The sequence below is a fragment of the Pseudophryne corroboree genome, chromosome 8 (genome assembly GCF_028390025.1).
Source record: "Pseudophryne corroboree isolate aPseCor3 chromosome 8, aPseCor3.hap2, whole genome shotgun sequence".
In the NCBI taxonomy this organism is placed as follows: domain Eukaryota; kingdom Metazoa; phylum Chordata; class Amphibia; order Anura; family Myobatrachidae; genus Pseudophryne; species Pseudophryne corroboree.
Genome location: NC_086451.1, coordinates 459,276,062 through 459,420,240, shown reverse-complemented (window position 1 = coordinate 459,420,240; position 144,179 = coordinate 459,276,062). Strand labels below are relative to the sequence as shown.

The 144,179-nt window shown below is 48.5% G+C and overlaps 1 long non-coding RNA gene across 1 annotated transcript; it reads right to left on the bottom strand.

Annotated features, from left to right (window-relative positions):
• Positions 1-53,827: 53,827 nt before the first annotated feature.
• LOC134947971 (uncharacterized) lies at positions 53,828-117,454 on the bottom strand. The gene is made up of 3 exons (XR_010182885.1): positions 117,178-117,454; positions 56,189-56,454; positions 53,828-54,408 (listed from the first exon to the last, which is right to left on the bottom strand). It is a non-coding gene; the product is annotated as an uncharacterized LOC134947971 (long non-coding RNA).
• Positions 117,455-144,179: the final 26,725 nt, after the last annotated feature.

Below are 144,179 nucleotides of genomic sequence, written 5' to 3'. Positions count from 1 at the left end.
GACAGTGGAGCCACCACCAGTGTCCTGTGTAGGGACCAGTACCATGGACCCTTAAGAAAGTCCGCTCCTTCAATGGGAATCAATGGGATACCCACAAAAGCTTATTCCACTGTACCTATCCCTATTGACACACCACGTGGACAATATATAGGGACTCACTCGTTCACTGTCATACCTGACTGCCCAGTTAACCTGTTGGGAAGAGACCTCCTTACTGAACTACAGATAACCATTACCCCTACTGGTAAGGGTATGGACATAATCTCACCACATTTCCCCGTGATTACTGAAACCTCTGAACTAGACACCATAGACCCCCACGTATGGGCAGAAGGGCCCCTCGACACAGGCCTGATATCTTGTACCCCCTACAAGGCCACACTGAAACCTGATGTACACCCCGTTTACCAGAAACAATATCCATTGTCTAAAGAAAAAATGGATGGCCTTAAGCCCATGGTAGAGCAATTCCTGCAGCAAGGCATACTCAGACCTGTAGTTTCTCCTTACTGTACTCCTGTCAACCCTGTTGCTAAATCAGATGGCTCAACTAGATTTGTACAGGACTTAAGGGCAATTAACCAGCTAATTGTCCCCATTGCTCCCATAGTCCCAGACACTAACTCCCTCCTCTCAGCCATCCCTGCGAACGCTGTGCATTTTACCGTCATTGACTTGAAAAATGCCTTTTTTAGCATACCTGTTGACCCACAGACACAATTACTGTTTGCATTTTCTTTTGGGGGCCAGCAATTAACTTGGTGTAGGTTACCCCAGGGGTTCATAGACGCTCCTGTTGTTTACACCATTGTCCTCCAAGCCACTTTAAAATCATGGCACCCCCCCCCAAGGTTCTGTCCTGCTACAGTATGCAGATGATCTGCTTCTCTGTAGTCAAACGGAGGAGGCCTGCCGAGAGGATGGTTTATCACTGCTACAATGGCTCTGTCAATGTGGACACAAAGTGTCAAAAACTAAAATGCAATGGTGTAAAAAGCAAGTTGATTATCTGGGTTTTGTCCTCACAGAGGGGGAGAGGAAGGTCAGTCCACAACGCATTCAGTCTGTACTGGGTCTGGTCCGCCCAGCCACTCAGAAGGAAATGCTGTCCTTTCTGAGTATGATAAACTACTGCAGACAGTGGATATCTGATTGTTCCTATTATGACAATATTCTGAGGCAAACCACACTAGCTGACAAACCCAGAGACATACAATGGTCACAAGAAATGTTGGATGCATATGAGAATTTGAAATGTTTGTTAATTAAAAGTCCGGCACTTGGCCTCCCCAACTATGTATTACCTTTTCATCTCTTTGCAAGGGACAACTGTAAAACCATGGCGGGGGTACTAACTCAAGAACATGGAGGTAAGCTGCGCCCCGTGGCATTTTTTTCTAAAATAATGCCCGTGTCAGTCCAGGGAATGCCTGCTTGTCTTCGAGCCCTGGCAGCCTGCGCAATGGTGGCTGAGATGGCCATGACTCTCACCCTAGGTCACCTTACTGTACTACATACCACACATAATGTAGTTACCCTACTTAAAGGCCTCCACACGCAACATATGTCTGCCCAACGCCTCAGTGGCTATGAAGTACAATTGCTGGGAAATCCCTCCCTTACTATTAAGTATGCCAATGCAACTTCAGGCCCTGCCCCTATACTAAATGCTCTTCTTGGTCTCAGAGGCCCCCTAGACGACTTGCCCGATGACCATGACTGCTGCATGACTATTGAGACTGAGACATCTCCCAGATTGGACATGTCCCCCATACCGGTACCTGATTCTGACCACATCTTTGTTGACGGCTCTTGTACTAGACCAAATGACTCCACATACCAAGCAGGTTATGCCGTTGTGCGCCTGCCCAATGACATTCTTGAAGCAAAGCCCATACCTTACCAATCTGCCCAGGCTGCTGAGCTCATAGCCCTAACCAGGGCATGTACTCTGTACCGGGATAAACCTGTCACCATCTACACAGACTCAAAATACGCCTACGGCGTTGTGCATGACCATGGAGTTATCTGGTCCCGCCGGGGTTTCATCGGAGCTGACGGTAAGAACATTTCACATGCCCAACTTATCACAGACTTACTTCATGCAATACTCCTGCCTAGTGACATTGCCATCTTACATTGTAGAGCCCACACTGGTGGGGCTGATGAAATTTCCAGGGGTAATGCTCTCGCAGATAGCTCCGCCCGCCAGGCAGCTCAGCTCCCCACCATACACCAAGCCATGGCTGTCATGACCCCACCCATGTTAGATGATCAGTATCTACTTACTGAACTCCAAGTTTCTGCCTCCCCCAAAGATTTAGCTGATTGGTTGTTTCCAATAATGCAGAAGAATCCTAAAACAGGATTAATCTGCAAAGAGGGGAAACCATGTATACCTCAAGCAAGCGCTCCTTTGTTCATATCTCACTATCATGGGATTGGTCACAACAGCAAACATACAACACATACATTACTAGACAAAGATTTTTACATCACAGACGCGAGATTACTAGTTGATCAGTATGTTAGCAGATGCATTACATGCTTAAGAAACAACCCTAACAATCCTATGAAGGCAGCTCACCAACACCTGGCCTGGGCAAAGAAACCCATGATAGCGCAAGAGGGGGATCTAGATCAGATTAGGGAAGAGTATGTAAGGTCTCTCATAACCAAACTGACTGAAGTTGAGCATAATGTTGTTCGGAAAAATCCCTCTAATCCACAGGAACCAACTCACCCCTTCCAGGTGGGAGACAGAGTGGTTGTTAAGGTTCTCCCCAGAAACAAAGAACCAGGAGACTTTGCGTACGGTCCCGAAACAGAGGTTGTTGCAGTTACCAGAACAGCGATCCTTACCAAAGAAGGCCCTACCTGGATACATGCGTCCCGAGTAAAGAACATACCTAGACCAGACCGGGAAGGAAGACCAGAAGGGGTACTAACGGGAGTAGACAACTCTGACCCCCAACAACAAAGAGAGGTACTAACGGGGGCGGACAGCCCTGACCTCCAGCAGGAAGAGGTACTAACGGGGGCAGACAGCCCCGACCTCCAACTCATCCAAAATGATGACTTCATACATGGAGAAGACGATGGTGAACCACGGATCATGCTGGGCTTGTGTTGCCCTGACTTTTATCACAGTCCTGACACTCCCCTGTAAAACTGAGGTTGACATCTCACAGAAGGGAGGGGTGATCACTTTATGGTATAACTCCTCCAACACACATGTAGCCACATATATTGTAGAATATTTTAAGTTCCATAAGCTTGCTAAGGCAGAGGCCTCCATACACCCTAGCCATAAAAAAACTAGAGGATTTATCTGTAGAATTGAGAAAGAATTCCGGCATTGATAACCCCTGGAGCCAATACTTCGGGTGGTTTGAGAACAGGAAACAAGCACTTGTACAATTGGGAATCTTTATCTTGATTATTCTCATTCTTATATGTGTTATTGTGTTCTGCATCCTACCATGTTGCAGACGGCTCACAACTAAGACCATCGAGAATAATCTCATGTATGAGTCTATAGCCCCACCACATGACAACTCACCTGCAGGCTATAAACAATATCTGGCCAAATACCGTTCAGGGAAACCTCCTCGGAAGAATCATATCATATGAATTTATGATTCTAAGAGGGGGTTGAAGGGTTAAAGGGTCCATGTTCTTTACTCACTGTTATTGCTACAGAGACAAAGACGTCTCAAGGTTCCCATATAAAATTTATAACCATATGAAGCTACTCCCACGCCACACACTGAAACTATGTACTAACTGTGCCTTAGTTTCGACACGTACCCCTGTCCGTGTACGGAAGTCCTTATAAGGACATAGAGCTCGTGATGCCCTCGTGCATTTCATGTTTCCGCTGTATGATATCCTGCATGTAGTGTCGTAAGTTAACTTCCTTAACCAATTGTGTTCTTGCACGTATTGTATACACCCATGTGTCTTATCTACATAGTAAGCCGTAATTCCTATAATAAACAGAGTGATTCTTAACCAACAGCTGCGTGTTTATTCTTTGTGTTAAGAGTTGCTCTCACGGGTACCTAAGAGGTCATCACATCGAGGTGGTTCAGAGATATTATCCTTACATAACCTCATACCAGACTGGCATTCTCCTACAAGAACATAACATGACAGCACTAGGTGCCAGGTCACAGCCCACCTGTATTTACCTGGGTAAGATTATAGTACAGAATATATAGGCTAATGGATGAACACACACATGGGGTAATAGTGACACAAGCCAGAGAGACATGGGAACAGAAGGAATAAAAAGTACATTAAACGCTATACAGATTGAAACACCACAAATACAGTATTAGCCCCCCCTATATCTTTACAACATGGAACTAACCTTTAATAATTTAATAGACTTATTTTTTATTCAAATTTCTCCTATATAATAGCCCTGTGACTCTGTGCCCGGCCCTCTAACGCTGGGCGGAGTCACAGAGCCCACCACATGTGCAGCGTCCTTCCTCCTGCTGCCTGTCCATCATCCCCTCCGCCATCAGCACACCCCCACTCTCCGGCCGTGGCGCCTGGCTGACGCACAACAACAACAACTGCTACCGCCGCCACCATACACGAGGGACGGTTGGCGCAGGAGAAGGCTTTCATAGCCCTCCCTGCACCGCGTATACAGACCCGCCGCCTCCTCCGCACATGTGACGCTGCCTCCCACCATCGCCAGAGCCGATGTCCTCACTGCACACCACAGGGCCTGCCCTGCCGCCCGAAAGCCCTGACACGGGGACACGGACAGCATGCGTCCTACTGAGAGTGCAACGCTGAGAGTGACAGGTGCGACCTGGGGGACAGGAGAGAGATCTGCCACCCCGGTTACCTAGGTATTTGGGGTCACGCTGTCACCACTTCCTCCACTGCCCACATCCACCAGGCCCCCCATACTTTACCTTTAACCCCTTCCTGGCACCCCGCCTCTCCGCGTCCCCTCCCTGCCGCCCTGCGTCTCCTCCCTGCCACCCCGCGTCCCCTCCCTGCCGCTCCGCGTCCTCTCCCTGCCGCCCCACGTCTCCGCATCCCCTCCCTGCCGCCCCGCCTCACCGCGTCCCCTCCAGCTCGCCGCCCACCTCTCCGCGTCCCCTCCCTGCCGCCCCGCCTCTCCGCGCCTCCTCCCTGCCGCCCCGCGTCCCCTCCCTGTCGCCCGCCTCTCTGCGTCCCCTCCCTGCCGCCCCGCCTCTCCGCGTCCCCTCCCTGCCACCCCGACTCCTCGCGTCCCCTCCCTGCCGCCCCGCCTCTCCGCGTCCCCTCCCTGCCACCCCACCTCCCCTCCCTGCCGCCCCGTGTCTCCGCGCCCCCTCCCTGCCTCCCCGCATCCCCTCCCTGCCTCCCCGCGTCCCCTTCCTGCTGCCCGCCTCTCCGTGTCCCCTCCCTGCCACTCCACGCCCCCTCCCTGCCGCCCCGCCTCTCCGCATCCCCTCCCTGCCACCCCGCCTCTCCGCATCCCCTCCCTACTGCCCTGCGTCTCTGTATACCCAGCCTGCGTCGGTGTGTCCCCTTACTACCGGCCTGCGTTGGTGTGTCCCCTTCCTACCGCCCTGCCTCTCTGTATCCCGTCCCTACCGCCCCGCCTCGCTGTATCCCCTTCCTACCACCCCACATCTCTCTATCCCCTCCCTGCTGCCCCGCCTCTCCGCGCACCCTCCCTGCCGCTCTGCCTCTCCGTATCCCCTCCCTGCCTGCTTTCCCGCATCTCCGTATCCCCTCCCTACTGCCCTGCGTCTCTGTATACCCAGCCTGCGTCGGTGCGTCCCCTTACTACCGGCCTGCCTCTCTGTATCCCGTCCCTACCGCCCCGCCTCGCTGTATCCCCTTCCTGCTACCCAGCCTCTCTGTATCCCTCCCTGCCACCCCGCGTCTCTGTATCCCCTCCCTACCGCCCAGCGTCTCTGTATCCCCTTCTTACCGCCCCGCGTCTCAGTATCCCCTCCCTACCGCCCAGCGTCTCTGTATCCCCTCCCTACCGCCCCGCGTCTCTGTATCCCCTCCCTATCACCCCGCCTCTCTGTATCCCCTCCCTGCATCACTGTATCCCCTCCCTACCGCCCTGCTTCACTGTATCCCCTCCCTACCACCCCGCTTCTCTGTATCCCCTCCCTATCGCGCCGCCTCTCTGTATCCCCTCCCTACCGCCCTGCGTCTCTGCATCCCCTTCCTAACGCCCCGCCTCTCTGTATCCCCTCCCTACCGCCCTGCGTCTCACTGTATCCCCTCCCTACCGCCCTTTGTCTCTCTATCCCCTCCCTACCGCCCGCTTTTCCGCATCCCCTCCCTGTCGCCCCGCCTCTCCGCGCCCCCTCCCTGCCTCTCCGTATCCCCTCCCTGCCTGCTTTCCCGCATCTCCGTATCCCCTCCCTACTGCCCTGCGTCTCTGTATCCCCAGCCTGCGTCTCTGTATCCCCTCCCTACCGCCCTGCTTTGCTGTATCCCCTCCCTACCGCCCCGCGTCTCTGTATCCCCTCCCTACCGCCCAGCGTCTCTGTATCCCCGCTCTGCATCTCTGTTTCCCCTTCTTATCACCCCGCGTCTCTCTATCCCCTCCCTACCGCCCTGCGTCTCTGTATCCCCTCCCTACCACCACGCTTCTCTGTATCCCCTCCCTACCACCCAGCGTCTCTGTATCCCCTCCCTACCGCCCAGCGTCTCTGTATCCACTCCCTACCGCCCAGCGTCTCTGTATCCCCTCCCTACCGCCCAGCGTCTCTGTATCCCCTCCCTACCGCCCCGCGTCTCTCTATCCCCTCCCCACCGCCCTGCGTCTCTCTATCCCCTCCCAGCCGCCCCGCGTCTCTGTATCCCCTCCCTACCGCCCCGCGTCTCTCTATCCCCTCCCTACCGCCCAGCGTCTCTGTATCCCCTCCCTACCGCCCCGCGTCTCTCTATCCCCTCCCTACCGCCCTGCGTCTCTGTATCCCGCCCTGCATCTCTGTTTTACCCTTCTTACCGCCCTGCCTCTCTGTATCCCCTCCCTGCATCTCTGTATCCCCAACCTACCTCCCTGCGTCTCTGCATCCGCTCCCTAACGCCCCGCCTCTCTGTTTCCCCTCCCTACCAGCCTGCGTCTCTGTATCCCCTCCCTACCGCCCCGCCTCTCTGTATCCCCGCCCTGCATCTCTGTATCCCCTCCCTACCGCCCCGCGTCTCTGTATCCCCTCCCTACCGCCCTGCATCTCTGTATCCCCGCCCTGCATCTCTATTTCCCCTTCTTACCACCCCGCGTCTCTCTATCCCCTCCCTACCGCTCTGCATCTCTGTATCCCCACCTTGCATCTTTATTTCCCCTTCTTACCACCCCGCGTCTCTCTATCCCCTCCCTACCACCCCGCTTCTCTGTATCCCCTCCCTACCGCCCCGCGTCTCTCTATCCCCTCCCTACCGCCCTGCATCTCTGTATCCCCTCCCTACCGCCCTGCGTCTCTGTATCCCCTCCCTACCGCCCGGCGTCTCTGTATCCCCTCCCTACCGCCCGGCGTCTCTGTATCCCCTCCCTACCGCCCTGCGTCTCTGTATCCCCTCCCTACCGCCCAGCGTCTCTGTATCCCCTCCCTACCGCCCCGCCTCTCTGTATCCCCGCCCTGCATCTCTGTTTCCCCTTCTTACTGCCCTGCGTCTCTGTATCCCCTCCCTACCGCTCTGCGTCTCTCTATCCCCTCCCTACCACCCCGCGTCTCTCTATCCCCTCCCTACCGCCCCGCCTCTCTGTATCCCCGCCCTGCATCTCTGTATCCCCTCCCTACCGCCCCGCGTCTCTGTATCCCCTCCCTACCACCCTGCGTCTCTGTATCCCCTCCCTACCGCCCCGCGTCTCTGTATCCCCTCCCTACCGCCCTGCGTCTCTGTATCCCCTCCCTACCGCCCAGCGTCTCTGTATCCCCTCCCTACCGCCCTGCGTCTCTGTATCCCCTCCCTACCGCCCTGCGTCTCTGTATCCCCTCCCTACCGCCCCGCGTCTCTGTATCCCCTCCCTACCGCCCTGCGTCTCTGTATCCCCGCCCTGCATCTCTGTTTCCCCTTCTTACCGCCCTGCGTCTCTGTATCCCCTCCCTACCACCCCGCTTCTCTGTATCCCCTCCCTATCACCCCGCCTCTCTGTATCCCCTCCCTGCATCTCTGTATCCCCTCCCTACCGCCCTGCTTCACTGTATTCCCTCCCTACCATCCCGCTTCTCTGTATCCCCTCCCTATCGCGACGCCTCTCTGTATCCCCTCCCTACCGCCCTGCGTCTCTGCATCCCCTTCCTAACGCCCCGCCTCTCTGTATCCCCTCCCTACCGCCCTGCGTCTCACTGTATCCCCTCCCTACCGCCCTTTGTCTCTCTATCCCCTCCCTACCGCCCGCTTTTCCGCGTCCCCTCCCTGCCGCCCCGCCTCTCCGCGCCCCCTCCCTGCCTCTCCGTATCCCCTCCCTGCCTGCTTTCCCGCATCTCCGTATCCCCTCCCTACTGCCCTGCGTCTCTGTATCCCCAGCCTGCGTCTCTGTATCCCCTCCCTACCGCCCCGCGTCTCTGTATCCCCTCCCTACCGCCCTGCGTCTCTGTATCCCCTCCCTACCGCCCCGCGTCTCTGTATCCCCTCCCTACCGCCCTGTGTCTCTGTATCCCCGCCCTGCATCTCTGTTTCCCCTTCTTACCGCCCTGCGTCTCTGTATCCCCTCCCTACCGCCCCATGTCTCTGTATCCCCTCCCTACCACCCCGCGCCTCTGTATCCCCTCCCTACCGCCCAGCGTCTCTGTATCCCCTCCCTACCGCCCTGCATCTCTGTATCTCCTCCCTACCACCCTGCGTCTCTGTATCCCCTCCCTACCGCCCCGCGTCTCTGTATCCCCTCCCTACCGCCCTGCTTCTCTGTATCCCCGCCCTGCATCTCTGTTTCCCCTTCTTACCGCCCTGCGTCTCTGTATCCCCTCCCTACCGCTCTGCGTTTCTCTATCCTCTCCCTACCGCCCCGCATCTCTCTATCCCCTCCCTACCGCCCCGCCTCTCTGTATCCCCGCCCTGCATCTCTGTATCCCCTCCCTACCACCCCGCGCCTCTGTATCCCCTCCCTACCGCCTTTGCGTCTCTGTATCCCCGCCCTGCGTCTCTGTATCCCCTCCCTACCGCCTTGCGTCTCTGTATCCCCGCCCTGCGTCTCTGTATCCCCTCCCTACCGCCCTGCCTCGCTGTATCCCCTCCCTACCGCCCCGCTTCTCTGTATCCCCTCCCTATCGCCCCACCTCTCTGTATCCCCTCCCTGCATCTCTGTATCCCCTCCCTACCGCCCTGCGTCTCTGTATCCCCTCCCTACCGCCCCGCGTCTCTGTATCCCCTCCCTACCGCCCTGTGTCTCTGTATCCCCGCCCTGCATCTCTGTTTCCCCTTCTTACCGCCCTGCGTCTCTGTATCCCCTCCCTACCGCCCCATGTCTCTGTATCCCCTCCCTACCACCCCGCGCCTCTGTATCCCCTCCCTACCGCCCAGCGTCTCTGTATCCCCTCCCTACCGCCCTGCATCTCTGTATCTCCTCCCTACCACCCTGCGTCTCTGTATCCCCTCCCTACCGCCCCGCGTCTCTGTATCCCCTCCCTACCGCCCTGCTTCTCTGTATCCCCGCCCTGCATCTCTGTTTCCCCTTCTTACCGCCCTGCGTCTCTGTATCCCCTCCCTACCGCTCTGCGTTTCTCTATCCTCTCCCTACCGCCCCGCATCTCTCTATCCCCTCCCTACCGCCCCGCCTCTCTGTATCCCCGCCCTGCATCTCTGTATCCCCTCCCTACCACCCCGCGCCTCTGTATCCCCTCCCTACCGCCTTTGCGTCTCTGTATCCCCGCCCTGCGTCTCTGTATCCCCTCCCTACCGCCTTGCGTCTCTGTATCCCCGCCCTGCGTCTCTGTATCCCCTCCCTACCGCCCTGCCTCGCTGTATCCCCTCCCTACCGCCCCGCTTCTCTGTATCCCCTCCCTATCGCCCCACCTCTCTGTATCCCCTCCCTGCATCTCTGTATCCCCTCCCTACCGCCCTGTGTCTCTGTATCCCCTCCCTACCGCCCCGCCTCTCTGTATCCCCGCCCTGCATCTCTGTTTCCCCTTCTTACCGCCCTGCGTCTCTGTATCCCCTCCCTACCGCTCTGCGTCTCTGTATCCCCTCCCTACCGCCCCGCGTCTCTCTATCCCCTCCCTACCGCCCCGCCTCTCTGTATCCCCGCCCTGCATCTCTGTATCCCCTCCCTACCACCCCGCGTCTCTGTATCCCCTACCTACCGCCCTGCGTCTCTGTATCCCCTCCCTACCGCCTTGCGTCTCTGTATCCCCGCCCTGCGTCTCTGTATCCCCTCCCTACCGCCCTGCCTCGCTGTATCCCCTCCCTACCGCCCCGCTTCTCTGTATCCCCTCCCTATCGCCCCACCTCTCTGTATCCCCTCCCTACCGCCCTGCGTCTCTGTATCCCCTCCCTAACGCCCTGCCTCTCTGTATCCCCGCCCTGCATCTCTGTATCCCCTCCCTACCACCCTGCGTCTCTGTATCCCCTCCCTACCACCCTGCGTCTCTGTATCCCCTCCCTACCACCCTGCGTCTCTGTATCCCCTCCCTACCGCCCTGCCTCTCTCTATCCCCTCCACTACTTCCCCTCCTTTCTCCATCAGCTTCCTCACTGGGGACTCCCTTCCCTACCGCCCTGCGTGTCTGTGTCCCCTTCCTACCACCCTGCATCTCTGTGTCCCCTTCCTACCGCCCTGCGTCTCTGTGTCACCTTCCTACCGCCCTGCGTCTCTGTTTCCCCTTCCTACCGCCCTGCGTCTCTGTATCCCCTCCCTCCCGCCTCCCCCCTCCCCCCGCATCTACCCTACCTCCACCCGCAGCATCTACAGACTGCCTGCCTCATCCGCGGTCCCCCCCGCACCCGCTACATTCTGCACATTGTGCCCTGCTGGCGCTGGTCACACCGTCGCAAGGGGCTACGCCCCCTTCACCATCGGACGCCCTTTCCTCCTCCAATATTTAACCACTACCAAAACTAGCAACGCAGGTAATACTCCATATAATACAAATATTGAACCCAAAAAAGGCGTGCAGGGGTTAAGGGGCGTAGCCCCTTCCGACGGTGTGAAGAGCGCCCGTAGGGCGCGATGAAGCACCTAGTTGTTTAATATATACTGTAGGTTGAGCTCAATATTGCTGAAGGCTAAAGTACCGTCTGTATCTTGACTAGACCATATTAACAGGGGTCTTTTTATAGGTTCTTATGAATTAATAATTTTACATTTATCGCGGTTGAGAGCTTTGCATATTTTGTTCCTCTGATGTTAATTTTTAACCTGTGTGTCCTTAGGGGTCTCTGGGGTCTAAGGGGGTAATTCAGACATGATCGCTTGGCTGCGTTTTCACACAGTGGGCGATCAGGCACAAACTGCACATGCATATGCACCGCAATGCGCAGGCACGTCGAATGGGTACAAAGTGGATCGCCGCTCAGCGATGGGTTTGTGCAAAGAATCCATTCGCACGGGCGTTCACAAGGAGATTGACAGGAAGAGGGCGTTTGTGGGTGTCAACTGACTGTTTTCTGGGAGTGTTTGGAAAAACGCAGGCGTGTTCAAGCGTTTGCAGGGCGGATGTCTGACGTCAAATCTGGTCCCGGACAGGCTGAAGTGATCGCAGCGGCTGAGTAAGTCCTGGGCTGCGCAGAGACTGCACAAGATCTCTTTGTACAGCTCTGCTACACATGCGTTCATACACTTGCACAGCTAAAATACACTCCCTCTGTAGGCGGCGACTATCTGATCGCAGCAGTGCAAAAATCGCTACCTAGCGATCAGGTCTGAATTACCCCCAGTGTACTAAGCCTTAGAGAGAGAAAGTGGCCGACGATAAAGTACCAACCAATCAGCTCCTGACATTTTTCAAACACAGCCTGTAGCATAGCAGTTAGGAGCTGATTGGTTGGTACTTGACCTCTGCAGACTTTATCTCTCTCCAAGGTTTAGTGCATGGGGGTAATTAAGACTTGATCGTAGATGTGCTAAATTTAGCACATCTACGATCACTTTCACAGACATGCGGGGAGACGCCCAGCACAGGGCGAGCCCGCCCCGCATGTCTGTCTTTGCTCCCCCCACATAGGTACAACAAAAGCATCGCACGGCGGTGATGCTTATGTACCTGAGGAGTAGCTCCCTACTTGCGCAGCTCCTGCGCGCTGGCATGGAGCTATCTGTTGCTCTCCGGGTCAGCATCGTCTGACCCCCGCGCAGTCCGGGCATGCATGCGTTGCCTGGACCGCTCCCCCAAAATGGTGGCCCAACTCTGCTTGCTCGCCCCCTCCTGCCCAGCGAACACCTATGTCTGTCAACCAGGCAGAGGCCATCACTGGGCTGAGATGTCGATTGCATCTCTGGCATGCGCCGGTGCACTGCGGCACCTGCGCCTGCGCAGTTCAGACCTGATCCACAGCTGTGCGAAAACGCAAAGCAGCAATCAGGTCTGAATTAGCTCCATAGACCCCAAAGTGGAGAAAGATAAAGTACCGACCAACCAGCTCCTGTCATGTGATAGGCTGTGTTTGCAAAAATGACAGGAACTGGTTGGTTCTTACTTTATCTCTCTTCACTTTTTCTCTCTACAAGGCTTAGTACATAGATTCCTTAAACATGTATCTATGGCCCTCATTCCGAGTTGTTCGCTCGCAAGCTGCTTTTAGCAGCTTTGCACACGCTAAGCCGCCGCCTACTGGGAGTGAATCTTAGCTTATCAAAATTGCGAACGAAAGATTAGCAGAATTGCGAATAGACACTTCTTAGCAGCTTCTGAGTAGCTCCACACTTACTCGGCAACTGCGATCAGTTCAGTCAGTTTCGTTCCTGGTTTGACGTCACAAACACACCCAGCGTTTGCCCAGACACTCCCCCGTTTCTCCAGCCACTCCCGCGTTTTTCCCAGAAACGGCAGCGTTTTTTCACACACTCCCATAAAACGGCCAGTTTCCGCCCAGAAACACCCACTTCCTGTCAATCACATTACGATCACCAGAACGAAGAAAAAAACCTCGTAATGCCGTGAGTAAAATACCTAACTGCATAGCAAATTTACTTGGCGCAGTCGCACTGCGGACATTGCGCATGCGCATTAGCGACTAATCGCTCCGTTGCGACAAAAAAATACAGAGCGAACAAGTCGGAATGAGGGCCAATATGTGCTGTATGACATTCATCATCACAATAGCATACAATGCCCTGCAGAAAAGTACTTAGATAAGACTACATAAAACAATACTCAGTAATCTTTAAAGGGAAGGTCTCAGGCTATAAGGGGTCATCCTCTCTTCAATCTGTTATACAGTATCTTTGTCATTATTTCAGAGTATTCCAGATTTACTAAGAAAGGATGGCCTTCATAATTTTGCTAATTATATACTATAGACAAATAATTAAATATTTAAATGAATTAAAAGTTAAGCAATAATTTGTTATGTATAACTACTATATAATTATATAGCTCAAATTTACTTCTGTTGTTGAATGAATTAGTTCCAGCAGTTGGACAAACAGAAAGTCAGGTAATAGAGGGTCGGAACGTTTAATTAGAAAACTTGTGAAAAACAAAATATTGCCCCAACTCATACAGGGGTCTATGTAGTAAACCTTGGAGAGAGATAAAGTACCAGCCAATCAACTCATGACTGTCATTTTTTCAAACACAGCCTGTAACGTGGCAGTTAGGAGCTGATTGGCTGGTACTTTATCTCTCTCCAAGGCTTAGTACCCAGACCCCTATAAGAGTGTGATGTGTTATTAAAGAGCACCCCCCCCCCCCACACCTACAAATGTGTCTTCATACACTGTTGCTCAAGCCGCACTAAGGTGGTCACTCCGAGTCGTTCGCTCGCTAGCTGTTTGTAGCGGCCGTGCAAACGCTATGCCACCGCCCACTGGGAGTGTCTTTTAGCTTAGCAGAAGTGCGAACGGTTGTATCGCAGAGCGGCTACAAAAAAATTGTTGTGTAGTTTCAGAGTAGCTCAAAACCTACTCAGTGCTTGCGATGACTTCAGACTATTCAGTTCCTGTTTTGACGTCACAAACACGCCCTGCGTTCGCCCAGCCACGCCTGCGTTTTCCCTGGCACGCCTGCGTTTTTTCAAACACTCCCTGAAAACAGTCAGTTGACACCCAGAAACGCCCTCTTCCTGTCAATCACTCTGCGGCCAGCAGTACGACTGAAAAGCTTTGCTAGACCTTGTGTGAAACGACATCATTCGTTGTAATAGTACGTCGCGTGTGCGCATTGCGCCGCATACGCATGCGCAGAAGTGCCGTATTTTTGCCTCATCGCTGCGCAGCGAACGAATGCAGCTGGTGATCAACTCGGAATGACCACCTAAATACTGTAGCTCCAATCTGCACACCAGGTCCGGGGCAACTTTTTGCTCAAAATGTGCGCCCTGTACACATAAATAAAACTGCTGGAAGTGACTAAACTGTTTTGTTAGTGTACACAGACCCACTGATGCTGAGAGGGGGGAGCGCAGGGGCGGATTGGTGTGCCGGGACGCCGGACCGGATTCCGGTTGGCCGGTCCGGCGTCCCCTCATTGGCTGGCTGTCACCCCCTGTGAAGGCCGCCGCTGCCAGCCGCAGCCGCGATAACCGCAAACGGGCAGCGTTAAGTGAAGCTGCGCAGAAGCCCAGTGAAGCATTTCCAAAATGGTCGCCGCCTGAGCTTCTGCGCATGCGCAGCTGCTCCGACGGCAACCATTTTTTAAATACTTCATAAAGCTTCTGCGCATGCTTCACTTAATGCTGCCGTGATCGCGGCTGCGGGCAGCAGCGGCCTTCATGAGGGTGACGGTAGCGGCTGGCGGCGGCCTGCAAAGCGGGTGATGTATGTAATGTGCTTGTGTTATACGGGACATTATCATAGGCATGCGCAGGACATTTTATTAGGGGGTGCACGATTAGAAGGGCGTGTTTAGCACCTATCAGGCGTGTCTACCACCGCATATTGGCACTCAATGCAAACTAAATAATATAGAGAATTGATGCACAGATATATAAAATCTGTTTAATATATGTTAAATTTGTATATTGTATTACCATAGATTATATCCTAATCTCTCAAAATATATATTGATATTGAATTTGAACTTCTCCTCCAAGAGGAACGCTGTATTTTATGGCGTTGGCGTGGCACGTGATGAGGAGAGAGAGCGGGGGTGGGAGCATGAGCGGGCATGCGTGGGGCATGACATCATCACAACACATCACACAGGTTAGAGAAACTGGGAGTAGGATTACGTCAGTGATGCTGCACCATACAAATGAATGATTAACTGTCATGGGTGTCCGGGCTGCCAGACTGAGCGGAGGGGGTGGCAGGCGCAACGGGCAGGAGGACAGGATGAGCACACACGGCGATCGCCGATCGCTGCAGCAGCAGGTGTGTGTGAGGGGGTGACAGACATTAGGGGGTGCCTGTGCGCACCAGGCACCCCCCCTGCGCACGCCTATGGACATTATAACATTATAACGGGAACTCGGATAGTGTTTCTATACTACAGCGGACAGTGAAGTCCTCTATGATTTTAATGTTATAGTTTTTTTAATATATGATCCACCTCTTTTGCATTTATTTTGTATTTTATATACACGTATTTTTTTATTTTTCTTGATACTTTTTTTTGCTTTTATATATGAGATTGGTCATTTAAGATTAAAACTCATTATAAATATTACAGATTTGTGTATCAGGTTTATTCATGTCTTGTTGCTTCATTTTATCCAAATAGCACAGGAAGGAAAAAGTTGTTTTTTGTTCTACACTTGAATGTTTCAGGTGAATTTTGGCTATATCCACAAGCCAATTACTCCTTTGCTGCTATATAAAATTATCTGACTAATTGGTGTTTGAGGTATTAGAGTTATTGTTAATATATATATCTACTATATATATATATATATATATATATATAGTAGATGCATGGACCGGCACTCCCACCACTTGAAATATGGGCCCCGGTGCCCTCTGGAGCAGATGTGTTAGATAAAAGGCGATAAATCAATCAGCGGCACTCGGGGTATTGTTATTTGTTACAGCAGGAAAGTGTATTAAAAATTCACGGCATAGAAACCAACGTTTCGGGACAAACACGTCCCTTTGTCAAGGTTTGTCACCTTGACAAAGGGACGTGTTTGTCCCGAAACGTTGGTTTCTATGCCGTGAATTTTTAATACACTTTCCTGCTGTAACAATACCCCGAGTGCCGCTGATTGATTTATCGCCTTTTATCTATCTATCTATCTATCTATCTATCTATCTATCTATCTATCTATCTATATATATATATATACAAACCGAAGAAAAAGACTGCGGCACTCAGGGACTACTTAAGAATCACTGTATTAAGTGCAATACATCGTTCATCGACGTTTCGGGGATTTTAACCCCTTTCTCAAGATGTGGTAGATCTTGAGAAAGGGGTTAAAATCCCCGAAACGTCGATGAACGATGTATTTCACTTAATACAGTGATTCTTCAGTAGTCCCTGAGTGCCGCAGTCTTTTCCTTCGGTTTGTGTTCATTTGATCCTGAGGGCACCGGGGCACCTTATATCTCCATATACAAGAGAGTGCCGGGCTGTCGATATCACTATATATATATATATATATATATATGGAAAACAAAAGGTGAGAATAGGCGCCTCCTAGTGTAATATTATATATATAGTGTGACCATCACCCTTGATATCACCCTGTAGAGTGGAACTGTACCGTGTGTGGTGGAATTCCAACCACCTTCAGAATAGCGTGAAGTCACAATTTGAACGGCGTCATCAGTGATCTCAGTGATCTCCTGTTAATCTTCCTTTATCTTGTTACTCATTTGGTCAGGAAAAAGAGTAAAAAGGACCAATAGTGTAATACCTTTTACACAAACAATACACATTTATTTGGAACTAGTCCGACAGTAAAAACATTGCCCGTACCATATAATAAATTAAAAACAGCTTATCTGTGCTTTAAGTCGTCCATACGAGTTGAACACTCAACGCGTTTCGTCCTACGCCAATAGCCTGGACTTCCTCAGGAGTGTGTATATATATATATATCTCCTATATAATAGCCCAGATCTGTGACTTTGTGACTCATTTGCTAACACTGGGCGGAGTCACAACACTGGGCGGAGTTAGTCAAATGAGTCACAGATCTGGCCAAATCTATAGGAGACTAGGAGCAGAAGCAGATAGTATGGGCATGGCACAGGCAGGGGTACATACCTCCCAGCTTTCTTCAGGAGCTTTCTTCAGGCAGAAGGGGGGACACACACTTGGCGAAAAGGGGGCGTGGCTTCACGGGAGGGTCCCCATTTTCATCAGTGAGGGGGCATGCCCAGCACTCTGTGAACTGCTGGCATGCCCCCAGGGGCTGATTATGAGTCCAGGGGGCCCAGGGCACTTCAGACAGGGGAGCCCTATCTCATTGCTGAGCCTGCTGTGGGGTTGGGGGCGTGGCCTAATCGCGGCCAGCGAGACCACACCCCCTTATGCAAATTCCTGTTGATGTTTTTTTAATGGAATTTTGGCCCCACAGCTAGGGCTAAATACAGAGGAGGTGGTCGCTCCCCCCTACACACCTGCACAGGCAGAAGAAAGCAGGGAGACTGCTGCCTCCCTGCAACACCACAGACCTGCCAATACGCAGCAGCGTGTGCTGACTGTGGGACAATGCTGCCGCTGTTACTGGCAGGACGGGGGAGCTTCTGAGCTGGGACAGAGCTACTCGAGCCGGGGGGCCCCCTAAAACTGTGGGTCCAACGGTACGTACCCCCCTGCCCCCCCCCCTTAATTCGGCTCTGCTGCTGGAACCCCCACTTAATCCGTACCCCCTGATGCCCCCTCTCCCTCTGTCTCCACTATTCACCGTTGCTCTGCTAAGCAGAACAGCGAGTACAGGAGCTTTCCAACTGCCCCCCCCCCCCCCCCCACCGCAGGACACTGCGACCCGCGGGTGGGACAGCGGGACAGACCCCAAAAAATGGGACTGTCCCGCGAAAATCGGGACAGTTGGGGGTGTGTGAGGGGGTATGCCGTACAGACAGACGGGCACCGGCTCACTGTGTGCTTGACCCCCCACATCAGCACACTCAGCAGGGTCTCTCTGGCGCTGAGGAGCGTCACTTTCTGGCACACTCCACGCTTCTTAGCTGCAGTTTTGTGGGGCACCTGCCGCTGTGCAGGTTCCGTACTGCCTCTGTTATCTCCAGCCCCGGCAACCCCACCTCTAGCTGCAGCGCTGCCACCCGCAGTGAGGTGCGCCCAGCTCCTTCACACAATTTAGCCGGCGGGTAGCGCTGCAGAAGTCCGAGCTGCTTGCAGGCTCCGACCCCCTCCTCCCTCCAGCCGCAGCGTCTCCTGGGAGCTAACCAGTCACTCCCAGTCTCCCCTTACCACAGTGCCCGGAAGCCGTGAGGTTCGCGCCGCGTGCATGCTATGACCCCCTCCTCCCTCCAGCCGCAGCGTCTCCTGGGGGCTAACCAGTCACTCCCAGTCTCCCCTTACCACATTGCCCGGCAGCTGCGCGAGGTCTGCGGTGTGTGACTGAGGAGGGGGGGAGGGATGCGGACGGGCAGAGGAAGCAGGACTCCAGCCTGAGAGAGTCAGCCATGCCAAGTCTCCACCAGCAGCAGATCCCAACAGGTTGGAGTGGAACAGCAGCAGCCAGCAGCAGTGACTCCGGTAAGACACATCTGTCTGTCACCACTGTTCTGTCCCTAATACCAATCTCTCCCGTGCCCTGTGTTCTGTCATGTACCCGTCACCCCTGGCCTTGCCCTGTCACTGTTATCCTGGCCCTGTCACCCTTATCCTGGCCCTTTCACCCTTATCCTGGCCCTGTCACCCTTATGCTGGCCCTGTTATCCCTATCCTGGACCTGTCACCCCTGTGCTTGCCCTGTCAACCCTATACTGGCCCTGTCACCCCTGTCCTGGTCCTGCCGCCCCTACCCTGGCCCTGTCACCCCTATCCTGTCCCTGTCATTTTTGTCCTGGCCCCGTCGCCCCTGTCCTGGCCCCGTCACCCCTGTCCTGGCCCCGTCACCCCTGTTCTGGCCCCGTCACCCCTGTCCTGGCCCCGTCACCCCTGTTCTGACTCTGTCACCCCTGTCCTGGCCCTGTTACTGCATACCCTCCAACTACCTTTTCGGCAGGTACAGCATCCGCAGCGCCTCCAGACCCCTCCCCAATGCACCACACCTCCGCACCTTCCCCTCCACCACATGCGGCACTCCACCCCTCCCCCACACGCTGAGCCTCCAGACCCCCTACACCACCTGCGGCTCCCACTCCTCCGCCCCTTCACCACCCACAGCACCTCCAGACCCCCTCCACCATCCACCCCCCATATATGTCTCCCCCCACACCTGCCCCCCTCCACCCGCAGCATCTGCAGACACCCTCCTCCATCCGCGGTCCCTCCCTCACCCACCCCTCCCCCACCCATGGCACCCCCGCATTTGCCCCTCCACCACCTGCAGCACCTCCGGACCTCCTTCCCCATTCGCTGCACCACCCGTACCTGCCTCTCCCCTACCCACGGCAACTGCGGACCCCTACCCCACCCCCGGCACCCCCGCCCCTTCCCATCCCACAGCACCTCCGGTACCCTTCACCCATCCGCAACATCCCCACACCTGCCCCTCTCCCACCCGTAGCACCCCTGCCCCTCCCCCACCTGCAGTGCCTCCGGACCCCTCCCCCATCTGCGGCCCCCACTCCTCTGCCCCTCCCCCACCCACAGCACCTCCCGACCCTTCCCCATCTGGGCCGCCCCGCTTCAGCCCCCCCTCCACCCGCAGCATCTACAGACACCCTCCCCCATCCGCAGTCCCCCCGGCACCCGCTACATTCTGTACATCGTGCCCTGCAGGTGCTGTTCACGCCGTCGCAAGGGGCTGCGCCTCCTTCACCATCGCACGCCCTTTCATTGTGCAATATTTAACCACTAACAAAGGAATGCAGGTAATACTCCATATAATACAAATATTGACCCCCAGAAAGGCATGCAAGGGTTAAGGGGGCGTAGCCCCTTGCGACGGTGTGAAGAGCGCCCGTAAGGCGCGATGAAGCACCTAGTATATATATATAATAATAATAATATGTTTTATATATATATGTATATTTTATAATTTAGCGCCAGGCACTGGTGGTTGTTATATTTAGTCAGTAAATAAGGTCTACTTTACTACATTTAATAATTATATAGTGTGCCTGTCTGCTGCATCATATATATTTTATATACTAGTATAACGTGCTCTACCTGGAGCAATGTGTATAACGTGCTCTACCTGGTGCAATATGTATAATGTGCTTTACCTGGAGCAATGTGAATAATGTGCTCTACCTGGTGCAATGTGTATAACGTGCTCTACCTGGTGCAATGTGAATAATGTGCTCTACCTGGTGCAATGTGTATAACGTGCTTTACCTGGTGCAATATGTATAATGTGCTTTACCTGGTGCAATGTGTTTAAGGTGCTCTACTTGGTGCAATGTGTGTAACATGCGCGCCACCGTGCCCGTAGCGTGGCGAGCGCAGCGAGCCCGCAAGGGGCTCATTTGCGCTCGCCAAGCTGTCGGTAAGCCGGCGGTCGGGCTCCCGGCGCCGAGATGCTGGTCGCCGGGAGCCCGACCGCCGGCCAGCCGTAGTGAACCCGCTCTGCCTCGTGCAATGTGTGTAACGTGCTCTACCTGGTGCAATGTGTATAACGTGCTCTGCCTGGCGCAATGTGTGTAACGTGCTCTGCCTGGCGCAGTGTGTGTAACGTGCTCTGCCTGGCGCAATGTGTGTAACGTGCTCTGCCTGCCGCAATGAGTGTAACGTGCTCTGCCTGGCGCAGTGTGTGTAACGTGCTCTGCCTGGTGCAATGTGTGTAATGTGCTCTGCCTGGTGCAGAGTGTGTAACGTGCTCTGCCTGGTGCAATGTGTGTAACGTGCTCTGCCTGGCGCAATGTGTGTAACGTGCTCTGCCTGGCGCAATGTGTGTAATGTGCTCTGCCTGGCGCAATGTGTGTAACGTGCTCTGCCTGGCGCAATGTGTGTAACGTGCTCTGCCTGGCGCAATGTGTGTAACGTGCTCTGCCTGGCGCAATGTGTGTAACGTGCTCTGCCTGGTGCAATGTGTGTAACGTGCTCTGCCTGGCGCAGTGTGTGTAACGTGCTCTGCCTGGTGCAATGTGTGTAACGTGCTCTGCCTGGCGCAATGTGTGGTGTAATGTGAATTGGCACTATTATGTGGCCACGCCCCTTCCCCATGAAGCCACGCCCCTAAAATTTTGCAGCGCGCCTGCGCCGCGCACTTCCAATCCCTCCGTATAGTCAGGCCTTCAGAGCAGTACTCCACTTGACAGACTCCACCCCCTCAACAGACCCCACCCCTATTAGGGCTGCTTCCATAAATTTCCCGGGCTGGTTTTTGATCCCCATCCGCCCCTGGGGGAGCGGGTACTAATTACCCGGACCTGGGCTTGCTGGAGGGGCCCGGCGGGGCGAGGGTCCACCGCCCCCCTCCTCCTGAGTATACTTACCTTGATCCAGGAAGCTGTCCCTCCTCCTCCACTACACCATGTTCCCAGTGACAACTTTGGGAAGATGGCACCACACAGTGAAAGCAAAGACGAGTCTTTGCTCTCTAGTGCGCATGGGCCTTCTTCCCAAAGTTTTCACTAGTAAGATGGCGCCAGCCTGGTAGGAGGGACATCTTCCTGGATCAAGTTAAGATTCCTCCCTAAACAGCGCCCCCCAGTGGATTCATTTTTTTTTCTGTCTATTTTTCTATGGGACAATACACGCCCTTGTTTAGGCAGCAGCTCCCATGCAGTATTACTCTCTACGGCCCTGCGCAGACCCTCTGATTTGAAACATTTGTACATCTGTGTGTGAGACTGAGTCTGAACCTTTGGAAAAAGGGCCCCAATGTGAATAGTCGCTGCTTTTGTCATGCCAAGTACAAGTATGCTTAATCTAAGACTTTGTCCGTGTGTGACACCAATTCCTGTGCAGTTACTGCCGCAGCTCAGCGTCCCTAGTAAACCGGGTCTCCGGTACACTGTAAGCGACTTTTTGCTGATTCTGTAATGTGAATAAATGACAACATTTTAAGAAATATACGCTACGCTACTATTCTCTGAGTGCCTCAGTCACACTGGACTACTCGCACCATCTGGCGTATAGACGCTAAGTGTATGTGGACACATCTGTATAAATTAAATAATTCATTAGGAACTGGTAACCTCATTGAGGCGTGAGGCACAAAGTGGGGTCAGGATGATATAAGACAACAGTAAACAGAGAGACCTATGAATGTTTGCATGCAACAAATAACATGTTATTGGACACTACCGAACGCTGCTAGTTCAGGATAATAACATTTGGTGCCCAATCCATCATACAGTCTTATGTATCACATGTGTTATAAATGACACAATTCTCTGTGATTCGCTATGAAGCTCGTTCATCAGTGTCTGCAATATCTATCGCTGATAAATGAACCCAATAGACTAACATAGGTTCCAGCTCATTCATCTTACAGGAATCTTTGATAAATAGACCCTATACTGTGCTACTAATTCTATCTATATAACTTATTCATCTGATTTCACTTTAATTGCGATCATTTTTCTCACGGCATTCTCACTACAAACCACTTAATCCTTTTTCTTCTTCCTTCAGATATACAAATAGTGAAATATCCTACAGTCAGTAGCGGATCTTGCCACGGGCAAGCAGGATTTTTGCCCAGGGCGCCGCCTTCCGGAGGGAGCCGGCGCCATCCGGAGGGCGCCGCACCATGGCAAGATCTGCTGCTGCTGTGCCCCCCGCTGCCCGCTGTGAAGGGAAACTAGACACTACTCGTCTAGTTTCCCTTCATCGGCTGCCCGTTGTGAAGGGAAACTAGATGCTACGCGTCTAGTTTCCCTTCGTGGAGAGGACCTTTACTGTAATGATGTGCGGTGCGCGTTGACGTCATCGCGCACCGCACAGCAAAGGTACTCTCCACGAAGGGAACTAGACGCTTAGCGCCTAGTTTTCCTTCGTGGAGAGGACCTTTGCTGTGCGGTGCGCGATGACGTAATCGCGCACCGCACATCCTACTACAGTACAGGCGGCGTAACTGACCACGCCCCCTGTATGAAGCCACACCCCCTAATGCCGCCCGGGGCGCAAGAAGCCCCGGAACCGGCCCTGTATATACAGTATGTGGTATCTATTACCTGCCTTCATCATCCACAGCAGTCATTATATTTTACTAAGGACAGAATATAATTTCTGGAGAAATAAAGGCAACCCGTGGATTTCAGGACCAAGATAAACTACCAATAAACCTAAAACACAGATCAGCATATACTGTATACAGTATATATATAATAGCCACTAATGACAATCACAGACACCTTCTAATACGGAGCAATGCAATTGTTGCACATAAATTGAATTTTGCGGTGAGACAGGCAATTTAGTAGAGAATACAAAGTAACAGTGATACAATCTTTCCCTTGTTCTTTATCCTTACTTAGAAACTCTGCTCTGTGGGCCGGAATAATGTCTGTATGGAATTGCACATCTGCAGTTCCGTCTGATTAAAATTTTAATACAACAGGAAGGCGTCTGTAGGAGATAGACGCCTCCTATCAGCATTACTGAGGACTTAAATGCGGTGTCTAAGGACACAGCTGCGGATCACCATCGTGACCATCGCAACCTGCAATGGTTTTAGGCACCGACCAGCCTATGTTAGCTGAAGCTCACTCAGGCTGGCCGTAGGATTCAGACACCTAGGTCCAGGATGTCTGCAATCGACGACACAGACCCTAGACCCATCAAAACGGGGGCAATATATCCCCATTTTGAATAACGGTGCCGGGTGTCGCTGCCCATTCAAACATACAGTAGCGTCTCCCGCCACACAATGCGGGAGCCATGAGCAGAGCCGTGAGTGGAGCAGGGCAGCGGTCTGCAGCCAAGGAGAAGTACAGCTGGTACCGCTCCCAGGCCACCCTGCACCAGCTGTGCACCCCTCCTTACGGTCCTGCGGTGGCCAGCTCCACCAACCTCCCACCCCAAAAACCGCACAGACTGTCAATCCGACTGCGGCTTGGGAACTCTGGGTGCGAGGAATCGGATGCAGGACCCATTCTGCACATGCGGGTTTACTTTTATCTCTGAATCAGGCCCTATATGTGACTATGTAATAATTATAGCCCAACCACGGTAATAATGAAATTAAAATATAATGTTTCCCAAACATATGATGTTTGCAAACAAGGCATTAAAGTACAAATTGTTTCGTTGCCATTCTCTTTGAATTCCTGTTACTAGATCGTGCTAGCATAGTTTACGGCCCCTCTTGGACAGGCTAAAGTTTTGGTACAAAAATAATAAAAAAATTGCTTAATTATCAAAACATTGGGTTAAGCAAAGTTCAGCCTGTGTCCTCTTATGAGAGACATCATTGAAAAACCACACACGTTTTTCCAGCTCTCTTTTGCAATATTCTACTAGTGTTGACAATGATACAAGAAGTGAGGAAGAAACCTAATTATGTTTGATATCTACCCAATTAACGCATAAAGGTTTTAGTGATCATCGTGAGGGACAACCATCCCTTAGATCAGAAATAGAAGGAATGTTGATAAAGCAATGAAAAGAAATTGCCAGGTGTCAGTACTTGGAATCCACCTAAACAGGGCCGTAACTAGGGGGGGCTAAGGGGGCATGCGCCCCGGGTGCAGGATTTGAGGGGGTGCCAAGGAGTTACAGAGAAACAGATTTTTTTTTCTTTTTTTACTGGCAGTGCTGTGCTGCTCCAGTGAGACAGCTCCCAGGGCAATGTATGTGACCCACCTGTCTGCCCACAGGTGGCTCATAAAGCTTTGCGGGTGAGCTCCAGTACCTGGGATCTCTCCTATGTCGGCTTCTGTCTTAAACTCTCTTCTTTGCCATGCAGTGCTGCAACTAGCGTGCGGTGCATCGTACAAGCTATAGAAGCGCACTGTGCTCCCAGTTAGCAATATCAACCTCCGCTTTGCCTCCCAGATGGGAGAATTTGGTGTAGCTTATAGGGTGGTGTAGTGCAGTGATGTAGTGTACTATATAGGGTATATAGTGTAGTAATGTATTGCAATATAAAGGGACATGTAGTGCACTGATGTAGTGTAGTGATGTAGTGTAGCATATAGGGTATGTAGTGCAGTGCATAGGGGCATGTAGTGTAGTGATGTATTTGAGCATGTAGGGGATGTATTATAGCAATGTAGTGAAGTGGATAGGAGAATGTAGTGTAGTGATGTAGTGTAGCATATAGGGTATGTAGTGCAGTGATGTAGTGTACTATATAGGGTATATAGTGTAGTAATGTATTGCAATATAAAGGGACATGTAGTGCACTGATGTAGTGTAGTGATGTAGTGTAGCATATAGGGTATGTAGTGCAGTGCATAGGGGCGTGTAGTGTAGTGATGTATTTGAGCAAGTAGGGGATGTATTATAGCAATGTAGTGAAGTGGGTAGGAGAATGTAGTGCAGTGATGAAGTGTTATGATATAGTGCATTGTATGGGAAACACAGTGGATCATGTAGTTAAACACGCTGGTGGGGCATGTGACGCATACTGTAGGGCATTTGAGGTACATAGGGGAATATTGGGGGTCATTCCGAGTTGTTCGCTCTGTAAATTTCTTCGCATCGCAGCGATTTTCCGCTTAGTGCGCATGCGCAATGTCCGCACTGCGATTGCGCCAAGTAAATTTGCTATGCAGTTAGGAATTTTACTCACGTTTTTTTCCTCGTTCTGGTGATCGTAATGTGATTGACAGGAAGTGGATGTTTCTGGGCGGAAACAGGCCGTTTTATGGGCGTGTGGGAAAAAACGCTACCGTTTCTGGGAAAAACGCGGGAGTGGCTGGAGAAACGGAGGAGTGTCTGGGCGAACGCTGGGTGTGTTTGTGACGTCAAACCAGGAACGACAAGCACTGAACTGATCGCAGATGCCGAGTAAGTCTCGAGTTACTCAGAAACTGCACAGAGATGTCTTATCGCAATATTGCGAATCTTTCGTTCGCAATTTTGATAAGCTAAGATTCACTCCCAGTAGGCGGCGGCTTAGCGTGTGCAAAGCTGCTAAAAGCAGCTTGCGAGCGAACAACTCGGAATGACCCCCATTGTCCAATAGAATCCCCTTTTTTCAAAACTTTTGATAATCTGATTATTTTAGTGTGATAGGGTTGGTTTGTTTTGTCTGTTTTTTTTGTTTTGTTTTGTGGGGGGGGTTTTGAGGGGGGGGGGAGGAGGGGGCGTCAAATTACTGCCTTGCCCCGGGTGATGAAAATCCTAGTTTCGGCCCTGACCTGAAGCACAGCTACGATCATCCACACTGACATGCGAGGGGACGCCCAGCACAGGGCTAGCCCGCCCCGCATGTCAGTCCCTGCCCCGTCACTCAAGTACAAAAGCATCGCACAGCAGCGATGCTTTTGCACTTCAGGAGTAGCTCCCAGACAGCGCAGCTTTTGTATGCTGGCCGGGAGCTACTCGTCGCTGCCCTTCTCGCAGGGGCTGCGTGTGATGTCGTGCAGCCGCTGAGGCCCAACCCCCCCACATGGTCCATCCACGCCTACATTGGCCGGACCACGCCCACAAAAACGCCGCCGTGCGGCCCCCTCCCACCCAGCCACCGCTTCTGCCTGTCAATCAAGCAGAGGCGATCGCTAGGCAACGACAGCCATCAGCTGTCAGCCATGCGCCGGCGCACTGCGTCTCTGGCACATGCGCAGTTCTGACCTGATCGCTGCTCTGCGATGAACTGCAACGAGCGATCAGGTCAGAATGGCCCCCATTGCCTAAATGTTGTAGCCTATCACAGACTGAGCAAAGAGTAAGTGGACTCTGGATCTACCAGCTAGGGAGAATGATACTGTACCTGGGACTGTCTAGGTGCTCATGGTGGCCCAGGTATTGCCCCTAGTTGGCATGTCCACTCTTCATTCAGCAACGGTGTGCATATTCTGTGGAAGGCCCCAAAATTACAGGGAACTTACTGGGTCAACTTTCAGCAAGTAGTCAGCCCCTCAGAAGGGGTAATATTATGCCCCCTGCAATCTGAACCATCTTGATGCACTAATCCATCTGCTAGCCCATGCAAGCCTCCCAGAGAACAATGTTTGTGTAGATTGGTACCATGTGTTCACCTTGCGCTCCGTTGGGTAGGGTCAAAAGAGTTTAACAAAGTCTTCTAATTCCAAGACATCCGTGCAAAGTAAAGCACAAGGGGCCTAATTCAGACCTGAAACATTTTTCTCTAATGGGCAAAACCGTGGTCATTCCGAGTTGATCGCTCGCTAGCAGTTTTTAGCAGCCATGCAAACGCTATGCCGCCGCCCACTGGGAGTGTATTTTAGCTTAGCAGAAGTGCGAACGAAAGGATCGCAGAGCGCCTGCAAAAATATTTTTGTGTCGTTTCAGAGTAGCTCATAACCTACTCAGCGCTTCCGATCTCTTCAGACTGTTCAGTTCCGGCTTTGAGGTCACAAACACGCACAGCGTTCGGCCAGCCACGCCTGCGTTTCCCCAGCCATGCCTGCGTTTTTCTCTGGCACGCCTGCGTTTTTCCGCACACTCCCTGAAAACAGTCAGTTACCACCCAGAAACCCCCACTCCATGTCAATCACTCTGCGGCAAGCAGTGCGACTGAAATGCATCGCTAGACCCTGTGCAAAACTACATTGTTCGTTGTAATAGTACGGCGCGCGTGCGCATTGCGCCGCATACGCAGAACTGACGATTTTTAGCCTGATCGCTGCGCAGCGAACAAATTCAGCTAGTGATCAACTCGGAATGACCACCATGGTTTTGCCCATTAGAGAACGATTTAGCTTTTGCGATCAGGTCTGAATTAGGCTCAAAACCTCTTCCAGGGATAGGGTGAGCAAATCTGACATTTGCCTCCAATAAGAGGACAGGTTGCCCTCTGCCACCCTGTATAATTACCCCACCATTCATGTGACAGGCTTGAAGGTGATGCTCCGGAGGATCCACCAAATATAAAGGAATTGCCGGTATTTATTTCACAAGAGGTGAAGAACAGAAATTCCCGGAAACCTAGTGATCGATCATTTCTAGCGTCTACACCAAATGATGCAATGACAAAGGTGTTCCTCCGACATGATGTATTGCTGTCACTATAGACGAGACGTGTTCTTCCTGAAGGCTGCAAGGCATCTTCTTACTTTCATAATTATCCCTGCATCACGCTGCTTCCACTCTTAGCGAAAAGCTCGTTACTGCGTATATATATTTAATCGCCCGGACAGGTCTAAGAATAGAAGACATGCTACATAAAATAGCCACTCAACTTCCCTACTTTTGTAATTATTTTTATGCTTGTTTTATCAGTTTAAAAGAGTAAAAACAGAATAAAACACAGAGAGATGTTTTCCGACTTCAAAGAAGGAGAGAATAAATATTAATAACGAGGACGGTTGCTAGAAAGTGAAGAGAAATTGCACGGACAATCTGAGAAGTAAGGGGTAAATTTACTAAGATGGGAGTTCTATTTAAGATAGGATCTTGCCCATACAACCAATCAGATTCCAGGTATTATCTTCTAGAAGGTGCTAGGTAAATTAGAAATATAATCTAATTGGTTGCTATGGCCAACATCCTATCTTAAATAGAACTCCCATTTTAGTAAATTTACCCCATAGTAACACTTTGCAATTGTCAGCTATCATTTATGCAAAAATAATAAATGAATTGACGTTAATTGATGAAAAATAAATTTAGTGTAGTAATATTTCATCGGCAGGGGTTAAAGTGAGCCGGAATGGGGTGGAACTGTGTTCCGTCAGTTCCACTTGGAGACGGAACGCAATTCCGTCTCCTCTGGCTCACCTGACCCGATGTGTGCCCGGTGCCGCAGGGAAATGCCGGGTGCCCGCTGAGATTGTGTTACCAGTGAGTGCTCGAGTCCCTCTACACAGCGGAAGCCGGAGGCAGGAGCTCAGTACTGAGCTCCGACTTCCGTCTCTGTCTGTGTGCGCTATGGGAGAGATGTCATGACGTCTCTCCCAAAGTGCCGAGGAGCGGACGCCGGATGGACTGCAGCGGTTGGACGTGGGAGCGGGGCTTGGTGAGTACGGTGTTTTTGTTTTTTCTTCTTCATGTGTTTGAGTGTATTAGCGGCGCTTCTACTTGGGGCTAACTACAAGGGGGCAAACTACAAGGGGGCATTAATACTGGGGGGCTAAACTACTGGGGGCTAAACTACTGGGGGTTAACTACAAGGGGGCTAACTACAGAGGAGCTAACTACTGGGGGCAAACTACAAGGGGGAGAACTAAAGGAGGCATTACTACTGGAGGAATTACTACTGGGGGCTAAACTACATGGGGGCTAAACTACATGAGGGCTAAACTACAGGGGCATACCTACTGGGGGCATAACTACAGGGGCTAAACTACTGGTGGCATAACTGCAGGGGCTAAACTACTGGGGGCATTACCAGTGAGGGGCTAAACTAAAGGGGGGGTAAACTACTGGGATCATAACCGCAGGGGCATTACCACTGGGGGCTAAACTACTAGGGGAATAACTACAGGGGGCTAAACAATTGGGGGCATTATCATTAAGGGCATTACTAATGGGGGCACTACTAATGAGGGCATTGTAAAGGGGGCAATTCATATGGGGCACCACTCCTGGGGACATAAGGGGCACTACTACTGGGGGGCATTGCATAAGGGGCACCACTACTATGGGGTCTATATAAGGGGCACTACCACTGTGGGCACTACCAGTTCAGTGGACATTACATAAGGGGCACTACAACTGTGGGCATTGTATAAGGGGCGCTACTGCTGTGGGCATTATGTGTATTACGAGGTGCTACTACTGTGGGCATTATGTGTATTTGGGGTGCTAAAACTGTGGGCTTTGTGTATAAGGAACTCTAATGTGTGTCATAACATGAATAAGGGACACTACTATGTGGTGTAATGTGAATAAGATTGTGCTACTGTGTGGCATAATTTTAATTGGGGCTACTATTGTGTGACCACGCCTCTTTCTTTTTGAGACCACGCCCCTTTTGTGGGGCAATACCTTTATTACATTGGCGCCGGGGGGAGGGGAGTTCCACTACCTCTCTATGACCTGTTCATCGGTACTGTAAAAAAAAATAGCCCATGACCAGGTTGGAGGTTGCATTTGAAAACATTTATTACATACAGTAGCACTAGGAATATTTTATTTCATTCCTCTGTACCCTGACTGACCTAGAAGAGTGACGGCAGTGTAGCGTACTCTTGGCCAGAAATGTACGCTAAATAATGCTGCCGCAGCTGCGACTGTGTATGTAGCAACTGTGCAAAAATGTGCAAATGCCGCAGCTGCCTGAATAATCGCCCAACTGCGCAAAAAACGGGTTTTTATTATTTCTGAACAATCTACAATGTTTTATCACCTCTGAGACAAAACAGCGCTGACTTCATGTGGTGCTAGTGTAATCAAACACAGCAAGGTACAGTGTGAACAACTACAGTACGAAGGATTTCCTCCCAGGTAACGTGTAGGGAAGTCAGGGTGGAAAGTTCATTGACCCAGGAAGGCAGTTTACACTTGTATGACATCTCCATGTCACAATCCCATCTGAGAATCTACTGACCATGTCTCGCACATGGGGGTGATTCAGAGTTGTTTGCTCGCTAGCTGCTTTTAGCAGCATTGCACGCGCTAAGCCGCCGCCCTCTGGGAGTGTATCTTAGCATAGCAGAATTGCGAACGAAAGATTAGCAGAATTGCGAATAGAAATTTCTTAGCAGTTTCTGAGTAGCTCCAGACTTACTCCTACACTGCGATCAGTTTAGTCAGTTTCGTTCCTGGTTTGACGTCACACACACGCCCTGCGTTCGGCCAGCCACTCCCCCGTTTGTCCAGACACTCCCGCGTTTTTCCCTGACACGCCTGCGTTTTTCCGCACACTCCCAGAAAACGGTCAGTTTCCGCCCAGAAACACCCACTTTCTATCAATCACACTACGATCACCAGAACGATGAAAAAACTTTGTTACGCCGTGAGCAAAATACAAACTTTTGTGCTAATTTACTTGGTACAGGCACGCTGCGTACATTGCGCATGCGCAGTTTTCGACTAATCGCTCCGTAGCGGAAAAAAAATAACGAGCGAACAACTCGAAATGACCCCCATAAATCTGTGCAAGTTAATTACAGTAAAGGGGGGTACTCACCGAGCGATATTCTAAGCAATCTGACTAGATTGCTTAGAATTTCAGCATTATCGCTCCGTGTGTACCCCCTACAGCGATAGTGATGCGCAGCCCCGCGCATGCATGCAGGCCAATCTAGCGGGTCGCTCACTTCACCCGCTGGGTGAAGTGAGCGCCCTCCCCATCCCCCCGTCTCCCCCCGCACGCTCAGCACAGATCGCGCTGTGCTGAGCGGCAGGAGAGGTGTGCTGAGCGTTTCGCTCAGCACACATCTCTCCTGCATCGGCCCGTCTATATAACAGTAAAGACAGGATTGTTGCTTGGATGCTGCTACAAGGGTGGCAGTCTGTCATATGTAAATGCCCATATAAGGAACACACTTTTTGCATGAAATATGTCATCTGGAAGGGATCAACAGCAAATCAATTGTATCTGTTCTGGGAATAAATGTATGAATTTGAATGTAGCTAAAAATCTATAAAATTAGAAAAATGTGTCAAGCTGAATTTCTGCAAAATAGGGGCCTATAGCAGACTAGATGGGCGAGGTGGTTCTTATCTGCCGTCAAATTCTATGTTTCTATGTTTCACCATGTGGCAGGGAGGAATTGTGTTCTAGGTATTTACAGTAATGCTTGGTGGCATTCTACACATTTATTAATGAGACACAGATTGAGCACCTATAGATGGGGAGTTATAGAATTTTCTGTGCCATCCCATACATCATAAAGCAGGGTCAGAAATCAGCCGCCCAGTCACAGGAGAATTAGGGATGAGATTAATGGAAGTGTAATGGGGGGATTTAATAGGTAGTGCAAATGTTTTTTCTGTGTCAGATGCTGGGAATCCATTGAGTTTAAGAAAGTGCACCAACTGAAATCATGCTGTCCCCCAGCTATCAGAAGATACAACTCCACCGGTTATATAGTTTCCTTATTATTTGTAATTGATTTATATATGTTTTCCATTTTTACTGTAACTTTTTTATAATTCTCATTGTTATAAGTAAGCATCGTACTCTTTTTGTAAACAGAGCATTTCTTAGGAGCAGATGTGCTAAGCCTTGGAGGGTGCTAAAGTAGAGAGAGATAAAGTACCAGCCAATCAGCTCCTAGCTGCCATGTTACAGGCTGTTTTGGAAAATGACAGTTAGGAGCTGATTGGTTGGTAGTTTCTCTCTGTCAACTTTATTTCTCCCCAAGGCTTAGTACATAGACCTAGAGACGTCACTGATAGCAGTGACATCTGGTGCGGTAGGGTATGTTGTGTGCACGGCTGGCAAAAAGGGGCATGGCTTACTGGTAAGGGGCGTGGACTCATTGGCAGGCCTTGATGCGGCTTTGGGGCTTAACCACACATTTGCGCAAATATGTGTAACGAAGATCTCTGAATTCTATTATCATGTGGGATTTATATCTGGTTACTGTTATCCATTCAGTGTGCTGGGGAAACAATTGCTTTTTTTCTTGCTCAGAAATACCCCTTCCTTTCGAGCACCTGAATGATATCACTAAGCTAATTGAGCATTTACCAATCTATATGTAACCTTGATTCTTTGTAAGGATATTCATATGCCTGTCCCAAGCATGTTTAAATTGCCCTACAGTCTTAGCCTCTACCACCTCTGATGGGAGGCTATTCCACTTATCCAATACCCTTTCTGTGAAGTAATTTTTCCTTAAATTTCCCCTGAACCTCCCCCCCTCCAGTCTCAATGTATGCCCTCGAGTTCTAATACTTCTTTTCCTTTGAAGAATGTTTCCCTCCTGAACTTTAAGACCCTTTATATATTTGAAAGTTTCTATCATGTCTCCCCTTTCCCTTCTCTCCTCCAAACTATACATGTTAAGATCTTGTAGCCTTTCCGGGTAAGTTTTGTGATGTAGGCCATGCACCATTTTAGTTGCCCTTCTTTGTACACTCTCTAATGTATTTATTAGAGATGAGCGGGTTCAGTTCCTCGGAATCCGAACCCGCCCGAACTTCAGGTTTTTTTACACGGGGCCGAGCGACTCGGATCTTCCCGCCTTGCTCGGTTAACCCGAGCGCGCCCGAACGTCATCATCCCGCTGTCGGATTCTCGCGAGGCTCGGATTCTATCGCGAGACTCGGATTCTATATTTCTATTTTCACACGTGCATTGAGATTGATAGGGAGAGGACGTGGCTGGCGTCCTATCCGTTTATAGAGAAGAGAGTGAGACTAGAGTAGAGAGAGACACAGTATTTACTTTAGTAATTTTGGGGAGCATTAGGAGGAGTACTACTACTTGCTGAAGTGATAGTGTGACTGTATATCTGACTTGTGGGGGAGACAGTGGGGAGCAGTTAGAGTCTGAGAGCAGGAGTACATATTTTAACGTACAGTGCACACTTTTGCTGCCAGAGTGCCACACTGCCATTGTGACCACACTGACCACCAGTATATATTGTGATTGTCTGCTTAGGAGTACTACTTGCAAGTTGCTGATAGTGTGACCAGTGACCTGACCACCAGTTTAATTAATCACCACCAGTTTAATATATATATATATATATATATATATATATATATAACTAGGTGCTTCATCGCGCCCTACGGGCGCTCTTCACACCGTCGCAAGGGGCTACGCCCCCTTAACCCTTGCATGCCTTTCTGGGGTTTAATATTTGTATTATATAGAGTATTACCTGCATTCCTTTGTTAGTGGTTAAATATTGCACAATGAAAGGGCGTGCGATGGTGAAGGAGGCGCAGCCCCTTGCGACGGCGTGAACAGCACCTGCAGGGCACGATGTACGGAATGTAGCGGGTGCGGGGGGGACTGCGGATGGTGTCTGTAGATGCTGCGGGTGGAGGGGAGGCAGAAGTGGGGGTGGGGCCCGGATGGGGAAGGTTCGGGAGGTGCTGCGCGTGGGGGAGGGGCAGAGGAGTGGGGGATGCAGATGGGGGAGGGGTCCGGAGGCACTGCAGGTGGGGGAGGGGCAGGGGTGCCACGGGTGGGAGAGGGGCAGGTGTGGGGATGTTGTGAATGGGTGAAGGGTTCCGGAGGTGCTGTGGGATGGGAAGGGACGGGAGTGCCGGGGGTGGGGTAGGGGACCGCAGGCACCATGGGTAGGGTAGGGGCAGGTACGGGTGTTGCGGCGGATGGGAAAGGAGGTCCGGAGGTGCTGCAGGTGGTTGAGTGGCAGGTGCGGGGGTGCCATTGGTGGGGGAGGGGTGGGTGAGGGGGGGACCGCTGATGGAGGAGGGTGTCTGCAGATGCTGCGGGTGGAGGGGGGCAGGTGTGGGGGGAGACATATAAGGGGGGTGAATGGTGGAAGGGGCCTGGAGGTGCTGTGGGTGGTGAAGGGGTGGAGGAGTGGGAGCCACAGGTGGTGTAGGGGGTCTGGAGGCACAGCATGTGGGGGAGGGGTGGAGTGCCGCATGTGGTGGAGAGGAAGGTGCGGAGGTGTGGTGCATTGGGGAGAGGTCTGGAGGCGCTGTGGGTACTGTACATGCCATAAAAGGTAGTTGGAGGGTATGCAGTAACAGGGCCAGGACAGGGGTGACAGGGTCAGTACAGGGTTGACGGGGCCAGGACAGGGGTGACAGGGTCAGAACAGGGGTGACGGGGCCAGGACAGGGGTGACGGGGCCAGGACAGGGGTGACGGGGCCAGGACAGGGGTGACAGGGCCAGGACAGAAATGATAGGGACAGGATAGGGGTGACAGGGCCAGGGTAGGGGCGGCAGGACCAGGACAGGGGTGACGGGGCCAGTATAGGGTTCACAGGGCAAGCACAGGGGTGACAGGGCCAGGATAGGGGTAACAGGGCCAGCATAAGGGTGACAGGGCCAGGATAAGGGTGAAAGGGCCAGGATAAGGGTGGCAGGGCAAGGCCAGGGGTGACAGGGACATGACAGAACACAGGGCACGGGAGAGATTGGTATTAGGGACAAAACAGTGGTGACAGACAGATGTGTCTTACCGGAGTCACGGCTGCTGGCTGCTGCTGTTCCACTCCAACCTGTTGGGATCTGCTGCTGCTGGAGACTTGGCATGGCTGACTCTCTCAGGCTGGAGTCCTGCTTCCTCTGCCCGTCCGCATCCCTCCCCCCCTCCTCAGTCACACACCGCAGACCTCGTGCAGCTGCCGGGCACTGTGGTAAGGTGAGACTGGAAATGACTGGTTAGCCCCCAGGAGATGCTGCGGCTGGAGGGAGGAGGGGGTCATAGCATGCACGTGGCGCGGACCTCACGGCTTCCGGGCACTGTGGTAAGGGGAGGCTGGGAGTGACTGGTTAGCTCCCAGGAGACGCTGCGGCTGGAGGGAGGAGTGGGTCAGAGCCTGCAAGCAGCTCGGATTTCTGCAGCGCTACCCGCCAGCTAAAGTGTGTGAATGAGCTGGGCGCACTCCACTGCGGGTGGCAGCGCTGCAGCTAGCGGTGGGGTTGCCGGGGCTGGAGATAACAGAGGCAGTATGGAACCTGCACAGCGGCAGGTGCCCCACTAAACTGCAGCTAAGAAGCGTGGAGTGTGCCAGAAAGTGACGCTCCTCCGCACCAGAGAGACCCTGCTGAGTATGCCGATGTGGGGGGTCAAGCACACAGTGAGCCGGTGCCCGTCTGTCTGTATGACATACCCCTCACACACCCCCATACCTCCCAAATGTCCAGATTTTCGCGGGACAGTCCCATTTTTTGGGGTCTGTCCCGCTGTCCCACCCGCGGGTCGCAGTGTCCGGCGGTGGGGGGGCAGTTGGAAAGCTCCTGTACTCGCTGTTCTGCTTAGCAGAGCAGCGGTGAATAGTGGAGACAGAGGGAGAGGGGGCATCAGGGGGTACGGATTAATGGGGGGGTTCCAGCAGCAGAGCCAGATTAAGGTGGGGGGGGGGGCAGGGGATACGTACCGTTGGCCCCACAGTTTTTTTTCCATCAATAGTTTTTATTGTGCAGGAAAAGAAATATCACATTTATGGGGTACAAAACAAAAAGAAAGGGGAATATAACACCATACAATGCACTGGGGGGTATGAGAGGAGCTTATTAGGTAGGGGGGGGGAGAGGAGGGGAGGGGGGGGGGAGGGGGGGGGAGCATCCAGACTTAGGAAGAAGGATAGTACAACAACATTAAGAATGTGGGGGACAACATGTACATAATCAACATAATCATGCTCACAGTAGAACATAGAGGACATTGGTACCCTTTAGCATATAGAAAATAGGGAAATGTCCCGGAAATTTCGCGTGAGCGGATATGGGATTAGGTAGGGGATAAGTTGGCGTGTTGTTTATGATTTTCTTGGTATGGGTAGGGATGGCCTCATCTCGAGTATGGAGCGGGGGATCATAGTTGCCTCTAGAAGGGGTTAGGTTGTTCCGTTAGGCTACAGGGGGAGGAGGTATCAGTAGTTGGCTTATGAAGGTATTGAGAGCCTTCTTTCGAGGATATGAAGAGGTGCCATGGGGACCAACTGGTTTTGTGGGGGGATGGACTAGTGGATGGAGGGTTAAATTCTGTTTCCATGAGGAAGTGATGGTTTATCTTTTGGATCGCCTTAAGCAGGGAGGGGGGTGAGGTCTGTTTCCACAACTGAGCAAGGTTGGCCCGAGCGGCTATTAAGATGTGTCCTAAGTCGTATCTGGCAGGAGGTGGAACTGAGGGAGGGAATATTTGGAACAATGCAATAATCGGGTCAGGTGTAATATTGATGGATAGGACCTTATTTATCAGGTCGAATATTTCTGACCAGTAGCTGGCGATCACAGGGCATTTCCAGAAAATATGGTAGATATGGCCTGCCGAGCCGCACTGTCTCCAACATTTATTACTCTGAGAAGGCCAGAATTTATGGAGACGGTCAGGGGTCAGGTACATTCTGTTTATTAGTTTTATTTGCATTTCCGTGTGGTTTAAACATTTGGACATGGAATACGAGGATAGGAAAATAAGTCGCCAGTCGTTTGGAGTCAGGGTTCTACCTAGGTCTTGTTCCCATTTCAGGTGCGCATTGGTTTTGGAGGGTGAGGGAGGGGTTATGAGAAGTTTGTACCAGTATGTGATGTCCCCTTTAGTTTTAGTTAGGGCGAGGCGAGAGAAAAGTGTGGATGAAGTCGTGTGTAGGGTTAAGAAGGTAGGGGGAATTGATCTCCACCAATGAGCGATTTGCATATAGTGGAAATATTCTGTGGCTGGTAACTTAAAACGTGACCGAAGATCTGAGAAGGAAGACAAAGCTAGTCCATCTAGAAGGTCAGCTAGTAGGAGGATGCCTGCCTGTTTCCATTTAGATAGATTAAGGTGAGGAATCATCAGTGCTAATGTGGTAATGGTGATCTGCGGTATATTGGAGATATGGGAGGGGAAGGAGGCGGACAATTTGTCCCAAGAGCGAAGTGTAGCTTGAGTGGATGGGAGGAGATTTGTCGAGATAGGACGTAGCGGTTTAGGGATACGGAAAAGATCTGCTAAGGGGATTGATTTTGCTCGTGTTTGTTCTAGCTCCACCCAATTCAATTGTGGGTGGACCTCAAAGTAGTGTTTAGTGGAGGCCAGAAGAGTGGCTTCATGATACAGGGAAATGTTGGGTAGGTTGAAGCCGCCAAATTCTCTTGGTAAAACCATTCTAGAAAGAGCCATTCTGGGGGGTTTTGAGGCCCAGATGTACCGAGCCATGATATTGGAACAGGCTTGGAGTGTCTTTTTTGGGAAAGGGTATGGGATTGTGCGGAAGAGGTACATTAACTTGGGAAGCAGGGACATTTTAAATGCTGCCATACGTCCTAGCCAGGAGACCTCATAAGTTGCCCAGGATTTTGTAAGGATGTCCAGCGACACCACTAATGGAGAGAGGTTGGCAGAGAAGACATCAGAAGAGGAGACAGGGATGTTGATACCTAGATATTTTAATGTGGATTTCCTCCAGTTGTAAGGGTAGGAGGATTGAAGTGTTGGTAGGGACTGGGATAGATTGAAGGGGAGGGCGTCCGTTTTGGTCGTGTTAAGTTTATAATAAGATGCTTGGCTATAGGCGTCTAAGGTAGAGTGAATGAGGGGTAGAGTTGTAGAGGGGTTGGAGATGAAGAGGAGAACGTCGTCTGCGAATAGACTCAATTTGTGGGAGGATGATCCTATCTGTAGAGCCGGGATATGAGGATTATCACGTATTGAAATTGCGAGGGGTTCGATAGAAAGGACAAATATTAGGGGGGATAGGGGGCAACCCTGTCTTGTGCCATTGGTGATACCGAAAGGTTCGGATAGGAAGCCACCATTGAACACCCGGGCCGAAGGAGAACTGTAGAGCGCCAAAATAGAGGTTAGGATACGGTCTCTAAAACCGAATCTTCGTAGAGCTTCCTGCATGTAATTCCAGTTCAGTCTATCAAAGGCCTTCTCTGCATCCAAGGACAGCAAGAGAAGGCCCTGGTCTCCAATCAAGGAGTCTATTAAGTTAAATACTCTCCGCGTGTTGTCAGATGCTTGCCTTCCTGGTACGAAGCCAGTTTGGTCCGAGTGTATCAATAGTGGGAGAAAGTTGTTGATTCGTGTCGCTATCATTTTGGCGTATAATTTAATGTCGCAATTTAGTAATGCAATGGGTCGGTAGTTATGGACATAGGCGGGGTCCTTTCCGGGCTTTGGTATAGTGACGATACGGGCTTCTAGGAGTTCAGCGGGCAGTGAGCCGTGGTCTGAAAATGTATTAAAGAGGGCCGTCATGAGGGAGGAGAGGACGTCATGGAAGGTAGAATAAAAGTCAGAGACAAAACCGTCTGGGCCGGGGGCTTTGTTTCTAGGAGAGGATTTAATAGCTGCGGAGGTTTCCTCCACTGACCATGGGGCATTAAGAGTAGCTAACTGTTCATGAGTGAGTGTAGGGAAAGATAAATTATCTAGGAAAGAGGAGATAGAGAGGGGGGTAGGTTGAGGAGTAGAAGGATCGGTCTCCAGATTATAAAGTTTAGCATAATACTGAGCGAATTGGTTAGTTATGTCTTTGGGGTTTAATATTTTTTGTTTGGAGGGGGAATGTATGCACTTAATCCTGTTCCTGGCATGCTGTGCTCGTAATTTTCGGGCCAGCATTTTCCCTGCTTTATTGCCAAGGAGGTAGAATTTGTGGCGTAGTTTATTCAGGGCCACTTGGGTGCGGGCGAGTAGTAGTTTTTGGAGTTGACCACGAATGGAAGAAATTTCATTTTTAAGAGTTCTAGAAGGTTGGGCTAAATTCCGAGATTCGAGGGCTAGTAATTCCGATTCTAGTTTTGCTTGCTTTAGTTGGGCCTGTTTTTTGAGAGTAGCACCGGCTTGAATGGCAGCACCTCGGGTAACCGCCTTGAGGGCACACCAGTGGTTAATGGGAGAGGTGTCTTGAGGGGAGTTAGTGGCAAGATAAGAATCAATAGAATCAGAGATGATTTTTCTTGATGTAGGGTTATTCAGTAGGTACGGGTATAACCTCCACTGGTGGGGAGGGTTGTGGAAATCATGCAGTTTCCATTTCCAGAGAACTGGGGCGTGATCCGACCAGGTGATTGGCAAAATATCTACGTTCCCAGTCCTCTGGAGGGACCATTTGTCACAGAGGATCAGGTCTATTCTGGAGTATGTATTGTGGACCAGGGAGTGGAATGTGTAGCCCCTTCCCGAAGGGTTGGAGACTCTCCAGATATCATAGAGGTCGAATTCTGTGAGCATATTACGGAATGCTAAGGAAGGGCCTGAGAGAGCGGAAGGAGTAGGTTGGGAGAGATGGCGGGATTTGTCCAGTTTAGGGTCTAGGACTAGATTAAAGTCCCCAAGAATCACTAGGGAGCCCTTTGTTGTATTGCGTATGGTGAGGAATAGTTTACGAAGGAATGTGATTTGGTTAGAATTAGGCGCATAGAGGGATACTAGTGTGACGGGTTTATTGTCCAGAAGGCCGGTAAGGATGAGATATCTACCGCTTTTGTCTGAAAGTTGGGAATGCAGGGTAAAGGAGACATTCTTATTAAATAGGATAGCAACACCGTTTCTTTTAAACGGACCATTAGCATAGTATCCCAAGGGGAAGTTATTATTCTTAAAGAGGGGGAAATTGATAGAGGAGAAGTGGGTTTCTTGTAATGCCACCACGTCCGCTCTCTGTCGGTGAAAGAATGATAGGGCCAGCCTACGTTTGTTAGGCGAGTTCAGTCCTTTGACGTTGAGAGATATGAGGTTCAACATTGGGAACGAAAACAGGGAGTGATAGGTTTGGGTCTATAGGGAATCTGTTTGGAGGGCATATATCTGGTACTAAGATATAGCAATGGTGTGGGGTATGTGTAAAGTTTGGAGCTCAGGGAGCAGAGGGGTATGGGAGAACGACATGGGGAGGGATAACAACTGGGAAATAGGAGGTAAAGGACAACAACAAGAAAAGAAAAAGGTCCGGTATATTGGACCTGCATGACTACTGCAGGGAGTGGGAAAAGAGGTTCGGGGGTTAGCAGTAGTACAGGAAGTGGTGGAGGCGGGCCGGATAGGCTTGCACCGCCACTCTAAAACAACTGTGAAACAGGGGTAATTACACACGTACAAACATAATGATCCTCACTGATCGGCGGACGGAGGCGCTAGGGGTCCTAACAGGTAATCAGCATGTAAGAAGAAGTAAACAAAACCTAGACCCATAGCGTAACCATCAGCGAAACATTTGGTGAAAGAGTTAACCTGTAACTAGCAGGTTAGAGAAGGAAATATGTAGACAGGCAAATAGTGGCATTGGATGTCAGATATCATTAGATAGATAAATTGCCTTCCCCTCCCTTGGGTGGAGGGAGGGAGGTCTACATTCACCCCGAGCCGGTGAAGCCGGCTAGGGGAGTATGAGGAGACCTGTCGTATCAGTCCAGAGGGTTAAGCGGTCGCCCAGTCTTGGCGGACGGCAGGGGCACGGGACGATGTGGACGGCTTCTGGATAGAAATGTCCCAGTCCAGTAGTAATTTCACCCCCGCATCCAGGGAGGAGATGATATAGGTCGAATCGTCGTGCGTTATTATCAGTTTGACTGGGAAACCCCAGCGGTAGTGGATGTCGTGGGACCTTAGGGCAAGGGTGATAGGGGTGAAGGCCCGCCTCTTTGCTATGGTGACTGCTGAAAAGTCTTGGAAAATTTGGAGGCCTCCCAAGATGTCGGAGTTCCTGGATTCTCTGGCTGCCCTCATGATACGTTCCTTAATTGGGAAGAAGTGTATCCGGAGTAGAGTGTCCTTAGGGAGGTCGGATGAGACGGTGCGTGGTCTAGGAAGTCTGTGAATACGGTCGATCAAAAGTTCTGAAGGTGCCGCATTTGGGAGGAGTTTCTTGAATAGAGCTGTAGCGTAGGACTCCAGTTCAGAGTTGGATACTGAGTCTGGGATGCCTCTAATCTTGACGTTATTTCGTCGTGATCTGTCCTCCATATCTGCCATTTTGGACTTGAGTTGATCCAGATCTTGTTGTTGGCGATCGTGGCATGTGAGCAGGTCGTTGTGGGAGGCGACCAACTCCTCCATCTTGCGTTCTATATGATCTGTGCGATCTCCCAGTGCCACCAATTCGGTCTTGACCTCACGAACCGCTGAGGTCAGGTCCTTAGAGAGTTCCGACTTAAAGGCGGATAGGATCTGACAGAGGGATCTTACAGTCAGAGGGGCGTCTGATTCACAATCTACCCCTGACCCTGAGAGAGCGGAGGACAGGACACTAGAACCCATGTGGTCTGACACTGAGGGAGGAGAAGAGGCGTTTTGGAGGGGAGAGATTTGGAGGGGTTTCTGAGAGGGGAAGGATATCTTGGGGGGGATTATATCCTTGGCTTTTTTAGGGGCCATTTTTCAGCCCGGGGGCAAGTAAGGTAGGTACGGGAGGGATGAGATCTAGACTGGGACCGATCGACAGGTACTAATGAAACAGGAGAACTCAGTCACAATAAAGTCACATACGTGTTATTCAAGCAAACATGAGTGGCGGTGAGCGGCTTCAAGTGCTCCTACATTCCGGAAGGGTTGAAGATGACGTGCATTCAGGACCTATATCCGTCAGTGTAGATATAGAGTAGAGACGGAGTAAGGTGATTTGCTCCTTAAGCGATGGTACAGGATGTACCGCTGCAACGTGGGAATTCGTGGACGGTGAGTTGGAGGCAATATATCCCTACAGGGTTAGGTTGTGTGATCCAGGAGGTGAGACGGGGGTGTAGGTAACGCCCGGGTTTGCTTCGTGGGGACAGCCAGTTGGCAGACTCCTGGCTCAGATGAGGCGGTTCTGGTGGGCTGAAGATATGACCTGTCTGGTAGAGAGCTGGCGTTCACTTAGGCCATATGGACCGCAGGTGCTGGCAGAAGCGGGTAGGGGTGGGGAGCGGCAGCTGTGCGGCTGGCCGGAAGTCGCTCCAGTAGCCTATGCCGAGATGACACAGGGGCCAGGGGGCTCTGACCCAAAGGGAAAGGATCAGAGCACCAATGGGGCGGGGGGGGCCGGAGGTCGAGGGCCACGTAGACGGCCGGGCAGGGGGCCGTGATGTTTGTCGCCCGCTGCGTGGGTCCCGGATATCAGGGCACCCAGATGGCTGTGCAGATAGGTAGAGAGGTAAGCTGGGGAGGAGTGCAGTGTGGATTGCCTTAGGCCGCGGCCCGCAAGGGCTCTCACCTGTGATCAAGATGGCCGCCGGCGCCGGGAGAGTCTGGAGGGATCCGGCCGGGTGATCTATCTTCCCGGGTGCAGCAGCGGCTTTTCCTCGTTAGTGTGATGGTCAGCGGGGGAGCCGCAGGCAGGGAGGGTCCCAGGCAAGCGCCGGAGGAAGGTGAGGTCTCTCCGGGTCTTATGCGCGACTCGTCCCGCTTCCGGAGCTCGGAGGCCGGCCGGCCCGAAACTCGAGGCCCCGGCTTGTAATGAAGTAGAAGGCCGTGTGCAGCGGCTGGCGGCAGCGGTCTCGGGACGCCAGTAATTTATGCAGGGCACTATCCTCTGGAGTGTGGAGGACCCGTTGGGCGGATTAGGACCTGATATCTCAAGTAATTTGAGTGTTTAGGTTGATTTTGCAGGAGCTCTTGCTGAGCCACGTCTGCTCCCTGTAACGTCCAGGCCACGCCCCCCGGCCCCACAGTTTTAGGGGGCACCCGGCTGGAGTAGCTCTGTCCCAGCTCAGAAGCTCCCCCCCCGTCCTGCCAGCAACAGCGGCAGCATTGTGCTACAGTCAGCACACGCTGCTGCATATAGGCAGGTCTGTGGTGTTGCAGGGAGGCAGCAGTCTCCCTGCTTTCTTCTGCCTGTGCGGGTGTGTAGGGGGGAGCGACCACCTCCTATGGATTTAGCCCTAGCTGAGGGGCCAAAATCCCATTTAAAAAATAAAAATAAAAATCGGAATTTGCATAAGGGGGCGTGGCCGCGCGGGTCGCGATTAGGCCACGCCCCCAACTCCCAGCAGGCACAGCAATGAGATAGGGCTCCCCTGTATCAAGTGCCCTGGGCCCCCCGGACTCATAATCAGCCCCTGGGAGCATGCCAGCAGCTCACAGAGCGCTGGGCATGCTCCCTCACTGACGAAAACGGGGACCCTCCCGTGAAGCCATGCCCCCTTTTCGCCGAGTGTGTTTCCCTCCTTCTGCCTGGAGAAAGCTCCTGCAGAAAGCTGGGAGGTTTGCACCCCTGCCTGTGACATGTCCAATGCCCATGCTATCTGCTTCTGCTCCTAGTCTCCTGTAGATTTGGCCAGATCTCTGTGACTCATTTGACTAACTCCGCCCAGTGTTATGACTCCGCCCAGCGTTAGCAAATGAATCACAAGGTCACAGAATAGGGCTATTATATAGGAGATTGTATATAATATATATATATATAATTGTATACCACCTACCCGTTTTTTTTTTTTCTTTCTTCTTGATACATACTACTATAGTAGCTTACTGTAGCAGTCTGCGGTGCTGCTGAGCTGACAGTGTCCAGCAGGTCCGTCATCAGTCATTACATAATAAATATATATACCTGTCCGGCTGCAGTACTAGTGATATTATATATATATATATATATATTAATTTCATCTCATTATCATCCAGTCTATATTAGCAGCAGACACAGTACGGTAGTCCACGGCTGTAGCTACCTCTGTGTCGGCAGTCGCTCGTCCATCCATAATTGTATACCACCTACCCGTGGTTTTTTTTTTTTTCTTTCTTCTTGATACATACTACTATAGTAGCTTACTGTAGCAGTCTGCGGTGCTGCTGAGCTGACAGTGTCCAGCAGGTCCGTCATCAGTCATTACATAATAAATATATATACCTGTCCGGCTGCAGTACTAGTGATATTATATATATATATATTAATTTCATCTCATTATCATCCAGTCTATATTAGCAGCAGACACAGTATGGTAGTCCACGGCTGTAGCTACCTCTGTGTCGGCAGTCGCTCGTCCATCCATAATTGTATACCACCTACCCGTGTTTTTTTTTTTTCTTTCTTCTTGATACATACTACTATAGTAGCTTACTGTAGCAGTCTGCGGTGCTGCTGAGCTGACAGTGTCCAGCAGGTCCGTCATCAGTCATTACATAATAAATATATATACCTGTCCGGCTGCAGTACTAGTGATATTATATATATATATATTAATTTCATCTCATTATCATCCAGTCTATATTAGCAGCAGACACAGTACGGTAGTCCACGGCTGTAGCTACCTCTGTGTCGGCAGTCGCTCGTCCATCCATAATTGTATACCACCTACCCGTGGTTTTTTTTTTCTTTCTTCTTGATACATACTACTATAGTAGCTTACTGTAGCAGTCTGCAGTGCTGCTGAGCTGACAGTGTCCAGCAGGTCCGTCATCAGTCATTACATAATAAATATATATACCTGTCCGGCTGCAGTACTAGTGATATTATATATATATATATATATATATTAATTTCATCTCATTATCATCCAGTCTATATTAGCAGCAGACACAGTACGGTAGTCCACGGCTGTAGCTACCTCTGTGTCGGCAGTCGCTCGTCCATCCATAATTGTATACCACCTACCCGTGGTTTTTTTTTTCTTTCTTCTTGATACATACTACTATAGTAGCTTACTGTAGCAGTCTGCGGTGCTGCTGAGCTGACAGTGTCCAGCAGGTCCGTCATCAGTCAGTACATAATAAATATATATACCTGTCCGGCTGCAGTACTAGTGATATTATATATATATATATATATATTAATTTCATCTCATTATCATCCAGTCTATATTAGCAGCAGAAACAGTACGGTAGTCCACGGCTGTAGCTACCTCTGTGTCGGCAGTCGCTCGTCCATCCATAAGTATACTAGTATCCATCCATCTCCATTGTTTACCTGAGGTGCCTTTTAGTTGGAGAACAAAAATGTTGAGGTTCCAAAATTAGGGAAAGATCAAGATCCACTTCCACCTCGTGCTGAAGCTGCTGCCACTAGTCATGGCCGAGACGATGAAATGCCAGCAACGTCGTCTGCCAAGGCCGATGCCCAATGTCATAGTACAGAGCATGTAAAATCCAAAACACCAAATATCAGTAAAAAAAGGACTCCAAAATCTAAAATAAAATTGTCGGAGGAGAAGCGTAAACTTGCCAATATGCCATTTACCACACGGAGTGGCAAGGAACGGCTGAGGCCCTGGCCTATGTTCATGGCTAGTGGTTCAGCTTCACATGAGGATGGAAGCACTCAGCCTCTCGCTAGAAAAATGAAAAGACTCCAGCTGGCAAAAGCACCGCAAAGAACTGTGCGTTCTTCGAAATCCCAAATCCACAAGGAGAGTCCAATTGTGTCGGTTGCGATGCCTGACCTTCCCAACACTGGACGTGAAGAGCATGCGCCTTCCACCATTTGCACGCCCCCTGCAAGTGCTGGAAGGAGCACCCGCAGTCCAGTTCCTGATAGTCAGATTGAAGATGTCAGTGTTGAAGTACACCAGGATGAGGAGGATATGGGTGTTGCTGGCGCTGGGGAGGAAATTGACAAGGAGGATTCTGATGGTGAGGTGGTTTGTTTAAGTCAGGCACCCGGGGAGACACCTGTTGTCCGTGGGAGGAATATGGCCGTTGACATGCCTGGTGAAAATACCAAAAAAATCAGCTCTTCGGTGTGGAAGTATTTCAACAGAAATGCGGACAACATTTGTCAAGCCGTGTGTTGCCTTTGTCAAGCTGTAATAAGTAGGGGTAAGGACGTTAACCACCTCGGAACATCCTCCCTTATACGTCACCTGCAGCGCATTCATAATAAGTCAGTGACAAGTTCAAAAACTTTGGGCGACAGCGGAAGCAGTCCACTGACCAGTAAATCCCTTCCTCTTGTAACCAAGCTCACGCAAACCACCCCACCAACTCCCTCAGTGTCAATTTCCTCCTTCCCCAGGAATGCCAATAGTCCTGCAGGCCATGTCACTGGCAATTCTGACGATTCCTCTCCTGCCTGGGATTCCTCCGATGCATCCTTGAGTGTAACGCCTACTGCTGCTGGCGCTGCTGTTGTTGCTGCTGGGAGTCGATGGTCATCCCAGAGGGGAAATCGTAAGACCACTTTTACTACTTCCACCAAGCAATTGACTGTCCAACAGTCCTTTGCGAGGAAGATGAAATATCACAGCAGTCATCCTGCTGCAAAGCGGATAACTGAGGCCTTGACAACTATGTTGGTGTTAGACGTGCGTCCGGTATCCGCCGTTAGTTCACAGGGAACTAGACAATTTCTTGAGGTAGTGTGCCCCCGTTACCAAATACCATCTAGGTTCCACTTCTCTAGGCAGGCGATACCGAGAATGTACACGGACGTCAGAAAAAGACTCACCAGTGTCCTAAAAAATGCAGTTGTACCCAATGTCCACTTAACCACGGACATGTGGACAAGTGGAGCAGGGCAGGGTCAGGACTATATGACTGTGACAGCCCACTGGGTAGATGTATGGACTCCCGCCGCAAGAACAGCAGCGGCGGCACCAGTAGCAGCATCTCGCAAACGCCAACTCTTTCCTAGGCAGGCTACGCTTTGTATCACCGGTTTCCAGAATACGCACACAGCTGAAAACCTCTTACGGCAACTGAGGAAGATCATCGCGGAATGGCTTACCCCAATTGGACTCTCCTGTGGATTTGTGGCATCGGACAACGCCAGCAATATTGTGTGTGCATTAAATATGGGCAAATTCCAGCACGTCCCATGTTTTGCACATACCTTGAATTTGGTGGTGCAGAATTTTTTAAAAAATGACAGGGGCGTGCAAGAGATGCTGTCGGTGGCCAGAAGAATTGCGGGACACTTTCGGCGTACAGGCACCACGTACAGAAGACTGGAGCAACACCAAAAACGCCTGAACCTGCCCTGCCATCATCTGAAGCAAGAAGTGGTAACAAGGTGGAATTCAACCCTATATATGCTTCAGAGGTTGGAGGAGCAGCAAAAGGCCATTCAAGCCTATACAATTCAGCACGATATAGGAGGTGGAATGCACCTGTCTCAAGCGCAGTGGAGAATGATTTCAACGTTGTGCAAGGTTCTGCTGCCCTTTGAACTTGCCACACGTGAAGTCAGTTCAGACACTGCCAGCCTGAGTCAGGTCATTCCCCTCATCAGGCTTTTGCAGAAGAAGCTGGAGACATTGAAGGAGGAGCTAACACGGAGCGATTCCGCTAGGCATGTGGGACTTGTGGATGGAGCCCTTAATTCGCTTAACAAGGATTCACGGGTGGTCAATCTGTTGAAATCAGAGCACTACATTTTGGCCACCGTGCTCGATCCTAGATTTAAAACCTACCTTGGATCTCTCTTTCCGGCAGACACAAGTCTGCTGGGGTTCAAAGACCTGCTGGTGAGAAAATTGTCAAGTCAAGCGGAACGCGACCTGTCAACATCTCCTCCTTCACATTCTCCCGCAACTGGGGGTGCGAGGAAAAGGCTCAGAATTCCGAGCCCACCCGCTGGCGGTGATGCAGGGCAGTCTGGAGCGACTGCTGATGCTGACATCTGGTCCGGACTGAAGGACCTGACAACGATTACGGACATGTCGTCTACTGTCACTGCATATGATTCTCTCCCCATTGAAAGAATGGTGGAGGATTATATGAGTGACTGCATCCAAGTAGGCACGTCACACAGTCCGTACTTATACTGGCAGGAAAAAGAGGCAATTTGGAGGCCCTTGCACAAACTGGCTTTATTCTACCTAAGTTGCCCTCCCACAAGTGTGTACTCCGAAAGAGTGTTTAGTGCCGCCGCTCACCTTGTCAGCAATCGGCGTACGAGGTTACTTCCAGAAAATGTGGAGAAGATGATGTTCATTAAAATGAATTATAATCAATTCCTCCGTGGAGACATTGACCAGCAGCAATTGCCTCCACAAAGTACGCAGGGAGCTGAGATGGTGGATTCCAGTGGGGACGAATTGATAATCTGTGAGGAGGGGGATGTACACGGTGATATATCGGAGGATGATGATGAGGTGGACATCTTGCCTCTGTAGAGCCAGTTTGTGCAAGGAGAGATTAATTGCTTCTTTTTTGGTGGGGGTCCAAACCAACCCGTCATTTCAGTCACAGTCGTGTGGCAGACCCTGTCACTGAAATGATGGGTTGGTTAAAGTGTGCATGTCCTGTTTATACAACATAAGGGTGGGTGGGAGGGCCCAAGGACAATTCCATCTTGCACCTCTTTTTTCTTTTTTTCTTCTTTGCGTCATGTGCTGTTTGGGGAGTGTTTTTTGGAAGGGCCATCCTGCGTGACACTGCAGTGCCACTCCTAGATGGGCCAGGTGTTTGTGTCGGCCACTAGGGTCGCTTATCTTACTCACACAGCTACCTCATTGCGCCTCTTTTTTTCTTTGCGTCATGTGCTGTTTGGGGAGTGTTTTTTGGAAGGGCCATCCTGCGTGACACTGCAGTGCCACTCCTAGATGGGCCAGGTGTTTGTGTCGGCCACTTGGGTCGCTTATCTTACTCACACAGCTACCTCATTGCGCCTCTTTTTTTCTTTGCATCATGTGCTGTTTGGGGAGTGTTTTTTGGAAGGGCCATCCTGCGTGACACTGCAGTGCCACTCCTAGATGGGCCAGGTGTTTGTGTCGGCCACTAGGGTCGCTTATCTTACTCACACAGCTACCTCATTGCGCCTCTTTTTTTCTTTGCGTCATGTGCTGTTTGGGGAGTGTTTTTTGGAAGGGCCATCCTGCGTGACACTGCAGTGCCACTCCTAGATGGGCCAGGTGTTTGTGTCGGCCACTAGGGTCGCTTATCTTACTCACACAGCTACCTCATTGCGCCTCTTTTTTTCTTTGCGTCATGTGCTGTTTGGGGAGTGTTTTTTGGAAGGGCCATCCTGCGTGACACTGCAGTGCCACTCCTAGATGGGCCAGGTGTTTGTGTCGGCCACTAGGGTCGCTCATCTTACTCACACAGCTACCTCATTGCGCCTCTTTTTTTCTTTGCGTCATGTGCTGTTTGGGGAGTGTTTTTTGGAAGGGCCATCCTGCGTGACACTGCAGTGCCACTCCTAGATGGGCCAGGTGTTTGTGTCGGCCACTAGGGTCGCTTAGCTTAGTCATCCAGCGACCTCGGTGCAAATTTTAGGACTAAAAATAATATTGTGAGGTGTGAGGTATTCAGAATAGACTGAAAATGAGTGGAAATTATGGTTTTTGAGGTTAATAATACTTTGGGGTCAAAATGACCCCCAAATTCTATGATTTAAGCTGTTTTTTAGTGTTTTTTTAAAAAAACACCCGAATCCAAAACACACCCGAATCCGACAAAAAAAATTCGGTGAGGTTTTGCCAAAACGCGGTCGAACCCAAAACACGGCCGCGGAACCGAACCCAAAACCAAAACACAAAACCCGAAAAATTTCAAGTGCACATCTCTAGTATTTATATCCTTCTGGAGATAGGGTCTCCAGAACTGGACACAGTATTCCAGATGGGGCCGTACCAATGACCTATACAGTGGCATTATCACTTCTTTTTTCCTGCTACTGATTCCTCTCCCTATGCAACCAAGCATCTGACTTGCCTTTCTCATTGCTTTGTTGCATTGCTTTCCTGCCTTCAAGTCACTTGAAATAGTGACTCCTAAATCTCTTTCCTCCTCAGTAGTTTCCATTATAGTACCCTTGATACTATACTTAGCCTTTGGGTTTTTGAGACCCAAGTGCATGATTTTGCATTTTTTAGCATTAAACTGTAGTTGCCACGTTCTTGACCATTTCTCAAGCCTACCTAGGTCATTAATCATTTGTTTGACCCCTCCCGGTGTGTCTACCCTGTTGCATATCTTTGTATCATCTGCAAAAAGGCATATCTTCCCTTCAATACCATCTGCAATGTCACCAACAAAGATATTAAAGAGAACTGGACCAAGTACAGATCCCTGGGGTACTCCACTGGTAACATTTCCCTCCATAGATTGCACTCCATTAACTACGACTGTCTGTTTCCTATCCTGCAACCAGGTTCTTATCCATTTAACTGATTTATAATCCACCCCCACACTTACAAGTTTATTTAGCAGTCTGCGATGTGGGACAGTGTCAAATGCCTTACTAAAGTCTAGATATGCTACATCTACAGCTCCCCCTTGATCTATTATTTTCATCACAGAGTCAAAAAAGTCAATAAGATTTGTTTGGCATGATCTCCCAATAAGTAAATCCATGCTGTTTTGGATCCTGTAAGTTGTTTGATTTAAGATATTCCACTACTCTTTCTTTTAATAGTTTTTCCATTACTTTCCCTACTACTGATGTAAGGCTTACTGGTCTGTAGTTACTTGCTTCTTCCTTGCTTCCACTTTTGTGCAGTGGAACTACATTTGCTCTTTTCCAGTCCTCTAGAATAGCACCTGTATTTAGTGACTGGTTAAATAAATCTGTTAAAGGTGTAACCAGCATATCTTTTAGCTCTTTGAGTATCCTTGGGTGTATCCCATCTGGTCCCATTGATTTATCCACTTTTAGTTTTGAAAGTTCTGTTAGGACCTTCTCCTCTGTAAATGTATTTTCATCTACCTTATTTTTATGAATGTCCTTGCAATTTAACTGTGGCCCCATCCCTTCTTCTGTAGTAAATACTGAGCAAAAATAATTATTTAGGTGATCTGCTATTGCCTTGTCTCCCTCCACCAAATGCCCACTCTCTGTCTTAAGTCTTATTATTCCTCCATTTGATTTTCTCCTTTCACTTATATACTTAAAAAAAGTTTTGCCCCCTTTATCTACTGACTGGGCCATTTTCTCCTCAGCTTCTGCCTTTGCACGTCTGATCACTTTCTTAGCATCCTTCCGTCTGTCCAGATACACCTCTTTGTCGTTATTATTTTGAGTCTGTTTGTATTTCCTAAAAGCCATCTTTTTTGCTTTCACGCTAGTTGATACTACTTTTGTGAACCACACTGGCTTCCTTTTCCTGGTGCTTTTCCTAACCATTTTGATACAAAGGTCTGTTGCACTTAGTAATGCACTTTTCATTTTTTTCCACCTCTCCTGCACTCCTTCCAAGTTCCTCCAGTCTGCCAATGAATCACTTAAATATCTCCCCATTTTTGCAAAGTCTGCATTTCTAAAATCCAACACCTTTGTTTTTGTGCGAGAGGAGTTGGATCCTGTCTTTATACTAAACCATACTGCTTGATGATCACTGGATCCCAGGTGCTCACCCACATATATATCAGATATCCTATCACCATTTGTAAGAATTAGATCTAATATTGAGTCTTTGCGAGTGGGCTCCCTCACATTGGTGAGAGATGCTCCCTGTAAGGAATGTAGAAATTTGCAACTTGTAGCTGAACTTGCAAAAGACCCCTCCCAATTTACATCAGGTAAATTAAAGTCTCCTATGATTATGACTTCTCCCTTAAAAGCCATTTTAGAGATGTCCAACAAAAGGTTCCTGTCCAAATCCTGCCCCTGGCCTGGTGGTCTATAGATCACCCCAATGCGAATAATGTCCTTCTTCCCAGTTTCTATGGTGACCCAAAGGGCCTCAGTTTTGGCTTCAATATTTTGTATTAAAGTAGCATTTATGCTTTTTTCACATACATTGCTACCCCTCCTCCTATTCTTCCTATTCTATCTTTCCTAAATAAATTGTATCCTGGTATAGCTAAGTCCCAGTCATGATTCTCATTGCACCAAGACTCTGTAATTGCCACAAAATCCAGGTTATCCCTTGTCATTATCGCAATTAGCTCTGGAATTTTGTCTCCTAAGCTCCTAGCATTTGCAGACATAGCTTTAAGATTTTTTTCTGTGCATTTGTTAGTAGTAGCCATGTCCAGAGCGTACAAAATAAATGACAAGTTTAAAGTTGAAATTACCTGTTTGGGGATGTTGCTCAGTATTTGTTTTCTTTTACTAATCAGTAATCATACTCTGTCCTTTACACCATGACTATACCTTACTAAATATAAAGACATAGTACACCTGACCACAATGGGTAAATGTTCAAAGGAGGTAATCACCAGTCAGTATGCAATAATAAACTGTTTCACTGAGCTACTTCCCCACACATGCAATGACATTTACAAGAAATCATTACATAAAGAAACATACATAAGTTTGCATAAGAGAGAACTGTAGTGAGCAGATTGGGGATGCCTTTTCATAGGTTTTTTAAAAACAGATGATATGCATAAGATGAATTACATACTTTTGAAGCATTAAGACAGTCCTTTGTGGTAATGTTGGTGTGTTGATGTTTTTCTTCTGGTTTCCTTCGGTTTAACGCAGGTATAACGCTATTTTTATAATAACACTTTTATGTCAGCACTTCTATGGAAGCACATCCAGCCGATGGCTATCCAGCCGTATACTAGACTTCAAATAGGAACAATATCCATGTGAATGCAATGATTGCAAACTCCACCCAAAACCATCCCCCTTTAAACTAAGGCCATAAATTAGCTTAGAAAAACAGACATTACATACCAATAAGGCAGCCAACTATATCTCTACAAAGAGAAAAACATACAAAAAAAAAACACCCTTTTTCAATATACCTAGGCTATTCAATCATGAAATTCATTTGACATAATCAGCAAATGCAGTACAACTTGCTGGGATGTGTAGTTCCACGAATCATACCTAGGCTATTCAATCATGAAATTCATTTGACATAATCAGCAAATGCAGTACAACTTGCTGGGATGTGTAGTTCCACGAATCATACCTATCTTGTCACCAGTGTAGATGCAACAGTGAGTACGACTGTACCTGCTATTTAGAAAATAAACCAACACCACTGGTTAAGTAACTGGGCTCATACAAAGAAATACCACTGTTTATATAGGCGCTTGGCAGTGTAACGGACAATTTCAATAGTTCCTTTGTTGTTCATAAATGTTTCCTTAAACAGAAATAAAATACAACAAATAGTGCAGATGGTAATATTCAGATTTTATCATGCAAAGAGGCACTAATTCCAGACTCCTACCAGAAGAGGTGGTCTACTAAATGTAGACAAACAAGCGTGAGGAAGCGGGCCACTGCCGGTCACGTTCTTTTCATCATGATGGTGTCATACTCCATGAATTTATATAAAACAAAAATGGAAAACTCCACGTAGTGTAATACAGCTTTTTATTCCCATAAAATTCTAAAAACAATTTGATAAAAAAACCACAGGGAGAATATAAGGTGGACTCTCACCAGAGATGATGGTCTACACACAGGTAGACTAAAATCGCATAAGTGTATATCACAGGCGTCCCTGGACAGATGTTCCACACAGCAGAGAGTCCAATAGATATTCTCCTTTCCTCCTGACCAACGCGTTTCGATACCACCCAGGGTATCTTATTCAAGGTATAAGGAGGTCAGTTGCCAATACAGATATTTATACCCCTAACAATTGGGGGAGGGATTAGTATCCATAACCTAATGCCAGACATGGAATTCCTAACCAACTAAAAATCCTATACAGCGCATGCTAGGAAGTGATTCATCCAGTCCGTTTTTTCAAACAGATATGTCCCTTCAGCTGTCGTTGATTTTTAACTTCCCGCTCGTGGTCACCGGAAGTCGCGGCTCCGTTTGTATTCCACATCACGGCACTTCCGCTATCCTTTGCGTTCCAGCTGACATCACTTCCGGTGACGTATTTCCTCCTTCCGCGCTGTTTGTTTATATTGTTGCGGCGGCCATCTTATTGTTTGTAGTGGCCAATATCATATTTAGCAGCATCATCATAAAATTAAAATATATAAAAAGAGATAATATTAATACCTAGATACTACTTTAAGCTAAAATGCATTAAAACAATATACATCCAATCTGATTAAAATGAATAGAATAAATGAAATAGATGAAATACAAGAAAAGGGGAACAGTCCATCAGAGAAACCACTTGATCTCAAAATCTTTGTTGAGGCCATTCGGTATTAAAGTTTTATAATTAAAAATCATTTCCATTTCAGTGCGTGCTAATATCGACATCGATTCTTGATGTCTGATGTTTCTATTCACTTTTTTCAAACAAAAAAAATGTAAAATATGTGTTGTATCGCACTGATGTACTTCTTTAAACTTCGGCTTCATAGTCTTTTCTATCTAGAAGGACAACACCTCCCCCCTTGTCTGACGGTTTGATAACAAGCTCTTTATTCATTGTTTATTCTGGTAGGAGTCTGGAATTAGTGCCTCTTTGCATGATAAAATCTGAATATTACCATCTGCACTATTTGTTGTATTTTATTTCTGTTTAAGGAAACATTTATGAACAACAAAGGAACTATTGAAATTGTCCGTTACACTGCCAAGCGCCTATATAAACAGTGGTATTTCTTTGTATGAGTTGTATGTCTAAGGTCCTGGTGTTACCTTTTCCACTGGCTGTGGGCTGCTTTACACCTTAAGCGCAAACTTACCTTCTTAACACTTTGTTTGTTCTATAAGTAACTGGGCTGTTCATAGCTTGAGTCAATGCTGGTGTGTGCCTATATAACTCTACAATACTAACACCTGTACATACATCATTTCCAACAGTTGCCATCTCAGTAACAAGACACAGTTACCATTTGTGTTCCACCTTTATGATCTGATCTCCGCTCTCTTCCTCTCTTCTTTCCTAGATTCCTTGTATCTTGCTCTCTATTCTACTTTTACCTTACCTATACCGCCAACTGCCCATAGCCTTTCCACGCCATAACCTTGTCTTGTAGCCCAACTCCCCATAAAAGTTTGTCTGCACTGCATTTAACAAGGACATGGGGGCAGATGTATTAAGCCTGGAGAAGGCATGAAGAAGTGATAAAGCGGTGATGAGTGCAAGGTGATAACGTGCCAGCCAATCAGCTCCATTATGTAAATTAACAGTTATGAGCTGATTGGCTGGTGCGTTATCACCTTGCACTTATCACCGCTTTATCACGTCTTTCTGCCTTCTCTGGGCTTAATATATCATAGTTTGGTCCATACAGTATCTCCAGTGATCTACCGTCTCACAGCTCATCTTCATTTCCATTAGAAGGCTGGAACTCTGATGTCCTCATTGTCACCTTTGTCTGATCATCAACGAATTTCTTGATCCCCTTCATTCCAAAAACCTACCGCACCTTCCCCAGTGCCGACCACAAAGCAAATATTTAAAGATGGAAATACAGTTATTTCAAGTATCTTTTTCACGTCATTTATCTATTAGTCATTGGCATTAGATCACTGCATAACGCCCTTTGTCAGCACGGATATTGTATCATTCCTACAGTACCGTAGATTAATTAATCTGCTGCTTACAAATGAATGATTGAAGCAGGATATAGAAGTAGCTTATTGTATTTTCTTTTTTATTCCTTCAGAAAAAAATTGAAATTTTGTAATATTGCGAGCACTTCTGAACGCGTGTCGGCTTCAGATACATTGTGTTCCACTATTATTTATCAACAAGAGTCATTATTACTTTTAAGTAGCCATTTGCACATATAATTACCTCCGAGGTGCTGATGCTGTTCTTTCCATATGCCCGTACATGTAATGGAAGTGGCATGGGGCTCGGTGGTCTGCAGCTGTTGTAGCAGCAAGCCCAGCGCAGGAAACAGACGGCTACCCCAGGCTCCTGATCAGGAACAATGACCAAGAGGTAGGCTACAGTAGCACAGAGCACTTGAAGGATAAACATAATTGTTTATTTGTCTTTCATGGAAGCATTAGTTAAATGGAAAGTTCTTCCGTTGTTTAAGTCATGTACCCTGGTACCTGGGTATAATAAAATCATTTGCAATTAGTGGTCACATTCTGTCATATTTACCTTATAGTTAACAAATAGCTATTGTGACAACGGAGTAAAATTTACATATACTGTACAACATACACACAGACACACATGCACACACAAGTATATATATATATATATATACTGTGTATATATATATATATATATATATACATATATATATATATATATATATATATATACAGTATATATATATATATATATATATATATATATATATAGGAAATCACGACAGCACTCAAAACCTATATATGTAAAGCAAAAAATGGTGGTGCAAGGCAGCAATAAATATAAAACACTCACTTCTACAGCGATGCAGAAAAACTGGAGCCCCTGAGGAAGACCAGTCGGTTGAAACAGCTGTCGGGCTGTGTTTGCTGTATTTGCTGTACTTCACCATGCCGTTTGGTTAAGGAATAATCCTGCTTTTCTTTCATCTACACATGAGTGCTGGCTTGTCTACTTTTTCTGCATCGCTGGAGAAGTGAGTGTTTTATATATATATATATATATATATATACTGCTCAAAAAAATAAAGGGAACACTTAAACAACACAATGTAACTCCAAGTCAATCACACTTCTGTGAAATCAAACTGTCCACTTAGGAAGCAACACTGATTGACAATCAATTTCACATGCTGTTGTGCAAATGGAATAGACAACAGGTGGGAATTATAGGCAATTAGCAAGACACCCCCAATAAAGGAGTTGTTCTGCAGGTGGTGACCACAGACCACTTCTCAGCTCCTATGCTTTCTGGCTGATGTTTTGGTCACTTTTGAAAGCTGGCGGTGCTTTCACTCTAGTGGTAGCATGAGACGGAGTCTACAACCCACACAAGTGGCTCAGGTAGTGCAGCTCATCCAGGATGGCACATCAATGCGAGCTGTGGCAAGAAGGTTTGCTGTGTCTGTCAGCGTAGTGTCCAGAGCATGGAGGCGCTACCAGGAGACAGGCCAGTACATCAGGAGACGTGGAGGAGGCCGTAGGAGGGCAACAACCCAGCAGCAGGACCGCTACCTCCGCCTTTGTGCAAGTAGGAACAGGAGGAGCACTGCCAGAGCCCTGCAAAATGACCTCCAGCAAGCCACAAATGTGCATGTGTCTACTCAAACGATCAGAAACAGACTCCATGAGGGTGGTATGAGGGCCCGACGTCCACAGGTGGGGGTTGTGCTTACAGCCCAACACGGTGCAGGACGTTTGGCATTTGCCAGAGAACACCAAGATTGGCAAATTCGCCACTGGCGCCCTGTGCTCTTCACAGATGAAAACAGGTTCTCACTGAGCACATGTGACAAACATGACAGAGTCTGGAGACACCAAGGAGAACTTTCTGCTGCCTGCAACATCCTCCAGCATGACCGGTTTGGCAGTGGGTCAGTAATGGTGTGGGGTGGCATTTCTTTGGGGGGCCGCACAGCCCTCCATGTGCTCACCAGAGGTAGCCTGACTGCCATTAGGTACCGAGATGAGATCCTCAGACCCCTTGTGAGACCATATGCTAGTGCGATTGGACCTGGGTTCCTCCTAATGCAAGACAATGCTAGACCTCATGTGGCTGGAGTGTGTCAGCAGTTCCTGCAAGACGAAGGCATTGATGCTATGGACTGGCCCGCCTGTTCCCCAGACCTGAATCCAATTGAGCACATCTGGGACATCATGTCTCGCTCCACCCACCAACGCCACGTTGCACCACAGACTGTCCAGGAGTTGGTGGATGCTTTAGTCCAGGTCTGGGAGGAGATCCCTCAGGAAACCATCCGCCACCTCATCAGGGGCATGCCCAGGCATTGTAGGGAGGTCATACAGGCACGTGGAGGCCACACACACTAATGAGCCTCATTTTGACTTGTTTTAAGGACATTACATCAAAGTTGGATCAGCCTGTAGTGTGTTTTTCCACTTTAATTTTGAGTGTGACTCCAAATCCAGACCTCCATGGGTTAATAAATTTGATTTCCATTGATAATTTTTGTGTGATTTTGTTGTCAGCACATTCAACTATGTAAAGAACAAAGTATTTAATAAGAATATTTCATTCATTCAGATCTAGGATGTGTTATTTTAGTGTTCCCTTTATTTTTTTGAGCAGTATATATATATATATATATATATATGTAATTACCATTTTGTGTGTCTCATGTTAATATTCTTGTTATAAAACTGTGTAGTACAGTTCCATTATTTACTTTCTTTTCCCAAATATACAGTATATCTCCTTTATCTCTTTCAAGAAATGAGCAGTCAATTTAATTGAGGCATACTGTAATAGTATTTTAGCAATTAATGACTTGAGATCAAAAGTGCAGAGAAGAACGAAGCATGTATGGATTACCCGGGCCCCGGTTATTGTAGGAGCCTAGGAGCAAAGGAGAGTTGTCACTACTGTATGCCTCTGTGATGCCAGGATGAGGGGGCTTAGGTATGCCACCCCCTACAAAGCAACCGGTCTTACTGGAAGTGTCTGTATGCCTGCTTAAGGTTGTAGTTAATAGATATGTGTGACGTTTCCGTGAGTGTGGTATCATGTCATTGGGTTTGCGATAGACTAATAGGAACACAGAGAACCACAATAAACAATGGAAACTAAAAAATGAGCAAGGAAAAGTTGGCTTAGTAGTCTCCTCAAAATAGTGTCACCCAATGCTCCTAATATGCAAGTTCAAGAAGAAAGCTGGGGGAGACAACAGGGGGCACTAATGATAGAAGCACAGACAAAGCTCCATAAGTTTGCACAGATGATAGCATAACAATTGTGCAGTGCATGTTCTCCCTATTGTTGGACACAATTAAATTAAGGTTGCTGGATGGTTCTTGTAAGCAGGCAGGTAGGAAGGAGCTGTTAGGTGTATGAAAGTCTACACTATAGAGGGTTGGCAGAACTTTTCCGCTGGCATATAGATGGGAAGAAGAAGAGGAAGAAGAAGAAAGGGGAGGAGGAGAAGAAGAAGAAGAAGAAGAAGAAGAAGAAGAAAGGAGAGGAGAAGGAGGAGAAGAAAGGGGAGGAGGAGGAGAAGGAGGAGGAGAAGAAGACGAAGAAGGAGAAGTAGTAGAAGAAGATGGAGGAGAAGAAGAAGGAGGAGGAGAAGAAAGGGGAGGAGGAGGAGGAGGAGGTGAAGGAGAAGAAGGAGGAGGAGGAGGAGAAGAAAGGAGAGGAGGAGGAGGAAGGGGAGGAGGAGGAGGAGGAGGAGGAGAAGAGAAGAAGAAGAAGAAGAAGAAGAAGAAGAAGAAGAAGAAGAAGAAGAAGAAGAAGAAGAAGAAGAAGGAGAAGTAGTAGAATAAGGAGGAGAAGAAGAAGAAGAAGAAGGAGAAGAAGAAGGAGGAGGAGGAGAAGAAAGGGGAGGAGGAGGAGAAGGAGGAGGAGAAGAAAGGGGAGGAGGAGGAGAAGGAGAAGAAGAAGAAGAAGAAGAAGAAGAAGAAGAAAGGGGAGGAGGAGGAGAAGAAGAAGAAAGGGGAGGAGGAGGAGGAGGAGGAGAAGAAAGGGCAGGAGAAGGAGATGGAGGAGAAGGAGAAGGAGGAGAAGAAGGAGAAGGAGTAGGAGAAGAAAGGGGAGGAGAAGGAGAAGAAGAAAGGGGAGGAGGAGAAGAAAGGGGAGGAGGAGGAGGAGGAGAAGAAAGGGGGGGAGGAGGAGGAGGAGAAGGAGGAGGAGGAAAAGAAAGGGGAGGAGGAGAAGAAGAAGAAGAAGAAGAAGAAGAAGAAGAAGACGACGACAACAACCTTGGTTTGCAAATCTTATTAAAATGAATCATATTAAGTAGTAGTATTTCTGTTTGCTTCTGTCTATGCTAAATATCAGTTAATTTGCCTCAGAATACTAGGTAACATTGTAATTCAATGACTGTATTTAGTAATTATTCTTTTGTTTGAGACTTTCATTAAGTGAAGCTTATACATAGCTAACAGCTACTGCTGAAAGTCTTTTTTATCCTCCGTTGAAAGTTTTCATGAAGGGCATTCCACAGTGCAGCAGTAAAATGCTAAACGATTAATAGGCAGCTCACTACAATTGAATTCATACATATTAAATAAATTAGTTTTAAGGTACAGTAGTTTCTGGAAATAATAATAAGTAAATAACATGGCCATTTCCATGTATTTCTTACTTAGAAAGCACAGACCAAGTATTGCAACGTTTTGAGAAAAATAAGTTTGACCTTGTATATCAGTGAGGGGCTCAATATACCTGAAATAACTGAAGTGCTTAGAATTATCTAAATATATTCAGCATGTTCTGCTTTCTGTTCTTTTAAAAAAAATCCAGTTTAATTGGCTTACAAGGCAACAGATATACACCATACATATTCACACAGAAGCATCTTCAGCAAGCTAACTGGCATGATGTGCTATGCAAATTGAGCTTTTTATCCTGTATCTATTTATTGCACTAAGGGCCTAATCCAGACCTGATCGCTAGGCTGCGTTTTAGTACAGCGGGCGATCAGGTCTAAACTGCGCATGCATATGCACCGCAATTCACAGGCAAGTTGCACGGGTACAAAGCGGATCACCGCTCAGCAATGGGTTTGTGCGAAGGATCCATTCGCAAGAAGATTGACAGGAAGAGGGCGTTTGTGGGTGGTAACTGACCGTTTTCAGGGAGTGGTTGGAAAAACGCAGGCGTGTCCAACCGTTTGCAGGGAGGGTTCCTGACGTCAGTTCCGGTCCCGGACAGGTTGATGTGTTCGCAGCGGCTGAGTACGTCCTGGGCTGCGCAGATACTGCACAAAATCTGTTTATACCGCTCTGCTACACGTGCGTTCGCACACTTGCAAAGTGAAAATACACTCCGCTGTGGGCGGCGACTATGCGAACACAGGACTGCAAAAAAACCCTATGAGTGAACAGATCTGAATTAGGCCCTCAGCGCCTTATTCAAGTTTGTTAGCAAACCAAAAAAGTTCGCAATTAGGCAAAACTTACTCCAACAGTGCGATCACAACAGTCTGATCTGGGCCGGAGCTGACGTCAGACACCCTCCCTGAAAACGATTGGGTACGCCTGCGTTTTTCCGGACACCCCCAGTAAATGGTCAGTTACCACCCACAGACGGCTTCCTCCTGTCATTCACCTTGCGGACGCCTGTGTGATCGGATTTTTCACACCATCCCGTCGCTGACTAGTGACGCCCTTTGTTGCTGTCTGACGCAAGTGTGCATTGCGGTGCATACGCATGCGCAGTCAGTACCTGATCCCCCGCTGTGCAAAAACACACAGCAGCGATCAGGTCTGAATCACCCCCAATGTGCACTGCAGGTGGGGCAGATGTAACATGTGCAGAGAGAGTTAAATTTGGGTGGGGTGTATTCAAACTGAAATCTAAATTGCAGTGTAAAAATAAAGCAGCCAGTATTTACCCTGCACAGAAACAATATAACCCACCCAAATCTAACTCTCTCTGCACATGTTACATCTGCCTCCCCTGCACTGCACATGGTTTTGCCCAATTGCTAACAAACCTGAATAACCCCTTTAGTCCTTAAAACAATGCTTGTGATTTCAATTTGTAATAAAGGAATAATTAGTCATGTAACAGAGATATCTTCCTATATAAAAATGCTGTGTTTGGGAGTTATCTGCCCTCTGGAGTAGACTTTCCATGCACTGAATATAGAGATGATCACAATGGTATAAATAGGAGGGGACCTTGGGCCTAAATCAGGTTCAGTTGCAATAGTCCAAAAATTGCAAACGGGCATTTTTCAGATTATAGCCGCGGCGATGTGGCGTTAGGGAGGGGTGGTCCAGACGATGCAGGCGTGTCCGGACCATTTTAGGGACAGCAGCATGACAATTGTAATACTTAGCAGCTGAGTGGATGGTCATCAACATCCTGCTGACAAGATGATGGGCCTATCTTTATGTGCAGGCCTGGAGCTGTACCTCCATCTGCCTCATTGCTAATCTGGCCCTGTTAGCATGCCGTCCTTAGGGGTTAATTCAGATTTGATCGCTAGGCTGCGTTTACGTACAGCGGGCGATCAGGTCTAGACTGCGCATGTGTATGCACCGCAATGTGCAGGCGCGTCGCACGGGTACAAAGCGGATCGCCGCTCAGCGATGAGTTTGTACGAAGGATCTGTTCGCACAGCCGAGCGCAAGGAGATTGACAGGAAGAAGGCGTTTGTGGGTGGCAACTAACCGTTTTCTGGGAGTGGTTGGAAAAACGCAGGTGTGTCCAGGCGTTTGCAGGGCGGGTGTCTGGTGTCAATTCCGGTCCCGGACAGGCTGATGTGATCGCTGCGGCTGGGTAAGTCCTGGGCTGTGCAGAGACTGCACAAGATCTGTTTGTACAGCTCTGCTACACATGCAATCGCACACTTGCACAGCTAAAACACACTCCCCCTGTAGGCGGCGACTATCTGATTGCAGCGCTGAAAAAATCACCTGCTAGCGATCAGGTCTGAATTAGGCCCATAGTTGTTATATAGAATTTGCAACCTAGAACATCACTTTCTAATGTTTAAGGAAATGTCATGAGTTATTAGTTTATCTGCGGAGACTGTCAGACCGCTTTAATATCAGCGGCGCCCGGAAGCACCGGCAGTGCTACAAGTAACCTCTCTGTGCTCATTTGGTATGCTACAAGATACCGCTGTCACCCAGGCAATCTGTTCTTAAATGCACCATCAAACCTGTTCTTTGCAAATGAAAAGGAAAATGATAAATTCGGCTAAATGAAAATGCATATGTCTGACATGCAGCTTAATCACCCTATTTTCCCTTTCTCCTGTTATGTCTGAAAGGCAGCTCATTCCACATTGTATGACATTTAAAACAATTATTTTCTCATACTGCACTTATTTTGTGCTTTGCAGGCAGTTACACTTTCATTTGTGTCGACCATTGTACCACGGACATTTCAGCAGAGAATATGAGAAGTAGAAAAGAGTATGATTAGTTTTAACAGCTGGATCAAGCGAGTGAGTTTTAGCATAAATGAGAATTATTTGGCGATGGCTTTGACTGCCGCACGTATTTGTATTATTCTATGTGGGTTTTTTTAAGGAATTACAGCCGCCAAAATGATACAGCATTAAAGAAAAAACAAGTTCTTGAGCGCAATGGCGGACTAATTATATAATGCAAAGGTCACGTATTTATCACACCGCTGGAGTCACTCTGAAAGTGTACATAGAGGATGTTTTTATGGAAAATGTCATTTTCACGTCGTTAAAAGGTCTATTTTGGGTTATATGGATATCGGGGCTTCTAGAAAAGAAAGAAAATTGAATGTAAGACACAAAAAGGTAAATAGCCCTGATTTCTCTAACGTCCTAAGTGGATGCTGGGGACTCCGTCAGGACCATGGGGAATAGCGGCACCGCAGGAGACAGGGCACAAAAAGTAAGCTTTTAGGATCACATGGTGTGTACTGGCTCCTCCCCCTATGACCCTCCTCCAAGCCCCAGTTAGGTCGAGCAGGGTGCAATCTAGGTGGCTCTCCTAAAGAGCTGCTTAGAAAAAGTTTTTTAGGTTTTTTATTTTCAGTGAGTCCTGCTGGCAACAGGCTCACTGCATCGAGGGACTTAGGGGAGAGAATTTCAACTCACCTGCGTGCAGGATGGATTGGATTCTTAGGCTACTGGACACCATTAGCTCCAGAGGGAGTCGGAACACAGGTCTCACCCTGGGGTTCGTCCCGGAGCCGCGCCGCCGACCCCCCTTACAGATGCTGAAGATTGAAGGTCCGGAAACAGGCGGCAGAAGGCTCTTCAGTCTTCATGAAGGTAGCGCACAGCACTGCAGCTGTGCGCCATTGTTGTCACACACTTCACACCAGACGGTCACGGAGGGTGCAGGGCGCTGCTGGGGGCGCCCTGGGCAGCAATATATAATACCTTTTATGGCAAAAGAATACATCACATATAGCCATTAAGGCTATATGTATGTATTTAACCCATGCCAAATGTCTAAAACTCCGGGAGAAAAGCCCACCGGAATAGGGGGCGGGGCTTATTCTCCTCAGCACACAGCGCCATTTTCCTGCTCAGCTCCGCTGTGAGGAAGGCTCCCAGGACTCTCCCCTGCACTGCACTACAGAAACAGGGTAAAACAGAGAGGGGGGGCATATTTTGGCGATATTTTTATATATTTAAGCGGCTATAAGGAACAACACTTATATAGGGTTGTTCCCATATATATTATAGCGCTTGGGTGTGTGCTGGCAAACTCTCCCTCTGTCTCCCCAAAGGGCTAGTGGGGTCCTGTCTTCGATAAGAGCATTCCCTGTGTGTCTGCTGTGTGTCGGTACGTGTGTGTCGACATGTATGAGGACGATGTTGGCGTGGAGGCAGAGCAATTGCCGATAATGGTGATGTCACCCCCCAGGGAGTCGACACCGGAATGGATGGCTTTGTTTATGGAATTACGTGATAATGTCAGCACATTACAAAAATCAGTTGACGACATGAGACGGCCGGCAAACCAGTTAGTACCTGCCCAGGCGTCTCAGACACCGTCAGGGGCTGTAAAGCGCCCTTTACCTCAGTCGGTCGACACAGACCCAGACACAGACACTGAATCTAGTGTCGACGGTGATGAAACAAACGTATTTTCAAGTAGGGCCACACGTTATATGATCACGGCAATGAAGGAGGCTTTGCATATCTCTGATACTACAAGTACCACAAAAAGGGGTATTATGTGGGGGGTGAAAAAACTACCTGTAGTTTTTCCTGAATCAGAGGAATTAAATGATGTATGTGATGAAGCGTGGGTTAACCCAGATAGAAAAATGCTAATTTCAAAAAAGTTATTAGCATTATACCCTTTCCCGCCAGAGGTTAGGGCGCGCTGGGAAACACCCCCTAGGGTGGATAAGGCGCTCACACGCTTATCGAAACAAGTGGCGTTACCGTCTCCTGATACGGCCGCCCTCAAGGATCCAGCTGATAGGAGGCTGGAAACTACCCTGAAAAGTATATACACTCATACTGGTGTTATACTGCGACCAGCCATCGCCTCAGCCTGGATGTGCAGTGCTGGGGTCGTCTGGTTGGATTCCCTGACTGAAAATATTGATACCCTGGATAGGGACAGTATTTTATTGACTATAGAGCAATTAAAGGATGCTTTCCTTTATATGCGAGATGCGCAGAGAGATATTTGCACTCTGGCATCGAGAGTAAATGCGATGTCCATATCTGCCAGAAGGAGTTTATGGACGCGACAGTGGTCAGGTGATGCGGATTCCAAACGACATATGGAAGTATTGCCGTATAAAGGGGAGGAATTATTTGGCGTCGGTCTATCGGATCTGGTGGCCACGGCAACTGCCGGAAAATCCACTCTTTTACCTCAGACCCCCTCCCAACAGAAAAAGACACCGTCTTTTCAGCCGCAGTCCTTTCGTTCCTATAAGAACAAGCGGACAAAAGGACAGTCATATCTGCCTCGGGGCAGAGGAAGGGGTAAGAGAGGGCAGCAAGCAGCCCCTGCCCAGGAACAGAAGCCCTCCCAGGGTTCTGCAAAGCCCTCAGCATGACGCTGGGGCCTTACAAGCGGACTCAGGAACGGTGGGGGGTCGACTCAAGAATTTCAGCGCACAGTGGGCTTGCTCACAGGTGGACCCCTGGATTCTACAGGTAGTATCTCAGGGTTACAGGTTGGAATTCGAGAAGTCTCCCCCTCGCCGGTTCCTAAAGTCTGCTTTGCCAACGTCTCCCTCGGACAGGGCGACGGTATTGGAAGCCATTCACAAGCTGTTTGCTCAGCAGGTGATAGTCAAGGTACCCCTCCTACAACAGGGAAAGGGGTATTACTCCACGCTATTTGTGGTACCGAAGCCGGACGGCTCGGTAAGACCTATTCTAAATCTCAAATCTTTGAACCTGTACATACAAAAATTCAAGTTCAAGATGGAGTCACTCAGAGCAGTGATAGCGAATCTGGAAGAAGGGGACTTTATGGTGTCCCTGGACATAAAGGACGCTTACCTGCATGTCCCAATTTGCCCTTCACATCAAGGGTACCTCAGGTTCGTGGTGCAAAACTGTCATTATCAGTTTCAGACGCTGCCGTTTGGATTGTCCACGGCACCTCGGGTCTTTACCAAGGTAATGGCCGAAATGATGATCCTTCTACGAAGAAGAGGCGTATTAATTATCCCTTACTTGGACGATCTCCTGATAAGGGCAAGATCCAGAGAACAGCTGGAAGACGGAGTAGCACTAACCCAACTAGTGCTGCAACAACACGGGTGGATTCTGAATTTTCCAAAATCTCAGTTGACCCCGACGACACGTCTGCTGTTCCTGGGAATGATTCTGGACACGGTTCAGAAAAAGGTGTTTCTTCCGGAGGAGAAAGCCAGGGAGTTATCCGAACTTGTCAGGAACCTCCTAAAACCAGGGACAGTGTCTGTGCATCAATGCACAAGAGTCCTGGGAAAGATGGTGGCTTCTTACGAAGCGATTCCATTCGGCAGATTCCACGCACGAACTTTTCAGTGGGATCTGCTGGACAAATGGTCCGGATCGCATCTGCAGATGCATCAGCGGATAACCTTATCGCCACGGACAAGGGTGTCTCTTCTGTGGTGGTTGCAGAGTGCTCATCTGTTAGAGGGCCGCAGATTCGGCATACAGGACTGGGTCCTGGTGACCACGGATGCCAGTCTGAGAGGCTGGGGAGCGGTCACACAAGGAAGAAACTTCCAGGGAGTATGGTCAAGCCTGGAGATGTCTCTTCACATAAATATACTGGAGCTAAGAGCGATTTACAATGCTCTAAGTCTGGCAAAACCCCTGCTTCAGGGTCAGCCGGTGTTGATCCAGTCGGACAACATCACGGCAGTCGCCCACGTAAACAGACAGGGCGGCACAAGAAGCAGGACAGCAATGGCAGAAGCTGCAAGGATTCTTCGCTGGGCGGAAGATCATGTGATAGCACTGTCAGCAGTATTCATTCCGGGAGTGGACAACTGGGAAGCAGACTTCCTCAGCAGACACGATCTACACCCGGGAGAGTGGGGACTTCATCCAGAAGTCTTCCACATGATTGTGAACCGTTGGGAAAAACCAATGGTGGATATGATGGCGTCCCGCCTCAACAAAAAACTGGACAGGTATTGCGCCAGGTCAAGAGATCCTCAGGCAATAGCTGTGGACGCTCTGGTAACACCGTGGGTGTTCCAGTCAGTGTATGTGTTCCCTCCTCTGCCTCTCATACCAAAAGTACTGCGAATTATACGGCAAAAGGGAGTAAGAACGATACTAGTGGCTCCGGATTGGCCAAGAAGAACTTGGTACCCGGAACTTCAAGAGATGCTCACGGAGGATCCGTGGCCTCTACCTCTAAGACGGGACCTGCTTCAGCAGGGACCGTGTCTATTCCAAGACTTACCGCGGCTGCGTTTGACGGCATGGCGGTTGAACGCCGAATTCTAAAGGAAAAAGGCATTCCGGAAGAGGTCATTCCTACACTGGTAAAGGCCAGGAAGGAGGTGACTGCACAACATTATCACCGCATTTGGAGGAAATATGTTGCGTGGTGTGAGGCCAGGAAGGCCCCCACGGAGGAATTTCAACTGGGTCGATTCCTACATTTCCTGCAAACAGGATTGTCTATGGGCCTCAAATTGGGGTCCATTAAGGTTCAAATTTCGGCCCTGTCGATTTTCTTCCAGAAAGAATTGGCTTCAGTTCCTGAAGTCCAGACTTTTGTAAAAGGAGTACTACATATACAACCCCCGGTTGTGCCCCCAGTGGCACCGTGGGATCTTAATGTAGTCTTGGATTTTCTAAAATCCCATTGGTTTGAGCCGCTCAAATCGGTGGAGATGAAGTATCTTACATGGAAAGTAACCATGCTACTGGCCCTGGCTTCAGCCAGGAGAGTATCAGAATTGGCGGCTTTATCATATAAGAGCCCATATCTGATTTTCCATACGGACAGGGCAGAACTGCGGACGCGTCCTCATTTCCTGCCTAAGGTGGTGTCAGCGTTTCACCTGAACCAGCCTATTGTGGTGCCTGCGGCTACTAACGAGTTGGAGGATTCCAAGTTGTTGGACGTGGTCCGGGCATTGAAAATATATATTTCAAGAACGGCTGGAGTCAGAAAGTCTGACTCACTGCTTATATTGTATGCACCCAACAAGATGGGTGCTCCTGCTTCTAAGCAGACGATTGCTCGTTGGATTTGTAGCACAATTCAACTTGCACATTCTGTGGCAGGCTTGCCACAACCTAAATCTGTCAAGGCCCATTCCACAAGGAAAGTGGGCTCATCCTGGGCGGCTGCCCGGGGAGTCTCGGCATTACAACTCTGCCGAGCTGCTACTTGGTCAGGGGCAAACACGTTTGCAAAATTCTACAAATTTGATACCCTGGCTGAGGAGGACCTTGAGTTCTCTCATTCGGTGCTGCAGAGTCATCCGCACTCTCCCGCCCGTTTGGGAGCTTTGGTATAATCCCCATGGTCCTGACGGAGTCCCCAGCATCCACTTAGGACGTTAGAGAAAATAAGAATTTACTTACCGATAATTCTATTTCTCGTAGTCCGTAGTGGATGCTGGGCGCCCATCCCAAGTGCGGATTGTCTGCAATACTTGTACATAGTTATTGTTACAAAAAAATCGGGTTGTTATTTGTTGTGAGCCGTCTGTTCAGAGGCTCCTACGTTTGTCATACTGTTAACTGGGTTCAGATCACAAGTTATACGGTGTGATTGGTGTGGCTGGTATGAGTCTTACCCGGGGTTCAATATCCTTCCTTATTGTGTACGCTCGTCCGGGCACAGTACCTAACTGAGGCTTGGAGGAGGGTCATAGGGGGAGGAGCCAGTACACACCATGTGATCCTAAAAGCTTACTTTTTGTGCCCTGTCTCCTGCGGAGCCGCTATTCCCCATGGTCCTGACGGAGTCCCCAGCATCCACTACGGACTACGAGAAATAGAATTATCGGTAAGTAAATTCTTATTATTCTTTATCAAAATCAAATTACATCTTAGAATATTTTATACGTCAAAACTAAATACATAGAAGTATAAACAAATACTTAACCCCTTCTTACCCAAACATTTCTTGGAATCATTTGTCAAGGTGCAACGGACGATATTGTAATGAAAATTCTGGAACATCGATTAATGCTGCTTTCAGGACCGTCACTACAGTAGGTGTGTGCGGATTGTGCTCCGCACACAGCGCTGCATTTGTCAATTAACAATTATCTAATTACTTTCACTTCTAGCTTCCCCCCTTTTTGTAGCCCAGCATCTCCTCACCCCCTCCCCTTTTGTCGTTAATACCTATACAGCATTCATGGACTTGACTTGATATCTCTTAGTTGTTCAGTCGCACTGTCCTTTATTTCATTTTGGAATGCTTATGTGCTAGGGATTCAAACCCGTTGCCTGTAACATTACAGTCGGACCCTCTATTCATTGATCTATCTGCCCTTGCATAGGAAGCTAGAGAATTCCAAGCTGGAAAGTTTTAACTATTTAAAGCTTACCTTGTAGACGCATCTTTCTTAACATCATCTTTTTCATTTGACTTTGGGCAGAGACAAATGAAGCCTTAAAAGCATTGCAATCACATGAGATACACATTACGAATGGGGTTGAAATGCCGGTGGGTGGGATGCCGACAGTTAGGAAACCGACGTGGCATCCCGCTGTTTAGAATCCCAACAGGGGTCAGGAAGCAAGCAGCACCTCACCCCCTTACTCCCTAACCCCCCCATACTGCAGCCTAACCCTAACCCTCCCCCCTCTCCGCAGCCTAAACCTAACCACCTCTCCCCGCATTACAGCACACTTCATCCAATCACTGTAGGGTTGCTTGTGTTTCTTTGTGCCAAGCATTAACCACCTGTGAGTGGGTGACCTCGCACCGCCAGGCGATCACACATTTGTGCCACTGACTTGTAATAGAGGGTGGTTTCTCGTTCCTGAGTAACCTGAGTCAGCTTACTTCATCACTCATAGGTATACCCTCTCACCGTCAGTAACAATTTATTACTGACTCCACCCACTGCGCAGTGGGCGTGTAATTTGCTGCCACCACCAGGCTCCTACACTGACCCATGGAACCACTTCTCCCAGGCTCCTGCCATCAGCAGGAAAAAAGATGCTTTGGGGGTACTTTGAAAATCTACAAAAAAAATATAAAAAGCAATTATTTAAAAAATAAATAAAAATACTGTCATAGAATTTGAGGTACATAAAACACAAGATAGTTGATTTTAGGTTCATTTAAGACCATTTTAAATCCCCAAATGACATGTTATTATTGCACTAATTAAGCTAACTGGAAACGTCCAATTGCCTAATTAGGCACTGGTCAGGTGTCCAAGGGGTACTGCATGCTGACCCTAAGAATAAAACGACAAGAACAATATGAAGGCGTGGACACCCAGGGAAGTTCAGAGAGCAGAAGGTTCTAAGTCCAAGGGAAAGTGGGATGATCGCCAAAGAGACCAAACTTTATCAAATTTATCTATTTGCATTTCATTTCCATGAGAAGTTCATGAGAGGCAGTCGAGTTCACCAGCCCAATCCAGGCAGCAAGGGAAGGAGCCTGCGGAGATTCCGGCGCCGGCATATGCGATCAATGTCGGGATCACGGAGTCGGTATTCTGAGCAGTGTCGGAATTAAGGCATCGGTACTCCTGACGGGACCCTTGTGGAGCCACCAAACCTCTAGCAACTAGCTAATTTTATAAGAACAGCAACAGCAATCGTATAAATATTATAACTGGGGTTTAGGTATGGAGATGGCTTATCTGGGTGTGGATCATCAAATCCACAGTGTCTAGGTCGACCACTATAGGTCGACAGTCACTAGGTCGACAGGGTTTGAAGGTCGACAGGTCAAAAGGTCGACATTAGATTTTCATGTTTTTTGGTGTCGTTTTCTGCGTACAGTGACCGGGAAGCCGAATTAGTGCACCGTGTTCCCTTGCATGGCGTGCTTCGCTCGCCATGCTTCGGGCAAGGTGACTCGCTCCGCTACCGTTTCGCTCGGCACAGATTATTGTTCCAATCATAGTCCATGTGGATCGTTATGTATAAAAAAGTTCAAAAAAAGAAAAAAGTGAAAAACTCCTGTCGACCTTTTGACCTGTCGACCTAGAAACCTTGTCAACCTTCCAACCCTGTCGACCTAGTGACTGTCGACCTATAGTGGTCGACCTAGACATTGTCGACCTAGACAGTGTCGATCTTCAGACCGGATCCCGCTTATCTTTCCCTCGTTCTTGCCCCCCTACTATTCTGCTGCTGTAGAATTCTTGTGTATGATTGTTTTATTGCCCCGAGAGAAAGGAACCGATAAGAAATATTAGATTGATTGATTTACTTATCCGTTGGGTATTTAATTATTGGGTTGGGTATCCTAGGCGAATACGGAGCCCTGCGGGGGGGGCGGAGGCAGCCAAATGGGGGGAGGCGGTGCTGAAACAGGGGGGCGTGGTGTGGGCGGGATCATGGCAGCTGCATGACATCACATGCAGCCGCCGCGATCAGAAACTTGGCGACGGGCCTCCTGCGGGCACCGGCAGGAGGCAATCACAAATTCTACGATGAAGCAGAAATTACAAGGCAATCACAATTTCTGCTTCATCAAGGGGGGGAGGCGGCGGTTAGCATGCTGGGTGGTCTTGCCCTGCGATGGGCAGACTCTGCTAATTGGCTGAATTTGCAATCCTTACTGAATTAAGCCCTATGTGTGCGCTATATAAATAACTGTTAATACATAAATAAATGATAAAGTCATATTATGAGAGCAATACTAACAGGCGCAGAACAGCATTCGCAGTGACGGAGATTTTCCCGAACACTTTTGCCACCGTTAAAATAACAAGAACTTTCCGTTTAAATATTAAGTGTGAATTTAGGTTTCTGACTGCATGATACTGCTGGGGAGTTTATGAGGAGTGAGTGCTGGGCCGACAGCCTCAAACTTTGCTGAATTACTTAGGGCCGGCGAGGGACTCGGTCAGACGTTTCAAAGCGGCGGCAGCTGCACAGCGTTTTCCTTTTATGTGTCCTTGCAAATTCTCTATTCTCCAGCGCTTGTACAGTTTGATCCACTGGGCAGCGGACTCGTTTCACAGCAACGACTCCAGGCGTCACTAAACATTTTATTATTTCTCTTATTCTGTTGTGTTGGGTGAAAAGTACAAAGTATAAAACGTAAAGTGCCGGATCCAGTGCAGAACTATTCATGGATATACAGTCTGACATCCAGACTCATCCCAATCTCCCCAGTGTCTCCTGGGGTGATACTCACATTATGGAATATATACCCCCCATCTGATACATTCATTTCCATCCCCAGTAATTGCCAATACTCTCAGGAATACTCTGTAGAATTAAGCATCACCTGGGGCTTTGTGGCCTCTCTCTTCTATAATGATAATTAAAGACGTTGGTTCATTACGGAACCGTAAAGTGTTGCAGGTTTTAAAAGGCAGGTATCAAAACTCTAACCCCCTTTATATTACCCCATGAGGTTTCGCTATTGTAAACAAGAATTTCTCAATTACAGCTCAGCAGGACACTTACGGCCGTATAATCAGAGAAAGGAGTTTAAAACCTAGATCTAATTCTTTTTTCTTTTCTTTTTTTATAAAAAAAAATCCCAAAATAATACTTTTCCTGTGTTTCTTGAAAACTCCTTCCCCTTCCTCGTATATGAAGGAATTTCATAGGACTGAAGAAGAACGAAACGCCTTGACATGTGGCAGGCTGCGGTGGCCCCTGACAGCAGCAGCAGTAATAGGGGGAGGGGGTCACTTTTTTAATTGACAGCTAGTTATAACCTATTAGGTGGCTTAGAGCTTTAGGGGAGGGTTTTAGCCGTTTATATGTTAGCGCAGGCAGTCAATCAACCTCCTTCTGGAAATTCCTCCCTCCCTGTAGTTGCATGTTGGCTTCCGCTATTGGAGGGGTATAAAACGGCAGTCAGTAATATGTTCACGTTGCTCCAGTGCCGAAACTAGGCATTTTAGCGCTGTGTGTAAGAAATGGCATTGGCGCCCCCCCATGCAAGATAGGGGCAGTGCGCGCTGCAGGCGCGCAAAAAATATATAGGGGCGTGGCTTCATGGGGAAGGGGCGTGGCCACAAAATAATACCAATTCATACTACGGTGCACAGTAGTCTCCATTATTCAAAGTACTCTGGACTGTAGCACTACTACACCAGGTAGAGCACCTTTTACACATTACAGTAGACAGTCCCTCTTTTTACACATTACAGCAGACAGCGTCCCCTTTTTACACATAACTGCAGACAGCGTCCCCTTTTTACACATTATGGCAGACAACGTTCCCTTTTTACACATTACGGCAGACAGCGTCCCCTTTTTAACACATTACGGCAGACAACGTTCCCTTTTTACACATTACGGCAGACAGCATCCCCTTTTTTACACATTAAGGTAGACAGCATCCCCTTTTTACACATTACGGCAGACAGCGTCCCCTTTTTACACATTAAGGCAGACAGTGTCCCCTTTTTACACATTACGGCAGACAGCGTCCCCTTTTTACACATTATGGCAGACATCGTCCCCCTTTTTACACATTACGGCAGACAGCATCCCATTTTTTACCCATTACGGCAGACTGCGTCCCCCTTTTTACCCATTACGGCAGACAGCGTCCCCTTTTTACACATTACGGCAGACAGCGTCCCCCTTTTTACACATTACGACAGACAGCGTCCCCCTTTTTACACATTACGACAGACAGTGTCCCCCTTTTTACACATTACGGCAGACAGCGTCCCCCCTTTTACACATTATGGCAGGCAGTGACCCCTTTTTTACACATTATGGAAGACAGCGTCCTCCTTTTTACACATTACGGCAGACAGCGTCCCCTTTTTTACACATTACGGCAGACAGCGTCCCCTTTTTTACAAATTACGGCAGATATAGTCCCCTTTTTACACATTACGGCAGACAGCATCCCCTTTTTAACACATTACGGCAGACAGCATCCCCTTATTTACCCACTACGGTAGACAGCGTCCCCTTTTTACACATTAAGGCAGACAGTGTCCCCTTTTTACACATTACGGCAGACAGCATCCCCTTTTTTACACATTATGGCAGACAGAGTCCCCTTTTTACACATTGCGGCAGACATCGTCCCCCTTTTTACACATTACGGCAGACAGCATCCCATTTTTTACCCATTACGGCAGACTGCATCCCCCTTTTTACCCATTACGGCAGACAGCGTCCCCTTTTTACACATTACGACAGACAGCGTCCCCCTTTTTACACATTACGACAGACAGCGTCCCCCTTTTTACACATTACGGCAGACAGCGTCCCCCTTTTTACACATTACGGCAGGCAGCGTCCCCTTTTTTACACATTATGGAAGACAGCGTCCTCCTTTTTACACATTGCGGCAGACAGCGTCCCCTTTTTTACACATTACGGCAGACAGCGTCCCCTTTTTTACAAATTACGACAGACAGCGTCCCCCTTTTTACACATTACGGCAGACAGCGTCCCCCTTTTTACACATTACGGCAGGCAGCGTCCCCTTTTTTACACATTATGGAAGACAGAGTCCCCTTTTTACACATTACGGCAGACAGCGTCCCCTTTTTACACATTACAGCAGACAGCGTCCCCCTTTTTACGCATTACAGCAGACAGCGTCCCCCATTTTGCACATTACGGCAGACAGCGTCCCCTTTTTACACATTACGGCAGACAGCGTCCCCCTTTTTACACATTACGGCAGCCAGTCCCCCTTTTTACACATTACGGCAGACAGCGTCCCCCTTTTTACACATTACGGCCAGAGGCGTAACTAGGGTTTTTGGAGCCCAGGGCAAGATCAATAATGGCGCCCCCCCCCCCCCCCCCAAAAAAAAAAATGTATAAAAATAATAAATTAATAAAATGATAATAATAAAAAAAAAAAAATACAAAAGGAAAGTATGTGCAGACGCCACCGGTGTCACTGCATATAAAGATGTCAGGGTGTGTATGTATGTGTATGTAGGTGCAGTGGTCGAAGTTGAATTTTTGAAGGTGGAATGAAAGAGTGGAGATAGCAATAATGCGCGCGCGCTCCGGAAAAGGGGCGTGGTCACTCAAAAGGGGCGTGTCCTTCAGTGTAGTAGGACCCCTTATACTATCTAGTACTGGTGACCCTTTCACATTATAGCACACGGTATGAGCCGAAATTCACATTATAGCACACAGTATGAGCCGAAATTCACATTGCCCCACACGGCATGAGCCGAAATTCACATTATAGCACACAGTATGAGCCGAAATTCACATTACCCCACATGGTATGAGCCAAAATTCACATTATAGCACACGGTATGAGCCGAAATTCACATTATAGCACACAGTATGAGCCGAAATTCACATTATAGCACACGGTATGAGCCAAAATTCACATTACTCCACATGGTATGAGCAAAAATTCACATTACCCCACATGGTATGAGCCGAAATTCACATTACAGCACACGGTATGAGCCGAAATTCACATTACAGCACACGGAATGAGCCAAAATTCACATTACCCCACATAGTATGAGCCGAAATTCACATTATAGCACACGGTATGAGCCAAAATTCACGTTACAGCACATGATATGAGCCAAAATTCCCATTATAGAGTTAGGGGATCCTACCCCCAGAATTAACATGGCCTGTGGGGCACTATGATGAGGGGAGCCCACCCCCTTAATAGACTAATTGCAGAGTTTAGCAGCGGAAGGGCTGCAGCGGTTTCTCACCCCAAGCTGCGGCGCTTCTGCCACCTCCGACACTCCACATCTTCGGCACCACCCGGGATGCAGAGCACCGCACCGGGTATGCACCCTTTTCAGTGTGGTCTGCTGCGCTCCGAAGGGGTTCTTGTTTCATGCTGCAGGATCCCGATGTGCGCCTTCCTCCCCGCTGTTACTATCACGGTAAGCATTAGTATCGTTTACCGCAGAGGCCATTTTCTGAGGCATATGTGTTAAACCTCAGGAACTGAGATGCCCTTCTCACCATACAGCTGTGTGGCCGAGCCGGGCGGAGGGACAGCCAGCAGCAGCATGCCGGATATCAGCAGCAGAGGGTGCGGGCTGTACATACTTGAGGCAGCTGGATATTCAACAGTGCTGAAAGCCTCCGGAGCCCGCACCCCCGGAGCTGCAGTACACCGGCAGAGGACACCCATCCCCCGAACCCTGCGTAGCCCAAAGCCGGAGATCAGCAGCATGTTGAACGCGGAAGCAGAAGCTGCTTATTGCCGGTCAACATGCTGCTGATCTCCGGCTTTGGGCTCCGCACGTGCATTACAGCCCCTACCCTCGGCTGCTGATATCCGGCATGCTGCCCCTGCTGCTGGCTTTCCACCCGCCCGGCTCGCCCACCCAGCTGGATGGTGAGTGAGAAGGGCATCTCAGTGCCCGTGGTTTAATACATATCTCTCTTCGGTAAATGGCAATTAGTACATCCCACACACACTGATTACACACACACAGACTGGCCACCCCCAAATCCTACACACACCCACTCAGACTACACACACACATTCTCTTACTTTCCTCTCCCCCACACACACACTGGACTGCAAAAATTTACACACACTGACACTGTTCCACACACACACAATTAACACACACGCACACTGTCCCACACACCAGTGGCGTGCGGTAAGGGCAGTGGCGTGCGGTGAGGCACTACAGCCATAATGTCTGCCGAATCCTGCCGATGACCCCTACCGCCACCGAGCCAATGCCCGCCACTGCCTCTGAGCCGATGCCCGCTGCCACCACCAATGGCTTACAAACTCGCCCACCATCAACTGACCCAGCCCTCCGCCACTAATATGCAACTCAGTCCAAAGCCGCCAATGCCCGCTGCATGCCTGCTCATCATACTTGTGATATATTGTACATTTTTATAGAAAAAAATAATAATTTGTGTTTGGGACTGGGAAGGGAGTGGGAGGAGGACATGAATGCAATTTTGTTGTCCAGGGCTTCCATTAACTTAATGGAGAAGGGTCTGAATTGGTTAAAAATGTAAAAAAAAAACTGAGTGAGGTCCCCCCTCCTAAGTATAACCAGCCTCGGGCTCTTTGAGCTGGTCCTGGTTGTTTAAATACTGGGAAAAAATTGGACAGGGGTTCCCCGTGTTTAGACAACCAGCATCGGGCTCTTAGTCCGGTCCTGGTTCCAAAAATACGGGGGACAAAAGATGTAGGGGTCCCCCCGTATTTTTAAAACCAGCACCAGGCTCCACTAGCCAGGGACATAATGCCACAGCCGGGGGACACATTTATGTAGGTCCCTGCGGCCGTGGCATTACCCCCCCAACTAGTCACCACTGGCCAGGGGTTCCCTGGAGGAGTGGGGACCCCTTAAATCAAGGGGTCACCCCCCCTCCAGGCACCCAAGGGCCAGGGGTGAAGCCCGAGGCTGTCCCCCCCATCCGTGGGCTGTGGATGGGAGGCTGATAGCCATGTAAGTAAAAAAAGAATATTGTTTTTTGTTGTGGAACTACAAGGCCCAGAAAGCCTCCCCCGCTTGCTGGTACTTGGAGAACCTCAAGTACCAACATGCAGGGAAATAACGGGCCCGCCCGTACCTGTAGTTCTACAACAGAAAAAATACCCAAATAAAAACACAACTCACACACCGTGACAGTAAAAATTTATTAAAACACACTGACACACTCACACATACTTACCTATATCCCACGCCGGTCACGTCCACTTGTCCAGTAGAATCCAATAGGGGAATCTGTAAAAATGAGAGACAGATTACTTACCTATATCCCACGCTGGTCACGTCCACTTGTCCAGTAGAATTCAATAGGGGTACCTGTAAAAATGAGAGACAGATTACTTACCTACATCCCACGCTGGTCACGTCCACTTGTCAGTAGAATCCAGTAGGGGAATGTGTAAAAATGAGAGACAGATTACTTACCTACATCCCACGCTGGTCACGTCCACTTGTCCAGTAGAATTTAATAGGGGTACCTGTGAAAATGAGAGAGAGATTACTTACCTACATCCCACGCCGATCACGTCCACTTGTCCAGTAGAATTTAATAGGGGTACCTGTAAAAATGAGAGACAGATTACTTACCTACATCCCACGCCGATCACGTCCACTTGTCCAGTAGAATTTAATAGGGGTACCTGTAAAAATGAGAGACAGATTACTTACCTACATCCCACGCTGATCACGTCCACTTGTCCAGTAGAATTTAATAGGGGTACCTGTAAAAATGAGAGACAGATTACTTACCTACATCCCACGCCGATCACGTCCACTTGTCCAGTAGAATTTAATAGGGGTACCTGTAAAAATGAGAGACAGATTACTTACCTACATCCCACGCCGGTCACGTCCACTTGTCCAGTAGAATCCAATAGGGGAATCTGTAAAAATGAGAGACAGATTACTTACCTACATCCCACGCCGGTCACGTCCACTTGTCCAGTAGAATCCAGTAGGGGAATCTGTAAAAATGAAAATGATACTTACAAACTTCAATCCACAGGAGGAGAGAGAGAGAGAGAGAGAGAGAGAGAGAGGGGGGGAGGAGGAGGAGGGGGGGGGGGGAGAGAGAGACTAACCTGCTGCTGCTGCTGGGGAGACCGGCACACACTGCAGGGCCACGACGGGAGGACGGAGCCAGCGGAGGAGGGGGAGAGCCGCACACCGCCGCTCCTGTCAGCGGCAGCGGAGGAGGACGGGGCGCACACTACAGACGCCAATAACCGCCGGGACAATTAACACACACACACACACAATTAACACACACGCACACTGTCACACACACACACAATTAACACACACGCACGCACACTGTCCCACACACACAAATAACACACACACACAATTAACACACTCACACTGTCCCACACACACACACACAATTAACACACCCACACAATTAACACACATTCACACTGTCCACACACACACACACACACACACACACACACACACACACACACACACAATTAACACACTCACACTGTCCCACACACACAATTAACACACACTCACACTGTCCCACACACACAATTAACACACATTCACACTGTCCCACACACACACAATTAACACACATTCACACTGTCCCACACACACACACACAATTAACACACTCACACTGTCACACACTCACACAATTAACACACACAATTTACACACACACACTGTCCCGCACCACCCTCCCCCGACAGAAAAAATATATAAACATAACTGTAAAGCCCGCTCACCTGTTAAGGCCGCGCGCGCGCACCTCCGAGGTCGCGGTTGCGCGCACCTCCGAGGTCGCGCGCGATCGCGTACAGTACACTGTGCAGGGAGGAGGGGGGGGGGGATGAGGGGAGGCTCCTGGCTGCCGCTGCCTGTCCAGTGTGACAGGCACAGCAGCCGGGGAGACAGGGAGAGCGCCGCAGGTAGCGCCGGCGGAATCCCTGTCGCATGGGGTGAGCAGGCCGTGCCGGTGGCGCCCCCTCTGTTGGGGCTTCCACGGTGCCCAGGGCACGTGCCCTGCTCGCCCCGTGCTAGATACGCCTCTGCCCACACACACACAATTAACCCACACTCAAACTGTCCCACACACACACACACACACAATTAACACACTCACACTGTCCCACACACACAATTAACCCACACTCAAACTGTCCCACACACACACACACACACAATTAACACACTCACACTGTCCCACACACACAATTAACAAACACGCACTGTCCCACACACACACAATTAACACACTCACACTGTCCCACACACACACACACACTGTCCAACACACATGCACACTGTCCAACACACACACACACACACACACTCAATTAACACACACACACACACACACACACACACTGTCCCACAAGAACAATGTCCCACATACACACACTTGACACACACACACAATGTCCCGCACCCCCTACCCTCCCCTGTCCCGACACTGCAAGAAAGTATAAAGTTTACCCCGGCCCGCTCACCTGAGGCTGCACTGTTCAGGGGCCGCGCACCCCCCCCCCCCCCCGAGGTCGCGCACGCGCATGCGCGCACCTCCGCGGTCGCGGTCGCGCACGCGCATGCGCGTACTTTGCAGGGGGGGAGTAGGGGGAGGCTCCTGGCTGCCGCTGCCTGTCTATTGTGACAGGCACAGCAGCCGGGGAGACAGGGAAAGCGCCGCGGGTAGCGTCGGCGGAATCCCTGACGCATGGGGCGAGTGGGCCGTGCTGGTGCCGGTGGCGCCCCCCTCTGTTGGGGCTGCCATGGCGCCCAGGGCACGTGCCCTGCTCGCCCCGTGCTAGATACGCCTCTGATTACGGCAGCCAGTCCCCCTTTTTACACATTGCGGCAGACAGCGTCCCCCTTTTTACACATTATGGCAGCCAGTCCCCCTTTTTACACATTGCGGCAGATAGCATCCCCCTTTTTACACATTGCGGCAGACAGGATAGAGAAATAGAGAGAGAAAGAGAGAGAGAGAAAGAAAAAGAGAGAGAGACAGAGAGATATACTTACCATCTCTCCCCGCTGGCAGTCAGGCTCCTCGTGCTGGCAGCTCCGGATGCAGGGGAGAAGGAGGAGGAGGGAGGGGGACTGGAGCCGCAGCAGCGCTATGTAATTGGTAGTAGCGCCGCTGCAACTGTCCCCTCTCCTTCCGTATTGGCTGCCCGGCGCTGCTGTGAATGCTGGGATGAAGGAACCTCATCCCAGCATTCATAGCAGCGCCGGGCAGCCAATACGGAAGGAGAGGGGACTGCTGCAGCGGCGCTACTACTAATTACATAGCGCTGCTGCGGCTCCAGTCCCCCTCCCTCCTCCTCCGCTGTCTCCGCCGCTGCTCTCTCCTCAACAGCGCGGCGCACACAGCAGAGGCGGCATGTAATGACTCATTACATGCCTCTGGTTGTTGCGCCCTCAGGGCAACTGCGCTGTGTGCCAGGTACACCTGGCACACACGTAGTTACGGCCCTGCCTCGCTCTAATAGGTCTCGAAAACACTCCCTTCTAATACTCTAAGGTTGATTCTGTACCCTACTGGAGTCAGTAGCACCATCTGTCTGGGTGGCCTGACGTGGGTATGGGTCATAGGGTCGACATGCATTAGGTCGACAGTCATTAGGTTGACCACTATTGGTCGACAGTGACTAGGTCGACAACTGAAATAGATCAACGCAGTCATTAGGTTGACGTGAACAAGGTCGACGTGGAAAAAGGTCGACATGAGATTTTTTTACTTTCTTGGGTGTCGTTTTCATCATAAAGTGACGGGGAACCCCAATTAGTGCACCGTGTCCCCTCGCATGGCTCGCTTTGCTCGCCATGCTTCGGGCAAGGTCACTGTTCCCAGTTGTAGTCCACGTGGATCGTAAAGTACAAAAAAGTTCAAAAAATGGGAAAAAATTGTGAAAAAGTAATGTCGACCTTTTCTCTAACGTCCTAAGTGGATGCTGGGGACTCCGTAAGGACCATGGGGAATAGCGGCTCCGCAGGAGACTGGGCACATCTAAAGAAAGCTTTAGGACTATCTGGTGTGCACTGGCTCCTCCCCCTATGACCCTCCTCCAAGCCTCAGTTAGATCTCTGTGCCCGAACGAGAAGGGTGCACACTAGGGGCTCTCCTGAGCTTCTTAGTGAAAGTTTTAGTTTAGGTTTTTTATTTTCAGTGAGACCTGCTGGCAACAGGCTCACTGCATCGAGGGACTAAGGGGAGAAGAAGCGAACTCACCTGCGTGCAGAGTGGATTGGGCTTCTTAGGCTACTGGACATTAGCTCCAGAGGGACGATCACAGGCCCAGCCATGGATGGGTCCCAGAGCCGCGCCGCCGGCCCCCTTACAGAGCCAGAAGACAGAAGAGGTCCGGAAAATCGGCGGCAGAAGACATCCTGTCTTCACCAAGGTAGCGCACAGCACTGCAGCTGTGCGCCATTGCTCCTCAGCACACTTCACACTTCGGTCACTGAGGGTGCAGGGCGCTAGGGGGGGGCGCCCTGAGCAGCAATAAAAACACCTTGGCTGGCGAAAATACATCACATATAGCCCCCAGGGCTATATGGATGAATTTTAACCCCTGCCAGAATCCATAAAAAAGCAGGAGAAAAGTCCGCGAAAAAGGGGCGGAGCCTATCTCCTCAGCACACTGGCGCCATTTTCCCTCACAGCTCCGTTGGAGGGAAGCTCCCTGGCTCTCCCCTGCAGTCACTACACTACAGAAAGGGTTAAAAAAGAGAGGGGGGCACTAATTAGGCGCAGTATTAACAATACAGCAGCTATAAGGGGAAAAACACTTATATAAGGTTATCCCTGTATATATATATAGCGCTTTGGTGTGTGCTGGCATACTCTCCCTCTGTCTCCCCAAAGGGCTAGTGGGGTCCTGTCCTCTATCAGAGCATTCCCTGTGTGTGTGCTGTATGTCGGTACGTTTGTGTCGACATGTATGAGGAGAAAAATGATGTGGAGACGGAGCAGATTGCCTGTAATAGTGATGTCACCCCCTAGGGGGTCGACACCTGAGTGGATGAACTGTTGGAAGGAATTACGTGACAGTGTCAGCTCTGTATAAAAGACAGTGGTTGACATGAGACAGCCGGCTACTCAGCTTGTGCCTGTCCAGACGTCTCATAGGCCGTCAGGGGCTCTAAAGCGCCCGTTACCTCAGATGGCAGATATAGACGCCGACACGGATACTGACTCCAGTGTCGACAGTGAAGAGACAAATGTGACTTCCAGTAGGGCCACACGTTACATGATTGAGGCAATGAAAAATATTTTACACATTTCTGATAATACGAGTACCACCAAAAAGGGGTATTATGTTCGGTGAGTAAAAACTACCTGTAGTTTTCCTGAATCTGAGAAATTAAATGAGGTGTGTGATGATGCGTGGTTTTCCCCCGATAACAACTGATAATTTCTAAAATGTTATTGGCATTATATCCTTTCCCGCCAGAGGTTAGGGTGCGTTGGGAAACACCCCCTAGGGTGGATAAAGCGCTCACACGCTTGTAAGGGCTCTACCCTCTCCTGAGATGGCCGCCCTTAAGGATCCTGCTGATAGAAAGCAGGAGGGTATCCTAAAATAAGAATTTACTTACCGATAATTCTATTTCTCGGAGTCCGTAGTGGATGCTGGGGTTCCTGAAAGGACCATGGGGAATAGCGGCTCCGCAGGAGACAGGGCACAAAAAGTAAAGCTTTAGGATCAGGTGGTGTGCACTGGCTCCTCCCCCTATGACCCTCCTCCAAGCCAGTTAGGTACTGTGCCCGGACGAGCGTACACAATAAGGGAGGAATTTTGAATCCCGGGTAAGACTCATACCAGCCACACCAATCACACCGTACAACTTGTGATCTAAACCCAGTTAACAGTATGATAACAGCGGAGCCTCTGAAAAGATGGCTCACAACAATAATAACCCGATTTTTGTAACTATGTACAAGTATTGCAGATAATCCGCACTTGGGATGGGCGCCCAGCATCCACTACGGACTCCGAGAAATAGAATTATCGGTAAGTAAATTCTTATTTTCTCTATCGTCCTAGTGGATGCTGGGGTTCCTGAAAGGACCATGGGGATTATACCAAAGCTCCCAAACGGGCGGGAGAGTGCGGATGACTCTGCAGCACCGAATGAGAGAACTCCAGGTCCTCTTTTGCCAGGATATCAAATTTGTAGAATTTTACAAACGTGTTCTCCCCTGACCACGTAGCTGCTCGGCAGAGTTGTAATGCCGAGACCTCTCGGGCAGCCGCCCAAGATGAGCCCACCTTCCTTGTGGAATGGGCCTTAACCGATTTAGACTGTGGCAGGCCTGCCTCAGAATGTGCAAGTTGAATTGTGTTACAAATCCAACGAGCAATCGACTGCTTAGAAGCAGGCGCACCCAACTTGTTGGGTGCATACAGTATAAACAGCGAGTCAGATTTTCTGACTCCAGCTGTCCTGGAATATATTTTCAGGGCCCTGACAACTTCTAGCAACTTGGAGTCCTCCAAGTCCCTAGTAGGTGCAAGGCACCACAATAAGCTGGTTCAGGTGAAACACTGACACCACCTTAGGGAGAGAACTGGGGACGAGTCCGCAGCTCTGCCCTGTCCGAATGGACAAACAGATATGGGCTTTTTTGAGAAAAAACCACCAATTTGACACTCGCCTGGTCCAGGCCAGGGCCAAGAGCATGGTCACTTTTTTGTGAGATGCTGCAAATCCACATATTTGACTGGTTTTAAACCAATGTGATTTGAGAAATCCCAGAACTACGTTGAGATCCCACAGTGCCACTGGAGGCACAAAAAAGGGGTTTGTATATGCAATACTCCCTTGACAAACTTCTGGACTTCAGGAACTGAAGCCAATTCTTTCTGGAAGAAAATTTACAGGGCCGAATTTGAACCTTAATGGACCCCAATTTGAGGCCCATAGACACTCCTGTTTGCAGGAAATGCAGGAAACGACCGAGTTGAAATTTCTTTGTGGGGCCTTCCTGGCCTCACACCACGCAACAAATTTTCGCCACACGTGGTGATAATGTTGTGCGGTCACCTCCTTTCTGGCTTTGACCAGGGTAGGAATGACCTCTTCCGGAATGCCTTTTTTCCCTTAGGATCCGGCTTTCCATCGCCATGCCGACAAACGCAGCTGCGGTAAGTCTTGGAACAGACATGGTACTTGCTGAAGCAAGTCCCTTCTTAGCGGCAGAGGCCATAAGACCTCTGTAAGCATCTCTTGAAGTTCCGGGTACCAAGTCCTTCTTGGCCAATCCGGAGCCATGAGTATAGTTCTTACTCCTCTACGTCTTATAATTCTCAGCACCTTAGGTATGAGAAGCAGAGGAGGGAACACATACACCGACTGGTACACCCACGGTGTTACCAGAACGTCCACATCTATTGCCTGAGGGTCCCTTGACCTGGCGCAATACCTGTCCCGTTTTTTGTTCAGACGGGACGCCATCATGTCCACCTTTGGTATTTCCCAACGGTTTACAATCATGTGGAAAAAACTTCTCAATGAAGTTTCCACTCTCCCGGGTGGAGGTCGTGCTGAGGAAGTCTGCTTCCCAGTTTCCATTCCCGGGATGAAAAACTGCTGACAGTGTTATCACATGATTTTCCGCCCAGCGAAAAGTCCTTGCAGTTTCTGCCATTGCCCTCCTGCTTCTTGTGTCGCCCTGTCTGTTTACGTGGGCGACTGCCGTGATGTTTTTCCCACTGGATCAATACCGGCTGACCTTGAAGCAGAGGTCTTGCTAAGCTTAGAGCATTATAAATTTACCCTTAGCTCCAGTATATTTATGTGGAGAAAAGTCTCCATACTTGATCACACTCCCTGGAAATTTTTCCCTTGTGTGACTGCTCCCCAGCCTCTCAGGCTGGGCTCCGTGGTTACCAGCATCCAATCCTGAATGCCGAATCTGCGGCCCTCTAGAAAATGAGCACTCTATAACCACCACAGGAGAGACACCCTTGTCCTTGGATATTGGGTTATGCGCTGATGCATCTGAAGATGCGATCCGGACCATTTGTCCAGCAGATCCCACTGAAAAGTTCTTACGTGAAATCTGCCGAATGGAATTGCTTCGTAGGAAGCCACCATTTTTACCAGGACCCTTGTGCAATGATGCACTGTTTTTAGGAGGTTCCTGACTTGCTCGGATAACTCCCTGGCTTTCTCTTCCGGGAGAAACACCTTTTTCTGGACTGTGTCCAGAATCATCCCTAGGCACAGCAGACGTGTCGTCGGGATCAGCTGCGATTTTGGAATATTTAGAATCCACCCGTGCTGATTGTAGCAGTATCCGAGATAGTGCTACTCCGACCTCCAACTGTTCCCTGGACTATGCCCCTATCAGGAGATCGTCCAAGTAAGGGATAATTAAGACGCCTTTTCTTCGAAGAAGAATCATCAATTCGGCCATTACCTTGGTAAAGACCCCGGGGTGCCGTGGACAATCCAAACGGCAGCGTCTGAAACTGATAGTGACAGTTCTGCACCACGAACCTGAGGTACCCTTAGTGAGAAGGGCAAATTTGGGACATAGAGGTAAGCATCCCTGATGTCCCGGGACACTATATAGTCCCCTTCTTCCTGGTTCGTTATCACTGCTCTGAGTGACTTCATCTTAATTTGAACCTTTGTAAGTGTTCAAAAAAAAATTTTTTTTTTTTTTTTTTTTAGAATAAGTCTCACCTAGCCTTCTGGCTTCAGTACCACAATATAGTGTGGAATAATACCCCTTTTCTGTAGTAGGAGGGGTAATTTAATTGTCACCTGCTGGGAACACAGCTTGTGAATTTTTTCCCATACTACCTCCTTGTCGGAGGGAGACTTGGTAAAGCAGACTTCAGGAGCCTGCGAAGGGGAAACGTCTCGACATTCCCATCTGTACCCCCGGGATACTACTTGTAGGATCCAGGGGTCCTGTACGGTCTCAGCGCCATGCTGAGAACTTGTCAGACGCGGTGGAACGCTTCTGTTCCTGGGAATAGGCTGCCTGTTGCAGTCTTCTTCCCTTTCCTCTATCCCTGGGCAGATATGATCTTATAGGGACGAGAGGACTGAGGCTGAAAAGACGGTGTCTTTTTCTGCAGAGATGTGACTTAGGGTAAAAAACGGTGGATTTTCCAGCAGTTGCCGTGACCACCAGGTCCGATGGACCGACCCCAAACAAGTCCTCTTCCTTTATACGGCCATACTGTGCCGTTTGGAATCTGCATCACCTGACCACTGTCGTGTCCATAACATCTTCTGGCAGTTATGGACATCGCGTTTATTCATGATGCCAGAGTGCAAATATCCCTCTGTGCATCTCGCATATATAGAAATGCTCTATAGTCAATAAAATACTGTCCCTGTCAAGGGTATCAATATTTTTAGTCAGGGAATCCGACCAAGCCACCCTAGCTCTGCACATCCAGGCTGAGGCGATCGCTGGCCGCAGTATAACACCAGTATGTGTGTATATACTTTTTATTATATTTTCCAGCCTTGTCAGCTGGTCCTTGAGGACGGCCCTATCTATAGACGGTACCGCCACTTGTTTTGATAAGCGTGTGAGCGCCTTATCCACCTTAAGGGGTGTTTCCCAACGCGCCCTAACTTCTGGCGGGAAAGGGTATACCGCCCATAATTTTCTATCGGGGGGAACCCACGCATCATCACACACTTTATTTAATTTATCTGATTCAGGAAAAACTATGGTAGTTTTTTCACATCCCACATAATACCCTCTTTTGTGGTACTTGTAGTATCAGAAATACGTAACACCTCCTTCATTGCCTTTAACGTGTGGCCCTAATAAGGAATACGTTTGTTTATTCACCGTCGACACTGGATTCAGTGTCCCTGTCTGTGTCTGTGTCGACCGACTAAAGTAAACGGGCGTTTTAAAACCCTTGACGGTGTTTTTGAGACGTCTGGACCGTACTAATTTTTTGTCGGCCGTCTCATGTCGTCAACCGACCTTGCAGCGTGTTGACATTATCACGTAATTTCCTAAATAAGCCATCCATTCCGGTGTCGACTCCCTAGAGAGTGACATCACCATTACAGGCAATTGCTCCGCCTCCTCACCAACATCGTCCTCCTACCTGTCGACACACACGTACCGACACACAGCACACACACAGGGAATGCTCTGATAGAGGACAGGACCCACTAGCCCTTTGGAGAGACAGAGGGAGAGTTTGCCAGCACACACCAAAAACGCTATAATTATATAGGGACAACCTTATATAAGTGTTTTCCCTTATAGCATCTTAATATATATATAAGCATATCGCCAAATTAGTGCCCCCCCTCTCTGTTTTAACCCTGTTTCTGTAGTGCAGTGCAGGGGAGAGCCTGGGAGCCTTCCCTCCAGCCTTTCTGTGAGGGAAAATGGCGCTGTGTGCTGAGGAGATAGGCCCCGCCCCTTTTTCGGCGGCCTCGTCTCCCGCTCTTAACGGATTCTGGCAGGGGTTAAATATCTCCATATAGCCTCCGGAGGCTATATGTGAGGTATTTTTAGCCAAAATAGGTAATCATTTGCCTCCCAGGGCGCCCCCCTCCCAGCGCCCTGCACCCTCAGTGACTGCCGTGTGAAGTGTGCTGAGAGGAAAATGGCGCACAGCTGCAGTGCTGTGCGCTACCTTTAGAAGACTGAGGAGTCTTCTGCCGCCGATTCTGGACCTCTTCTTACTTCAGCATCTGCAAGGGGGCCGGCGGCAAGGCTCCGGTGACCATCCAGGCTGTACCTGTGATCGTCCCTCTGGAGCTGATGTCCAGTAGCCAAGAAGCCAATCCATCCTGCACGCAGGTGAGTTCACTTCTTCTCCCCTAAGTCCCTCGTTGCAGTGATCCTGTTGCCAGCAGGACTCACTGTAAAATAAAAAACCTAAGCTAAACTTTCCTAAGCAGCTCTTTAGGAGAGCCACCTAGATTGCACCCTTCTCGGCCGGGCACAAAATCTAACTGGCTTGGAGGAGGGTCATAGGGGGAGGAGCCAGTGCACACCACCTGATCCTAAAGCTTTACTTTTTGTGCCCTGTCTCCTGCGGAGCCGCTATTCCCCATGGTCCTTTCAGGAACCCCAGCATCCACTAGGACGATAGAGAAAATGTATTTACACACATACTGGTGTTATACTGCGACCAGCAATCGCCTCAGCCTGGATGTGCAGTGCTGGGTTGGCGTGGTCGGATTCCCTGACTGAAAATATTGATACCCTAGATAGGGACAGTATATTTTTGCCTATAGAGCATTTAAAAGATGCATTTCTATATATGCGTGATGCACAGCGGAATATTTGCCGACTGGCATCAAGTCTAAGTGCGTTGTCCATTTCTACCAGTAGAGGGTTATGGACACGTCAGTGGTCAGGTGATGCATATTCCAAACGGCATTTGGAAGTATTGCCTTAATAAGGGGAGGAGTTATTTGGGGTCGGTCTTTCAGACCTGGTGGCCACGGCAACAGCTGGGAAATCCACGTTTGTACCCCAGGTCGCCTCTCAACATGAGAAGACGCCGTATTATCAGGCGCAGTCTTTTCGTGGACAAGCGGGCAAAATGTTCCTAATTTCTGCCCCGTGACAGAGGGAGAGGAAAAAGGCTGCAGAAATCAGCCAGTTCCCAGGAACAGAAACCCTCTCCCGCCTCTGCCAAGCCCTCAGTATGACGCTGGGGCTTTACAAGCAGAATCAGGCACGGTGGGGGGCCCGTCTCAATGAATTTCAGCGCGCAGTGGGCTCACTCGCAAGTAGACCCCTGGATCCTTCAGGTGATATCTCAGGGGTACAAATTAGAATTCGAGACGTCTCCCCCTCGCCGTTTTCCTAAAGTCGGCTTTACCGATGTCTCCTTCTGACAGGGAGACAGTTTTGGAAGCCATTCACAAGCTGTATTCCCAGCAGGTGATAATCAAGGTACCCCTCCTGCAACAGGGAACGGGGTATTATTCCACACTGTTGTGGTACCGAAGCCGGACGGCTCGGTGAGACCGATTCTAAATCTAAAATCTTTGAACACTTACATACAGAGGTTCAAATTCAAGATTGAGTCACTCAGAGGAGTGATTGCGAACCTGGAAGAAGGGGACTACATGATGTCTCGGGACATCAAGGATGCTCACCTTCATGTCAAAATTTACCCTTCTCACCAAGGGTACCTCAGGTTTATGGTACAGAACTGTCACTATCAGTTCAGACGCTGCCGTATGGATGGTCCACGGCACCCCGGGTCTTTACCAAGGTAATGGCCGAAATGATGATATTCCTTCGAAGGAAGGGAATTTTAGTTATCCCTTACTTGGACGATTCCCTGATAAGGGTAAGATCCAGGGAACAGTTGGAGGTCGGTGTAGCACTATCTCAGGTTGTGTTGCGGCAGCACGATTGGATTCTCAATATTCCAAAATCGCAGCTGGTTCCGACGACTTGTCTTCGGTTCCTAGGGATGATCCTGGACATAGTCCAGAAAAAGGTGTTTCTCCCGGAGGGGAAAGACAGGGAGTTATCTGAGCTAGTCAGGAACCTCCTAAAACCGAGCCAAGTCTCAGTGCATCAATGCACAAGGGTTCTGGGTAAAATGGTGGCTTCCTACGAAGCAATCCCATTCGGCAGATTCCACGCAAGAACTTTCCAGTGGGACCTGCTGGACAAATGGTCCGGATCGCATCTTCAGATGCATCAGCGGATAACCCTGTCACCAAGGACAAGGGTGTCCCTCCTGTGGTGGTTGCAGAGTGCTCATCTTCTAGAGGGCCGCAGATTCGGCATTCAGGACTGGGTCCTGGTGACCACGGATGCCAGCCTGCGAGGCTGGGGAGCAGTCACACAGGGAAGGAATATCCAGGGCTTATGGTCAAGCCTGGAGACATCACTTCACATAAATATCCTGAAGCTAAGGGCCATTTACAATGCTCTAAGCTTAGCAAGACCTCTGCTTCAAGGTCAGCCGGTGTTGATCCAGTCGGACAACATCACGGCAGTCACCCACGTAAACAGACAGGGTGGCACAAGAAGCAGGAGGGCAATGGCAGAAGCTGCAAGGATTCTTCGCTGGGCGGAAAATCATGTGATAGCACTGTCAGCAGTATTCATTCCGGGAGTGGACAACTGGGAAGCAGACTTCCTCAGCACGACCTCCACCCGGGAGAGTGGGGACTTCACCCAGAAGTCTTCCACATGATTATAAACCGTTGGGAAAAACTCGACAGGTATTGCGCCAGGTCAAGGGACCCTCAGGCAATAGCTGTAGACGCTCTGGTAACACCGTGGGTGTACCAGTCAGTGTATGTGTTCCCTCCTCTGCCTCTCATACCCAAGGTACTGAGATTGATAAGATGGAGAGGAGTAAGCACTATATTCGTGGCTCCGGATTGGCCAAGAAGGACTTGGTAACCGGAACTTCAAGAGATGCTCACGGAGGATCCGTGGCCTCTACCTCTAAGAAGGGACCTGCTCCAACAAGGACCCTGTCTGTTCCAAGACTTACCGCGGCTGCGTTTGACGGCATGGCGGTTGAACGCCGGATCCTGAAGGAAAAAAGGCATTCCGGATGAAGTCATCCCTATCCTGATCAAAGCCAGGAAGGATGTAACCGCAAAACATTATCACCGCATTTGGCGAAAATATGTTGCGTGGTGCGAGGCCAGTAAGGCCCCGACGGAGGAAATTCAACTGGGTCGATTCCTACATTTTCTGCAAACAGGAGTGTCTATGGGCCTGAAATTGGGGTCCATTAAGGTTCAAATTTCGGCCCTGTCAATTTTCTTCCAAAAAGAACTAGCTTCAGTCCCTGAAGTTCAGACGTTTGTAAAAGGGGTACTGCATATACAGCCTCCTTTTGTGCCTCCAGTGGCACTTTGGGATCTCAATGTAGTTTTTTGGGTTCCAAAAGTCACATTGGTTTGAAACACTTAAATCTGTGGAGTTAAAATATCTCACATGGAAAGTGGTCATGCTGTTGGCCCTGGCCTGGGCCAGGCGCGTGTCAGAATTGGCGGCTTTATCCTGTAAAAGCCCTTATCTGATTTTCCATTCGGACAGGGCGGAATTGAGGACTCGTCCTCAGTTTCTCCCTAAGGTGGTTTCAGCGTTTCACCTGAACCAACCTATTGTGGTGCCTGCGGCTACTAGGGACTTGGAGGACTCCAAGTTGCTAGACGTTGTCAGGGCCCTGAAAATATATGTTTCCAGGACGGCTGGAGTCAGAAAATCTGACTCGCTGTTTATCCTGTATGCACCCAACAAGCTGGGTGCTCCTGCTTCTAAGCAGACTATTGCTCGTTGGATTTGTAGTACAATTCAGCTTGCACATTCTGTGGCAGGCCTGCCACAGCCAAAAATCTGTAAATGCCCACTCCACAAGGAAGGTGGGCTCATCTTGGGCGGCTGCCCGAGGGGTCTCGGCTTTACAACTTTGCCGAGCAGCTACTTGGTCAGGAGCAAATACGTTTGTAAAATTCTACAAAATTGATACCCTGGCTGAGGAGGACCTGGAGTTCTCTCAATTGGTGCTGCAGAGTCATCCGCACTCTCCCGCCCGTTTGGGAGCTTTGGTATAATCCCCATGGTCCTTACGGAGTCCCCAGCATCCACTTAGGACGTTAGAGAAAATAAGAATTTACTTACCGATAATTCTATTTCTCGTAGTCCGTAGTGGATGCTGGGCGCCCATCCCAAGTGCGGATTGTCTGCAATACTGGTACATAGTTATTGTTACCAAAAAATCGGGTTATTGCTGTAGTGAGCCATCTTTTCTAGAGGCTCCTCTGTTATCATGCTGTTAACTGGGTTCAGATCACAAGTTGTACAGTGTGATTGGTGTGGCTGGTATGAGTCTTACCCGGGATTCAAAATCCTTCCTTATTGTGTACGCTCGTCCGGGCACAGTATCCTAACTGAGGCTTGGAGGAGGGTCATAGGGGGAGGAGCCAGTGCACACCAGATAGTCCTAAAGCTTTCTTTAGATGTGCCCAGTCTCCTGCGGAGCCGCTATTCCCCATGGTCCTTACGGAGTCCCCAGCATCCACTACGGACTACGAGAAATAGAATTATCTGTAAGTAAATTCTTATTTTTCCATGTCGACCTAGTGACCATGTAGACCTAGTGATCATGTCGACCTAATGCATGTCGACAAATAGTGGTCGACCTAATGACTGTCGATCGTATCCCCCTGACATAATGGTCATTGGGAGGGAGTTGGATATTTAGGAAAAGATGATGTCAAAATGGCTGGCAGAAGACCTCCATCTGATTTGGCTGAGCAGAAAGTCCCAATCTGATTGGGCTGGCAGAAGGTCCCAATCTGATTGGGCTGGCAGAAGGTAGTAATGCTATGTAATACTGCAATTTGTGGCATGGTACACATGGGATGCTGTGAGGCAGGTTGAGGGAAGGTACCAGGACGATGCGATTCACCGCAAAACTCGTTATCAACTTCATGGAGGGCTCCCTTCACTGGGGAAAAGGCCAAGATCCTCACAGATATTTTGGGGGAGTATTGAAGTATAAACTAGGAAGCCAAGATATGGCTGGTAGAGTATATGAAAATAATAGATTGTGCATCTGTACTATGCATACTGAATGGACAGAGCAATAAGATGGATGCATTAACTTAATTTCACCACAAATTTCCACCATCATTGTGATAGTGTAGGAGGAGCCTCATAGCACCACAATGTGCTGTTAGAGGAACCTGCTCCTTCCACTTTATCACTCTACCTTCCTGCTTCCCTCCGTTCCCCACCTTATATCATGCTACTGTGACTCATGGATACCGCTATGCACCTTCTTCCACTATTCCACAACAGCCTGATTACCCCTTAAGATCAGCACATCACTGTCCTGAAGTTCTCTGTGCTGCTTTGACAGTTTTTATCATATTGTCTGCAGTTTTTACCTGCCCCACACACTTTATTATAACAGAGTATACCAGGACAAACGTATCCCTTATGGAAATGTCCACTAGATATTTTTTTTAAGAGGGCACGCCAGTTAAAACTTCTTTCAGCTTGTTAATTATTAATTCATACTCAGAAATAACCAATTGGGGCAGGAGAGGTACTTTGCCACCTGTAAGCTACACACAGGGTCCTGGGGGTGGATGGGAAGTGTGGATGGACCGGGTTCCCATCCATTTGGCCCAGACCAGGTCTTATAGGCTTCTTAGCCCAAGAAGCTGCTTCATCAGCCAGCACCTGGGTGCTGGGTTTAAAGCAGAGTCTCTCCCATGAGTCAGGGCTCCTGAAGGCAGTTACTCTCCAGGTGATAGGCCTGCTAGGGACAGTGGGATCCGGGGGGCTGGGCCACTAGTGTCAGGATGCCGGGACCTGAAGGGTTCCTCATTAAGTAAGAGGGAGTGAGGCAGGGCCTAACCTCCCTGGTAGTTTATACTAAAGACAGTGATCTTTTTTTATGTATATCTTTGTTTTGAGCTACCTGAATAAAAGGTATTTGTTGTTTTCTCTGACGTCCTAGTGGATGCTGGGGACTCCGTAAGGACCATGGGGAATAGCGGCTCCGCAGGAGACTGGGCACAAAAGTAAAGCTTTAGAACTACCTGGTGTGCACTGGCTCCTCCCCCTATGACCCTCCTCCAAGCCTCAGTTAGATTTTTGTGCCCGAACGAGAAGGGTGCACACTAGGTGGCTCTCCTGAGCTGCTTAGTGAAAAGTTTAGTTTTAGGTTTTTTATGTTCAGTGAGACCTGCTGGCAACAGGCTCACTGCATCGAGGGACTAAGGGGAGAAGAAGCGAACTCACCTGCGTGCAGAGTGGATTGGGCTTCTTAGGCTACTGGACATTAGCTCCAGAGGGACCGATCACAGGCCCAGCCATGGATAGGTCCCAGAGCCGCGCCACCGGCCCCCTTACAGAGCCAGAAGACAGAAGAGGTCCGGAAAATCGGCGGCAGAAGACGTCCTGTCTTCAACAAGGTAGCGCACAGCACTGCAGCTGTGCGCCATTGCTCTCAGCACACTTCACACTCCGGTCACTGAAGGTGCAGGGCGCTGGGGGGGGGGCGCCCTGAGACGCAATAAAAACACCTTGGATGGCAAAAAAATGCATCACATATAGCTCCTGGGCTATATGGATGAATTTAACCCCTGCCAGAATACACAGAAAAACCGGAGATAAGGCCGCCGAGAAGGGGGCGGAGCCTATCTCCTCAGCACACTGGCGCCATTTTCCCTCACAGCTCCGTTGGAGGGAAGCTCCCTGGCTCTCCCCTGCAGTCACTACACTACAGAAAGGGTTAAAAAAGAGAGGGGGGCACTAATTATGCGCAGTATTAAAAATACAGCAGCTATAAGGGGAAAAACACTTATATAAGGTTATCCCTGTATATATATAGCGCTCTGGTGTGTGCTGGCAAACTCTCCCTCTGTCTCCCCAAAGGGCTAGTGGGGTCCTGTCCTCTATCAGAGCATTCCCTGTGTGTGTGCTGTGTGTCGGTACGTTTGTGTCGACATGTATGAGGAGAAAAATGATGTGGAGACGGAGCAGATTGCCTGTAATAGTGATGTCACCCCCTAGGGGGTCGACACCTGAGTGGATGAACTGTTGGAAGGAATTACGTGACAGTGTCAGCTCTGTATAAAAGACAGTGGTTGACATGAGACAGCCGGCTACTCAGCTTGTGCCTGTCCAGACGTCTCATAGGCCGTCAGGGGCTCTAAAGCGCCCGTTACCTCAGATGGCAGATATAGACGCCGACACGGATACTGACTCCAGTGTCGACGGTGAAGAGACAAATGTGACTTCCAGTAGGGCCACACGTTACATGATTGAGGCAATGAAAAATGTTTTACACATTTCTGATAATACGAGTACCACCAAAAAGGGGTATTATGTTCGGTGAGGAAAAACTACCTGTAGTTTTCCTGAATCTGAGAAATTAAATGAGGTGTGTGATGATGCGTGGGTTTCCCCCGATAACAACTGATAATTTCTAAAATGTTATTGGCATTATATCCTTTCCCGCCAGAGGTTAGGGTGTGTTGGGAAACACCCCCTAGGGTGGATAAAGCGCTCACACGCTTGTAAGAACAAGGGCTCTACCCTCTCCTGAGATGGCCGCCCTTAAGGATCCTGCTGATAGAAAGCAGGAGGGTATCCTAAAATGTATTTACACACATACTGGTGTTATACTGCGACCAGCAATCGCCTCAGCCTGGATGTGCAGTGCTGGGTTGGCGTGGTCGGATTCCCTGACTGAAAATATGGATACCCTAGATAGGGACAGTATATTATTGCCTATAGAGCATTTAAAAGATGCATTTCTATATATGCGTGATGCACAGCGGAATATTTGCCGACTGGCATCAAGTCTAAGTGCGTTATCCATTTCTGCCAGTAGAGGGTTATGGACACGACAGTGGTCAGGTGATGCGAATTCCAAACGGCATTTGGAAGTATTGCCTTATTAAGGGGAGGAGTTATTTGGGGTCGGTCTTTCAGACCTGGTGGCCACGGCAACAGCTGGGAAATCCACGTTTGTACCCCAGGTCGCCTCTCAACATAAGAAGACGCCGTATTATCAGGCGCAGTCTTTTCGTGGGCAAGCGGGCAAAAGGTTCCTCATTTCTGCCCCGTGACAGAGGGAGAGGAAAAAGGCTGCAGAAATCAGCCAGTTCCCAGGAATAGAAGCTCTCTCCCGCCTCTGCCAAGCCCTCAGTATGACGCTGGGGCTTTACAAGCAGAATCAGACACGGTGGGGGCCCGTCTCAATGAATTTCAGCGCGCAGTGGGCTCACTCGCAAGTAGACCCCTGGATCCTTCAGGTGATATCTCAGGGGTACAAATTGGAATTCGAGACGTCTCCCCCTCGCCGTTTCCTAAAGTCGGCTTTACCGATGTCTCCTTCTGACAGGGAGGCAGTTTTGGAAGCCATTCACAAGCTGTATTCCCAGCAGGTGATAATCAAGGTACCCCTCCTGCAACAGGGAACGGGGTATTATTCCACACTGTTGTGGTACCGAAGCCGGACGGCTCGGTGAGACCGATTCTAAATCTAAAATCTTGAACACTTACATACGGAGGTTCAAATTCAAGATTGAGTCACTCAGAGCAGTGATTGCAAACCTGGAAGAAGGGGACTACATGATGTCTCGGGACATCAAGGATGCTTACCTTCATGTCCCAATTTTACCCTTCTCACCAAGGGTACCTCAGGTTTATGGTACAGAACTGTCACTATCAGTTTCAGACGCTGCCGTATGGATGGTCCACGGCACCCCGGGTCTTTACCAAGGTAATGGCCGAAATGATGATACTCCTTCGAAGGAAGGGAATTTTAGTTATCCCTTATTTGGACGATTCCCTGATAAGGGTAAGATCCAGGGAACAGTTGGAGGTCGGTGTAGCACTATCTCAGGTAGTGTTGCGGCAGCACGATTGGATTCTCAATATTCCAAAATCGCAGCTGATTCCGACGACTCGTCTTCTGTTCCTAGGGATGATCCTGGACACAGTCCAGAAAAAGGTGTTTCTCCCGGAGGAGAAAGTCAGGGAGTTATCCGAGCTAGTCGGGAACCTCCTATAACTGAGCCAAGTCTCAGTACATCAATGAAATGGTTCTGGGAAAAATGGTGGCTTCCTACGAAGCAATCCCATTCGGCAGATTCCACGCAAGAACTTTCCAGTGGGACCTGCTGGACAAATGGTCCGGGTCGCATCTTCAGATGCATCAGCGGATAACCCTGTCACCAAGCACAAGGGTGTCTCTCCTGTGGTGGTTGCAGAGTGCTCATCTTCTAGAGGGCCGCACATTCAGGACTGGGTCCTGGTGACCACGGATGCCAGCCTGCGAGGCTGGGGAGCAGTCACACAGGGAAGGAATTTCCAGAGCTTATGGTCAAGCCTGGAGACATCACTTCACATAAATATCCTGAAGCTAAGGGCCATTTACAATGCTCTAAGCTCAGCAAGACCTCTGCTTCAAGGTCACCCGGAGTTGATCCATTCGGACAACATCACGGCAGTCACCCACGTAAACAGACAGGGTGACACAAGAAGCAGGAGGGCAATGGCAGAAGCTGCAAGGATTCTTCGCTGGGCGGAAAATCATGTGATAGCACTGTCAGCAGTATTCATTCCGGGAGTGGACAACTGGGAAGCAGACTTCCTCAGCAGACACAACCTCCACCCGGGAGAGTGGGGACTTCACCCAGAAGTCTTCCACATGTTTATAAAACTCGACAAGTATTGCGCCAGGTCAAGGGACCCTCAGGCAATAGCTGTAGACGCTCTGGTAACACAGTGGGTGTACCAGTCAGTGTATGTGTTCCCTCCTCTGCCTCTCATACCCAAGGTACTGAGAATTATAAGATGGAGAGGAGTAAGCACTATATTCGTGGCTCCGGATTGGCCAAGAAGGACTTGGTAACCGGAACTTCAAGAGATGCTCACGGAGGATCCGTGGCCTCTACCTCTAAGAAGGGACCTGCTCCAGCAAGGACCCTGTCTGTTCCAAGACTTACCGCGGCTGCGTTTGACGGCATGGCGTTTGAACGCCGGATCCTGAAGGAGAAAGGCATTCCGGATGAAGTCATTCCTATCCTGATCAAAGCCAGGAAAGATATAACCGCAAGACATTATCACCGCATTTGGCGAAAATATGTTGCGTGGTGCGAGGCCAGTAAGGCCCCGACGGAGGAATTTTCAACTAGGTCGATTCCTACATTTCCTGCAAACAGGAGTGTCTATGGGCCTGAAATGGGGGTCCATTAAGGTTCAAATTTCGGCCCTGTCAATTTTCTTCCAAAAAGAACTAGCTTCAGTCCCTGAAGTTCAGACGTTTGTGAAAGGGGTACTGTATATACAGCCTCCTTTTGTGCCTCCAGTGGCACCTTGGGATCTAAATGTAGTTTTTGGGTTCCAAAAGTCACATTGGTTTGAACCACTTAAATATGTGGAGTTAAAATATATCACATGGAAAGTGGTCATGCTGTTGGCCCTGGCCTGGGCCAGGTGTGTGTCAGAATTGGCGGCTTTATCCTGTAAAAGCCCTCATCTGATTTTCCATTCGGACAGGGCGGAATTGAGGACTTGTCCTCAGTTTCTCCCTAAGGTGGTTTTCAGCGTTTCACCTGAATCAACCTATTGTGGTGCCTGCGGCTACTAGGGACTTGGAGGACTCCAAGTTGCTAGACGTTGTCAGAGCCCTGGAAATATAGGTTTCCAGGACGGCTGGAGTCAGAAAATCTGACTCGTTGTTTATTCTGTATGCACCCAACAAGCTGGGTGCTCCTGCTTCTAAGCAGACTATTGCTCGTTGGATTTGTAGTACAATTCAGCTTGCACATTCTGTGGCAGGCCTGCCACAGCCAAAATCTGTAAAAGCCCATTCCACAAGGAAGGTGGGCTCATCTTGGGCGGCTGCCCGAGGGGTCTCGGCTTTACAACTTTGCCGAGCAGCTACTTGGTCAGGAGCAAATACGTTTGTAAAATTCTACAAATTTGATACCCTGGCTGAGGAGGACCTGGAGTTCTCTCATTTGGTGCTGCAGAGTCATCCGCACTCTCCCGCCCGTTTGGGAGCTTTGGTATAATCCCCATGGTCCTTACGGAGTCCCCAGCATCCACTAGGACGTCAGAGAAAATAAGAATTTACTTACCGATAATTCTATTTCTCGTAGTCCGTAGTGGATGCTGGGCGCCCATCCCAAGTGCGGATTGTCTGCAATACTGGTACATAGTTATTGTTACCAAAAAATCGGGTTATTGTTGTAGTGAGCCATCTTTTCTAGAGGCTCCTCTGTTATCATGCTGTTAACTGGGTTTAGATCACAAGTTATATGGTGTGATTGGTGTGGCTGGTATGAGTCTTACCCGGGATTCAAAATCCTTCCTTATTGTGTACGCTCGTCCGGGCACAGTATCCTAACTGAGGCTTGGAGGAGGGTCATAGGGGGAGGAGCCAGTGCACACCAGGTAGTTCTAAAGCTTTACTTTTGTGCCCAGTCTCCTGCGGAGCCGCTATTCCCCATGGTCCTTACGGAGTCCCCAGCATCCACTACGGACTACGAGAAATAGAATTATCGGTAAGTAAATTCTTATTTTTGCACAAGCCTGGAGTCGGTCGCTGGCGGAATTTTTGTAGCAGAACACATTCTAGCAAGTCTCCTGTTACACAATATTTTCGTATTTATGTGCTTTATTGAATGATATTAGCGACAGACGGTCCTTTGTGTTTAAGTTTATCAGCAATGATCATTATTAATCCTAATGTATGACCAAGTCAGGAGGATTCTCTGATGTTATATCTTCATTTGACATTAAACTTAGTTTGCAACTTTGCAGTAACACTGTTCCTTACAATATATTTCTGTAATCCTCTGTAGAATTAGCTGCCCGTCATTATTACTCATCTAATAAGCAGTAAATTTATTCCATAGCGCCGTATTCAGTAGGGCCTATTACTCACAGTGACATACATTTACCAAGTGGCTGAAGTGGTAAAGAGGGATTTGCTTGCGACTTAATTCTCTCGCTGATTATAAGTATACGGACTGACGGCTTCCTTGTTTCGCTTCGTAAAATAAACTGCGCTCCCGTAAGATGAAAGGTTGGTACCTGCTTGTACTTAGTTGTGAGTGAGTGGGAATGACTCTCAAATACCACATCAAAAAGATGAAAAATACTAAAAATATACATGACAGTTTTCTATGTATCAGTCTGACAGTGGAACTGCTGCAATCTAATCTGACAGCGGCATCCCTAATGCAGACTCTCTCCTTCCGCGATGATGTGCGAAGGACCCTGCACGTCTCATACACTTACTGTACTAACGGCTGACATGTGTCCTGCGTGTGTGTGTGTTCATCGCTAAATAAACTTCATTCATTGAGAAATAAAGACACGGAGGCAAGAATTGGGATGTAAAAAAACTAAAAGTCACCTATTTATTGATAATAATGCAACAACTGTATAGTGGCTTAGACACAGGGCCGGGTCTACTATTAGACAGCTTTAGGCAGCTGCCTAGGGCACCGGAATCTGGGCAGGGGGCCCCACTGAGTCTGCCTATCACAAAATTAAGGATATCTCCGAAAGAAACACCCTTGTTGTACTTAATGCAGTGGTGGCTGTGGAATTTATAAATCACACTTTCATCTGAAGGGCTGGGAAGGGGGTATTGGTGGTGGTTGGGGGCGGTAGGCTGAAGTTTTACCTAGGTTGCTGAGAAACCTTGCACCGGCCATGCATAGACACAATATTTGCGTGGCGGGCAGTGTCTGTCCTATGAGAGCCCATAAAAAGAGAATTCTGCAATTCTGTGTCCACCTCTTCACTAATCTTAGCCTACGGAGGAGTGCCCCATTATCACACAGTTACACCCATCCACTGACATGTGTACAACTGAGATTGACCTGTGGATGTGTGTGTCGGACGTCAGAGCAGGCCCAGCGCTAAATACAGGAAGATCTGTAATAATGACATCACTGTGACATCATTGGTTCATTACAATTTCCATGGAGAACTGTGAGTGGCAGATAACACAACATGGATTTCCATAACTTCTCTCTTGGGCTTCTAATTAATCATATAAGAACATAGGGTCCATGGAGTCACAAATAAAGGAGGTTGGGTGAAGAGATAGGACCTGGGTTGCTTGTTTTTTCTTAAAAAACAGAGAGGCTGAAAGGGCCCCATATCAGTATCTTTGCAAAGGGCCCCTTGAGGCTTTCATGGATAACTTTTTCCTACACTGGCAAAGTGTCCAGAAGACTTCTAGACTCTGGGGAATTCTCCTAGGCTCCCCGGAGGTCAGGTCACCCTTCCGCATTCCGCCCCACTTTCCTAGTGAAGTAGGTAGGATGGAAAATTGATGCTGCGATTCACTGCATGTTCCTAAAAGTAGGTCATCTATACAGATCAGTAATTAAGGTCTGTTTTCATTGTATATATTCTCTCAACATCATTTAACAGTATGTGGTGCCGGAACAGGGATCTATGCCACCCCGTGCCAGTCCTGCCCCCTAAACCCGTGATGTCATGATGTTGCGCATGGGAGGGACTCCCTCCAGGAAGCAGAGTGGTGCCCGGAGCACCCACAGGCTGCAGTTGTACTGGCTGCTGGGTGCCATGACAGCACTACATCTGCAACTAAAGTGACGATATGACTGACTGGTCTTCACTTCAGGCTCAAACTTTCTCCTTTTGCACCAAGCGGCCCTTTGGAGACGCTCTAAGGGGTATATTTACTAAAGTGTGGGTTTTTAGAAGTGGAGATGTAACCCATAGCAATCAATCAGATTCTACTTAACATTTATCTAGCACCTTCCAGAAGATAATAGCTAGAATCTAATTGGTTGCTATGGGAAACATCTCCACTTCTAAAAACCCGCCCTTTAGTAAATGTACACCTAGGGTGCTAAACATTCCTTCCAAACTGTAAGAAAGGAGCAGAAACTTAGGGGGACATTTACTAAGCAGTTATAAGAATGGAGAAGTGAGCCAGTGGAGAAGTGGCCCCATCAACCAATCAGCAGCTCTGCATCATTTTATAGTATGCAAATTATAGATGTTACTTCAGTGCTGATTGGTTGCCATGGGCAACTTCTCCGCAGGCTCACTTTTCCGCTCTTATCATTGCTTAGTAAATGTCCCCCTTAATTCTATAAACACTTTTGCCAGCCTGACTTCTTGCTGCGGAAAGCACCGCGGGTGGCGCACAGGACTTACTTAATCATGTCTGGGTGCATAATTCAGGTCTCTGCAGAGATTGGTCTCTCTCCATCATTAAAATATAAATTCACGTCGGGATCAAGCTCTGTGTTTAGGCATCAAAGCGAGTTGGCTTAATTACTGTTAAGTAAAGCTGAGCAGTCAGTACATTATAGTTTTCCAAATAATTTGGATAATTAAGTGCTCATCTAACTTATTTTAATATCTTTTAATTTGTTTACTTCAAGCACCAGCTCCATCAAACTCTGAGATGCTTTCACAAAATGTCTTTTTAGCAGTTCATTAAGGATTGTACCGGAGGCTGAGAACTTTTTGGACAAAAACACGGAAAAAAAATCAGAAATGCATCATTGATCGCCCGTATCAGGACTTCTCTCCCTGACGAATGATTGATCAGGAAAGCAGATGAAGCTGGAGAGACGTCTACTTGTCACCATTTCGGAATGAGAATTTATCAGCTCTTAATTAAGAGTAGACGGCGCTGTAAACAAGACTTTCTGTTCCAAGTGAGCCTGCACACCTTGCGTCCGGAAGGTTTTGGAGCTAATGTCTCCTGAAACACCATGTAATTACAGAGGAAAAGTGCTGTACCTAATTAAGCCTTCCGAAATTGGAGCCTAACACTACATTAAACTAAAGTTGGACAAAAGACGATGTGGAGCCTTGAAAAAAATAATTGTCAATAAACCTTTTTCTAACCGGTGAACACAATGGCGTGTTGTGTTCAGTTTTCACTGCCAGGATAATCAGCGGCCACCGTGTAACACATTATTTGTACTCAACACCGGTATTTGTGGAACAAATGCAGAAGTTTGATTGACAGTTGAAGTCTGAGACTCTGCTGCAGTAATGGAAGCTTTCGGTAAAACCAAAGCCGTCTTAGGGCTCATTCGGATGAGAAGCCGCCAACACTGCGTTCTGCGCAAAATGTGACATGGTAAGAAAAATTGAGTTATGGGAGCAAGTTGTCATAAACTAGCCAAGATAACCGTGGACCCATCTGTACGTAGGTCATCACTGAGGTCGTCACTCGTTAGGTCGACCACTATTGGTCGACATGCATGAAGTCGACGTGGTCATTAGGTCGATGCGGTCACTAGTTCGACATGGCAAAGGTCGACGTGATTTTTTTCCACATTTTTTTAACTTTTTCATACTTTAGGATCCACGTGGACTACGACTGTGAATAGTAACCTGCCCAAAGTTCGCTCGTCATGCGAGGGGACACGGTGCACTAATTGGGGTTTCCGGTCACCTTACAAAGAAAACGACACAATTTTAAAAAAAAACCTTATGTCAACCTTTTTCCATGTCGACCTTTTCCATGTCCACCTAATGACAGTGTCGGCCAATTTCAGGTGTCGACCTAGTCACTGTGGACCAATAGTGCTCAACCTAATGACTGTCAACCTAGTAGTTACTGTTGACCCTATGAGCCACACCCGCTCTCTGCCTGGACAGCGCCTGTGAGAATGCCTCCTCTGGCTAATATTAAGGCCCCATGCAAATCTTCACTTTCTGTGCTCATACCAGCGGGAGTTTATACTGCCGAGTTCTGTCCCTGTGGCGTTACTGTGCATGCGCGATCTTACTGTAGGTCACATGTGTTCTGCGTCAGGAGCCAAAGGAATGGATTCTCCTTCCATTACAAAGATTGGGCTAGTGCCACATGAGGATGGCTGGTGTCAAACTCCGAAAATTAGACAAATAGGAGATGACTTTCCCGTACATCGGGGCGGTGTAGTGCATCGCTCCTTAAATTAATGCGCAAGATGGCTGCGATATTATCTACTGCGTTAGCCAAGTAATAAACAGGAATGGATCTTTATCGGGGCAGTCTCCTGTCGCTAATAGGCCCCTCTTCCTGGGAAGTGGCGTGAGATATTTTTGAAGGATCGTTCCTCCAAACGAGCCTTTAACAGCAATGAGGAGTACAAGACAATTTGATTTCTATCAGGCAGTGAATACGTGCATCTAAAAATTAGTGATGAGCGGATTCGGTTTTACTCGGTTTTACTCGGTTTTACTCGGTTCTCAAAACGGCATCTTATTGGCTCACGGATGTCACGTGTTTTGGATAGCCAATAAGATGCCGTTTTGAGAACCGAGTAAAACCGAACCTCGCTCATCACTACTAAAAATATATTCCAATCAAAGTATTATAACTTCTCTACTATAAAGTTCTTTCCACTTCTAATACTAATCACTGGTGATCTGTAGTAATAATAATTACTAAAAGTTTAAACCAGGCAAAGGTTTGCTGGGCGGAACATTTTAAAACTTTTCACCCCCTTAGGAGATGAATTTTAGAAAAATCCCTGTTTAGTGGGTGGCTGCAAATAACTGTCACAGTTTCCAGACCACCCAGCAGGTCACATGTTCCAGATCAACCAGCAGGTGCACAGGCAGAGTCGACCAACTGTCACATTTTCCAGAGTACAATGGTGATGCATTGTAATTGGTTAGTAGACGTTTTGCCACATAACTCCAAAACGAACCAACCAATTACAACATCAATATTTTTCTGCAAATCTGTGGACCAAGAGCTATAATTTGGTATATGATGTGTTTAAACAACAGCCTCATAGACATAAGTCACTCATAAAAGTCGTCCAGGACTGGTCAGCAGAGAGCGGAATTCTCATGCTGAATCATGCTGCTTTTACATCTGTTCTGCAGTAAATACAGTACAACCAATAGGAAAAGAAATTAACATAATAGGACGCCATGAACATACTCCTAGTGAAGAAGAAACATGAAAGTAAAGAGGATTGTCTGTGAACAACAAACACAGCAACTAAACTCTGATTGGCTGAAGTGAAATAAAGCTCCTGTGATTGGCTGTTCACCTACAGACCTCTCATTTAATAATAAACTGGAGGCGCTTTTGTAATTGTAGGCTGAGGTCCCATTAGGACATTCTGCCTGCGATGGCCAGCCTGGAAACGTTTCCCATAACGGCAGGGGGGTGGGAAGCCCACAATGCTCGTCTACCAGGTACAGTGAGCAGCCCAATCTGGTATCGCCGGCTGCTGGTTGCCATGTTTGTGGCGTCACCTCATGCTCAGCATCCAGCCTTAGCAGTAACCAGACCAGACTGTAGGCGCAGGTGCTGGTTACTCTGTTATTTTTTGTTTTGATTTTATTTAAATGGCAGCTATCATCAACACGTTACTAATGATGACATAACTTTACTCCAGCCGTATTTACTTCACTCCAGCCGGTTCTGTGACCACCATCTGTAGAAACGTTGACGCTCACCACGCTTCGGGCAAGATGGATCGCTCCACTACCGCTGCGCTGGCCACAGGACACTATTCCCAGTTGTAGGCTACGTGGATAGTAAATCCAGCAAATGTTGGTAAAACATGTGGAAAAAAAACCAAAAATGTGTGAACCATTTGTATGTTGTTGACCATTATCATGTCAAACATTGTCGACCTTTTGGGTCGGCTTTTTGTACTTGGCGGCCTATTGCATTAACCATATGGTGTTGACCTGTTACTATCTAGAAAGTGCAGATCTGTCATCCTTACGTCCTGGCTGGATCAGTATTCAGTCTAGGGGGTCTATTTACTAAGGGGGTCATTCCGAGTTGATCGTAGCTGTGCTAAATTTAGCACAGCTGCGATAATCTTCCTTGACATGCGGGGGGGACGCCCAGCACAGGGCTAGTCCGCCCCGCATGTCAGTGCCGCCCCCCCCCCCCCCGCACAAATACAAAAGCATCGCACAGCGGTGATGCTTTTGTATTTCAGGAGTAACTCCCGGCCAGCGCAGCTCTTGCGGCTGGCCGGGAGTTGTTTGTCGCTGCCGCTGGCCGCAGCGCCTGCGTGAGATGTCACGCAGCCGCTGCGGCCCGCCCCCCCAACGGTCCAGCCACGCCTGCGTTGGCCGGACCGCACCTCCTAAATGGCGGCTTAACGCCACCGTTCAGCCCCCTCCCGCCCAGCGACCGCCTCTGTCTCAGAGGCGATCGCTAGGTAGCGACGACTGCCATGCGCAGGCGCACTGCGGCGCCGGCGCATGCACAGTTCCGACCCGATCGCTGCGCTGCGACAAACTGCAGCGAGCGTTCGGGTCGGAATGACCCCCTCAGTCTTATGGGCCCTGTACGATTAGTGCGATTTGAACGATAATCGATATCGTCCAAATTGGCTTGCATTGAAATTAGTGATGTGCACCGGAAATTTTTCGGGTTTTGTGTTTTGGTTTTGGATTCGGTTCCGCGGCCGTGTTTTGGATTCGGACACGTTTTGGCAAAACCTCCCTGAAAATTTTTTGTCGGATCCAGGTGTGTTTTGGATTCGGGTGTTTTTTTACAAAAAACCCTCAAAAACAGCTTAAATCATAGAATTTGGGGGTCATTTTGATCCCATAGTATTATTAACCTCAATAACCATAATTTCCACTCATTTCCAGTCTATTCTGAACACCTCACACCTCACAATATTATTTTTAGTCCTAAAATTTGCACCGAGGTCGCTGGATGACTAAGCTAAGCGACCCAAGTGGCCGACACAAACACCTGGCCCATCTAGGAGTGGCACTGCAGTGTCAGGCAGGATGGCACTTCAAAAAATAGTCCCCAAACAGCACATGACTCAAAGAAAAATGAAAGAAAAAAGAGGTGCAAGATGGAGTTGTCCTTGGGCCTTCCCACCCTTATGTTGTATAAACAGGACATGCACACTTTAACAAACCCATCATTTCAGCCACAGGGTCTGCCACACGACTGTGACTGAAATGACTGGTTGGTTTGGGGCCCCACCAAAAAAGAAGCAATCAATCTCTACTTGCACAAACTGGCTCTACAGAGGCAAGATGTCCACCTCATCATCATCCTCCGATTCCTCACCCCTTTCACTGTGTACATCCCCCTCCTCACAGATTATTAATTCATCCCCACTGGAATCCACCATCTCAGGTCCCTGTGTACTTTCTGGAGGCAATTGCTGCTGGTGAATGTCTCCACGGAGGAATTGATTATAATTCATTTTGATGAACATCATCTTCTCCACATTTTCTGGAAGTAACCTTGTACGCCGATTGCTGACAAGGTGAGCGGCTGCACTAAACACTCTTTCGGAGTACACACTGGAGGGGGGGCAACTTAGGTAAAATAAAGCCAGTTTCTGCAAGGGCCTCCAAATTGCCTCTTTTTCCTGCCATTATACGTACGGACTGTCTGATGTGCCTACTTGGATGCGGTCACTCATATAATCCTCCACCATTCTTTCAATGGTGACAGAATCATATGCAGTGACAGTAGACGACATGTCAGTAATCGTTGGCAGGTCCTTCAGTCCGGACCAGATGTCAGCACTCGCTCCAGACTGCCCTGCATCACCGCCAGCGGGTGGGCTTGGAATTCTTAGCCTTTTCCTAGCCGCCCCAGTTGCGGGAGAATGTGAAGGAGGAGCTGTTGACGGATCACGTTCCGCTTGACTTGACAATTTTCTCACCAGCAGGTCTTTGAACCTCTGCAGACTTGTGTCTGCCGGAAAGAGAGATACAACGCAGGTTTTAAATCTAGGATCGAGCACGGTGGCCAAAATGTAGTGTTCTGATTTCAACAGATTGACCACCCGTGAATCCTGGTTAAGCGAATTAAGGGCTCCATCCACAAGTCCCACATGCCTCGCGGAATCGCTCTGTTTTAGCTCCTCCTTCAATCTCTCCAGCTTCTTCTGAAAAAACCTGATGAGGGGAATGACCTGACTCAGGCTGGCACTGTCTGAACTGACTTCACGTGTGGCAAGTTCAAAGGGTTGCAGAACCTTGCACAACGTTGAAATCATTCTCCACTGCGCTTGATTCAGGTGCATTCCCCCTCCTTTGCCTATATCGTAGGTAGCTGTATAGGCTTGAATGGCCTTTTGCTGCTCCTCCATCCTCTGAAGCATATAGAGGGTTGAATTCCACCTCGTTACCACCTCTTGCTTCAGATGATGGCATGGCAGGTTCAGGAGTGTTTGCTGGTGCTCCAGTCTTCTGTACGCGGTGGCTGAATGCCGAAAGTGGCCCGCAATTCTTCGGGCCACCGACAGCATCTCTTGCACGCCCCTGTCGTTTTTTAAATAATTCTGCACCACCAAATTCAATGTATGTGCAAAACATGGGACGTGCTGGAATTTGCCCACATGTAATGCACGCACAATGGGGGTAATTCTGAGTTGATCGCAGCAGGATTTTTGATAGCAACTGGGCAAAACCATGTGCACTGCAGGGGAGGCAGATATAACATGTGCAGAGAGAGTTAGATTTGGGTGGGTTATATTGTTTCTGTGCAGGGTAAATACTGGCTGCTTTATTGTTACACTGCAAATTAGATTGAAAATTGAACTCACCCCACCCAAATCTAACTCTCTCTGCACATGTTATATCTGCCTCCCCTGCAGTGCATATGGTTTTGCCCAGTTGCTATCAAAAATCCTGCTGCGATCAACTTGGAATTACCCCCAATATTGGTGGCGTTGTCCGATGTCACAAATCCCCAGGAGAGTCCAATTGGGGTAAGCCATTCTGCGATGATGTTCCTCAGTTTCCGTAAGAGGTTGTCAGCTGTGTGCCTCTTCTGGAAAGCGGTGATACAAAGAGTAGCCTGCCTAGGAACGAGTTGGCATTTGCAATATGCTGCTACTGGTGCCGCCGCTGCTGTTCTTGCTGCGGGAGTCCATACATCTACCCAGTGGGCTGTCATAGTCATATAGTCCTTAGTCTACCCTGCTCCACTTGTCCACATGTCCGTGAATAAGTGGACATTGGGTACAACTGCATTTTTTAGGACACTGGTGACTCTTTTTCTGAGGTCTGTGTACATTCTCGGTATCGCCAGCCTAGAGAAATGGAACCTAGATGGTATTTGGTACCGGGGACACAGTACCTCAAGCAAGTCTCTAGTTTCCTGTGAATTAACGGGATCCGGTCAAGATGCCGCCGGACGGAATCCCGGCGGTCGAAATACCGACGCCGGAATCCCGACCGCCGCAATCCCGACCGCCGCAATCCTGACATATTCTCCCTCCGTGGGTGTCCACGACACCCATAGAGGGAGAATATAATAGTGTGCCGAGCGTAGCGAGGCACCGTGCCCGCAGCGTGGCGAGCGAAGCGAGCCCGCAAGGGGCTGCGTTCCGCTCGCCACCCCTGTCGGGATTGTGTGGTCGGGATTCCGGTGTCGGTATTTCGACCGCCGGGATTCCGACCACCGGCATTTAGTACTGATCCCGAATTAACGGTGGATACCGGAAACACGTTTGACACCACCCAGGCTGCCAAGGCCTGAGTTATCCGCTTTGCAGCAGGATGACTGCTGTGATATTTCATCTTCCTTGCAAAGGACTGTTGGACAGTCAATTGCTTACTGGAAGTAGTACAAGTGGTCTTCCGACTTCCCCTCTGGGATGACGATCGACTCCCAGCAGCAACAGCAGCAGCGCCAGCAGCAGTAGGCATTACACTCAAGGATGCATCGGAGGAATCCCAGGCAGGAGAGGACTCGTCAGACTTGCCAGTGACATGGCCTGCAGGACTATTGGCTTTCCTGTGTAAGGAGGAAATTGACACTGAGGGAGTTGGTGGTGTGGTTTGCAGGAGCTTGGTTACAAGAGGAAGGGATTTAGTGGTCAGTGGACTGCTTCCGCTGTCACCTAAAGTTTTTGAACTTGTCAATGACTTCTGATGAATGCGCTCCAGGTGACGTATAAGGGAGGATGTTCCTAGGTGTTAACGTCCTTACCCCTACTTATTACAGCTTGACAAAGGCGACACACGGATTGACACCTGTTGTACGCATTTGAGTTAAAATAATTCCACACCAAAGAGGTGATTTTTTTTGTAATTTGACCAGGCATGTCAATGGCCATATTCATCCCACGGACAACAGGTGTCTCCCCGGGTGCCTGACTTATACAAACCACCTCACCATCAGAATCCTCCTTGTCAATTTCCTCCTCAGCGCCAGCAACACCCATATCCTCATCCTGGTGTACTTCAACAGTGACATCTTCAATTTGACTATCAGGAACTGGACTGCGGGTGATCCTTCCAGCACTTGCAGGGGGCGTGCAAATGGTGGAAGGCGCCACCTCTTCCCGTCCAGTGTTGGGAAGGTCAGGCATCGCAACCGACACAATTGGACTCTCCTTGGGGATTTGTGATTTAGAAGAACGCACAGTTCTTTGCTGTGCTTTTGCCAGCTTAAGTCTTTTCATTTTTCTAGCGAGAGGATGAGTGCTTCCATCCTCATGTGAATCTGAACCACTAGCCATGAACATAGGCCAGGGCCTCAGCCGTTCCTTACCACTCCGTGTCGTAAATGGCATATTGGCAAGTTTACGCTTCTCATCAGACGCTTTTAATTTTGATTTTTGGGTCATTTTACTGAACTTTTGTTTTTTGGATTTTACATGCTCTCTACTGTGACATTGGGCATCGGCCTTGGCAGACGACGTTGATGGCATTTCATCGTCTCGGCCATGACTAGTGGCAGCAGCTTCAGCACGAGGTGGAAGTGGATCTTGATCTTTCCCTATTTTACCCTCCACATTTTTGTTCTCCATTTTTTAATGTGTGGAATTATATGCCAGTATCAATAGCAATGGACTACTACTATATATACTGCGCACAACTGAAATGCACCACAGGTATGGATGGATAGTATTCTTGACGACACAGAGGTAGGTAGAGCAGTGGCCTACTGTACCGTACTGCTATATATTATATACTGGTGGTCAGCAAACTGTGCACAACTGAAATGCACCACAGGTATGGATGGATAGTATACTTGACGACACAGAGGTAGGTAGAGCAGTGGCCTACTGTACTGTACTGCTATATATTATATACTGGTGGTCAGCAAACTGTGCAAAACTGAAATGCACCACAGGTATGGATGGATAGTATAATTGACGACACAGAGGTAGGTAGAGCAGTGGCCTACTGTACCGTACTGTTATATATTATATACTGGTGGTCAGCAAACTGTGCAAAACTGAAATGCACCACAGGTATGGATGGATAGTATACTTGACGACACAGAGGTAGGTAGAGCAGTAGCCTACTGTACCGTACTGCTATATATTATATACTGGTGGTCAGCAAAATTATGCACTGTACTCCTACTATATATACTACAATGCAGCACAGATATAGAGCGTTTTTCAGGCAGAGAACGTATAATACTGGTGGTCACTGGTCAGCAAAACTCTGCACTGTACTCCTCCTATATAATACTGCTGGTCCCCAGTCCCCACAATAAAGCAGTGTGAGCAAAGATATATGCAGCACACTGAGCACAGATATGGAGCGTTTTTCAGGCAGAGAACGTATAATACTGGTGGTCACTGGTCAGCAAAACTCTGCACTGTACTCCTCCTATATAATACTGCTAGTCCCCAGAATAAAGCAGTGAGCACAGATATTTGCAGCCCCCTAAACATAGAAACTGAGAGGACGCCAGCCACGTCCTCTCACTATCATTTCCAATGCACGAGTGAAAAATGGCGCTGATGCACGGCTCCTTATATAGAATCCGAATCGGGATGATGACGTTCGGGGGCGCTCGGGTTAACCGAGCAAGGCGGGAGGATCCGAGTTGCTCGGACCCGTGAAAAAAAAGGTGAAGTTTGGGCGGGTTCGGATTCCGAGGAACCGAACTCGCTCATCACTAACTGAAATACAATCAAAAACCAACGATGAACGACTACGGGGACGCGCATCGTTCATCGTCGGTGCCTCCACACTAAACGATATGAACGATATTGTTCATATCGTTCTTGGATATCAGCCAGTGTGTAGGGCCCATTAGACAGAGATAAAGTGGAAAAAGGTGAAAAGTTCCAACCAGCTCCTAACTGTCATTTTTCAAACACAGCCTGTAACATGACAGTTAAGAGCTGATTGGCTGGTAATTTATCTCTCTCCACTTTATCTCTGTCCAAGGCTTAATACATAGACTCTGCTACTTACCATTATGCATAGAACCCAGATGGGAGGGGCAGAGAAAGAGGGCAATGGGGGTAATTCTGAGTTGATCGCAGCAGGATTTTTGTTATCAGTTGGGCAAAACCATGTGCACTGCAGGGGGGGCAGATGTAACATGTGCAGAGAGAGTTATAGATTTGGGTCAGTTATTTTTTTTCTGTGCAGGGTAAATACTGGCTGCTTTATTTTTACATTGCAATTTAGATTGCAGATTGAACACACCCCACCCAAATCTAACTCTCTCTGCACATGTTACATCTGCCCCCCCTGCAGTGCACATGGTTTTGCCCAACTGCTAAAAAAATTCCTGCTGCGATCATCTTGGAATTACCCCCAATATTCAGAGTTGGACACAAGCAGAATTGCAAAGAGAGCAGAAAGGTTGGTACCTATCCAGTGACAGTCGCATTGGAGGTTGCAGCTGAATATAATTCCCATATGGGCTTGACGTGTTGACTGTAGATCTCTTATACCAAACCCTGTGTGTAGAAGTTGCCCATAGCAACCAAACTCCCTTCCCCCCTTCATCCCCAATATATTTAGAAAAAAAAATTGCAAGATGAATTGACAAAATGAAAATCATGTGTAGGTGGAAAATAATGAATATGTATTTCTAGATGTATGGAGTCTCCGAAGGTGGGACACATAACATCCCCAGCCTCCATACAATATGGCAGACAGGTGGAAGGTCTCCCGCTGATTGCAGCATTTTACCCAGCACAGGTGATCTCCTTCCTTTCACTATTCCCCAGGTGATTAGCTCTGGCCTGGTCGTTATACTGTGTATGTAATTAGTGTCTTTGTGCGCTTTCCCTTTCTGTGATTTCAAAAGCATCAGGGAAAGTCAGGGTCCTGTGAGGCCACTGTGTATATGACATAGAAAGTTCTCCTGTCACCTGACAGCTCCTTTGTGTCCTTGCATTTAGCCTGACGTCTCTCAGTGTACGGCAACTGCAATGTGAGGTGTTCAATGAGCTACAGAGACTCTGCACAATCTGTATAATAAAGGCAAGTAGACACAATGTGTATGTACAGGTTACATGCTGACACGCAGAGGTTACATGCTGACACGCAGAGGTTAAATGCTGACACACTGAGGTTACATGCTGACACGCTGAGGTTACAGGCTGACACGCAGAGGTTACATGCTGACACGCTGAGGTTACATACTGACACGCAGAGGTTACATACTGACATGCAGAGGTTACATACTGACACGCTGAGGTTACATGCTGACACGCAGAGGTTAAATGCTGACACACTGAGGTTACATGCTGACACGCTGAGGTTACATGCTGACACGCAGAGGTTACATGCTGACTTGCAGAGGTTACATGCTGACACGCAGAGGTTAAATGCTGACACGCTGAGGTTACATGCTGACACGCTGAGGTTACATGCTGACACGCAGAGGTTAAATGCTGACACGCTGAGGTTACATGCTGACAAGCTGAGGTTACATGCTGATACGCAGAGGTTACATGCTGACACGCAGAGGTTACATGCTGACACGCTGAGGTTACATGCTGACACGCTGAGGTTACATACTGACACGCAGAGGTTACATGCTGACACGCTGAGGTTACATGCTGACACGCAGAGGTTAAATGCTGACACGCTGAGGTTACATGCTGACACGCTGAGGTTACATGCTGACACGCTGAGGTTAAATGCTGACACGCTGAGGTTACATGCTGACACGCTGAGGTTACATGCTGACACGCAGAGGTTACATGCTGACACGCAGAGGTTACATGCTGACACGCAGAGGTTACATGCTGACACGCTGAGGTTACATGCTGACACGCAGAGGTTACATGCTGACACGCTGAGGCAGGGCCGGTGCTAGGGTGTTTGGCGCCTCCCTGCAAACTATAAATTTGCGCCTTCTCTCCAATACTTAATAAAGGGAAAGCACACACTGAAGGCAAGTGAGGTCTCACAAGGAAGGGGTGTGCCCACACAATTGTACCCCAAATTCAAATTACACCACAAAGTAGCACAAAAGTATCGTCAGTATGTAGTGCCCCTATTTCATATTACGTCACACAGTACTGCCCCATATTCACGTTATGCTACACAGTAGTGCCCCATATACACAATTCCCATGATAGCACATAATAATGCCCACGGTATTAGTGTCACGTATACAGTTCATACTTACCGACATTTTCTTTCTCCTCTCCGGGAGAAGCCCGGAGAGAAGACGCTGCAGTGACTTCGGGGGGCGGGGCCGGACTGTGACATCACTAAGCCCCGCCCCCCGCATCGGGAAATGTAGCGATTCGCGGGTCCGCGGGAAGGGGGCGGGGCTAAAATGATGCGATTTGCGTCATTTTAACCCCTTCTCCACCCGACGGACCCGCGAATCGGGAGGTTAACTCTCCATCCTGCCCGCATCACTAGGGTGCGAGCAGGATGCGGGAGACCTGCCCACTCTTCCGGGGGTGCGGGGGGCTACCCCAAAAAACGGGAGCCTCCCACAGCTTCCGGGAGAGTAGGTAAGTATGATACAGTTACACATAATAATGCTCACAGTTTCCGTGCCGCTTACACATAATGCCCACGGAGGCAGTGCCGCTTATACAAACAATAATGCCCACGGTATCAGTGCCGCTTACACACATAATAATGCCCACGGTAGCAGTGCCGCTTACACACACAATAATGCCCACGGTATCAGTGCCGCTTACACACATAATAATGCCCACGGTAGCAGTGCCGCTTACACACATAATAATGCCCACGGTAGCAGTACCGCTTACACACATAATAATGCCCACGGTAGCAGTACCGCTTACACACACAATAATGCCCACGGTATCAGTGCCGCTTACACACATAATAATGCCCACGGTAGCAGTGCCGCTTACACACATAATAATGCCCACGGTAGCAGTACCGCTTACACACATAATAATGCCCACGGAGGCAGTGCCGCTTACACACACAATAATGCCCACGGTAGCAGTGCCGCTTACACACATAATAATGCCCACGGTAGCAGTACCGCTTACACACATAATAATGCCCACGGTAGCAGTACCGCTTACACACATAATAATGCCCACGGTAGCAGTGCTGCTTACACACATAATAATGCCCACGGTAGCAGTGCTGCTTACACACATAATAATGCCCACGGTAGCAGTGCCGCTTACACACATAATAATGCCCACGGTAGCAGTACCGCTTACACACACAATAATGCCCACGGTAGCAGTGCTGCTTACACACATAATAATGCCCACGGTAGCAGTGCTGCTTACACACATAATAATGCCCATGGTAGCAGTGCTGCTTACACACATAATAATGCCCACGGTAGCAGTGCTGCTTACACACATAATAATGCCCACGGTATCAGTGCCGCTTACACACATAATAATGCCCACGGTAGCAGTGCTGCTTACACACATAATAATGCCCACGGTAGCAGTGCTGCTTACACACATAATAATGCCCATGGTAGCAGTGCCGCTTACACACATAATAATGCCCACGGTAGCAGTGCTGCTTACACACATAATAATGCCCACGGTATCAGTGCCGCTTACACACATAATAATGCCCACGGTAGCAGTGCCGCTTACACACACAATAATGCCCACGGTAGCAGTGCCGCTTACACACATAATAATGCCCACGGTAGCAGTGCCGCTTACACACATAATAATGCCCACGGTAGCAGTACCGCTTACACACATAATAATGCCCACGGTAGCAGTACCGCTTACACACATAATAATGCCCACGGTAGCAGTACCGCTTACACACATAATAATGCCCACGGTAGCAGTGCTGCTTACACACATAATAATGCCCACGGTAGCAGTGCTGCTTACACACATAATAATGCCCACGGTAGCAGTGCCGCTTACACACATAATAATGCCCACGGTAGCAGTACCGCTTACACACATAATAATGCCCACGGTAGCAGTACCGCTTACACACATAATAATGCCCACGGTAGCAGTGCTGCTTACACACATAATAATGCCCACGGTAGCAGTGCCGCTTACACACATAATAATGCCCACGGTAGCAGTACCGCTTACACACATAATAATGCCCACGGTAGCAGTACCGCTTACACACATAATAATGCCCACGGTAGCAGTACCGCTTACACACATAATAATGCCCACGGTAGCAGTGCTGCTTACACACATAATAATGCCCACGGTAGCAGTGCTGCTTACACACATAATAATGCCCACGGTAGCAGTGCCGCTTACACACATAATAATGCCCACGGTAGCAGTGCTGCTTACACACATAATAATGGCCACGGTAGCAGTGCTGCTTACACACATAATAATGCCCACGGTAGCAGTGCCGCTTACACACATAATAATGGCCACGGTATCAGTGTCACGTATACAGTTACACATATACGTGTGTGCTACTTATACACATGCCCACAGTTTCAGTGCCATTTATACATATAATAATTGCTCGCTTCCCCCCACCCCCTAGATAGATAGAGCTCTGGTAAAAAAAAATATATATATAGAAAGCACACACTTACAGCAGCAGCAGCATTCTTCAATACATTAGAAAACAGGTTACAAAGAGTTAAACTCGGCCTGCTCTGATCACACTCAAGCCCCTGCATCAGCATGTTGTAGAGGGGGAGGGCTGGAGCGCAGGGAGAACGGAGAACAGCTTCATGTCATGTCATAAATCACAAGCAGCCAGGACGTGGAATAGAAAGTGAAAGTAGCCAGCCTGTGCGGACGATGGAGTGAACCCCCCCCCTGTGTGTTCTGCTGGTAGGAGGAGGGAGGGAAGATCAGCTGGTGGACTGGTCTCGAGCCTCTTGTTGCTGTGGCAGCCGGCAGCAGCAGCGCGCAGCAGCAGAGTCTCAGAGCAGGGAGAGCGCCTCTCTTGGCCAGCGCCTCCCTGCTTTGCAGACTCTGCTGAGCGGGTTGCGCCGGCTCTGCGCTGAGGTTACATGCTGACACGCAGAGGTTACATGCTGACATGCAGAGGCAGAGCCGAATTAAGGCCCTGATTCAGCATGGAACGCAGGTACGGTTGCGTTCGCATGCCGGGGCCTTTTGAAGTGTGCGCACGTGCAGAAGCCGCACTACGCGTGCGCACACTGTGAGATGTGATAACATTTCACATATACGAACGCCTCTGCCTGATTGACATTGCAATGTGCTGGCATGTTTGCAGGGGGGATGAGGGGAGGGCAGGACCCGGCACGCAGGGGGGACTAGCCCTATGCTGGGCGTCCCCCTACATTTTAGTGTAATGGTTTGTAGGTGTGCGGTTTTTCGTACATCTACGATCCATGCTGAATTAGGCCCTAGGCCGCGTGTGTGGGGGAAGGAGGGGCACAAGGAAGTGGGGGGAATGTATATTAGATTGTGCATACCTCCCAACATGACCCATTCCAGGAGGAACAAACTGCTCTCTACCTGGACTTCCCTCTTAATATATGATTGGCGTCACCTGTGTTGAACTATTTAAATGATAAGAAAGGTATCACACAGGTGATTGCAATAATAATTTAAGAGGGAAGTCCAAGTAGAGAGCATTGTGTCCCTCCTGGAATGGGTCATGTTGGGAGGTATGGATTGTGTAAATTAAAACAAATGGTGTATATCATCTATTTCAATTTCTATAAGCGTACACAAAAAAATATGAGATCCCTTCTGCGCTCATCAACGATTCACAATGTACAATACTGTAATAATGGGGTATATTCTCAGTCAATTAGTCCATGAAACTACTTCGATTTTTGACCAGATTCTTTTCAACACAGGAAGAGTTTATAAGTGGGAGGACTGAATGCGTACCATACTCACATGGAGTCGCACTATGTCCCTCGTATAAAGGTATCTTTTATTCCTCTGTTCTTTTTCTTCCCAAATTCTCCGGAGTGAAGAGTTAAAAAAAGAAAAGAAGACAGGAGAACACCTAATAGTGAAGTACGTCCGTTTAGGCAAGAAGTCACTGGATGAAGATGCGTGAAAGGATGTGGTAAATGTGGTTTAAAAATCAATAATCCAGAATTTTCATCCTCTCTACGGGTGAAGGTGCAAATGTGAAGATATTCAGAGTAAACGCGTACCGTACTCACGTCAAATCACGGTTATTGCTGCATATAAAGGTATCTTTGATCTTTCGTTCTCCCTTCTTCCTCTCCTTAGTCCAGTAGTGATCCTGAACCGATGATTCTTATTCTCGGCGACAAGGAGAGAAAAACACGAGGACGACTGATAGTGTACAGGTTGAGTATCCCTTATCCAAAATGCTTGGGACCAGAGGTATTTTGGATATCGGATTTTTCCGTATTTTGGAATAATTGCATACCATAATGAGATATCATGGTGATGGGACCTAAATATAAGCACAGAATGCATTTATGTTACATATACACCTTATATAGACAGCCTGAAGGTTATTTTAGACAATATTTTTTATAACTTTGTGCATTAAACAAAGTGTGTATACATTCACACAATTAATTTATGTTTCATATACACCTTATACACACAGCCTAAGGTAATTTAATACAATATTTTTAATAACTTTGTGTATTAAACAAAGTTTGTGTACATTGAGCCATCAAAAAACAAAGGTTTCACTATCTCAGTCTCACTCAAAAAAGTCCGTATTTCGGAATATTCCGTATTTCGGAATATTTGGATATGGGATACTCAACCTGTAGTATGTTGGTAACACGTAATCATATACAAATTTTCCTATGGTGGAGAGTGCTCTCTAAATTTATTCTGATAACTTGGTGCGTACCATACTCACATCCATAAAGGGAGGAGAGAAGTGTATAAAGGTATCTTTGCATGCACTGTTGTCTATTTAGACCTGGGGATGTTACTGGAAATCATTCATACTCCGATAGGACAGAGGCTATGCGAAAGGAATATAGGCGTACCTCACTCACACTTTATCATGTTGAGGCCTGTGTGTAAAGGTATCTTTGGAGTGGTCCTGGATATACCGAATCCCCGATTCTCTCGTATTGAGCGATGTATGTGTGGGGAGAAAGACCCAGTGTCAATAATTCCAGATTGAAGTGATTGACACACAATATTTATTTAATACAAAAAAAATCAGACAAAGACTGGCAGTGAACTCATGGTTAAAACAGGTTAGGTCCTAGCCAAGATGAAAAAAGATGTTTAAGATGTCCGGACAATCCTCACCTTAGCTAGTACCGTCCAAGTTAGTCACCAATGGTCCTGGCCCTCACACCAACGCGTTTCGACAGAGATGTCTCTGTCGAAACGCATTGGTGTGAGGGCCAGGACCATTAAAACTCTTCCTGTGTTGAAAAGAATCTGGTCAAAAATCGAAGTTGTTTCATGGACTAATTGACTGAGAATATACCCCATTATTACAGTATTGTACATTGTGAATCGTTGATGAGCGCAGAAGGGATCTCATATTTTTTTGTGTACGATTGTTTTACGGTGTTTGAGTGACCACCCATTGATTTCCCGGCCGCAGCTCTCTCAGGCGCAGCAGTCCTCTACTCTTCTTTTTTGCATCAATTTCTATAAGGTTTCTTTTTATTGTGAGATCTATTTTGAGAGACTGAACGTAAAAATATGGTTGAGATATCAAAATAAAAGTCTGACCATGTAGATAACCCGGTCAAAGAGAAAACGGTTTGGGGTTGCGGAGCAGCAAAGTCCCCATGTAAAGTCTACGGGAGAAGCGCGCGCGAGCAATATAAACATTTCCTAACTGTAGATTTTGACGGGTTTCCACTAGTTAGATTTACTGGTAGTGTAATGATACCTGGGTACAGTTTATAGCTCGACCTAATTGAGAGACAACTATTTTAAAAAGTTATCCTGTAGTGGAACAAAGACAACTTAAAAAACCTTAACATACACATAGAAAGAAAAAGATTTTACTTACCGGTAAATCTATTTCTCGTAGTCCGTAGTGGATGCTGGGGACTCCGTAAGGACCATGGGGAATAGACGGGCTCCGCAGGAGACATGGGCACTTTAAGAAAGAATTAGGATACTGGCGTGCTCTGGCTCCTCCCTCTATGTCCCTCCTCCAGACCTCAGTTAAGGAAACTGTGCCCGGAAGAGCTGACAGTACAAGGAAAGGATTTTGGAATCCAGGGCAAGACTCATACCAGCCACACCAATCACACCGTATAACTTGTGATAAACTTACCCAGTCAACAGTATGAACAACAACAGAGCATCAGATCAACCCTGATGCAACAATAACATAGCCCTTATTGCAGCAATAACTATGTACAAGTATTGCAGAAGAAGTCCGCACTTGGGCCGGGCGCCCAGCATCCACTACGGACTACGAGAAATAGATTTACCAGCCACACCAATCACACCGTATAACTTGTGATAAACTAACCCAGTTAACAGTATGAACAACAATAGAGCATCAGATCAACCCTGATGCAACTATAACATAACCCTTATGTAAGCAATAACTATATACAAGCATTGCAGAAAAAGTCCGCACTTGGGACGGGCGCCCAGCATCCACTACGGACTACGAGAAATAGATTTACCGGTAAGTAAAATCTTATTTTCTCTAACGTCCTAGTGGATGCTGGGGACTCCGTAAGGACCATGGGGATTATACCAAAGCTCCCAAACGGGCGGGAGAGTGCGGATGACTCTGCAGCACCGAATGAGCAAACACAAGGTCCTCCTCAGCCAGGGTATCAAACTTGTAGAACTTTGCAAAAGTGTTTGAACCCGACCAAGTAGCTGCTCGGTAAAGCTGTAATGCCGAGACCCCTCGGGCAGCCGCCCAAGAAAAGCCCACCTTCCTTGTGGAATGGGCTTTTACAGATTTTGGCAGCGGCAATCCAGCCGCAGAATTAGCCTGCTGAATCGTGTTACAGATCCAGCGAGCAATTGTTTGCTTTGAAGCAGGAGCACCCAGCTTGTTGGGTGCATACAGGATAAACAGTGACTCAGTTTTCCTGACTCTAGCCGTTCTGGCTACATAAACCTTCAAAGCCCTGACCACATCTAGTAACTCGGAATCCTCCAAGTCACGAGTAGCCACAGGCACCACAATAGGTTGGTTCATATGAAAAGATGACACCACTTTTGGCAGAAATTGCGGACGTGTCCGCAATTCCGCCCTGTTCATATGGAAAACCAGATAGGGGCTTTTATGTGACAAAGCCGCTAATTCTGACACACGCCTAGCTGAAGCCAAGGCTAATAGCATGACCACCTTCCACGTGAGAAATTTTAACTCCACGGTTTTAAGTGGCTCAAACCAGTGTGACTTCAGGAAACTCAACACCACGTTAAGATCCCAAGGTGCCACTGGAGGCACAAAAGGGGGCTAAATATGCAGCACTCCCTTTACAAACGTCTGAACTTCAGGAAGAGAAGCTAGTTCTTTTTGAAAGAAAATGGATAGGGCCGAAATCTGGACCTTAATGGAACCCAATTTTAGGCCCAAAGTCACTCCCGACTGTAGGAAGTGAAGGAAACGGCCCAGCTGGAATTCCTCCGTAGGGGCATTCCTGGCCTCACACCAAGCAACATATTTTCGCCATATACGGTGATAATGTTTAGCCGTCACGTCCTTCCTAGCCTTTATCAGCGTAGGAATAACCTCATACGGAATGCCTTTTTCTGCTAGGATCAGGCGTTCAACCGCCATGCCGTCAAACGCAGCCGCGGTAAGTCTTGGAACAGACAGGGCCCCTGTTGCAACAAGTCCTGTCTTAGAGGCAGAGGCCATGGGTCGTCTGTGAGCATTTCTTGCAGCTCTGGATACCAAGTCCTTCTTGGCCAATCCGGAACAATGAGTATTGTTCTCGCTCCTCTTCTTCTTATGATTCTCAGCACCTTGGGTATGAGAGGAAGAGGAGGAAATACATAGACCGACTGGAACACCCACGGTGTCACTAGTGCGTCTACAGCTATCGCCTGAGGGTCTCTTGACCTGGCGCAATACCTCTGTAGCTTTTTGTTGAGGCGGGATGCCATCATGTCTACTTGTGGCAGTTCCCACCGACTTGCAATCTGTGTGAAGACTTCTTGATGAAGTCCCCACTCTCCCGAGTGGAGGTCGTGCCTGCTGAGGAAGTCTGCTTCCCAGTTGTCCACTCCCGGAATGAACACTGCTGACAGTGCGCTTACGTGATTCGCCGCTCAGCGAAGAATTCTGGTGGCTTCTACCATCGCCACCCTGCTCCTTGTGCCGCCTTGGCGGTTTACATGAGCCACTGCGGTGATATTGTCTGACTGAATCAGAACCGGTTGGTCGCGAAGCAGGGTCTCCGCTTGACTTAGGACGTTGTATATGGCCCTTAGTTCCAGGATATTGATGTGAAGGCAAGTCTCCTGCCTTGACCACAGCCCTTGGAAATTTCTCCCCTGTGTGACTGCCCCCCACCCTCGGAGGCTTGCATCCGTGGTCACCAGGACCCAGTCCTGAATGCCGAATCTGCGACCATCGAGAAGGTGAGCACTCTGCAGCTACCACAGGAGAGACACCCTGGCCCTGGGGGATAGGGTGATTAACCGATGCATCTGAAGATGTGATCCGGACCACTTGTCCAGTAAGTCCCATTGGAAGGTACTCGCATGGAACCTGCCGAAGGGAATGGCCTCGTATGATGCCACCCTCCTTCCCAGGACTCGAGTGCAGTGATGCACTGACACCTGATTTGGTTTTAATAGATTCCTGACCAGTGCCACGAGCTCCTGAGCTCTCTCTATGGGGAGATAAACCCTTTTCTGGTCTGTGTCTAGGATAATGCCTAGGAAAGGCAGATGAGCTGTAAGAACCAACTGCGACTTTGGAATATATAGAATCCAGCCGTGTTGCCGTTACACTTCCAGAGAAAGTAATACGCTGTTCAGCAACTGCTCTCTTGATCTCGCTTTTATGAGGAGATCGTCCAAGTACGTGATAATAGTGACACCTTGCTTCCGCAGGAGCACCATAATTTCCGCCATTACCTTGGTGAATATTCTCAAGGCCGTGGAGAGACCAAACGGCAACGTCTGGAATTGGTAATGACAATCCTGTACCACAAATCTGAGGTACGCCTGATGAGGTGGATAAATGGGAACATGAAGGTAAGCATCCTTTATGTCCAGAGACACCATAAAATCCCCCCCCCCCCCCCCTTCCAGGCTTGCGATGACCGCTCTGAGCGATTCCATCTTGAACTTGAACCTTTTCAGGTATATGTTCAGGGATTTTAAATTCAATATGGGTCTGACCGAACCGTCCGGTTTCGGTAACACAACATGGTCGAATAGTAACCCCTTCCCTGTTGAAGGAGGGGAACCTTTACCACCACCTGCTGAAGATACAATTTGTGAATTGCAGCTAACACTATTTCCCTCTCTAAGGGGGAAGCTGGCAGGGCCGATTTGAGGTAACGGTGAGGGGGCATCTCTTCGAATTCCAGCTTGTATCCCTGAGACACAATCTCTATAGCCCAGGGATCCACCTGGGAGTGAACCCACTTGTGGCTGAAATTTCGGAGACGCGGCCCCACCGGGCCTAGCTCCGCCTGTGGAGCCCCAGCGTCATGCGGTGAATTTAGTGGAAGCCGGGGAGGACTTCTGTTCCTGGGAACTAGCTGTATTGTGCAGCTTCTTTCCTCTACCCCTGCCTCTGGCAAGAAAGGACGCACCTCGGACTTACTGCATTTGGTAATACGGTGCTTTCTTAGGTTGTGAGGGAACATATGGCAAAAAATTTGACTTTCCAGCCGTAGCTGTGGAGACCAGGTCCGAGAGACCGTCCCCAAACAATTCCTCACCCTTGTAAGGTAAAACCTCCATGTGCCTTTTTGAGTCGGCATCGCCTGTCCATTGCCGAGTCCACAGGACCCTTCTGGCAGAAATCGACATTGCATTTATTCTAGAGCCCAGTAAGCTAATGTCTCTTTGAGCATCTCTCATATATAGGACAGCGTCTTTTATATGCCCCAGGGTCAGTAATATAGTATCCTTGTCCAAGGTATCAAGTTCCTCAGATAAGGTATCTGTCCATGCTGCTACAGCACTACACATCCAGGCCGACGCAATCGCCGGCCTTAGTAAGGTACCTGAATGTGTATTAATGGACTTCAGGATACCCTCCTGCTTTCTATCCGCAGCATCTTTTAGGGTGGCCGTTTCCTGTGACGGCAGGGCTACCCTCTTGGATTTAGCGTGTTAAAGCTTTGTCTACCCTAGGGGAGGATTCCCAGCGTAACCTGTCCGTTGGCGGGAAAGGATACGCCATAAGCATCCGTTTGGAAATCTGCAGTTTTCTATCTGGAGATTCCCAAGCCTTTTCACACAACTCATTTAACTCATGTGAAGGGGGAAAGGTCACCTCTTGCCTTTTTTCCCCATACATATAAACCCTCTTGTCAGGGACTGGGGTTTCCTCTGTGATGTGCAACACATCTTTCATTGCTATAATCATGTAACGGATGGCTTTAGCCATTTTAGGCTGTAACTTTGCATCATCGCCATCGACACTGGAGTCAGAATCCGTGTCGATATCTGTGTCAACAATTTGGGATAGTGGGCGCTTCTGAGACCCTGACGGCCTCTGCGACATAGGATCAGGCATGTGCTGAGACCCCGGCTGTCCTAAGGCTTCAGCTTTATCCAACCTTTTATGCAAGGAAGTAACATTATCATTTAAAACCTTCCACATATCCATCCAATCGGGTGTCGGCGGCGACCCCACATTCATTTGTTCCCGCTCTGCTTCCACATAGCCTTCCTCGTCAAACATGCCGACACACGCGTACCGACACACCACACACACAGGGGATGCTCTATTTGAAGACAGTTCCCCCACAAGGCCTTTTGGAGAGACAGAGAGAGAGTATGCCAGCACACACCCCAGCGCTATATGTCCCAGGAATCACACAGTAACTTAGTGTTAACCCAGTAGCTTCTGTATATACTGTTTTTGCGCCAAATTTATGTGCCCCCCTCTCTTTTTACCCTCTTCTACCGTGCTTCTGCAGGGGAGAGCCTGGGGAGCTTCCTCTCAGTGGAGCTGTGGAGAGAAAATGGCGCTGGTGAGTGCTGAGGAAGAAGCCCCGCCCCCTTAGCGGCGGGCTTCTGTCCCGCGTTTCTGTGTAAAAATATGGCGGGGGCCCATGCATATATACAGTGCCCAACTGTATATATGCCCACTTTTGCCAAGAGGTCTCTAATTGCTGCCCAGGGCGCCACCCCCTGCGCCCTGCACCCTACAGTGACCGGAATATGTGGGTTTAGTGTGGGAGCAATGGCGCACAGCTGCAGTGCTGTGCGCTACCTCATATGAAGACTGGAGTCTTCTGCCACCGATTTCGAAGTCTTCTTGCTTCAGCTTCTGTCTTCCGGCTCTGCGAGGGGGACAGCGGCGCGTCTCCGGGATCGGACGACCAAGGGTGCGATCCTGTGTACGATTCCTCTGGAGGTAATGGTGTCCAGTAGCCTAAGAAGCAGGACCTATCTTCAGTGAGTAGGGCTGCTTCTCTCCCCTCAGTCCCACGTAGCAGAGAGTGTGTTGCCAGCAGATCTCTCTGAAAATAAAAAACCTAACAAAATACTTTCTTTTTAGCAAGCTCAGGAGAGCTCACTAAGTAGCACCCAGCTCGTCCGGGCACAGTTTCAAACTGAGGTCTGGAGGAGGGACATAGAGGGAGGAGCCAGTGCACACCAGTATCCAAATTCTTTCTTAAAGTGCCCTGTCTCCTGCGGAGCCCGTCTATTCCCCATGGTCCTTACGGAGTCCCCAGCATCCACTAGGACGTTAGAGAAATAAAATCTATAATTTATCTTGTCACATGCACGAATAGCAGCAACCTCTGTACTACTTACATACTGGGACAGGACTCAGGAGGACTCTGTATCTCTCATTAGATAACAGTTTACACAGGACCCAGGCACCCAGCAGTTGCCTGGTTCTGGTTAAAATGCTGACATGCTGAGGTTACATGCTAGCACGCTGAGGTTGTATGCTGACATGCTAAAATTACATGGTGACACGCAAAGGTAACATGCTGACACGCTGAAGATACATGCTGACATGCTGAGATTACATGGTGACACGCTGAGGTTACATAATGACATTCTGAATGTTGACACCAAATAGCTGACAGGTGCTTCGTGTTGACAGTCGGAATGTTGACATAGACAATAGGTTGACGTGTCTGCATTCACAAATGTGGACATGGTTAACATGTTGATATTTGCCATGTCAACTCCAGAATGTCCGTACACTGTTTTATGCTTATTTTAGCCTAAACCTAACCCCTAACCCTAGTGCTAAACCTCTTACCCTAAACCTATGCCTAAGCCTTATGCTAACCCTTTTTCTAACAGTAACCCTAACCCTTACCTAAGCCCTAACCCTTACCCTGGCCCTAACCCTTACCTTATCTCTAACCCTTACCCTAACCCTCTTTCTAACCCTAGCCCTTAGCCTAACCATTTATCTAACACTAACCCAAACCTTGGCCCTAACCCTTACCCTAGCCCTAACCCTAGAACTAACCCTGACACTAACCCTTACCCTGGCCCTAACCCTTACCCTAGCCCTAACAATTACCCTATAACTAACCCCTAGCACTAGCCCTATTTAGCCCTAACCCTAGCACTAACTCTTACCCTAGCCCTAACCCTTACACTAGCCCTTACCATGGCACTAAACCTAACCCTAGCCATAACCCTAGCCCCCAACTCTTACCCTTACTCTAGCTCTAACCATAACCCTAACACTTACACTAGCCCTTACCCTGGCACTAACCCTAGCCATAACCCTAGCCCCCAACTCTTACCCTTACTCTAGCTCTAACCATAACCCTAACCCTTACACTAGCCCTTACCCTTACCCTGGCACTAAACCTAACCCTAGCCCCCAACTCTTACCCTTACTCTAGCTCTAACCCTAACCTTTACCCTAACCCTAAAAATAACACAAAAATGTCATGCTGACCATATTTAATTTTTATTGTTTTGCTTATCAGAATTGCGGTGCAGCGAGCAGTGTCAGCCATTTTTCCCCAGCAATCAATAGCTTGGTTGGCCCGTGAGTCAGTAGTTATTCCGAGTACAGTGACAAATAGGTTAATGAATAATATTTCCTCTTTGTCCTCAGACCGGTGATATGTAATTACTGCCTTGATGTACACCTTATGAACTGTAAGACGGATGCAGCATCTTGCAGCACACAGATGGCGAGCTGTATAATTATTCTGTGATGCATTAAATTGGTTTCTCATTACCATTTTATACGGCGGTATGAATATCAGGCAGTATCTGTTCCCTTTACACGCAGCCGTTTGATAAGCATACTCCTAATAAAGTAACTCATTTTTAAGTATCTGCAAATGTCTACCAATCATAAAAGTGTTTCTCTATCCTTTTAAATGGTACTAGCTCCTGTTTTTATTTTGCACATGACTCTGCAGTGAGCACTAGGGCTCGCTGCCTGATAAGGTTGGCTGTAATACCTCGCCAAGATGTCCTCACGTTTGTGCATGCGGGTAAAACGTTCCATAAAGATTGTCAATTTCTGCCACTGCAAAAAAAAAAAAAGGAAGAAATGTAGTTACCATAGCAATGTGACGGAGAATCTGTGTCTGGCAGCGATTTACCTTGTCATAAGAAGGTCTGGCGCCGTGACATCGAGAGAATTAAATGATTTGTAAATTACTTTTATAAAGCATCTGGTTATCATGTGAAAATATCCAGCACAGAGGAAAGAGGCTCGAAGCCGCAGTTACTATGAAAGAAGCTGCCGCACTGTCTCTCTCTAGTGACTACTATAGAACTGCACACAGAGGCTGCATACCCCAGTCTGAGCCCTTCTCCGAGTTATAGCCCCCGTCTTCCAAGCAGAGGCCTGAGGACGTTGCGGGCCAGAGGACCCCAATGGGCATTCAGTCAGCAACCAGCTGCCAACGCTGTACACAACCGGGCAGTTTTTAGTTTGAACGTTTCCAGGTGGTTAGCCTGCAGAGTAATGGGAGACCAGGAATGGTCACTTTCCACTGAGTGACCACCGCCTTGGATAAGGGACATCTTGGGTTCTACTGCAGTTGCTAAGAAAATGATCTGTCCTGATTAATTCCAGCCCGCAGGAAAAAAGAATGGGGCGGGGGGTGAAAATAACATTGGGGGTCATTCCGAGTTGATGGCTCGCTAGCTACTTTTTGCAGCGCTGCGATCAGATAGTTGCCGCCCACGGGGGAGTGTATTTTCGCTTTGCAAGTGTGCGAACGCCTGTGCAGCCGACGGCACAAAAAAGATTTTTGCAGTTTCTGAGTAGCTCTGGACTTACTCAGCCGCTGCGATCACTTCAGTCTTTTTGGTCCCGGAATTGACGTCAGACACCCACCCTGCAAACGCCTGGACACGCCTGCGTTTTTCCAAACACTCCCAGAAAACGGTCAGTTGACACCCACAAACGCCGTCTTACTGTCAATCACCTTGCGATCGGCTGTGCGAATGGATTCTTCGTTAAATCCATCGCCCAGAACCGATCCTCTTTGTACCGATCCTCTTTGTGCATACGCATGCGCAGTTTTGCAGAGAATTAACCTGATCGCAGCTCTGCAAAAAGTTGCTAGCGAGCGATCAACTCGGAATGACCTCCATTGTTCCATATAAAAGATCGGTTGCAATACCTGTACAAACTGTTGGAGCTCGAACAATAATCCCACCCAAAACTGCAAATTCAATTTTGATTGGAATATGGGGATATATTTAGAATGGGTACAGAATGTGCAGTGGACTTGGGCCCCTGTGTGAGGGGTCACCACAACGCTCACCCTGCATCCATAGGGGGAGATGTATCAAGCCTTGGAGAGAGATAAAATGGAGAGAGATTAAGGGTTCTATTTACTAAGCCTTGGATGGAGATACAGTGCATGGAGAAAAGACACCAGCCAATCAGCTCCTAATTGTCATTTTTTAAACCCAGCCTGTAACATGACAGTTAGGAGCTGATTGGCTGGTACTTTATCTCCGTCCAGTTTATCTCCATCCAAGCCTTAGTAAATAGACCCAAAAGTACAAACCAATGAGCTTCTAACTGTAATTTTCTGTACCCAGCCTGTAGTCTGGCAGTTATCTCTCTCCAAGGTCTGAAAAATCACCGCCATAGACTGTATTTATTTTCCCGCTGATGCTACAGAATTAATTGGGAAAATTGATGGCATTATTTTCCTGGGGATATTCGCGGAAGAGAAATCACATAGAAAATGCCATCACCATGAGAGTGGGGGCTGCACAGCGGCTGAACACAGCCCCCTCCCCCCTGCACACAGCCCCCTCTCACCTGCACACAGCCCCCTCCCCCCTGCACACAGCCCCCTCCCCCCTGCACACAGCCCCCTCCCCCCTGCACACAGCCCCCTCTCACCTGCACACAGCCCCCTCCCCCCTGAACACAGCCCCCTCCCCCCTGCACACAGCCCCCTCCCCCCTGAACACAGCCCCCTCCCCCCTGCACACAGCCCCCTCCCCCCTGAACACAGCCCCCTCCCCCCTGAACACAGCCCCTCCCCCCTGCACACAGCCCCCTCCCCCCTGAACACAGCCCCCTCCCCCCTGAACACAGCCCCCTCCCCCCTGCACACAGCCCCCTCCCCCCTGCACACAGCCCTCTCCCCCCTGCACACAGCCCCCTCTCACCTGCACACAGCCCCCTCTCCCCTGAACACAGCCCCCTCTCCCCTGCACACAGCCCCCTCTCCCCTGCACACAGCCCCCTCTCCCTTGCACACAGCCCCCTCCCCCCTGCACACAGCCCCCTCCCCCCTGCACACAGCCCCCTCCCCCCTGCACACAGCCCCCTCTCCCCTGAACACAGCCCCCTCTCCCCTGCACACAGCCCCCTCCCCCCTGCACACAGCCCCCTCCCCCCTGCACACAGCCCCCTCTCCCCTTAAAAACAGAAAGTTAAAATAACCTAAATAAATAGGTTCAAATAGATGACTTACCTGGGTCCAGCGTTCAGGGTATTGCTCTAACCTTCCAGCAACTAAGATGCAAAATCTAATACTAAAAGTAGTACAGGTTGAGTATCCCTTATCCAAAATGCTTGGGACCAGAGGTAATTTGGATATGGGATTTTTCCGTATTTTGGAATAATTGCATACCATAGTGATATATCATGGTGATGGGACATAAGTCTAAGCACAGAATGCATTTATGTTACATATACACCTTATACACACAGCCTGAAGGTCATTTAATACAATATTTTTAATAACTTTGGGGGTCATTCCGAGTTGATCGTAGCTGTGCTAAATTTAGCACCGCTACTTTCAGGCTCTCAGACATGCGGGGGGACGCCCAGCACAGGGCTAGTCCGCCCCGCATGTCAGTGCCGCCCCCCCGCAGAAGTGCAAAAGCATCGCACAGCGGCAATGCTTTTGCATTTTAGGAGTAGCTCCCGGCCAGCGCAGCTCCTGCGGCTTGCAGGGAGAACATCTTTGCTGCCCGGGTCGCAGCGGCTGCGTGTGACGTCATGCAGCCACCGCGGCCCACTCCCCCAACGGTCCGGCCATGCCTGCGTTGGCCGGACTGCGCCCCCCAGCCCCCTCCCGCCCATCAACCGACTCTGCCTGTCAACCAGGCAGAGGCGATCGGTAGGCAACAACGGATTCTGGCCGTCTGGCATGCGCCGGCGCACTGCGACACTGGCACATGTGCAGTACTGAGTCTGACCCGATCGCACCGCTGCGTTAAACTGCAGCGTGCGATCGGGTCAGAATGACCCCCTTTGTGTATTAAACAAAGTTTGTGTTCATTGAGCCATCAGAAAACAAAGGTTTCACTATCTCACTCTCACTCAAAAATGTAGGAATATTCCGTATTTCTGAATATTTGGATATGGGATACTCAACCTGTAGTATTATTTAACATGATTGGGGGTAGGCTAAACTTGTTACATCTGCAACTGAATAGCTCATGACTTTATTACCGCCATTTTCCCCTCTCGCCAGCGTCACAGATAAGATCCTGACCGGAGATACACTATATCCACACTTGGCTGCGGCATTTTGCTATTTTACAGTATCTGGCAGGAATGTTTCTGTCAATCATGTTCCGCAAGGGGTTACCTGTTTATCTTTCTTCCATCTAGACGCAGTCGTCATCTCATCTCTGTTCCTTAGGGGGACATTTACCAAGCAGTGATAAGAGCGGAGACGTGAGCCAGTGGAGAAGTTGCTCATGGCAACCAATCAGCACTGAAGTAACATCTATAATTTGCATACTATAAAATGATACAGAGCTGCTGATTGGTTGATGGGGCAATTTCTCCACTGGTTCACTTCTCCGCTCTTATCACGGCTTAGTAAATGTCCTCCTTAATAACGATTCCACAAAATGCATTCCATAATGGCGTATCAGAAACAAAGGTTGTATGGACGAGGCATCTCGCCCCCCCCTGCAAACTGTCCTGTTCCACCTACAGTATACTGCATACTAAAGGCTAAATGGTAATTCAATAGCATAATTATATACAGTAGGACACTTACCAGCTTAGCTGCAGTATTTAAGATTGTGTATTTATTAAAAGATGTGGCAGGCTCCTGATATGTAAAGTATCTTCATTCGCCCAAATGTATTATTACTGAGTTGCCAGGACAGACGGAGCCCACCCCTGTGATCAGTACAAGTAAAGTGATCGGAACCTTGTTCACTTTATTTTCTGTTTCGGCCAGTGTCGGCCAGTACAGGTGGGAGCTGGCAGCAGAGGGGAATGATCCTACAGAATCCTTTCCCTAAAAAAGTCTGCGGAGTGTAGACCATAAACTGCCGTCGGCCAAGCTTTGTAAATTGTACAGCTTTGTAGCCCCCATAGAATCCTATGGGGCTGCGGCTGCTGTTGGAAATGGATGGACTGCAGCAGATATGGGGATATGTCATGTGGTCCATACATGGTACATTGGGGAGATAATTAATATTTGCACGTACCCTCATAAAACACCCACAAGGGCCACAAATATTATTTGATAAATAGGCACCAAAGGGGTGTAAAGTTTGTCAATTCTCAAAGAATCCTGCTGTCGGTCTAGTAAGGTCTGTTGCAGTCAGCGAGCTGTCTTCAGCACAGACAGGACATTTTGGAGCAGATGTATTAAGTCTGGAGAAGTGATAAAGCAGTGATACGTGCACGGTGATAACGCACCAGCCAATCAGCGCCAATCAGTAAATTGACAGTTAGGAGCTGATTAGCTGGTGCGTTATCCCCTTGCGCTTATCACTTTGTTTTATCACTTCTCCGGGCTAAATACATCTGCCCCATTGTCTGCATTGTTACAAAAAAATGTAGAACACAGCGGCTGAAGTATTTACTTTGGCCAGCAGGAGGCGCAACCCCTCATTCTCATACTGATTCTGTTCTGACATTCTGACTTCTGACCTACAAGTGCTACAAATGTAGTATTTTATATTACATTACTGGATTTTATACTGGCGTAAGAACAGAACAATAACGATGCACCCTGAAAAGATGAATGAGGGGCAAGAGTATGCTAGATATAGTTTTACATTATCCCTCGTTGCTCGCTATAAGCCATAAGTCATGGATCTACAGTATGGCTACATCTTACTTTCAGACTTGTCTGACTCTTACCATGCACTGAATGATGTCATGTCTCATCCTCAATGATGTCACACTTATCCACTGCCATTACAATACGCACAAGCTATTAGATTATCTGAAGAGCTCCTAGTTCAGGGGTGGCCAACCAGTCAGAGACAAAGAGCCAAGAAATCTTGTTAGGTACATCAAAGAGCCGACATAGAGCCGAAGGCGCACTTGCAAAAAAGGGGTGTGACCTTGTACCTCCTAGGCCACACCCATGGTATAAAATTCATTGAAAAAGCCAGATTCACATAATACACTTCAGTTCCCCCATGTGTCACTCCAGCCAGCACCCTCCTGTGTCACTCCAGCCAGCACCCGCCTGTGTCACTCCAGCCAGCACCCGCCTGTGTCACTCCAGCCAGCACCCTCCTGTCACTCCAGCCAGCACCCGCCTGTGTCACTCCAGTCAGCTCCCCCGTGTGTATTTGGCTCCCTCAGTTCTCAGTCTACGTAGTGCTGCTGCATGTCTGGCTGGAATGCAGCAGTTTATGGATCTGTTGTGGTCACGTGACTTTGAGTGTCTGAGCCACATTTGAATAAAGAAAGAGCCGCATGTGGCTCAAGAGCCACTGGTTGGCCACGGCTGTCCTAGTTCACTTAATGGAATTCGGCCGAATAGATGGCAAACAATGGAACTGTACCAAATGGCTATATTTGCTGGATTCCCTATGGCACTATGATAAAAACTATAAATTACAGCCAGAATATGTATTCTAATCACATGGTAATATTGTCTTTAGACGAATACAAATGGAGAACAAATACAGCCATAGGCTATAATTGATGTTATTGTTATAAGATGTAATTGCTATAATGTATTTAAGTCTGAGAGAGGAATCCCACCAACGAACCCTCTATTCTACTTACCTGATGAAAATAATCCGCCGGTCGCCCCCCTACCTTGCTATAGTCTGTAGCCTGATCACATTGTGCTCCGTGAGATGTCGTTAAGGCTTTGTTATTTAGTGCTACCAGAGATTCAGTAATGGGGATATCATACTCACAAACAGCAGGTTTCCTCACCAATTCTAAATTGCTAAATTGTACGCGCTTAATGACTACTCAGAGAAACAGACATAAAATTAATAAATAAACTCCAAAGTAAACTAATAACATCTGTATGGGGTAAACAAACTAATGGGGAAAATCTTCTCAAGTCTAAAAAGTAAAATATAATCGTCTATAATTATTAGCGCATACATTTTAAAGAAAATATCATGAAATGATTGTCTGTGGCAGTTATTTATTAACGCTGTAAATTCTGCAAGCTATTGTAGAAGACGTCAGGGGAAGTTCAGTTTGTGTGGTCGTAAAAACAGGGAGTTTAGGGAACGGTCTGAGCATATTTGTATTGAGACAATTAATTTAGGGAGTAATTCAGAGTTGATCGCAGCATCAAATTTGTTAGCAGTTGGGCAAAAACCATGTGCAGTGCAGGTGGGGCAGATGTAACATGTGCAGAGAGAGTTAGATTTGGGTGGGGTATATTGTTTCTGTGCAGGGTAAATACTGGCTGCTTTATTTTTACACTGCAATTTAGATTTCAGTTTGAACACACCCCACCCAAATCTAACTCTCTCTGCACATGTTACATCTGCCCCACCTGCAGTTAACATTGGGGGTCATTCCGAATTGATCACCCGCTGCCGATTTTCGCAGCGCAGCGATCAGGTTAAAAAATGGCAAAACTGCGCATGCCTATGCACCGCAATACGCAGGCGCGTCGTACGGGTACAAAGCGGATCGTTGCTGGGCGATGGATTTAACGAAGAATCCATTTGCACAGCCGAACGCAAGGTGATTGAAAGGAAGAGGGCGTTTGTGGGTGTCAACTGACCGTTTTCTGGAAGTGTTTGTGAAAACGCAGGCGTGTCCAGGCGTTTGCAGGACGTCAATTTCGGCACCAAAAAGGCTGAAGTGATCGCAGCGGCTGAGTAAGTCCAGAGCTACTCAGAAACTGCACAAAATGATTTTGCACAGCTCGGCTGCACAGGCGTTCGCACACATTCGCAAAGCGAAAATACACTCCTCCGTGGGCGGCGACTATGTGTTTGCACGGCTGCTAATAGTAGCTAGCGAGCGATCAACTCGGAATGACCCCCCATGATTTTACCCAACTGCTAACAAATTTGCTGCTGCAATCAACTCTGAATTAGGCCCTTAGCTCGTTACTCAGCTTTGTCTGTTGGGAATAGCGCGGCCTTGATGTCACGATCAGACGCAGAACGAAACCTTAGATGCAAAGTTTTACTTTGTGAAACTGTTATTTATTTGCATTGGAATATGTACCCTGACTTGCAATGAAAGAGATGCTTATTGTTCTAACAAATACAAATTATTATTCTACATTCTATGTTAAATATCTAGGGTCGTTTCAGTTGTGGGTGATGCAGGTGTTACCATAGCAACAGCACTTCGAGGACGTTGACCACAATTGAATCGACCGCTTAAAGTTAATTGGCTGGGCCTAATAGTTTGACCCCATAGAACGGTGATCACAGCTCATAGCATAGCGTATAGAAATCATATACCAGCTGTCAGGATCCCAGAGTTCAGGAGGCCCACGCCGCAATCCCGAGAGCCGGTGAAATACCGACACACAGAATCCCGACAAACGCTCGGTATTCCCACTTGGTTGGTGAGTCCACGCGAAGCGAGCCGCTGGGTTCGATGTAAGGTGAGCACGGCGAACCTTCAACTCGCTGCCAGGATTCCGGCAGACAGGATGGCGCTGGCGGGATATCATATGTATCCCAGCTCTACAATGTGGTTGATCTTGTTCATTAATCGGTGTTTTCTGAAACCAATGATGGACCATCACCCGAACAGGTTATATTACAGGCAAAGTACAGATGGAGCCTCGATCATCTAGGTTTCTCTGCTGCACCTAGGTGCACCAAGGTTTATTAGCATAAGCCTTTCATCTATTGTTCTCAGCTGCTATACAATACAGAGAGAACAATACAGCAGGGGATTAAGTCATTGTGATATGTGAGAAGTAGAGTCATCGATAAAGTGATGACTTTACTTCTAGGTTGGGCCCCAGTCCATGGCACTGCGGATGTGTACTCAGCAGACGTTACCGGTGAGGGGTCCTATGGAAGTTGTCGTCACTCTTCAGAACTATTTTGCAGAATGCTTCACATTCCGCAGCTTGGTCAATTTTATAATATAGCAGACTCTACTTCTCTAATTACTTAGGGGTCTATGTACTAAGCTGAGGAGAGAGATAAAATACCAACCAACTAGCGCCTAACTGTCATTTTTCAAACACAGCCTGTAACCTGGCAGCTAGCAGCTGATTGGCTGCTACTTTATCTCTCTCCAAGATTTAGGTGGTCATTCCAAGTTGATCGCTAGCTGCATTTGTTTGCTGTGCAGCGATGAGGCTAAAAAAATGGCACTTCTGCGCATGCGTATGCAGCGCAATGCGCAGGCGCGACGTACTATTGCCACGAACGATGTCGTTTCACACAGGGTCTAGCGAAGCTTTTCAGTCGCACTGCTGGCCGCAGAGTGATTGACAGGGAAGGGGCGTTTCTGGGTGTCAACTGGCCGTTTTCAGGGAGTGTTCGGAAAAACGCAGGCGTGCCAGGAAAAAACGCAGGCGTGGCTGGGCGAACGCAGGGCGTGTTTGTGACGTCAAAACAGGAACTGAACAGTCTGAAGTGATCACAAGCGCTGAGTAGGTATTGAGCTACTCTAAAACTACATTTAAAAAAATGCCACCACTCTGCGCTCCTTTCGTTCGCACTTCTGCTAAGCTACAATACACTCCCAGTGGGCGGCGGCATAGCGTTTGCACGGCTGCTAAAAACTGCTAGCGAGCGAACAACTCGCAATGACCACCTTAGTACATAGACCTCCAAAATAAGAAGTGTCATGTGTCTTGCAAGGCTCAGTACTGCTTGTAGTGTCTCTGTGAGTGTACTGGTCAGTGACGCTGTCTTTAACATCGTCTCTGGGTCCGGGATGAGTCTGTTCACAATTTTGGTAACATTTTACATCACAATAAGAAAAGACAAGAAGGGATAATGCTGCAAGAATCTGTAACATAGTAACATAGGGGGTCATTCCGAGTTGATCGCTCGCTAGCTACTTTTTGCAGCGCTGCGATCAGATAGTCGCCGCCTTTAGGGGAGTGTATTTTCGCTTTGCAAGTGTGCGAACGCCTGTGCAGCCGAGCTCTGCAAAAACATTTTGTGCAGTTCCTGAGTAGCTCAGAACTTACTCGGCCCTTACATAGAAACATAGGGGGGAATTCAAATGTTTGAAAAGTCGGTTGGGTGTCTGTCTATTAGATAGGAAAAAACAGACATCCAACTGACTTTTCAAACATTTGAATACCCCCCATAGAATTTGACGGCAGATAAGAACCAGTTGGCCCATCTAGTTTGCCCCTTTTTTCCCTAGTCTGCCCTTGCGATCACTTCAGCCTGTCCGGTCCCGGAATTGATGTCAGACACCCGCCCTGCAAACGCTTGGACACGCCTGCGTTTTCCCAAACACTCCCTGAAAACGGTCAGTTGACACCCAGAAACGCCCTCTTCCTGTCAATCTCCGTGCTATCAGCTGTGCGAATGGATTCTTCGTTAAATCCATCGCTCAGTAATGATCCGCTTTGACCCGTACGATGTGCCTGCGCAGTAGTGACTTGATTGCTGCGCTGCGAAAAATGGCAGCGTGCGATCAGGTCGGAATGACCCCCATAGTTAATGAGGTTGAAAAAAGACAAGTTGTCCATCGAGTTCAACCTTTATGTATTGACCCTATGCTGTTCCCTATATAACCAGAGCTTAATCCATAATGATAAAGTTCCGTTGCCAACTACAATTCTTAGTTTTTCTACAATCATTTTTTTTAAGAATACATTATCTATATCATAGATTAAACCATAATGACTCAATTGAGACAGTGTTTTGTCTCGTTGACAACAATATTACATAGTTTTCTTAAAAGCACATTTTTCTAAGATACGTACATTTAGAAGTTATATCCTTGGATATTTTTTCAGTTAGAAGTTTATCTAACCCGTTTTTATAAGTATTGCCCGAGTCCGACATCATTACTACCTTTTCTGGCAAAGAATTCCATATCCTTACTGCCCTTACTGTGAAGAACCCCCTCCTTCGCTGGGTACAAAATTTCCTCTCCTCTAACCTCAGCGGGTGTCCGCGTGTCCTATGTAGAGATCTCACAACAAACAGATCCCCTGCTAGCTCCATGTATGTTCCTTTAAAAGCCCACTTATTGTTATAACACGCCCACTTTTTTGTTATGACACGCCCCTTTTTTTGCGCTATTATTCCTCCTAGGTAGATCACAAAAGCTTTTTAGCTTTCAAAGTAGATCGCCGACTCCAAAAGTCTGGCCACCCCTGCTCTAAGGTGTCCTTTTTATAATGTGGTGCCCAGAATTGTGCACAATATTCCTTATTCTCCATATAAATGACTGTAATCAGGTCTGTTGCCTTCATTTTGCTAAAGGAGGGTCCATATGGGATAGATTAAAAGGGGATGTAATCACTAATCATGTGACCGGCAGTCGGAATCCAGTGTATACTGGCAGTGGAATCTCCACCAGTCACCCATTCCCAACCCAATAAAAATATTCAGTGAGATCTGGGGCTTAGGGTGTGTATACACGGTGAGATTTTTTCTCCCGATTCTGACTATATAGTCAGAATCGGAAGAAAAGTTAGTGCAGATCGCAAGGTGACAGTCACCTTGCGATCCCGATTTGATGCCTATGCGTGGTCCCGCGCGGCATCGAAAGAAAAGATAGACTGTGCGGGCAAGTCAATTTTGGCTATCTCTATAGAAGAGATAGTCAAAATTGACACTTAGCCAAAATCGCACATAGCCAGTATCGCTAAAACACACTCATTATGTGCTTGCGATACTGACTATGTGCCGACCCGGCCCCTGTCGCATATTGAGAATCGTGTATAGCCCGAATCTCACCGTGTGTACACACCCTTACTGTATGTTTCTGCTATTTTTTGGGCGATCTGCATCAGGCTCTGAGGAAGATGACTTCAACTAGGTGGTGTCAATTTGTTTTCTCTTCAGGACGGGCGCAGTAATCTTTGATTTTTTTTCTTAGGGCCATACATCCATTGACTGGCTGTCCTTAATTGATAAAATAAGTTTCAGAAGCATCACTGTCTGAGTGTATTCACTATAGTGCCAACTTCGGCTAACTTCTCCTAGAATTTTTGGTGTAGCCACTTAAGGAATGTCACTGCTTTCTTGATAAAATGACTTTACAGTAAGTTGGCTCTTTGAAGATGTAAGTTTTTGAAGATACTGGCAGAATAAGCCTTTAAATTGAATTGGATTTGGGATTGAGGATTATTGATAATCAGTGGGGCTATAAAGTCAAATGAAACGCGTTGGGTGATTAGATGTTGGTCTTTTCTTCTACTGGTGATGCACTTAGGGGGTTATTGAGGTTTGTTAGCAAACCGAAATAGCACACTAATGGGCATGTGCACTGCAGGTGGAGTAGATGTAACATGTGCAGAGAGAGTTAGAGTTGGGTGGGTTATATTGTTTCTGTGCAGGGTAAATACTGCCTGTTTTTTTTTTTTTACACTGAAATTTAGATTTTAGTTTAAACCTTTTAGGAATCTTAGACTTGCTCGAAGTTGAGACTCTTGGACTAGCTTAGAATTGTGGTTTTTGGACTTGATGAGTGTGGGAACTCTTGGACTTGCAATTTGTGAACACACTTGGACTTGATACCCAAGGAGGAAACTCGGACTTAGTTGGTGTCATGGGAAACCAACTCTACTATTGGAGTGAGACTCCTAGAGCCTCAAGGGGGTCTTCACCAAAAGCAACCCCCATACTGTTCCCTTAGTAAATGAATGTGCACACCAGTACTTAGCCCCCCCCCCTCCCCCTGGAATTAATACCTCCAGCAATAGGAGCTCACCCAATAGTCTGAAGACTCTGGATAGCACTGAGGAGAGACTGTGATTGAGTCACAAAATAGCCTGGGAAGTGAGGCTTGTGTTGGATAAAACCTCTGTCAGAGCAGATGTACTCTGTGCAGGTGGTACTGTATGCAGACTATTAGCCGGAGCACTGAGGTAGACAGACAGAGGGTGCACACTAAACCTTAGGTGGTAGCAGGCTGTCCAGGATACAGAACACCAACAACAAGAAGGAATCTGGCAGAGTATTAACAGGAAATAACTGTACAGGTGTCAGGGTCCAGCGGTTTACACAGCAGGGCATACACTATAACCAGCACTGAGGGAGTGGCATGGAAAGAATATATAGGGTAGCTGCACCAATCAGCTACCAGACAAGAGGGAGGAACAATAATTACAAAAGGCCGTGCTGCTGCACGTTCTCCCTAATCAAACAGCGCCTGCTTCCTGATTGCCTAGCAACCAGGAACGCCATCTGCGCCCAGTGTCACAGTTTGAGACTGTCAGCCCAGGCGGGCCGGAAGAGACGCAGCATCCTGTTCACCTGCCAATGGCTGAGACCTGCATGCAGCACGGAGAGCCTGGCGGACAGTGACACCACCCAAATCTAATCTCTCTGCACGTTACATCTGCCCCACCTGCAGTGCAACATAGTATTGCTCATTAGTGTGCTTTTTTTGTTTTGCTAACAAACCTGAATACGGCGATAGTCCTTTATACTCTTTCATATAATTCTGTAATGGTGATAATTAGTGACAAAGAAGAAACCACTCTAGGACTACTGGTAGTGTACGCATCATCCTTTGTAAACACATGCAAGCTATTTATTATTTTATATTATGTATATAGTGCTCCTATACAGTGCTCATATGTACATAGTTTATATATCATGGAAGAACCATCCGATGCAGCCACCTGGAGCTGATCTTGTGTCTTATTGCACTGCACATGTTCCGGAATCATGCACACGCTAGTACGAACATTGTAGATCCCTACGCGTTTCAACCACATCGCCGGCGACTAAAGAGGCGGAATGGGCTGCAAAGGGGGCCGATTGACATTCAAATCTCAGTCAGGACCAAGATATCTAAAATGAAAATAATAATAAAGCACTTTGCACCCCTCCCCGATTCCCTTTTCCTTTAGCTGTCTACAGTACATCTATTGAATTTAGGTCAAGTGCAACCCATCTAGAATGATGGCAGAGGTCACCAGTGATAGCGTAATTGGCGAGAGCCGCGAGGGATCACATCTAATCTAAACGCTGCTGATTGAGGGTGATAATAAGATATCCTCATGGATAATGAAAGGAATCAGGCACGTCTGTATTATAATCATACGACTATTTACACATTCCACATGATCACGGCTCTGTCTGATCCTTTAATTGAGCAACATTATACTGCAAGCTCTCAAGTCCTGGTAGCGAGACATAACTGCTGGGTATGACGGGGCAGGGGGCTGATTAGTATTGTGCGAAAAGTAATATTTATGAAACACTGAGAGAAAGATCTTAGACAAACATGTATGCATAGAATAAAGGATTAATGAGCAATCAGGGTATAGTGGGCGGGCTAGGCAATGCAGAAGCCGATGAGGGTAAAACGTTTTGACGGGAAGACAGGACAGTATATAAACAACTACAAACTCTCAGTACATACAGTATGTCTCTCCAAAAGCTCAAATAGACACCTTTATCTCTCTCCATGTTTTGATACACCTCCCCCTAAGGCGTCTATTTGCTCATTAAGTGATTTTATGATTGACAGATGGGTCCACTACTTAGGTGAACTATTATGGCAGCAGAGGAGGGGGGGGGGGGGGGGGGGCACACCTAAGGGACCGCCCTATGCCCCATGCAGCAGTAGTAGTGCAGCAGACAATTTATCGCCTCCTCTAAATCCTTGTGCCCCTACAATTGGTTTCTTGACTTCATGCCCCAGTCCAACACTGTGGGCCCTCATATGATATTGCTACGGTGACCCCAAATTTCTATCTACATTCTGGATCTACGGGGACCCTGAGAGGTGGAGCCGACGGAGGCAAGCGCACAGTTTGCGTTTATCTACAGAGATCTGTCCGACTCCGCCTCAGGCCAATTTTAAATGATCACTCATCTTGCGGTTACTGTGTAACAATATGATCACTCTCACATTGGGGGTCATTCCGAGTTGTTCGCTCGTTGCCGATTTTCACTATGCTGCGATTTGCTGCTAAATGCGCATGGTACGCAGCGCGCATGCGCTAAGTTATTTTACACAAAACTTAGTAGATTTGATGTTGATCCTGCGGCGCTTTTCAGTCGCACTGCTGATGGGTGAGTGATTGACAGGAAAGGGGCGTTTCTGGGAGGTAACTGAGCGTTTTCCGGGAGTGTGCTAAAAAACGCAGGCGTGTCTGGAGAAACGGGGGAGTGGCTGGCCGAACGCTGGGCGTATTTGTGACGTCAAACCAGGAACTAAACGGACCGAGCTGATCGCAATCTAGGAGTAGGTCTGGAGCTACTCAGAAACTGCAAGAAAATATTTAGTAGCAATTCTGCTAATCTTTCGTTCGCTATTCTGCTAAGCTAAGATACACTCCCAGAGGGCGGCGGCCTAGCGTTTGCAATGCTGCTAAAAGCAGCTAGCGAGCGAACAACTTGGAATGAGGGCCATTGCCCAAGGAATAAACGTCTGCTCTCCTCAAGGCTTACATCAAATTGCATTTTACTGATCTGCATCTTAGATATCGTCTGCCTTAATCATTTTACACCTCAAAAATAATCTCCAAAAAACTTTGGAGTAAACATGTTTGCAAAAGCTTTCAGACTTGTTTTTGTTTGCAAATTTTCTAATTGCAGAATTAATGTCAGCGCTTCATAAAATGCCAGATTATTAATCAACACTGCCACCTAGTGGGTTATAAAGATAATGCATGGATGATGTATCAGACATGAAAATACTGTAATTACATGCTATACGCCACTTAATACAGAGATATTTACAGTGTACCCATAACCTACCCACACAAGAGAGTTAATTGACCACATCCATAAGCCGCCGAGACACAGTGCAACATTCTCGTTGGTGAAATCACTTATGCGTCTGTTGAAGTGCACGTGTTTTGTGATGGGTCTGGTTTCATGATTTCAATTCACAGATCAAGATTACTGAAATGAAACAAAACAATGGAGAGAAAGTAATACAATGTTGTACAGAGTTCTGAGCTAGCGGAGATGGAACCTCATCCCCAACTGGTAACGCTGCACGCGTTATGCTTCTTCCTCTTGTGCTGCAGCTGCACTGTAGTCACTGTAATACATAATTTGCCATACGCATAGTACCAGTTGTGACAAACAGTGTCGGTGCCTCTTGTGATTAAATGAAGCTGCAATGGGGGGGAAAAATGAGCTGTATTATAGGAGAAAAGTGGAAACATTTGATTTAATGAGCAGGTAGGTTCTGAAGGAGGAAAATGGACTTTGATGTGAGATTGATACACAATGTAATCAGGGCCGGCTCCAGGGTTTTCAGCGCCCCGGGCGGGCAATAGGGGCGTGGCTGAAATGATGTGCGGTGCGCGATCACGTCATCGCGCACCGCACAACAAATGTTCCCTTCGTGGAGAGGACCTTTGCTGTGCGGTGCGCGATGACATCATCGCGCACCGCACAGTAAAGGTCCTCTCCAGGAAGAGAAACTAGTTCACGGCGGGGCACAGCACTGATAGCAGCAGCGGATCTTGCCATGGTGCGGCGCCCTCCGAATGGCGCCGGCGCCCTCCGGAAGGTGGCGCCCCGGGCAAAAGTCCTGCTTGCCCGTGGCAAGATCCGCTACTGAATGTAATCCTTCACTTTCTCCCACCTCTCTGCAAACCTAGGACCCGTTTCAGAGTTGAACTCAATGTTGATGTTTTATGCAGTGGAGCGATTCTTTTTTGCCATAAAAGCCGCAGTGGGCATGTGCCAGGATGATCTTGTGCAATGGCAGCTCTGGTAG